This window comes from Notolepis coatsorum (assembly GCF_963971535.1).
Source record: "Notolepis coatsorum genome assembly, chromosome: 1".
In the NCBI taxonomy this organism is placed as follows: domain Eukaryota; kingdom Metazoa; phylum Chordata; class Actinopteri; order Aulopiformes; family Paralepididae; genus Notolepis; species Notolepis coatsorum.
In genome coordinates this window covers 124758051-124897612 of record NC_140165.1, presented here as the reverse complement: position 1 = coordinate 124897612, position 139562 = coordinate 124758051, and the positions used below count along the sequence as shown (strand labels likewise).

At 44.8% G+C, this 139562-nt stretch overlaps 2 protein-coding genes across 2 annotated transcripts; both read left to right on the top strand.

Moving 5' to 3' along the window:
• Positions 1–26412: 26412 nt before the first annotated feature.
• On the top strand, positions 26413–109680 carry LOC311248985 (uncharacterized protein; the record flags this gene model as incomplete). Its single annotated transcript, XM_084338229.1, has 10 exons — positions 26413–26649; positions 28146–28320; positions 32184–32480; positions 66259–66428; positions 66610–66699; positions 68423–68634; positions 93162–93385; positions 99586–99683; positions 102865–103198; positions 108169–109680. The coding sequence occupies 10 exons, from the start codon at positions 26413–26415 to the stop codon at positions 109596–109598; spliced, it is 3267 nt and encodes a 1088-aa protein (XP_084194355.1). The 3' UTR covers positions 109599–109680.
• Positions 109681–122489: 12809 nt separating this feature from the next.
• On the top strand, positions 122490–138669 carry LOC311230814 (uncharacterized protein). The gene is made up of 3 exons (XM_084317195.1): positions 122490–122716; positions 132393–132686; positions 137349–138669. The coding sequence occupies exons 1-3, from the start codon at positions 122557–122559 to the stop codon at positions 138362–138364; spliced, it is 1470 nt and encodes a 489-aa protein (XP_084173321.1). The 5' UTR covers positions 122490–122556; the 3' UTR covers positions 138365–138669.
• Positions 138670–139562: the final 893 nt, after the last annotated feature.

Sequence of the window (139562 nt, the reverse complement as noted above, 5' to 3'; positions counted from 1 at the left end):
CAACACAGTTAGCTCTATGATCTGTCAGCAACACAGTTAGCTCTATGATCTGTCAGCAACACAGTTAGCTGTATGATCTGTCAGCAACACAGTTAGCTCTATGATCTGTCAGCAACACAGTTAGCTCTATGATCTGTCATCAGCAACACAGTTAGCTGTATGATCTGTCATCAGCAACACAGTTAGCTCTATGATCTGTCATCAACACAGTTAGCTCTATGATCTGTCAGCAACACAGTTAGCTCTATGATCTGTCATCAACACAGTTAGCTCTATGATCTGTCATCAACACAGTTAGCTGTATGATCTGTCATCAACACAGTTAGCTGTATGATCTGTCATCAACACAGTTAGCTGTATGATCTGTCAGCAACACAGTTAGCTCTATGATCTGTCAGCAACACAGTTAGCTCTATGATCTGTCAGCAACACAGTTAGCTCTATGATCTGTCATCAGGAACACAGTTAGCTCTATGATCTGTCAGCAACACAGTTAGCTCTATGATCTGTCATCAGGAACACAGTTAGCTCTATGATCTGTCAGCAACACAGTTAGCTGTATGATCTGTCAGCAACACAGTTAGCTCTATGATCTGTCATCAACACAGTTAGCTCTATGATCTGTCAGCAACACAGGGGTTAAAACAGATGTTTCCTTTGACGCTTCCAACACCTGGAACGCCCTCCAACTGACTCTGAAGCTGAAGGTTCTTCCTTCTCTTGCTGCGTTTAACCCGTTCACTGCCACACGACAGCCGGTTAACCCTTTCACTGTGACAATACAGAAGGTTATCCGCGGAGCTAATGATGCTAATGATGGAGCATCGCAGTCGGTTGTGTGATAGTAAAGGGTTAACCTTCTGTCGTGTGGCAGTGAAAGGGTTAAATGGTAAACGGCTGCATTTATATAGCGCTTTTATCCAAAACAGTCAAAGGGCATGTCAAGTGCAATTTTGGGACACTCCTGTAAAATGCACATCTGGAAATGCTGAGCCGAGGGGTAATTCTTCATTACCACGGGTCTCTCTCCACGTAGCCTCGTACTTCATGCGGAGAGGGGAAATATTTCACACCAGATGAAGAGATTTTGGGAGCCTTGTCTGCACATTAACCCTTTCACTGCCACACTACCAACGGGTTAACCCTTTCACTGCGACACTACAGAAGGTTAATGAGGAGTTTTACTTTCACTCTCAGTTGGCAGGTTGTTCAAGTTCAAGTTCAAGTTTCTTTATTAGTTGTCATACAAAATACAGAATAAGTATAAAATAAGTGTAATAAGTATAAAATAGAAGTCAAGTACGTAGACAAAAGTGTTCAATATACATATATACAATATACAATGCAGAGTAGAAAAGTAACTGAGTTACAATACAATATACAGTACAATGCAGAAGTGGGATGAGGTACAACTTAGGTACAATTTACAGTAAGGTGTAATGAGGTATGAGTTGTAGTGCAAATTCTTTGCCAATAAATATAAAGTGTGTTTAGGTGTTCTAAAGTGTGGAGAGTGGGTGCTGCAGGGAGTTGTTTGTTTAAAGGATGTGTGTGCTGTGAGTGTATTTGTTGTGCAGGTTGTGCAGGAATGATCAAGTGTCGTAGATGAAGGTGATATCTCTCTCTCTCCCTCTCTCTCTCTCTCTCTCTCTCTCTCTCTCTCTCTCTCTCTCTCTCTCTCTCTCTCTCTCTCTCTCTCTCTCTCTCTCTCTCTCTCTATTGCAGAACACCCCCCCCCCCCCCTGGGAATACCCGAACCTGTTCAAACTGGCCTTTCCATGAATTTACTATATTCCTGCCTTGTTTACATACTTTGCCATGGGAGCCATAGTGTGTGTGTGTGTGTGTGTGTGTGTGCGTGCGTGCGTGCGTGCGTGCGTGCGTGCGTGCGTGCGTGCGTGCGTGTGTGTGTGTGTGTGTGTGTGTGTGTGTGTGTGTGTGTGTGTGTGTGTGTGTGTGTGTGTGTGTGTGTGTGTGTGTGTGTGTGTGTGTGTGTGTGTGTGTGTGTGTGTGTGTGTGTGTGTGTGTGTGTGTGTGTGTGTGTGTGTGTGTGTGTGTGTGTGTGTGTGTGTGTGTGTGTGTGTGTGTGTGTGTGTGTAAGCCTGTTGTCTTCAGCTCCCTGCGTACAGCTCCCTGGCTGAACCTGCCATTCAAGTTGCAAGTTGATGCAAGTGATGTCGATGTCAGTTCTGCTGCAGACGGTGAACAGGGTTGATGTCAGCTCTGCTGCAGACAGGTGAACAGGGTTGATGTCAGTTCTGCTGCAGACAGGTGAACAGGGTTGATGTCAGTTCTGCTGCAGACAGGTGAACAGGGCTGATGTCAGTTCTGCTGCAGACGGGTGAACAGGGTTGATGTCAGTTCTGATGCAGACGGTGAACAGGGTTGATGTCAGTTCCGCTGCAGACGGTGAACAGGGTTGATGTCAGTTCTGCTGCAGACGGTGAACAGGGTTGATGTCAGTTCTGCTGCAGATGGGTGAACAGGGTTGATGTCAGTTCTGCTGCAGACGGGTGAACAGGGTTGATGTCAGTTCTGCTGCAGACGGTGAACAGGGTTGATGTCAGTTCTGTTGCAGACGGGTGAACAGGGTTGATGTCGGGGCAGCTCTGTGGCAGACGGGTGAACAGGGGGTTGAAAGAGCAGCTACTTCTCTAAGGTCAAAGTGCACCAAAGGCTCATCATAGATAAAGAAGCACTTACTCTCATTTGGACCCTTCAACACTTCAATGTTTATGTTTGGTCGGGTTCTACTTTGATCATGGTATACAGACCTTAACGTGTGCCTTGGTCATAAGATCTGCCTATCATTTATTTTTATTTCTACTGTCCCATGATATATTGTACATAAATAGGGGTGGCATTCCCGCCGCCGTGCCCGCGGGCTGTTTGTGTTTTCCTTCGGCCCTGGCGTGCTTCATCGGGGGGGGGGGGGGGGGGGGGGGGGGGGGGTCTTGGATGGGGATGTGGTGGGGATTGATGTGTGGGGTGTTCGGGGGCCTGGCTGTTTCCGGGCGGGTTCACATGCCTTCGAGCGACACTGTACTTATTGTACTTTATTTTATGCCATTCTTAAGTCTGCACGTTTACATTGCACTACTTTTATTGTCTTTTACACCTATTCTTATGTCTGCAATTTATGCATTGTTTTTTTTATTCTGTCAATCTGTATGCTGATTTTATGCCTATGTAAATTTTATACTATATAGATAGGTATTAATATTTATTATTGTTATATTGTAGAAATGTGTGCATTGACATGTCTGTAAAGTCTTGACGACATTGAAAATGAGGGTGGCCTCAATTGTCTTTTGTAGAATAAATAAAGATGATATATCTATATCTATACAAGTATAAATAAAGGTTGATGATGATGATGATGATATATATAAATAAAGGTTGATGATGATGATGATGATGATGATGATATATAAATAAAGGTTGATGATGATGATGATATATATAAATAAAGGTTGATGATGATGATGATGATGATGATGATGATGATGATATATATATAAAGGTTGATGATGATGATGATGATATATATAAATAAAGGTTGATGATGATGATGATGATGATGATGATGATGATGATGATGATGATGATATATATAAATAAAGGTTGATGATGATGATATATATAAATAAAGGTTGATGATGATGATGATGATGATGATATATATAAATAAAGGTTGATGATGATGATGATGATATATATAAATAAAGGTTGATGATGATGATGATGATGATGATGATGATATATATAAATAAAGGTTGATGATGATGATATATATATAAATAAAGGTTGATGATGATGATGATATATATATAAATAAAGGTTGATGATGATGATGATGATGATATATAAATAAAGGTTGATGATGATGATATATATAAATAAAGGTTGATGATGATGATATATATATAAATAAAGGTTGATGATGATGATGATATATATAAATAAAGGTTGATGATGATGATGATGATATATATAAATAAAGGTTGATGATGATGATGATATATATAAATAAAGGTTGATGATGATGATATATATAAATAAAGGTTGATGATGATGATATATATATAAATAAAGGTTGTTGTTGATGATGATGATGATGATATATAGTATAAATAAAGGTTGATGATGATGATGATGATATATATAAATAAAGGTTGATGATGATATATATATCTATAAGTTTGGTATACTTGCTCCAGATCCAGCTTGCTGGGTCATGAAGCTTGGAAGGTAAATGTTGTCTGTTGATAAAGGGTTGTTGGTGTAAATGATGATGATGATATATAAATAAAGGTTGATGATGATGATGATATATATAAATAAAGGTTGATGATGATGATGATGATGATGATGATGATGATGATGATGATATATATATAAAGGTTGATGATGATGATGATATATATAAATAAAGGTTGATGATGATGATGATGATGATGATGATGATGATGATGATGATGATATATATAAATAAAGGTTGATGATGATGATATATATAAATAAAGGTTGATGATGATGATGATGATATATATAAATAAAGGTTGATGATGATGATATATATAAATAAAGGTTGATGATGATGATGATGATGATGATGATGATATATATAAATAAAGGTTGATGATGATGATATATATATAAATAAAGGTTGATGATGATGATGATATATATATAAATAAAGGTTGATGATGATGATGATGATGATATATAAATAAAGGTTGATGATGATGATATATATAAATAAAGGTTGATGATGATGATATATATATAAATAAAGGTTGATGATGATGATGATATATATAAATAAAGGTTGATGATGATGATGATGATATATATAAATAAAGGTTGATGATGATGATGATATATATAAATAAAGGTTGATGATGATGATATATATAAATAAAGGTTGATGATGATGATGATATATATATAAATAAAGGTTGTTGTTGATGATGATGATGATGATATATAGTATAAATAAAGGTTGATGATGATGATGATGATATATATAAATAAAGGTTGATGATGATATATATATCTATAAGTTTGGTATACTTGCTCCAGATCCAGCTTGCTGGGTCATGAAGCTTGGAAGGTAAATGTTGTCTGTTGATAAAGGGTTGTTGGTGTAAATGTGAGCTGATCTCACTGCATGTTTGTAGATCACAATGGATTAGAAAATTGTCTATGAATGCGGCTGGGTGGTGTAGCGGAGATTGCGCTCGTCACCAATGCAAGAGACTCCGGTATCGAATCCCAGTCTCAGCATTGCCTTCGACTTGGGCCGGCCGTCGTACTGGCTCATTTGGCAGAGGTAGCGGGTGGAAGTCGATGGGTGGGGATTGGACGTTGTGGACAGCGACCCCTACAGGTCGGTTGGGTGACGCCTGTACAGCAGAGACAGGAAGTATCGGGGGCAGTGTGAGGCATAAGTTCTAAAGTGCTTTGGATAAACGCGCTATATAAATGCGGTCTATGTGTAACGGTTGTGACAATGTCACCTCAAACTTCGATGCCCCGAGTGGGAGTTGAACCCCGGTCTCCCACACCGCGGGCAGCAACACAGACCGCTATACCAAGAGGTGAATTCACTTCTCTGTACCGTGTCTATGCGTCTTTTGAGGATGTGAGAGTGAGTTTAACCCATAGCACCGCTCCTCACCCCAGCCCTTCTGTACTGCGCTTCACGATACCATCCGTTACACATGTTTATGTAGAGTCATTGTTAAAAAAATAATACATCCACAGAGCTTTTAGAACGTTTCAAGTTAAAGTTTCAAGTTTGTTTATTATTATATTATAATTATATATTCTATTATTATTATTATATGTCACAAAAAAATACAGAATACTTTATATGAGGAGCGGCTGGGTGGCGCAGCGGACTAAGCGCTCGTCACCAACGCGAGAGACACTGGTATCGAATCCGGCTGTCAGCGTTGCCTCCGGCTCGGGCCGGCCGTCATACTGGCTCAATTGGCAGAGCCAGCGGGAGGGAAGCCGGTGGGGTGGTAATCTGGTCGTTGTAAACAGCGACTCCTACAGGTCGGTCAGGGCACCTGCACAGCGAGGGAGGGAGATGGCGAGGGTAGAGTGACTGTTATGGTTTGTAACCGACCCCAATCGCACAACACAAGACAGGTATGGGAGTAAGCCAAGAACTGGGCATTTATTGAAACACACAGAAAACGGCACTGTCCCTTTAAGGGAGAACACAAAATACTAGAAAACAAGAAAGGGGAAAATAGGCACAGTGCCTTTAAGAGGCGAGCTGGCCAAGGGGAAGGCTAAGGGAAGGCTAACGGAACAGGGCCGGGGCAAGGGACAAGGCAGGAACCGGGAGGACTAGGAGGACTGGACAGGGAGGACTAGGAGGACTAGGAGGAGAAAACAGGGACAGAGGCCCGCGGAGGCGGGCTGGGGACAGGGAGGACTAGGAGGACTAGAGTGGGGAAACAGGGACAGAGGCCCGCGGAGGCGGGCTGGGGACAGGGAGGACTAGGAAAACAGGGTAAGGCCTTGGAACAGGGCGAGGGCTGGAGCTGCTTACAGGGACAGAGAAAACAGACAACGCCTGGGAAACAAGCATTAATGAATGTTGCTGCTCTGCAGCTTCTCCCGGGATGGTTAGTCTGGGGAAGCAGATGGTGACGTCAGAGCCGCTCTGCAGACTTCTCTCGGCAGATCTCCGAGGTGGTAAATGGGACCGAGAGGGAGAGAGGGAGCGGGTTAGCTCAGAGTTCAGTTGGGAATAGAGCAGGTGACAGGAGAGGTGACTTGTCCCAAAAACAGAGTAATCCAAGTGACTGAATCTTCGGTGTATATACACACTGTGAGTAACGTCCCAAACACAAATCCACGTGATAGAATCTTCGGTGCAAATAAACACTGTGAGCGAAGTCCCAAATACAAATCCAAGTGATAATATCTTCGGTGTGTAAACACACAGTGAGCGATGTTAGGCCAAATATTATCCCAATGAACAATCCAAAAAGCTGAACGCTGGGTGAGTGACAGTCTGACAAAAAGCAGGATATCTTCAGTGTCATTAAACACACGAAAAACGAATAGGATCAAAGACAGTCATAAAAACTCACCCAGGCGCTGTGCGTAAAGAGAGCAGGATCAACAGGGCGAGCGCGTCGCCACGGGGAACGGGGTGTCCAAGCGGAGGTCTGAGTGGTGCGCGACTGCTTGGAGTACGCGCCGGTAAGGAGGGCGCATCTGGCGCGGAGGTCTGAGTGGTGCACGACTGCTTGGAGTACGCGCCGGTACGGAGGGCGCATCTGGCGCGGAGGTCTGAGTGGTGCGCGACTGCTTGGAGTACGCGCCGGTACGGAGGGCGCATCTGGCGCGGAGGTCTGAGGGGTGCGCGTCTGCTTGGAGTAAGCGCCGGTACGGAGGACGCATCTGGAGTGCGTCTGAATGCGCGTCTGGAGTGAAGAGCGCGTCTGCGCGGAAGAGCGCGCCGGCTCGGAGAGACGCATCCTCCCGTAGAGTATTAGGAAGCGATGCGCGTCTGGAGTGAAGAGCGCGTCTGCTGCGCGGAGGTCTGGATGCGCGTCTGGGCGTCTGCTGCGCGGAGGTCTGAATGCGCGTCTGGGCGTCTGCTGCGCGGAGGTCTGGATGCGCGTCTGGACGTCTGCTGCGCGGAGGTCTGAAGTGGAACACTGGAATACCTCCCGTAGAGGATTAGAGAGCGTAGTAACAATGTCTCCATCCAGGCAAACGGCGACAGGTGGCCAAAGCTTGCACCCCGTCTCACGCCGGAGATAAAACAGCAGACAGAACCAGAACTCCCGTAGGAGCCTATAGACAGAGTAACTCCCGAAGGAGTTAGGTGAAAGAGATATGATACGGAATGATACGGGACGACCCGACAGGAACTGAGGGGAGAGCGAGGTACTTAAAGCCCACAGGGGAACTAATTAGAATGCACATCAGGTGCGTGAAGGTAATTGATACTTGAAACTAGAAGTGTGAGTTCGGCACCAGACCAATCAAACACATAATGACAGGTAGTCCAAGGGTGTGGTTGCTGAAGAGCAAACGAACACGAGGGTGGGGGCTAGTGAGGTGAGGAGAATGCAATTGATTAACAGAAAACTAAAGGAACAGAGCGAGTAGGCTTAAAGGAACAGAGCGAGTAGGTGAGCAGCGGACAAAACCTCACAGTGACCTCCCACACGTTACACCTCGCCAATGAGAGTCCGCGCTGGCAGGTGAAAATATGCTGCTGGCTGTCTCCTATGTCTCGGAGGAAGCATCTGATAAACTTCAGGGGTCCCTAGACCGACCAGTGGGTGGCACATGCGAGCAACGGCCAGGAAGGGGAGGGGGAAATTGGCATGACGACTAAAATTGGGATGGGAGAAAAACAAAAAAAATCTGGAGGAGAAAAAGTGGATAAAAAAAAGAATACTTTATATGAAATGCTTATTTCTGAAAGAGCCCCTGAGAGTGTGCTACATACAGTAAAAAATAAAGTAAGAGGAAAAAAAGTAAGTAAAAGCAAGTAAAGTCAATATACATATATACAACACAGAGTAAAATGAGTAACAGTGAGGTACAATGCAGAAATTAGATGTGGTACAAAACTTAGGGTAGGGTGCAAATGAGGTATGAATGTGGTGCAAATCTCTTTAATAATAGATAAATATAAAGTGTGTTAAAGTGTCTAAAGTCAGTAAAGTGAGTGGTAAGGTGAGTGTTTGTTTAAAGTGAGTGTGTACATGTGGATGTGTGTGCAGTGAGTGATGGCGCCATCTTGTGTAGATGATGGGTTGTTACATAGTGTTATTGTCATTGAGCAGCCTGATGGCCTGGGGATAGAAGCTCCTTCTGAGTCTCTCTGTACTTGCCATGAGGCTCCGGTAGCGCTTGCCTGACCGCAGCAGTTCAAAGAGGCAGTTGTTTGGGTGACTAGAGTCTTTGATTATTCTCTTAGGGCGTTTTCACACCTGGCTCGTTTGGAGCTGTTGATCCGAAACCTGGAGCGTTTCCCCCCTATTTCGGTTCAGTTGGGCATAGCAATCACATTCTGTTGCGGAACAAAACAAGCAGGCCGAGACCACCTAGAGAGGGTGATCTCGGCGCACTTCCAAACGAACCCGACGCGACTCGTACGCTGTGAGAATGCAATCGACTTAACAGTTAACAAACTGACACAATAATAATAATAATACGTCGTGGGTCAACGTGGAGCAGCGATGAGGTACACTGCGTTGATATTTGGGCAGACGATCACATTCGTCAGATGCTGGAGAACACAAGTACACTGAAGTGTACAGACAGTTTAGTGACCGAATGAGGGAAAGGGGCTTTGAAAGGTCTGTCGAACAGTGTCGCGCTGCTGCTGCTGCTGAACGTTGTTACAGCGGAGATACAACAAGCAGAGCAGACCCTGAAATGGTGTTTGTGTTGCCCGGTGTCATCAGCTGTGTGTTAAAACTGTTCACTCTCTCAACCGGTGCCCTGTCGATGCTGAGGGGGCTGTAGTCCCTGACCCCCGACCTCCTAAAATCCACAATCATCTCTTTAGTTTTGCTGACGTTCAGGGAGAGGCAGTTCTCCTGACACCACTGCGCCAGATTCTTTACCTCTTCCAGGTAGGCCCTCTCATCGTTTGTAGAGATCAGGCCCACCAAGACTGTGTCGTCAGCAAATTTGATGATTGTGTTGTTGTTCCGCTGTGCCACACAGTCATGTGTGTACAGCGAGTAGAGGAGGGGACTCAGAACACAGCCCTGGAGGGCCCCTACAAACCAGCCTACAGACCACTGCAATGGAGGGGGGGGGGGCACTGCCGATGGAGACTCAGTGTTCAGGATAACAGAACATGAGGTGAGGAGGACCTTTAAGAAAGTGAATATCAGGAAGGCAGCAGGACCGGACGGCATCCCCGGCCGCGTCCTAAAAGTCTGTGCCGACCAACTGGCCCCGGTATTCACTGACATATTTAACCTGTCCTTAGAACAGGCTGTCATCCCCACCTGTCTGAAGAAGTCCACCATCATCCCTGTACCCAAAAAATCTACGCCCGCTTGCCTCAATGACTACCGCCCTGTAGCTCTCACCTCCATAGCCATGAAGTGCTTTGAGAAGCGAGTAAAGGGCTACATCTGCTCCTCCCTCCCCATCAACCTGGACCCCCTGCAATTTGCATACCGCCCCAACAGGTCCACAGAGGACGCCATAGCCCAAGTGCTGCACACAGCAGCATCACAGCTCAGCATTCAATACCATAGTCCCCTACAAACTCATAGCCAAGCTCAGGGACCTGTATATGTCAGTGAATACCGGGGAATACCGGTATGGGTGAATAAAAGTATTGCTTCTCCTCCAAAAACATTTATTGATTAATGAATTTATCATTTAAAAACTGTTGGCGGTCCAAAATGAATGTTGTTGTTCACATGTATTGTTTATGCATGTATTAGATTAGATTAGTTTCCAATTTATCATTATACAGCACAAATACAGTACAACGAAAGGAAGTGCTACTGAGTGTAGTTTCAAGTTTCAAGTTTCTTTAATAGTTGTCATACAGAAGTACAGAATACTTTTATACAAAATGCTTCTTACTGTTATGCTCCAGAGACTGTGCTAGACAAGATAAGTATCAAATAACATAGTATAGCATGTAAATTAGAAGTAGAAAATGAGGTCACAGTGTTCAGTATAGACATATGTACAATGTTCGATGCAGAATAGACGTAACTGAGTTACCATATAATATACAATACTATGCAGTGTACTAATATACAATACTATATAGTGCAAAGCAGAAATGGGATGAGGTACAATTTAGGTACAATTTACAGTAAGGTGTACGAGTTGTAGTGCAATCCTTTATCAATAAATATAAAGTGTGGGGAGTGGGTGCTACAGTGTGTTTGTTTAAAGTGAGTGTGTGCTATAAAGTGTGGGGAGTGGGTGCTACAGTGTGTTTGTTTAAAGTGAGTGTGTGCGTGTGGATGTGTGTGCTATGTGCGTTTGATGGTTGTTGTGTAGTGTTCATTGTTCGTTGTAGTACTGTATCCCCTCCCTACTTCCCATTTCCCCACGTGGAATGCACCTGATTGGATAAAGGATATGCTGGTGCTCTAGTGCGACATCTAGTTGTGAATGTTATCTTTAGCACATTTAAATACATTTATTTGGTATTTGTACTTTAAAGAGTCATGTGTGTGGTCTCCAGGGCCCAATAGTTCAATCCCTATCTTTTAACTTTTAATCCCTATCTGATCGGATCAGATTTGGATTTTGGATAGTTCAAAATCAAAAACCAGGATTAGGATCACTATGATATCCGATCAGATCAGGAAATCAAATCCAAGCTTTAATCTGGATAAAAAACGGGTAGTTCAAACCGACAACACAGGATTGGGATCAGTTTGATCCCAAAAAACTGGATTATCTTGATCCCACCAGAGGGGTGGATTTCCAGTGGATTACCAGAGCAAAATGTACTATACAATTTATAAAAAAATATGTTTCAATATAAATAAAATGGCAAAGTTTGTTAACTGAAATAATACACAATTTTAGCCTTCATGGCAAATACATTTTATTTAGACTTTTTTTGGTCATGTTTGTGGTGGCCTATTTTGTTTTCAACCAAATGTTGATGACATAAATGTTTATGCTCATAAAGGTATCACAACAAAGATTGTCAATCACAAATGTAATTCAGACTAAAGAACAAATATCTTCAACAAAAAAAGTTTGTCCGTATATGTCACAAATGTATCAGTACTAAATACCTATATGTCCCTATGCCATAAATGTCATGTATGTTGTGTATGTCATAAATGTCAATATGAAATGAAAATGAGGGACCCTGATGTAAACAAGACAAAAGTCTGTCTCTGGTCTGCATCCCCTTAACAATTGTGTGTATTGAGCCATACTGTATTGTACCCATTCTGCAATCTGTTAAATAAAGTTTTCATTCATTCATTCATTAATTCATTAATTCATTCATTCATTCATGTCATCACCGACAGCAAACTGAAACCTGAAGCCTTTTAATTGATTTTTTTTTTTTTTTTTTATAATTCCATTATGATGTTATGTCCTTTATGCATTTAAAAATATAATAGAGATCGGTAGGATTAAAGCACTGATATTCAGGATCTAGTGATCTTGAAAAGTCTGGATCTGGATCAGGGTGATCCTAAAATCTGGCAGAGTTGTCTGATGCTGGATCACAAAAAATGGGATTAAAAAAGATGATCGGATCTGATTGAGATAAAAAAAAAAAGAAAAACATGTGAACTACTGGGCCCAGGTGGTGACAGGACTGAACAGGCGACAGGCCTACTGATCAGGGCTTTGAAGTGACAGTGTGTAATAGTGGCACCTGCTGGCCGTGAGCGGTACTGTCAATACATTTCTTTACTTTCTGCAGAGAGAACTCTTAGAATAGAAATACTTGTATTATCCCGAGGGAAATTTGACACTGCAAATCGCTCAACATTAAACATTTAGACAGAACAGGTCACGAATAAGAATAACAAAACAAATCAAATTGCCTAAGATAAGAATAGAATAAAACAGAATAAAAATGGAATAAAATATACAGTATATAAATACAGTAAAAATATACTGAGGTCTACAGTAGGTGTAATATTGACAGTGCTGTTTCAAAAGTAAGAGTCCAGGAAGATGGTAACTGCCACTCTGTGCTCAGTGATGCAGTGAGGCACAGTGATGCATCGTAAAGACTGATGGCTGTTGGAATGAAGGACTTCTTGTGCCGTTCAGTGCTGCCATGGTTGGTTTCCATTGTTGCAGAAAATACCCTGGAAGATGAACATGAAATATGAGAGAGGTGTTTGAGAGGTCTGATATTGGTCATCTTCCTGTTGATGGATCTCTCTGCTGCTCTGGTCCAATAGAATCCTAGTGGTCTTCATTGTAATCTGAGTTCTGCTCTGGTCCAATAGAATCCTAGTGGTCTTCATTGTAATCTGAGTTCTGCTCTGGTCCAATAGAATCCTAGTGGTCTTCATTGTAATCTGAGTTCTGCTCTGGTCCAATAGAATCTTAGTGGTCTTCATTGTAATCTGAGTTCTGCTCTGGTCCAATAGAATCCTAGTGGTCTTCATTGTAATCTGAGTTCAGCGGTTCTTCATTGTAAGGGTTCATTGATCTATTCTGCAAACCACCATGATTTGGGTCTTGCCTATTTTACATAATTTTACATACCCTAGGCTCTGCTACCTATTTCTGTACAAACACCTGCATATAACCCATATAACTCTTTATAATAACATGTACAATAATGCTGTATATACCGTACATATATTAACCATATTCATATTTATCTATCTGTATATATACCTGTATATAATCCTTCTTACATACCTGTATATACTATATCTATATATGTACCTGCACATATCACGTACTTATTCTTACCAGTTATACCGTTGGCCAGCATGACTTACCATAGTGTATTTTTATCCTTGTACATAATAATACTATAACACTGTTGTACATACATCTGATTAGCACCATTACTCAGTAGTAGTCATTTATATATTTTATATCCAGTTTAATCACTTGTACATTGTATATTGTTATTGCAGTTTACTGTTACATTTGCACTCTGGTTGGATGCGAAAATTATTTTCACAACTTGTGCTGTATAACATCTTTCAGAGTCATGCTGAAAGATCACGTATTGGCTATATCATCAATCTTAACCATTTCACTGCCACACGACAGAAGGTTAACCCTTTACTATCACACAATCCGCGGAGCTAATGATGCTAATGATGGAGCATCGCCGTCGGTTGTGTGATAGTAAAGGGCTAACCTTCTGTATTGTCACAGTGAAAGGGTTAACCGGCTGTCGTGTGGCAGTGAAAGGGTTAAGGGTGACATTCCTGAAGTTCCCCTGGGGACAATTTAGACAAGCATGCCCTTATTACCCCACAGACCTACTGTACTCTAACTGACCAGGCAACAAGCATGCCCTTATTACCACACAGACCTACTGTACTCTAACTGACCAGGCAACAAGCATGCCCTTATTACCCCACAGACCTACTGTACTCTAATTGACCAGGCAACAAGCGTGCCCTTATTACCACACATACCTACTGTACTCTAACTGACCATGGTAACAACCGATGAGGTACTCAAAAAATTGAGCGCCCTCCAACCTAACAAGGCCACTGGCCATGACAACATCCCCTCCAAATTCCTCAGAGACGCAGCAGCCGCCATCACCCCAGTCATCACACACATAATAAACCTCTCTATAAAACAGGGGCACGTCCCCAAGGACTTCAAAATTGCGAGAGTGACCCCTCTACACAAAAAGGGCAGCAAATTAGACCCAGGCAACTACCGCCCTGTTTCTATTCTTACCTCCATCTCGAAAGTCATGGAGAAAATAGTCTACGAACAGGTCGAAAAGTACCTGGCGGAAAAAAATCTAATCTACGAATTCCAATCTGGCTTCAGAACGTCCCACTCCACTGACACATGCCTCCTCTATTTGAACGACCACATCAAACAAGAGGTGGACGCGGGCAAATACTGCGGCATGGTCATGCTGGACCTACAAAAGGCCTTCGACACTGTCAATCACTCCATTCTAATGGACAAGCTAAAAGCAATTGGTTTTGATAGCTTATCAGTGAGCTGGATGCAATCCTACCTGGAGGGGAGAGAACAGATGGTAGAGGTAAACGGTACTCTATCCCCCCCCCTCACAGTGAGCTGTGGTGTTCCACAAGGAAGCATACTAGGACCGCTACTCTTCCTAATTTATGCAAATGACATGTCGTCAGCCTGTGACTGCAACTTGTTCCTGTTTGCGGACGACTCAGCCCTGCTGGTCTCTGACAAGAACAAATTGCAGGTTGAAAAAACCCTCAGCACGGAACTAGGCAAAATCTGCATATGGCTCGCTGATAACAAACTATCATTACACATGGGCAAAACAGAGTCCATTCTCTTCGGTTCAAATAACAAACTCAGCAAGACCGACGGATTCTCAGTTACAGTGGGTGACAATATTGTCACAAGGAAAGACGAAATTACCTACCTGGGTTCCATCCTAGAGGCAAATCTTTCCTGTGACAAAATGGCATCCAATGTAATAAAAAAAGTCAACCAACGAACTAGATTCTTGTACCGGATCTCCTCTCTGGTAAACAAGAATACCCTGAAGACTCTGGCAGGAGCACTCATTCAAGGGTACTATGACTATGCGTGCACCTCATGGTACCAAAGCACCTCAAAGGCGCTTAAAACAAAATTACAAACATCACAAAACAAACTGGTCAGACTACTACTTGACCTGAACCCCAGAACCCACCTCACCCCTGCCCACTTTGCCAACCTAGGATGGCTTAGAGTAGACGACAGAGTACAGCAACTTGCAATGGGCCTGGTCTACAAGATACACTATACGACCGGGGTGCCCATGTACATGTCAAAATACTTCCCAAAGGTCAGTGAATACCACAACCACTACACCAGAGGAAGCTCAACAAATCATGTTAAACCCAGATTCGGCTCAAACAAGGGACTAAACACGTTTCGCAATTATGCCACAACAATGTGGAACGCCCTACCCAAAGCTGTAAAGGAATGTGAATCCCTGCCCACATTCAAAACCGCTCTTAAAGAGCACCTACGGGAGGCTGCAATTCGAAACTGGCCACCGTAAATGCCCAAAACCCCCACCACCTCCTAATAGACAGTCTCCTCCCCACCGCATGTATATATTCCCTCCCCGCCGTATGTATATTTCCCTCCCACCCACCCACCCCCTCCTAATGTACAGTCCCCTCCCCATCATATGTATATACTCTGTCAGGATCTAGGGGTAACAGTACTGTATATTTGAATACCGCTTATGTCACAAATGTATCAGTACTAAATACCTACATCATGTCCCTATGCCATAAATGTCATGTATGTTGTGTATGTCATAAATGTCTATATGAATTGAAAATGGGGGACCCTGATGGAAACAAGACAAACGTCTTTCTCAGGTCTGCATCCCCTTAACAATTGTATGTATTGAGCCGTACTGTATTGTACCCATTCTGCAATCTGTTAAATAAAGTTTTCATTCATTCATTCATTCATTCATACTCTAACTGACCAGACAACAAGCATGCCCTTATTACCCCACAGACCTACTGTACTCTAACTGACCAGACAACAAGCGTGCCCTTATTACCCCACAGACCTACTGTACTCTAACTGACCAGGCAACAAGCGTGCCCTTATTACCCCACAGACCTACTGTACTCTAACTGACAAGGCAACAAGCGTGCCCTTATTACCCCCACAGACCTACTGTACTCTAACTGACCAGGCAACAAGCATGCCCTTATTACCCCACAGACCTACTGTACTCTAACTGACCAGGCAACAAGCGTGCCCTTATTACCCCACAGACCTACTGTACTCTAACTGACCAGACAACAAGCATGCCCTTATTACCACACAGACCTACTGTACTCTAACTGACCAGACAACAAGCATGCCCTTATTACCACACAGACCTACTGTACTCTAACTGACCAGACAACAAGCATGCCCTTATTACCCCACAGACCTACTGTACTCTAACTGACCAGACAACAAGCGTGCCCTTATTACCACACAGACCTACTGTACTCTAACTGACCAGACAACAAGCGTGCCCTTATTACCCCACAGACCTACTGTACTCTAACTGACCAGACAACAAGCGTGCCCTTATTACCACACAGACCTACTGTACTCTAACTGACCAGACAACAAGCGTGCCCTTATTACCACACTGACCTACTGTACTCTAACTGACCAGACAACAAGCATGCCCTTATTACCCCACAGACCTACTGTACTCTAACTGACCAGACAACAAGCGTGCCCTTATTACCACACAGACCTACTGTACTCTAACTGACCAGACAACAAGCATGCCCTTATTACCCCACAGACCTACTGTACTCTAACTGACCAGACAACAAGCGTGCCCTTATTACCCCCACAGACCTACTGTACTCTAACTGACCAGACAACAAGCGTGCCCTTATTACCCCACAGACCTACTGTACTCTAACTGACCAGACAACAAGCGTGCCCTTATTACCACACAGACCTACTGTACTCTAACTGACCAGACAACAAGCGTGCCCTTATTACCACACAGATCTACTGTACTCTAACTGACCAGACAACAAGCGTGCCCTTATTACCACACAGACCTACTGTACTCTAACTGACCAGACAACAAGCATGCCCTTATTACCCCCACAGACCTACTGTACTCTAACTGACCAGACAACAAGCGTGCCCTTATTACCCCACAGACCTACTGTACTCTAACTGACCAGACAACAAGCGTGCCCTTATTACCACACAGACCTACTGTACTCTAACTGACCAGACAACAAGCGTGCCCTTATTACCACACAGACCTACTGTACTCTAACTGACCAGACAACAAGCATGCCCTTATTACCCCACAGACCTGCTGTACTCTAACTGACCAGGCAACAAGCGTGCCCTTATTACCCCACAGACCTACTGTACTCTAACTGACCAGACAACAAGCGTGCCCTTATTACCACACAGACCTACTGTACTCTAACTGACCAGGCAACAAGCGTGCCCTTATTACCACACAGACCTACTGTACTCTAACTGACCAGACAACAAGCGTGCCCTTATTACCCCACAGACCTGCTGTACTCTAACTGACCAGGCAACAAGCGTGCCCTTATTACCCCACAGACCTACTGTACTCTAACTGACCAGACAACAAGCGTGCCCTTATTACCACACAGACCTACTGTACTCTAACTGACCAGGCAACAAGCGTGCCCTTATTACCACACAGACCTACTGTACTCTAACTGACCAGACAACAAGCGTGCCCTTATTACCCCACAGACCTACTGTACTCTAACTGACCAGGCAACAAGCGTGCCCTTATTACCACACAGACCTACTGTACTCTAACTGACCAGACAACAAGCGTGCCCTTATTACCACACAGACCTACTGTACTCTAACTGACCAGACAACAAGCGTGCCCTTATTACCACACAGACCTACTGTACTCTAACTGACCAGGCAACAAGCGTGCCCTTATTACCACACAGACCTACTGTACTCTAACTGACCAGGCAACAAGCATGCCCTTATTACCACACAGACCTACTGTACTCTAACTGACCAGACAACAAGCGTGCCCTTATTACCACACAGACCTACTCATCTCTAACTGACCAGACAACAAGCATGCCCTTATTACCACACAGACCTACTGTACTCTAACTGACCAGACAACAAGCGTGCCCTTATTACCACACAGACCTACTGTACTCTAACTGACCAGACAACAAGCGTGCCCTTATTACCCCACAGACCTACTGTACTCTAACTGACCAGGCAACAAGCGTGCCCTTATTACCACACAGACCTACTGTACTCTAACTGACCAGACAACAAGCGTGCCCTTATTACCACACAGACCTACTGTACTCTAACTGACCAGACAACAAGCGTGCCCTTATTACCACACAGACCTACTGTACTCTAACTGACCAGACAACAAGCGTGCCCTTATTACCACACAGACCTACTGTACTCTAACTGACCAGGCAACAAGCGTGCCCTTATTACCACACAGACCTACTGTACTCTAACTGACCAGGCAACAAGCATGCCCTTATTACCACACAGACCTACTGTACTCTAACTGACCAGACAACAAGCGTGCCCTTATTACCACACAGACCTACTCATCTCTAACTGACCAGACAACAAGCATGCCCTTATTACCACACAGACCTACTGTACTCTAACTGACCAGACAACAAGCGTGCCCTTATTACCACACAGACCTACTGTACTCTAACTGACCAGACAACAAGCGTGCCCTTATTACCCCACAGACCTACTGTACTCTAACTGACCAGGCAACAAGCGTGCCCTTATTACCACACAGACCTACTGTACTCTAACTGACCAGACAACAAGCGTGCCCTTATTACCACACAGACCTACTGTACTCTAACTGACCAGACAACAAGCGTGCCCTTATTACCCCACAGACCTACTGTACTCTAACTGACCAGACAACAAGCGTGCCCTTATTACCACACAGACCTACTGTACTCTAACTGACCAGACAACAAGCATGCCCTTATTACCACACAGACCTACTGTACTCTAACTGACCAGGCAACAAGCGTGCCCTTATTACCACACAGACCTACTGTACTCTAACTGACCAGACAACAAGCGTGCCCTTATTACCCCACAGACCTACTGTACTCTAACTGACCAGGCAACAAGCGTGCCCTTATTACCACACAGACCTACTGTACTCTAACTGACCAGACAACAAGCGTGCCCTTATTACCACACAGACCTACTGTACTCTAACTGACCAGACAACAAGCGTGCCCTTATTACCCCACAGACCTACTGTACTCTAACTGACCAGACAACAAGCATGCCCTTATTACCCCACAGACCTACTGTACTCTAACTGACCAGACAACAAGCATGCCCTTATTACCCCACAGACCTACTGTACTCTAACTGACCAGGCAACAAGCGTGCCCTTATTACCACACAGACCTACTGTACTCTAACTGACCAGACAACAAGCGTGCCCTTATTACCCCACAGACCTACTGTACTCTAACTGACCAGGCAACAAGCGTGCCCTTATTACCACACAGACCTACTGTACTCTAACTGACCAGACAACAAGCGTGCCCTTATTACCACACAGACCTACTGTACTCTAACTGACCAGACAACAAGCGTGCCCTTATTACCACACAGACCTACTGTACTCTAACTGACCAGGCAACAAGCGTGCCCTTATTACCACACAGACCTACTGTACTCTAACTGACCAGACAACAAGCGTGCCCTTATTACCCCACAGACCTACTGTACTCTAACTGACCAGACAACAAGCATGCCCTTATTACCCCACAGACCTACTGTACTCTAACTGACCAGACAACAAGCGTGCCCTTATTACCACACAGACCTACTGTACTCTAACTGACCAGACAACAAGCATGCCCTTATTACCACACAGACCTACTGTACTCTAACTGACCAGGCAACAAGCGTGCCCTTATTACCACACAGACCTACTGTACTCTAACTGACCAGACAACAAGCGTGCCCTTATTACCACACAGACCTACTGTACTCTAACTGACCAGGCAACAAGCGTGCCCTTATTACCCCACAGACCTACTGTACTCTAACTGACCAGACAACAAGCGTGCCCTTATTACCACACAGACCTACTGTACTCTAACTGACCAGGCAACAAGCGTGCCCTTATTACCCCACAGACCTACTGTACTCTAACTGACCAGGCAACAAGCGTGCCCTTATTACCACACAGACCTACTGTACTCTAACTGACCAGGCAACAAGCATGCCCTTATTACCCCACAGACCTACTGTACTCTAACTGACCAGACAACAAGCGTGCCCTTATTACCCCACAGACCTACTGTACTCTAACTGACCAGACAACAAGCGTGCCCTTATTACCCCACAGACCTACTGTACTCTAACTGACCAGACAACAAGCGTGCCCTTATTACCACACAGACCTACTGTACTCTAACTGACCAGACAACAAGCATGCCCTTATTACCCCACAGACCTACTGTACTCTAACTGACCAGACAACAAGCGTGCCCTTATTACCCCACAGACCTACTGTACTCTAACTGACCAGACAACAAGCGTGCCCTTATTACCACACAGACCTACTGTACTCTAACTGACCAGGCAACAAGCGTGCCCTTATTACCACACAGACCTACTGTACTCTAACTGACCAGACAACAAGCGTGCCCTTATTACCACACAGACCTACTGTACTCTAACTGACCAGGCAACAAGCGTGCCCTTATTACCCCACAGACCTACTGTACTCTAACTGACCAGACAACAAGCGTGCCCTTATTACCACACAGACCTACTGTACTCTAACTGACCAGGCAACAAGCGTGCCCTTATTACCCCACAGACCTACTGTACTCTAACTGACCAGGCAACAAGCGTGCCCTTATTACCACACAGACCTACTGTACTCTAACTGACCAGGCAACAAGCATGCCCTTATTACCCCACAGACCTACTGTACTCTAACTGACCAGACAACAAGCGTGCCCTTATTACCCCACAGACCTACTGTACTCTAACTGACCAGACAACAAGCGTGCCCTTATTACCACACAGACCTACTGTACTCTAACTGACCAGACAACAAGCATGCCCTTATTACCCCCACAGACCTACTGTACTCTAACTGACCAGACAACAAGCGTGCCCTTATTACCCCACAGACCTACTGTACTCTAACTGACCAGACAACAAGCGTGCCCTTATTACCACACAGACCTACTGTACTCTAACTGACCAGACAACAAGCGTGCCCTTATTACCCCACAGACCTGCTGTACTCTAACTGACCAGGCAACAAGCGTGCCCTTATTACCCCACAGACCTACTGTACTCTAACTGACCAGACAACAAGCGTGCCCTTATTACCACACAGACCTACTGTACTCTAACTGACCAGGCAACAAGCGTGCCCTTATTACCACACAGACCTACTGTACTCTAACTGACCAGACAACAAGCGTGCCCTTATTACCCCACAGATCTACTGTACTCTAACTGACCAGGCAACAAGCATGCCCTTATTACCACACAGACCTACTGTACTCTAACTGACCAGACAACAAGCGTGCCCTTATTACCACACAGACCTACTGTACTCTAACTGACCAGGCAACAAGCGTGCCCTTATTACCACACAGACCTACTGTACTCTAACTGACCAGGCAACAAGCGTGCCCTTATTACCACACAGACCTACTCATCTCTAACTGACCAGACAACAAGCATGCCCTTATTACCACACAGACCTACTGTACTCTAACTGACCAGACAACAAGCGTGCCCTTATTACCACACAGACCTACTGTACTCTAACTGACCAGACAACAAGCGTGCCCTTATTACCCCACAGACCTACTGTACTCTAACTGACCAGACAACAAGCGTGCCCTTATTACCACACAGACCTACTGTACTCTAACTGACCAGACAACAAGCGTGCCCTTATTACCCCACAGACCTACTGTACTCTAACTGACCAGACAACAAGCATGCCCTTATTACCCCACAGACCTACTGTACTCTAACTGACCAGACAACAAGCGTGCCCTTATTACCACACAGACCTACTCATCTCTAACTGACCAGGCAACAAGCGTGCCCTTATTACCCCACAGACCTACTGTACTCTAACTGACCAGACAACAAGCGTGCCCTTATTACCACACAGACCTACTGTACTCTAACTGACCAGACAACAAGCGTGCCCTTATTACCACACAGACCTACTGTACTCTAACTGACCAGGCAACAAGCGTGCCCTTATTACCACACAAACCTACTTTACTCTAACTGATCAGACAACAAGCGTGCCCTTATTACCACACAGACCTACTGTACTCTAACTGACCAGACAACAAGCATGCCCTTATTACCACACAGACCTACTTTACTCTAACTGATCAGACAACAAGCGTGCCCTTATTACCACACAGACCTACTGTACTCTAACTGACCAGACAACAAAATAATATAGTCCAGTTAGTATGATTGAGGAAGTATGGTTTTCAACAGCATTCTTCTCACTTACAATCAACTGGATTTAGGATTTAGAACAGATGGTGAATTCCGTGTGACTCCAGTTGGGGGCGGTAATGCTCAATGTCCGCCAATAAAGAAGAAGAAGAAGAGGAAGAAGGAGAAGAAGTAGAAGAAGAAGAAGAAAAGGAGAAGAAGAAGTAGAAGAAGCAGAAGAAGCAGAAGAAGAAACAGCAGCTCTTTGTTTTTCACTCTTCTGCGGTCCGCCATTAAACTATAAGAGTGATTGATTGATTGATTGATTGATTCATTGATAGATTGATTGATTGATTGATTGATTGATTGATTGATTGAGGAAGAAGAAGAAGAAGAAGACGAACAACAACAAGAACGCAGCGCGCATGTAGCGTCGGAGCTGAAGAGTGATACTTATTAATATCTAGAATACAAATACTGAGCCAACAAGAGACTGACTGCAGCTGTTGAAGTCGAAGATACATGATGTGAGATCGATGATCGCCAGTTTAGATCTGCTTGATGAAAACACACATCAACAGGTTTGTAAATCAAAAGGTAGTTTTGTCATGTTGTTGATCTGTTCTATCAGATCATATGATATCTGTATAGTTATGTTGTTGATCTGTTATATTATATCTGATATCTGGGTATAGTTATGTTGTTGATCTGTTCTATCAGATATCATATCTGTATAGTTATGTTGTTGATCTGTTCCATCTGATATGATATCTGTATAGTTATGTTGTTGATCTGTTCTATCTGATATGATATCTGGGTATAGTTATGTTGTTGATCTGTTCTATCAGATATGATATCTGGGTATAGTTATGTTGTTGATCTGTTCTATCAGATATGATATCTGGGTATAGTTATGTTGTTGATCTGTTCTATCAGATATGATATCTGGGTATAGTTATGTTGTTGATCTGTTATATTATATCAGATATCTGGGTATAGTTATGTTGTTGATCTGTTATATTATATCAGATATCTGGGTATAGTTATGTTGTTGATCTGTTATATTATATCAGATATCTGGGTATAGTTATGTTGTTGATCTGTTCCATCTGATATGATATCTGTATAGTTATGTTGTTGATCTGTTCTATCAGATATGATATCTGGGTATAGTTATGTTGTTGATCTGTTATATTATATCAGATATCTGGGTATAGTTATGTTGTTGATCTGTTATATTATATCAGATATCTGGGTATAGTTATGTTGTTGATCTGTTATATTATATCAGATATCTGGGTATAGTTATGTTGTTGATCTGTTATATCAGATATGATATCTGGGTATAGTTATGTTGTTCATCTGTTATATCTGATATAAAAAACTGCCCAACACTGACGACCCACAATAAAACGCTGATGACCCCGTTTATTCTAGCAGCAACCGTACAATATAGCTCAGAGACAGAGCAGGAGCTGTCAGCCTATTGGCCACAATTGTTGTTATTTAATGATGAACACGTGATGCTGTTTGTTTACAAGCACAGCTGTTTGCGACCTAGACGTCTGTGATCGAATACCATGAATATATAAACCAAGAATAATAAACGTGTCATTCAAATTCGAATCTTTCAAATAGAAAACGTTATTGTCAAGACAGAAGACAGTCCGCATGGCTCGGTACGAACTCAGCCTCGTTCAGACTGCCAGTCCAGCCTCGTTCAGACTGCCAGTCCAAATCATATCCAGATTGAATCCAGATTAATTTGAGAGTCACGCTTTAGTTTGTTGTTTCTGTAGGACTGGCAGAGTGACTCTAACTCTCACCCTAGCATGGCTGATATTCCATGCATTGCATGTATTCCATATACAGCCAGATTCATCCCGTGGCATTCTAACTTGTAGCACTCTGTGTCTAAATGCTGCATTTATATAGTGCTTTTATCCAAACGTGCTTTACAATTCTGTACAATTCACACACCGACAGCGGAGGCGACCATGCAAGGTGCCGACCTGCTCATCGGGAGCAGTTAGGGGTTAAGTGTCTTGCTCAAGGACACTTCGACGCGCTACCCGGGAGGAGCGGGAATCGAACCGGGAACCTTCCGATTACCAGATAACTGCTCTACCTCCTGAGCCACTGTCGCACTACATACCCAATAATTCATTGCTGAGACTGGCGGTCAGCTCTTTCCTTTGAAAGAATCAAATTCCTTTTGAAAGTTCAGACGGAAGTTAAACGTATATTTAATAAAATATCTCCAGATTCACATGGACCACATTCTGTGTACGCGATGGGATGGCAAACGCAGCAGGCCAGTGAAACTCCTAGCTGTCAGGTGAAAAGAAGTGGCTGGTGATTCCACATGTACCGGGGGAGACATGTGGTAGTCTACAGTACACCCTCCCCAGACCAACAGAGGAGACATGTGATGTAGTGGTCTACACCCTCCCCAGACCGACAGGAGACATGTGGTAGTCTACACCCTCCCCAGACCAACAGAGGAGACATGTGGTAGTCTACACCCTCCCCAGACCGACAGAGGAGACATGTGGTAGTCTACACCCTCCCCAGACCATCAGAGGAGACATGTGGTAGTCTACACCCTCCCCAGACCGACAGAGGAGACATGTTGTAGTCTACACCCTCCCCAGACCGACAGAGGAGACATGTGGTAGTCTACACCCTCCCCAGACCGACAGAGGAGACATGTTGTAGTCTACACCCTCCCCAGACCATCAGAGGAGACATGTGGTAGTCTACACCCTCCCCAGACCAACAGAGGAGACGTGTGGTAGTCTACACCCTCCCCAGACCGACAGAGGAGACATGTTGTAGTCTACACCCTCCCCAGACCAACAGAGGAGACATGTGGTAGTCTACACCCTCCCCAGACCTACAGAGGAGACATGTGGTAGTCTACAACCTCCCCAGACCGACAGAGGAGACATGTGGTAGTCTACACCCTCCCCAGACCGACAGAGGAGACATGTGGTAGTCTACACCCTCCCCAGACCAACAGAGGAGGCATGTGGTAGTCTACACCCTCCCCAGACCGACAGAGGAGGCATGTGGTAGTCTACACCCTCCCCAGACCATCAGAGGAGACATGTGGTAGTCTACACCCTCCCCAGACCATCAGAGGAGACATGTGGTAGTCTTATCTGTTGAATACAATTATTTTATGTATTTGATCTACATTAAGGTATACCATTATTGCCTTTATATATTCTTAGCTTGATATGGACATGTACCCTACCAAAATACTATGAAGGGCACTAATGGCTAATAGTTAGCTTGTAGTTTCATGATGTATTCCGACTCAAAACAATCGTGTGAGATTTCAGGCTTGCTCTAGTTAGTTACTTGTATGCCACTATTTGCTAATAGCCAATAGTAACATTGTAAATTTGCTCCTCAATGTTATGATACTTATGCTGCCAATTTGCTGTCACTTCATGTGTCCGTATCCTGAAGCCCACCTTCTGTCTCACTGTGTCTTTCAGATCCCTCCGTCCTCGCTCCTGAAGAGGAGAGCTTGTTGATATCTTGTGAGAGACGGACCTAAAGACAGTTTACCAGGGTTTCCATAATTATAAGCAAGAAGACATCTTATCTTTCATCAGAAGACTCCCTCCTCTCCCTGAGCGCTACACACACACACACACACACACACACACACACACACACACACACACACACACACACACACACACACACACACATACACACACCAGCATGTCCGTCACCAACACCCCCGCTAGCCCCTACGACTGCTTGAGTGTCGTGCACAGCTTGATGTGCCACCGGCGCGGTGGCGAGAGCGAGACGTTTGCCAAGCGGGCCATCGAGAGCCTGGTGAAGAAGCTGAAGGTGAAGGAGGAGTTGGACTCGCTTGTCACGGCCATCACCACCAGCGGAGCCCAAGCCAGCAAGTGTGTCGCCATTCAGGCCACGCTGGACGGACGCCTGCAGGTAGAGGGATGCATCGGAACAGTGTTGATTAATATTTAAAGCTTAAAAAGTGCTATAGATAACATTCAGCCACTAGATGTCACACTAGAGCACCAGCATGTCATCAGTTATAGTCCGGGAGCCATGGGGTTTTGTCTGTTGCAATTTTATTTTTTTTGCAGTTTCTTGGAGCTTGGGGTCCCTCTTCAAAATACAAGAGGGTGATATCCCTTGGGCATTTTCAGATGTTAACCCCTTCATGCCCCGAAAATGCCAAAATCATGCACAAATTTTGATTTATGAAATTGCAGGCTGAATATAAATTAAATGCATCAAATTACATTCTCTAATGTTTTTTCATAAAAGGGGTGATGTGAAATTAATATTAACATGTAACATTTTCAGATTAACCCCTTCATGCTCGAAAATGCCCAAATCACACAAAAATTGAGATTTATGATATTGCATGCTGAATATAAATTTAATGCATCAAATTTAAGGCTGTCAAAGTTAACGCGGTATTAACGCGTTATCGCCCGATTCTATTAACGCCACTATTTTCTTTAAACTCACGATTAACTTTTAAGAAAAGTTTTTTTTACTAGACTTCACTCAGGTGTATTATTGATGCTCTCATTGATACTATGTTTGTTTCTGAAGTGTGTGTGTGTGTGTGTGTGTGTGTGTGTGTGTGTGTGTGTGTGTGTGTGTGTGTGTGTGTGTGTGTGTGTGTGTGTGTGTGTGTGTGTGTGTGAGATATATAGAGAGAGAGGGGGGTGAGAGAGATGAGGAAGGGGCAAGAGAGAAAGAGAGCTGGGGGAGAGTGTGTGAGAGAGAGGGGTGTGTGTGATTACTCAGCCCTTGTGTGGGTGAATGTAACAAGTTCCTAACGTTTTCTTTCCCCTATTATTTCATGCACACTTTTATATTCAGCATGCAATATCATACATCTCTATTTCTGTGTGATTTTGGCATTTTCGGGCATGAAGGGGTTAATATCTGAAAATGTTACATGTTAATATTAATGTTAATATTAATTTCACATCACCCCTTGTATGAAAAAACATTAAGAGAATGTAATTTGATGCATTTAATTTATATTCAGCATGCAATTTCATAAATCTCAATTTTTGTGTGATTTTGGCATTTTCTGGCATGAAGGGGTTAATATCTGAAAATGCCCAAGGGATATCACAGAGCACCCTCTTGTGTTTTGAAGAGGTACCCCCAAGCTCCAAGAAACTGAATTTTTTTTATTGCAACCGACAAAACAAGGTTCACCTATAAATCAGGCTATGGCTCTCGGACTATAACTGTGTTTAAATAAAAATGTAACATCAGTAACTGACTGCGTTAGAATTAAAATGTAACATCAGTAACTGACTGCGTTTGAATTAAAATAAAACATCAGTAACTGACTGTGTTTGAATTCAAATAAAACATCAGTAACTGACTGTTTGAATTAAAATAAAACATCAGTGAGCGACTGTTTTCCTCTGCCTCCTCTCTGTTCCCAGGTGGCTGGGCATAAAGGCTTCCCTCATGTGATCTACTGCAGGCTGTGGCGCTGGCCCGACCTGCACAAGAACGAGCTGAAGCACGTCAAGTACTGCCGGTTTGCCTTCGACCTCAAGTGCGACAGCGTGTGTGTGAACCCCTACCACTACGAGAGAGTGGTGTCCCCTGGGATAGGTGAGGAACAGGGAGGATTAGTGGTGTTTAACCCTAACCCTGGCATAGGTGAGGAACAGGGAGCCTTGGAGCTAGTGGTGTTTATGGGTTTTAACCCCTTAACTCATTCAGCGCTAGGGATTAGACGGGTCCCGTTGTAGCTATGCCACGCTTTAAAGATAGGAGTGCGTCACCTTGTTTGTAGCGCTATATCTATATTCTATATTATAGCTATGGGGACAATACTATGGTCATTTGACAGTGACTTTCTTCCGTCCAAGATGCAAAAAAGAGATAATTTTTCCATGCATACGTTCGGGCGTTATCCCGTGGTGAATATAAGTATAATTTCAGAGTGGTCTGGGGTAATTCCCGAAAGGTTGAATTATTATACGTGAATTCTACTATAAGCGTTGGCGTTTCTTGCCTGGACATGCTACTATTCCCAAATCAAATGTATATAATAGGTATTATGTTTCATCATGAATGCATGAAAGGGGGGGGGGGGGGGTCGTTTCTGATTCTTAGATTGCCAGTAACGGCATTCGTATTGAACACTAAAAACGCTGATCAGCTGGATCGGTATAAAAACATTGCACGATCAAGCTAGAATTGACGTCAGATAGCCCTTACCTGTGATCGAGAGTATTCCAAAAATAATATTCCAATTGTTTGATCGCCATCTGGTCCATCTGATGTCCATCTGGTCCACGACATATCCCACCACAACATATGGATCGGGGGCATTTGACGCACTTCAACGCAATCGGGAGAACCGCTTGACTCGCCCGACCCAGAAAACTGCGCCCGGAGACATTTGAGTGTAACACAGGGTCTGGAACAGGGTTTACTGCACTCTCGATACTGCCACCTGGGAGGATCTGGCCGGTACTGCACCCTCTGGGTTACAGTATCAAATCAAATCTAATTTATTTATAAGGCCCGACAACACACGTCAATGTCCCCATGGGCCGTACACGTCCTCCCCAAACAAGTCAAGAAGAAACATCACATCAAATCAAGAACAAAACAAAAACACCACAAGGTAAAAAAAATATATATACAAAAAAATATATATAATTTAAAATAAAAGATTTAATAAATTTTTTTATTTATTTAAAATTTAAAATTAAAATGTAATTAAAATAAATGCAAAATAAATAAAAGCAACACTCCCAGACAGTATGCCTACTAACGGCAAGATACGGGTCCCTGACATTGAATAGAATATAAAAAAAAGGAAAAACCATCAAATAACGTATATATACGTGGTTGGCGTTCAACGGTTGGCGGCCAAACACGTACGTTGCACAAATAGATCAATACAGTCCGTATTAAGTGATGTCATGTTTCTTTTTCAAATGTAGCCAAGAGTAAAGACCCTAACCCTGTCAACACAGCAGTCAAAGTGTATATGTTCAGCACTACGTTTGTTTAGCAATGATTTTAAGTGTTATTTAGCTAAATATGAGCTTATAAAAAATCTCTAAATTTCATAAAACTACATTACCTAGTTGAAAGCCCTGGGTCTCCTCTTTCATAGGACTCCAACGAAGCCCTGATGAGCTGCTGTAGAGAGTAGATGGTCTGAATAAAGATGAGCGGCTGTAGAGAGTAGATGGTCTGAATAAAGATGAGCGGCTGTAGAGAGTAGATGGTCTGAATAAAGATGAGCGGCTGTAGAGAGTAGATGGTCTGAATAAAGATGAGCGGCTGTAGAGAGTAGATGGTCTGAATAAAGATGAGCGGCTGTAGAGAGTAGATGGTCTGAATAAAGATGAGCGGCTGTAGAGAGTAGATGGTCTGAATAAAGATGAGCGGCTGTAGAGAGTAGATGGTCTGAATAAAGATGAGCGGCTGTAGAGAGTAGATGGTCTGAATAAAGATGAGCGGCTGTAGAGAGTAGATGGTCTGAATAAAGATGAGCGGCTGTAGAGAGTAGATGGTCTGAGTAAAGATGAGCGGCTGTAGAGAGTAGATGGTCTGAGTAAAGATGAGCGGCTGTAGAGAGTAGATGGTCTGAATAAAGATGAGCGGCTGTAGAGAGTAGATGGTCTGAATAAAGATGAGCGGCTGTAGAGAGTAGATGGTCTGAATAAAGATGAGCGGCTGTAGAGAGTAGATGGTCTGAATAAAGATGAGCGGCTGTAGAGAGTAGATGGTCTGAATAAAGATGAGCGGCTGTAGAGAGTAGATGGTCTGAATAAAGATGAGCGGCTGTAGAGAGTAGATGGTCTGAATAAAGATGAGCGGCTGTAGAGAGTAGATGGTCTCAATAAAGATGAGCGGCTGTAGAGAGTAGATGGTCTGAATAAAGATGAGCGGCTGTAGAGAGTAGATGGTCTGAATAAAGATGAGCGGCTGTAGAGAGTAGATGGTCTGAATAAAGATGAGCGGCTGTAGAGAGTAGATGGTCTGAGTAAAGATGAGCGGCTGTAGAGAGTAGATGGTCTGAATAAAGATGAGCGGCTGTAGAGAGTAGATGGTCTGAATAAAGATGAGCGGCTGTAGAGAGTAGATGGTCTGAATAAAGATGAGCGGCTGTAGAGAGTAGATGGTCTCAATAAAGATGAGCGGCTGTAGAGAGTAGATGGTCTGAATAAAGATGAGCGGCTGTAGAGAGTAGATGGTCTGAATAAAGATGAGCGGCTGTAGAGAGTAGATGGTCTGAATAAAGATGAGCGGCTGTAGAGAGTAGATGGTCTGAATAAAGATGAGCGGCTGTAGAGAGTAGATGGTCTGAATAAAGATGAGCGGCTGTAGAGAGTAGATGGTCTGAATAAAGATGAGCGGCTGTAGAGAGTAGATGGTCTGAATAAAGATGAGCGGCTGTAGAGAGTAGATGGTCTGAATAAAGATGAGCGGCTGTAGAGAGTAGATGGTCTGAATAAAGATGAGCGGCTGTAGAGAGTAGATGGTCTGAATAAAGATGAGCGGCTGTAGAGAGTAGATGGTCTGAATAAAGATGAGCGGCTGTAGAGAGTAGATGGTCTGAATAAAGATGAGCGGCTGTAGAGAGTAGATGGTCTGAATAAAGATGAGCGGCTGTAGAGAGTAGATGGTCTCAATAAAGATGAGCGGCTGTAGAGAGTAGATGGTCTGAATAAAGATGAGCGGCTGTAGAGAGTAGATGGTCTGAGTAAAGATGAGCGGCTGTAGAGAGTAGATGGTCTGAATAAAGATGAGCGGCTGTAGAGAGTAGATGGTCTGAATAAAGATGAGCGGCTGTAGAGAGTAGATGGTCTGAATAAAGATGAGCGGCTGTAGAGAGTAGATGGTCTCAATAAAGATGAGCGGCTGTAGAGAGTAGATGGTCTCAATAAAGATGAGCGGCTGTAGAGAGTAGATGGTCTGAATAAAGATGAGCGGCTGTAGAGAGTAGATGGTCTGAATAAAGATGAGCGGCTGTAGAGAGTAGATGGTCTGAATAAAGATGAGCGGCTGTAGAGAGTAGATGGTCTGAGTAAAGATGAGCGGCTGTAGAGAGTAGATGGTCTGAGTAAAGATGAGCGGCTGTAGAGAGTAGATGGTCTGAATAAAGATGAGCGGCTGTAGAGAGTAGATGGTCTGAATAAAGATGAGCGGCTGTAGAGAGTAGATGGTCTGAATAAAGATGAGCGGCTGTAGAGAGTAGATGGTCTGAATAAAGATGAGCGGCTGTAGAGAGTAGATGGTCTGAATAAAGATGAGCGGCTGTAGAGAGTAGATGGTCTGAATAAAGATGAGCGGCTGTAGAGAGTAGATGGTCTGAATAAAGATGAGCGGCTGTAGAGAGTAGATGGTCTGAATAAAGATGAGCGGCTGTAGAGAGTAGATGGTCTGAATAAAGATGAGCGGCTGTAGAGAGTAGATGGAGTATAAAGCTTCCTCTCTCCTCCCCACAGACCTGTGTGGACCCACCCAGACCACCCAGCACCTGCCCTCCAGCCAGACCACCCAGCACCCGCCCTCCACCCAGACCACCCAGCACCCGCCCTCCAGCCAGACCACCCAGCACCCGCCCTCCAGCAGCCACTCCGGTCCCCCCACCCTGCTGCCTCCCTCCCCCACCCTGCTGCCTCCCTCCCCCACCCTGCTGCCTCCCTCCCCCACCCTGCTGCCTCCCTCCCCCACCCTGCTGCCCCCCTCCTCCACCTCTGCCTCCACGTCGGCCCTCCCCACCATCACCGCTGGATCCGGGAGTAAGTTGCTATGAAAGTATTCAGCTGTGTGTTTTTTGTATGAGATTTTGATGGTACGATTATAGTCTGTTATTATTATGGTTGAAGAGTGAAAAGGTTAAAACAATAAGGCATCTTTGAGTAAACTTTGAGTATCATTAACACTTTCAGCGCCACGCCTGGTTTTCCGTTTTACCGCTTGAATGCCACCATCGGCGCCAATGTTAACGTTAATATCGCCTAATCTATGTTTTAAATTATGGCTATGTGTCTAATCTGCCCATCGCATTATCAAAGACTATTTTCCAGTCAGTGCTGTGAAGGCAGATTGTTTTTTTATCGCGTCGTTGCCGTTTCAGAGCAGTTAGAATAATTATTGTATATGTATTTTTTTGTTTTTATACCACACATCCTGACATACAGACACTACAAACACCCACGTCCACACACCAGTACATAAATCCACTGACACCAATGATGAAGGACCACAATGGAAACAAGCCTATGGCTTTATTGTGTTTTTATGAAATCCTATTGGTAAATGGAGAAAATGTATACCTGTTTTCATATTGTGATCCAATGTATATGTGTGATTTTCCATTCTAAACCAATAAACTATTCAATCAATCAATCAATCAGAAAAGCCCCCGTTTTGATATAAAAAACAGCTCATTCTGGAGCATTCTATGAAAATCGTCTTTTAGTGGAATATTCCACAACGTTGATATTCGTCGGCCTTTTTATGAATCGTTTTCAAATAAACGCTAGATGATCAATATTATACGTGCACGCACGCACATTACGGCCGCGCACTGATAATCGCCTCGTTGATTTCCTCTCGGACTTTTACAGTGAAACCGAAAGAAGACATTTCACAAAACAGCTTATAACTTCATCAAACTTACTCTGATTATCCTACCACTGATAACATAGAGTCCTTACCTGACATCAGATGGTATCCAACTGGTATATTCCAATTCCTGATCACCATTCGAAAAAATCGATACGCGGTACAGTAGAACTCCATGATCCGCGGGGATCTGAGGCTCCAGAATGAACTCTAGTAACCCCGGCTGGATCAGTGAACTGGAAAATGTGGAGTACCGGATTTTTTTCCCCATTCATTTTCATTGAGTCCATTCCAAAATCACTTATGTCATCTGGGAGACGACAGGGGGCGCTTTTTTCCACAGTGATCGTCGGCGCCCCTCGGCTATACTCGGGTAGGCTCGGGTGATGCAATAATCTTTCAGATCGAAAAAAAAAAAAAAAAAAATCAGAGAAATCTCGTGAGTGGCATGCAACCACCTAAAAAAAAACGAGAAATCTCGTGAGTGGCACTCAAAGTGTTAAGTATCTTGAGGCTGGGGCCAGCATGTCCTTTTTTTTGGAAATCAAAATATGGTCACCCTAGTACATAGTGTCAATTCACGCACATGTCCAGCTAGCTTGAATGAGCACGAGAACACATGCCCAGCTAGCTTAAACAAGCATGAGGCTAGCTTGTTATGATAGTACCAGGGGTGTACAGTGCGACATATATGAATCCGCGCTTTCCCTGTTCCTCGAAGGTGGATTCAGTCTCGTTCATTTGAACCAGACTTGACACTCAGGATCATTGCGCGCGGCCGCCTCAGCTGAAAAGACAGCAGGTGTCGATCGCAGAAATCCTGATTTTCTAACGGCATTGATTGATTGATTTAAAACTTTATTAACATATTGCAGAATGGGTACAATACATACGGCTCAATAGCCTCGCCGACAAGTTAAATGCATAATCTATAGGCTAATGTTAAATCCCTCATTACCCCAATCAATCAGATTATATTTCTTTAAATGTGCCTGATGGCAGTAGGCTTAAAATGGAATGAATAATCGAATGAGATCTATTGCTAGCGAAAATAATTTGTTAAACTCTTTCAGAATAAGTAGATACAAACAAGCCCAAAGAGTATCTAATTGATAAGAATTAATAGATGCTTATGAGGATATCTGCACTGTATGCGCTCGGCTTAGGTAACATGTACTTTATATATAAATACAATTTTCAAGGCGCGACCCCCGAAATAACAGAGAGGCTTGGAGCCGGCTATACAGTTTCACTATTAATCAGGTTTTAATCTGTTTCGGACATAATCCATATGCATTGAATTGATTAACCTTTGGTTTATACCAGTGACACATGTTCATCATCAGATAACAGTGCTTGAACAGATAAATGCATTTTCTCAAATGCATTAATGTACGTCAACGGCTCATTCAATTGCTCAAATCCGTCAAACAGCGCATCTCATCAGACATTTTAATCCCAGTTACAATATCACAATAACGTGTGAGTGATGATACAATTCAACAATCCTCAGATTCCTCGTAATTCATAATCCACAAAGACCACAATCCACGCATAGACACTTCAATTTTATGCTTGAATGAAACACAATCCGGGCGCTCCGTTAAGCAAATCTACAGCGGAGAATATATGAAACTAATCACAGCCAAACGGCCGATAGGTTTCATTCATTAAAAATATCCCCGCGGGATTCACATTTGCAATGCGCCGTTATTAAAATAACCACATGCAGTGTGTATCGCGACTCCGAGAGCCGTATATGACGTGCATTATTTTATTTAGGACAAAGTAAATCTATAGGCTGAATATGATTTATTATCAGCATTTAGTTCTATTATTATACATTTCAAAAGCCCCCTCTAGGAAAACGAAGCACAAAAACATAATTCAGAATGGTATAATGCAGATCTACACTGTGGTAATTATTTCAGGAAGCGAGCTGGCACTTCTTTGCGAGGGTGTGGCCATGGTTCATCCAGCTAACTGAACTTAACCCTGCTCCGGACCAGGTTCAAACTTTCTGATCTGTTACCATAGCGATTTAGAAAATCCGACTTCGGGGAACGGAAATGTCTGGCTTAAGTCAAGCTATGCTGAAAATTATCCGGCTAACTCAGTTAGCCAGGTACGGGGAATAGGGCCCTGGACAGAGCATCAGCCATCACAATGTGTTTACCTGGTGTGTATATCAGCTCGAAATCATATCAGCTTCATCATCAGTCTCTGTATGCGTGGTGACATCTCACTGAGGTTTTTCTTTATGATGGAGATCAACGGCTTGTGGTCTGTCTCTGCCACAAATCTTGGTAGGCCATACACGTAACTGTGGAACTTTTCAAATCCATACTGTAACTGAGGGGTACAATTCCCTGACTGTATTGTTAGATATGATACTTACTACCACTACCTCTTGTACTTTAGACTCTGGCCACCCAGTACTAGGCATAAATAATTATGGTAAACACTCCCACGTAGATGAAACGATCCAACACAAATGTACCAAGTCGAAAGTCTGCGTTTAATAATAATTAATACATAGCAAAAGGTATGTAGAGCAATCACTTAATTACATTTATGATTTGAAATAGGATGCACTTTTATGGCAAATGAGTATTCGTTGGTATATCAATAGAGAACGTCCAATCTCTGGTGGCGCAGGCGGTAAATATACAACCTGGAATATTTAAGGAATAATAGCAATGATACTTTAATGATTATAGAACTGGATACACTAGGGGGGAATTCCGGTCGCTTGTAAGACAACTGGAGAAGGGGGGGGGGGGTAGAGTCTGGCTGTATCCGTCTGGCCGAGGGTATCCTGGGAGAACCCACGGTTGTGCGGCTCGGTGCCTCAGCGATCCTCGATCCACAGATGAAAGCAGTTGGACTCTCTGTGGGCCGGCTTCCTCCGGGCCACGATGGAGAGACGTGAAGCGACCTCGTCGTGTAGAGCGTCTCCTCACCTGTCGTCCTCTCCGGGGGGGGGTTTTCCAACACACGGCAGTGTTGGTCTTTATCCATAGAATAATCACTGTATACAAAGCATAATCCGTGCCTGGGAAGGCGGGCTGTCGTCGGTAGAATAATCCGGTATGCAGGTCCACTCGCTCGTTGGCTCTGGGGCTCCTCGGGTGCAGCCTCACATGGGGTCGGCCACCCTGGATAAGCAGCCAGTTCTACCCGAAACGATGGGGGTACTGACTACGATAGTATTCTCACCGCACGAAGCACTACATATGAATAGACTATTATTAGCTTAATAGACTACGTCCAACTCGACGATATAGTGCCAAATATGACTATTCAAATATTAATATACACGATGTCTCAATACCGATGGTAGGCCGAACTTGGCCTTACTCCCACACGTGGCGTCGCGGGGAGGCTTTACGTCTGTCACTCTATTGGAGGGTAAGAAACTGGACTAAAAAGGAAGTCCTACTTTAGTAGCGCAGTATATATACGCACTATGAACAAATAGTACCATTAGTGGTGCGGTAGCCAGATTCCTACGCGGAACTAGGACTTGTTCGTACATGTTGAGCGGTACGTTTGAACTGGGTCTGGGGGGTATGGCAGCCTGGCACCAAGGTCTCGACCAATAGTAGAATGGAGACTATTATGGGATGTTCAGTAGGCTAGAATGGATATTCAATGCATATTGTACAAGGAATATACAAGGGATATCAGGGAATATTAGAGAATATACAAATACAATTAAATATATATATATAAATAAATATATATATTCGGTTTAATCTGGCCCTTCACAACAGCCACCCCCTGATTGGTCCCAGACCTAATCAGTTAAGCAGAGACAGATTAATCGCGTTGTCTATTTACACATAAGGGTTTGCTGTAGGGGTCAGTCAACTTCACAAAGTCATAGGGTTATAGGGTCATGGTCATCATCGATTGTGTCTGGGAGTCGGGGCAGTTCTATGAGCCTCGCCACGGGACGGGTGTAAGTGCGACCCTGGACCCTTGCCGTCAGCACCGGTGATCACTTTGCTTACGCGGCCGGCCGGCCACATAGCTCTGGGCAGTGATTGATCAATAATCATGACGACTGTTCCTTCTGTCAAATTGTCTCTCTCCTTTACCCACTTCTGGCGGGTCTGTAGAGACGGTAGGTAGTGCAGTAGGAATGTCCTTTGTTGTGCACTCTCTATGGTAGTGCAATCATCTATGTTGGGGTCTGCGGAGATAACAGTGCTCAATCCACAGAACATAGGTTTCTTATTCTCAGCCTCCTCTTGACTGGCTTCCCTCGGGATAGGCGTGGGCCACTCTCCTTCCGGGAGCTTTAGGAATGCTGGGCCGTCACTGTAGACATTGCGACGGGTGAGGTCATCTAGGGGCATTCCCCGGGTGATGACGTCAGCTGGGTTCTGTTTTGTATCAACGTAGCGCCACTCTGTTTCTCCGGTTAACTCTTCGGTTAAGTCTTGAATCTCGGTGACTCTGACTCCCACGAAGACTTTGTACTTGCATGAGTCCGATTTGATCCAGGCGAGTACTGTCGTGGAATCTGACCACAGGATTGTTCTAGACACCGGTATGGTGAGCTCACGTTGGATGAGCGTGGCTAGGTGCGCTCCGGCTAGGGCTGCGCAGAGCTCTAGACGTGGGATAGATTGTTGCTTGCGTGGGGCTATTCTCGAGCGGGCGAGGACAAATGCTGTGTAGATCTCTCCCCCCTCTTCATGGGCCCGCAAGTAGGCTACTGATCCGTATGCGACCTCTGAGGCGTCACTGAAGACATGTAAGTCCATTTTACATGTCTCTGGCCTCACCGTGGGTGGGAAGTAGCTTCGGCGCATATTAACGCCTGGGAGTGAGTGGAGCTCCATCTCCCACTCTCTCCAGGTGGATGCAAGATGTGCGGGAATGGGGTCGTCCCAGCCCTGGTCCTTGTCCCACAATGCTCGTACAATCATTTTTGCCCTGGTGGTACGGTAGAATACATCCTAGCGGGTCATATTGTCGGGCGAGTGTTGTGTACACACTCCGTCTGGTGGTCGGCGCCGCCGCCGGCCTTCCCTGCTCCGTAGTCAGGGGCTTGTGTCTGTAGTGAAGCGAATCTGTTTTGAATCGCCACACCAATCCCAGGGTCATCTCCTGGGCTTCTCCCGGGATTGTAGCCATCCAGGTCTCGCTGCTGGCTGCCTTGTCCTCGGAGGAGAGGCTGCGCAGTACTTGCGGATCGCTGCTGGCCCACTGCCTGAGATCAAAGCCGCCTTTGATCAATGAGGCGCGGAGTTTAATCAGGAGAGCCTCGGCTTCTTCCTGGGTTGAAAGGCTTTGTAGACAGTTGTCTACGTAGAAGCTGTTCTTTACGCTGTGTCGGACCTCTTCGTCCGCTGCTGGGTCCTCTGCTACATGTTTCTGTAGTGCAAATGTCGCACAGCAGGGGCTGCACGTCGTTCCGAAGGGGAGGACTTCCCATTGGTAGATGGCTGGGTGCTCATCTCCTGGCTTCTCTCTCCATAGGAACCGTAACAGGGGCTTGTCCTCCTCTACTAATCTCACCTGCAGGAACATTCCTTTAATGTCCCCGCTGATGGCCACCTTTTCCTGGCGGAAGCGGAGTAGAACGCCGAGTAGGGAGGGGCCGAGTGTGGGACCGGGCAGTAACTCTTTATTCAGATTTTGGGATCCGATCTGGTAGCTGCAGTTAAATACTATGCGGTCTTTACCGTTGTGATGGACCTTGTGGTGAGGCACGTACCACGATTCGGTGGTCTGGTCAGCCTCTTTAATGTCCATCTTTGTGACGTGTCCCGCTGTGATGAGCTTCTCAATCTCGGCGCGGTATACACTCTCTTGGGCGGGGTTCTTGGCTAAGCGCCGCTCCGTGTTCAGCAGGTACCGTTCTGTGGCGTCTGTCTTGGCGTGGAAAGTAGGCATTCCTTCTCGCCGCAGGAGTGGCGTGGCGTATCTCAACACGCCGTTGACCGGGACTCTCTTGGTCCCTGTCTCGAGGAGGTGAATGGCGTAAATGTCATCTTTAGAGCGAATGTCTTTCTTTCCGTTCTTAAAGGGCATTTGTTCCAAGGTCCATAGCCGCTCTACGTGTTGCAGGAGTGCGGTTTCTCCCTCTGTGACTCGGGAGTGGAGACATCTAGTGGCTGTACTTCGGTTGAGAGATTTGGCGAGCGGGCCTTGGAGGGTCCATCCCAAACGGGTCTCGACTGCTGCAGGACAGCCTCGGGGTCCGGTATGAACCCGGTCTATCGGGACAATGAGGTCTGCATGGTCGGAGCCTATCAACAGGGTCGGCATAGCATTGTCTATGAGCGGGATCGGTAACTTGCGCAGATGTGCATATTTCTCCATCAGCTTGGCGACGGGGTATGTGTACCGCGACAGTCCTATTTCTTGGCTGGTGAAAGCGTCTGTAATCTGGTACCGTCGCTCAGGCTGGCCGCTTGCTGCGATAGAGAATGAGACATTCTCGCCCTTTATCGTCTTCAAATCTCGTCTTATTGTCCGAATTGTCATTTGGGTTTCGCTTCCCCGCAGCCCTAGCTGGGCCGCAGCGGAGGCGAGCAGAAGGGTCTTCTCTGACCCGTCATCGAGGACAGCGTAAGTGTCCAGGACTTTATTCTGGTAGCTTAGTGTCACACGCACTACTTTTAGGAGTACTCGGGCTCCACTGCTGCTGGCGGGATCGATGTACATGACGCTCGCTTTGCTGCTGGATGGTGCGGGTGAAGGGCGCCGTCTGTTACTGTCGTGAAGTATGTCCAGATGGGCTCCATCGCACTTGGTGCACCTTTTCTTTAAGCGGCATTCGGCTGCCATGTGTGAGCGCGCACAGCGAAAACAGCGCTTGTTGGACTTTATCCATTGACTTGCTTCCTCCGCGTTCAGCTTGGGGAAGGAGTCACATTGCGCTAGCCAGTGTTCTTTCTCACAGTAGGGGCACACTATCTTCCACTTCTCCGTTCTGGAGGGGGTACTGTGGCTCCTGCTGCTCGGTACTGACTCCGATTGGTGCATCACAGTCACCGATCTTCTTCCATCATTTAGTCGTCTGGTTCCTTCTCTGGAGCCAGGGGTGCTCCGTCCGAATGTATCTAGCCGTAGGCTGCTGACTTCTCTCGCCAGGAAGTCTGCTAGATCGAGGAGGTTCGGTTCGGGGCCATTCGGGTCTCGGTGGTCTCTCTGCCGCCTAAAACGCTCCTGTCGAGCGGGCGGCAGCTTCTCCAAGATCCTTTCCACATTTGAGTTGGCGTAAAGTTCATGCCTCCCCTTCTCTCTCTGCGCTCCCAACATCCCTACCAGGGACTGCACTCTGATGGACAGGTCGTCCAGTGCTCGATTGTCTATTGCTGGGGGTAAGCGGTCGATGTGTCGGATCTCCTGGATCACGTAATCCCATATGCGCCCATACCTCTGGTCCAATGCTACCAGCGCTGCTGTGTATGGGGTGGTGGAAGTCGCGTAGGCGAGCGCTATATTATGTGCGCGGGGTACCTTTAAGTGCTTCAGTAGGATGGCGTATTTATGGCGTTCATCCAATACATCCACCAACATGGTCTCCAGACACATGCGGAGTTCTGTATACTGGGCCCGGTTCTCTTGGGTGAAGTCGGGTACCATAGGCGTGCCAATGTATGACGCTGACTGTGGATACATCGGCGAGCGTTGGGGGAGAGGCCTCCTAGGCGAGTCTCCTCCCGCTCCTTGGTATGGGCTGGTACCGGCAGTGTACCATGGCCCGCTTGTCCAGGTGCTGTTCCTCGGTGCGGGTCGTGCGTCGTGCTCACCCGTGTATAGAGTCGGGGGTCTGTAGCGCGGCTCCGCGGGAGTATAGCCTGGGCTGTACCGGACCTCCTGGTCCGGTAGAGTACTGTGCTGTCGTCGGGCGTGGTTCTCCTCCTCTTCCTCTTCGTCTTCAGTTAGGTCATCCAGTGCTTGTAGTCTCTGGTTTAGCCTCTCCACAGGATATGCTGCTCCTTCCCGGTTGCTAGGTCTCGCTTGGACCGGTGGGGGGAGGTGGTCTGTGGGGGGTATAGACCTCGTCTGTTGGTCAAGTTCAGGGTTGTTTACTCGGCTAGGGGATGCCGCCCTGGAGGTGTGTCTAGACGAGTTCCTGGAGCCTCTGGCGGAGGGAGAGGGTGTTGTCCGTCTGATCAGCTGTTCTATCAGTTGCGCTTGCTGTCTGTCGCGCTCTGCGTCCCGTAGAGCACCAGCAGCTGCTCGCTGGCTGTCTGCTCGGTCTTGGGCCACATTCTCTTCCATCTGAATGCGTCTTATTTCTAGACGTATATGCTCTTCTTCGCTCCGCTGCTGGATCTGCAGTCGGTCGCGTTCAGCAGCGGCGTTCAGGCTGATGAGGAAGGCCTGCTGTAGGGTCCTCTCTGCCTCGCTGGGAGAAGGCGGTTGTATAGGGGAGCCTTCCCTCGGGGTACTCCTTGCGGAGCCTTGGAGCTCTATCTCCACGGTGCTCTCCCCGTCTTCTTCCGTGCCGAGTTCTCTCTCGGTAGCGTTGTATTCCTCCCGGGACTCATCGGGGACTACTTCTTCAGTACTGGCAGGGTGTGAAGTCATGTCTGGTTCCCACTGGTCCCCACCGTGAGCTTGGTCAGTTACATTAGAACCCGTAGGGGCCTCTATGGTCGGGGTAGTCTGGGCGTTGGGGTTAGACATACTTTTACTTTCTAGTTTTACCGCGTTTACTGTTAGTAGAAGACTAGGTTGTTGACTGACAGCGTAAGCCTCTAAGTACTGAGGGAGCCGTCGTTCGCGCTGCGGGCGTTGGTTAGGAGGATCGTTTCGTGGAGTGTTCATCATAGGCCATTTCAATATTAATAACACTATATTAATATTACACTAATTACCCTCCGGCTCGAAGGACCAATTGTAACTGAGGGGTACAATTCCCTGACTGTATTGTTAGATATGATACTTACTACCACTACCTCTTGTACTTTAGACTCTGGCCACCCAGTACTAGGCATAAATAATTATGGTAAACACTCCCACGTAGATGAAACGATCCAACACAAATGTACCAAGTCGAAAGTCTGCGTTTAATAATAATTAATACATAGCAAAAGGTATGTAGAGCAATCACTTAATTACATTTATGATTTGAAATAGGATGCACTTTTATGGCAAATGAGTATTCGTTGGTATATCAATAGAGAACGTCCAATCTCTGGTGGCGCAGGCGGTAAATATACAACCTGGAATATTTAAGGAATAATAGCAATGATACTTTAATGATTATAGAACTGGATACACTAGGGAGGAATTCCGGTCGCTTGTAAGACAACTGGAGAAGGGGGGGGGGGTAGAGTCTGGCTGTATCCGTCTGGCCGAGGGTATCCTGGGAGAACCCACGGTTGTGCGGCTCGGTGCCTCAGCGATCCTCGATCCACAGATGAAAGCAGTTGGACTCTCTGTGGGCCGGCTTCCTCCGGTCCACGATGGAGAGACGTGAAGCGACCTCGTCGTGTAGAGCGTCTCCTCACCTGTCGTCCTCTCCGGGGGGGGGTTTTCCAACACACGGCAGTGTTGGTCTTTATCCATAGAATAATCACTGTATACAAAGCATAATCCGTGCCTGGGAAGGCGGGCTGTCGTCGGTAGAATAATCCGGTATGCAGGTCCACTCGCTCGTCGGCTCTGGGGCTCCTCGGGTGCAGCCTCACATGGGGTCGGCCACCCTGGATAAGCAGCCAGTTCTACCCGAAACGATGGGGGTACTGACTACGATAGTATTCTCACCGCACGAAGCACTACATATGAATAGACTATTATTAGCTTAATAGACTACGTCCAACTCGACGATATAGTGCCAAATATGACTATTCAAATATTAATATACACGATGTCTCAATACCGATGGTAGGCCGAACTTGGCCTTACTCCCACACGTGGCGTCGCGGGGAGGCTTTACGTCTGTCACTCTATTGGAGGGTAAGAAACTGGACTAAAAAGGAAGTCCTACTTTAGTAGCGCAGTATATATACGCACTATGAACAAATAGTACCATTAGTGGTGCGGTAGCCAGATTCCTACGCGGAACTAGGACTTGTTCGTACATGTTGAGCGGTACGTTTGAACTGGGTCTGGGGGGTATGGCAGCCTGGCACCAAGGTCTCGACCAATAGTAGAATGGAGACTATTATGGGATGTTCAGTAGGCTAGAATGGATATTCAATGCATATTGTACAAGGAATATACAAGGGATATCAGGGAATATTAGAGAATATACAAATACAATTAAATATATATATATAAATAAATATATATATTCGGTTTAATCTGGCCCTTCACAACACATACACTAGTCCTAAACACTCCTTTTCAATTTGTGCATAGCGACATTCAGTTACTGTCATCGTTCTTGACGCATAGGCAACTGGCCTCCAATCATCTCCATCCGCTTGTAGCAACACTGCTCCAATTCCATTTTTGGATGAGTCAGTGGAAATCTTTATCCTTTTGGACGGGTCAAAAATCGTCAGTACTGGTTCTGTTGTGAGCATGGTTTTCAGTGTTGTCCACTCCACTCCTCTTCATGACTGTCAGTCCACTTGAAGTCACACTTGTGGTGTAACAGCTGCCGGAGGTGCACTGTCTTGGTTGATAAAGTGGGTATGAACTTTCCAACAAAATTTATCATTCCCATCATTCTCAACACACCTTGCTTATCCTCAGGTCTCGGCATCTCCACTATAGCTTTCACCTTGCGGATGTCAGGCTCGACACCTGCACTCGCAAGCTTGTCCCCCAGAAAGGTGATTTCTCCCACACCAAACTGGCATTTTGCTCTGTTGAGCTTTAGTCCATGCTTTTTGATGTTTTGCAACACTTTGACGAGTCTCTCATTGTGCTGCTCCAGTGTGGATCCCCACACCACCACATCATCCACATACACCCGTGCTCCTTCTATACCTTCCAGTATGTGCTCCATAGATCTGTGGAACACTTCAGGAGCAGAGCATATGCCAAAAGGCATCCTCTGGAACGAGTAGCGGCCAAACGGTGTATTGAATGTGCAGTACTTTGTGCTGTCTTCATGCAGTTTGATCTGCCAAAAGCCCTGTGAAGCATCCAACTTACTGAAATACTTTGCACCGGCCATTTCACTCGTTATCTCCTCTCTTGTTGGAATCTGATAATGCTCTCTTTTTATGTTTGCATTTAGGTCTTTTGGATTCCATGCACAGACGTATATCACCATTTGGCTTCTTGGCACACACCATCGAATTCACCCACTCAGTGGGCTCCTCCACTCTCTTTATAACTCCCAGTGACATCATTCGGTCGAGCTCTTGCTTCACCTTCTCTCTGAGCGGTGCTGGAACCCGCCTGGGAGCATGTATGACTGGCTGTGCATCCTCTTTCAGTTGGATCTTGTAGGTGTATGGTAAGACACCAAACCCCCTGAATACATCTGTATACTGATCCACTATTGTCTCTACGTCGTTCTGTGCATTTGTTTTGATGCTATACATCCTCTTGACTAGACCCACTTGTTCACACGCCTCATCTCCCAACAGTGAGTCATGTCCATCTGGAACTATTACAAACATGAGGTGATGCTCTTTGCCTTTAACTCTCACCTTCAGTCTGCACACTCCTCTTGTGGGGATGGGCTGTCCATTGTAGGCTTTGAGTGGAATGGGATTAGGACGAATGTGGGGCTTCACCTTCATGTTCCTGAGGTGAAGTTCATTTATCATGTTAGCCTTTGCTCCTGTATCCAGTTTGAAAGCAATTATAGCTCCATTTTATATGCAATGGCTCGGCCCACTTGTCCTGCTCCACTCTATTCACTCTTGTCTGTTTGTCCTCATCCTGTGTCACCACCACGCCCACAAAGAAGGAATCACACGGGTCCTGTTCCTCTACTGTGTGTACACGTTCACCTCTGCCTTGTCTCCCCTTGGCAAAGCATTGCTTGGAAAAGTGATTTTGTCCCTGACACTTATGGCACATTTTCCATATGCTGGGCATTGTCTTGGTGCATGACGAGTACCACATCTTTTACACTGAAAAGTCTCTGATTTCTTTTGTTGATTGTACTGCCTTTCTCCTTTGTTGTAAGTCTTCCTTGAGACCATAGCGACTGCTGCGCCGTCTTTAGCGTCTCCCGCTAATGTTCTGGCACGCTGTATTGCTAATTCACTTGCGTGACATATTTTCACAGCAGATTCAAGGGTTAGCTCCGTCTCCCGCAGTAACCTCTCCCTCAGTTTTGAATCTTGTACGCCAAACACACGCTGATCACGGATCATAGAATCGTGCACATCTCTAAAGTTACACGTTCTAGCTTTCAGCTTTAAGTCCGTTAGAAACACATCAAAACTTTCAGCAGGCTGTTGCATCCTCGAGCGAAACACATTCCGTTCAAAGTTTTCATTCTTCTTTGGTGAACAGTGTTCATCAAACTTCTTGACAACCTCCGCAAATTTCTCTGTGTCCTCTGCATCGGCGAACACAAATGTGTTGTATACTTCCACAGCTTGTTGTCCCGTGACGGTCAGAAGCAGTGCAATCCTCCTTGTTTCAGACTTTTCTTCCAGTCCTACAGCCATCAGGTACAGCATGAAACACTGTTTGAAGGTACGCCACTCATAATCAACATTACCAGTCCAATTCACAGCGTCTGGCGGCTTCACACTTTCCATCATGACGACTTGTGATCACTCCTGGTACCGTGTAATGTTTCTTTCTAGCAATGAAGAAACTGGGGTTCTTTCAATATCATTTTATTTAGGTACTGGTAGCAAGTAGGTAGCATACAGGTCAGCATCAAACAGGTGTCCCATTACCTCCTAGTTATACTGACTGTGTTTGGGGCGTGGCCCATGCAGTCTGGTAGATGGGGCCCTCTAGTGGTCAGTATAAATCACATCACATATATCACATAAAGGCTAGCTTCACTCAGCTCAGTCGAGGAGATCCCAATGGCCACTGGCGTCGACATGCCTCGACCCATGGCTCGCTTACTTGAGATATCCAAACTAAAATCGGAGATACTCTATGAACTTAAATAAAAACCAAATAAAAAATGAAATAAAGACTATGGGGGTAAAAGTGTGTTTTTAAAAGTTTTTTGGGTAGCTGATCTGAAACCCATCTTATCCTATGCCGCCTCTAGCTCCGCCCCCATCTGCTGCATCTTTATGTTAACTATTCATATGATTGTATTTCTCTCTCTAGACCGCCCACAGCTCTCTGTGTGTGAAGAGGAGGTTCCCCCTGAGCAGCAGGAGAGGAGCCCCAGTCTGGACCAGGAGGAGCCAGAGCCCCTACAGATTAAAGAGGAACAGGAGGAACTCTGGACCAGTCAGGAGGGAGAGCAGCTCCAAGGTCTGCAGGAGGCTGATATCATCAAGTTCACATTCAATCCTGTCTCTGTGAAGAGTGAAGATGATGAAGAGAAACCTCAGTCCTCGTGGTTTAACCAAACCAAGACTGAGCCTCTAGCCAGCACCTCAACTGAAGAGATGAAAACAGAACCTGAAGGAGAGGACTGTGGCGTATCAGAACCAGCCAGTAACTTGGATCCATCTGGTGATTTAGAACCAACTAGAGATGTCCAGCTCATCTCTTCAGACAGTTCTGGATCTGAGACTGATGACAGTGATGGATGGGAAGAGGCTGAGGAAGGACCTCAATCAGGTCTAAACACACTGAGAAACAGAGAGGCAGAGCCTCTAGCCAGCACCTCAACTGAACAGATGAAAACAGAACCTGATGGAGTGGACTGTGGAGTATCAGAACCAGCCAGTAACTTGGATCCGTCTGGCGATTTAGAACCAACTAGAGATGGCCAGCCCCTCTCTTCAGACAGTTCTGGATCTGAGACTGATGACAATGATGGATGGGAGGAGACTGAGGAATGTCAGTCAGGTTCAAACACACTGAAGTCAAAGAAGACACAGAAAAACAAAGGACAGAGTTTGTCTAACAGTTCTGTGGGATCGTCCCACGAGCTGACATCATCAAACCAAGTTCTATCTGAAACTTGTAAAGTGTGTGGGAAATGTTTTGAGAGTAAGAATTCTTTAGTGCACCATCTTAAAGTCCATCCTAGTGACTGTGGTTTGTGCGGGAAACATTTAGAACCCACAGAGAGCTTGAAACTTCACCTTCAATCTCACAGGACATGTACTGTTTGTGGCAAGAGTTTTACTCTGGGAAACCTGGGACGGCACATGAGAAGCCACACTGGAGAAAAGCCCTACAGTTGCACACAGTGTCACAAAACATTTGGCCACAAACACCATCTGGTTTCACATATGATCAGTCATACCGGGGAAAAGCCGTACAGTTGCACACTGTGTCACAAGAGATTTAATCAAAAAGCAAGTCTGAAATCACATATGAGAATTCATACTGGGGAGAAGCCTTTTAGTTGCACACTGTGTAACAAAAGATTTGGTCACAAAAAAAGCTTGAACGCACATATGAGAAGTCACACGGAGGAGAAGCGCCGGCAGACGTACCAGACCTCCCTCTGGTACGAGACGCCTTCGCTCTGGTACGGCCATCTCAGCTGCTGATGGGTCCACACCTTCGCTCCGGTACGGCCATCTCAACTGCTGATGGCTCCACACCTTCGCTCTGGTACGGCCATCTCAACTGCTGATGGCTCCAGACCTTCGCTCCGGTACGGCCATCTCAACTGCTGATGGGTCCACACCTTCGCTCTGGTACGGCCATCTCAACTGCTGATGGATCCACACCTTCGCTCCGGTACGGCCATCTCAACTGCTGATGGATCCAGACATTCGCTCCGGTACGGCCATCTCAGCTGCTGATGGGTCCAGACCTTCGCTCTGGTACGGCCATCTCAGCTGCTGATGGATCCAGACCTTCTCTCTGGTACGGCCATCTCAACTGCTGATGGATCCAGACCTTCGCTCTGGTACGGCCATCTCAACTGCTGATGGATCCAGACCTTCGCTCTGGTACGGCCATCTCAACTGCTGATGGATCCAGACCTTCGCTCTGGTACGGCCATCTCAACTGCTGATGGGTCCACACCTTCGCTCCGGTACGGCCATCTCAACTGCTGATGGATCCACACCTTCGCTCCGGTACGGCCATCTCAACTGCTGATGGATCCAGACCTTCGCTCCGGTACGGCCATCTCAGCTGCTGATGGCTCCAGACCTTCGCTCCGGTACGGCCATCTCAACTGCTGATGGCTCCAGACCTTCGCTCCGGTACGGCCATCTCAACTGCTGATGGGTCCACACCTTCGCTCCGGTACGGCCATCTCAGCTGCTGATGGGTCCAGACCTTCGCTCCGGTACGGCCATCTCAACTGCTGATGGGTCCACACCTTCGCTCCGGTACGGCCATCTCAGCTGCTGATGGGTCCAGACCTTCGCTCCGGTACGGCCATCTCAGCTGCTGATGGATCCAGACGAGTGGTAAATGGACTGCATTTATATAGGGCTTTTTTCACACACCGATGGCGGAGGCAACTTTCTCATCGGGAGCAGTTAAGTCAAGTGTCTTGCTCAGGAAGGAGCTGGAATCGAACTGGGAACCTTCTGATTACCAGATGACCGCTCTACCTCCTGAGCCACTGTTGGCACCTGTAGTAGTGAGAGTTTCACAATACAGATATCTTTACCGCTGTTAAGAGATTGTGCACGATGGCACGTGACAAGTGCTGTGACATATTGGGGGGAAAACATTTTGTTGGACATTTTTCTCAACTACAGTATTCGTTTATTTAGTATTTAGAGAGTTTCATGATACACATGTCTTGGCATTTGACTAGATTAAATGTACAATCTCTCAGTAGTTTGATGGTATTTTCACCATAAATATGATGTTAACACATCAAGTGCCGTCCAGCAGGGGGCACTGTGGGCCGTCAGTGCCAGCGCTCTGTTCAATTGGGGATAATGCCGTGTTTGCAGTGCTAAAACTATATTAAATATTATAGCTATGGATCTAATAACGTTGTCGATTGTCAGTCAGTTTCTTCCGGTCAACATGCAAAAAACCAGATCATTTTTTCATCCGTACATTTCCGTTTTATACCGTGGTGGTATAGTTTGAGTAATCCCGCCCCCACGCCGCAGCTCGGCCAAGAAAACAAACCACATAGTTTCAAATGGAGTGCAATAGCGGCCGCAAGGCGTTAGGCGGCGGTATTGGCCTCTTTGCGATCTCAGACACATTCAGGACAGCATGCACAAGGTGCCTCGATGGATTATGAATGTCAATAGCGAATAAAAGAAATAACGAAACAGAAACGTAGATCTACGTTTCTGGCACTCAACCGCTGAGCCACAGAAACGTAGATCTACGTTAACGGCACCCAATGTGTTAAAGTGTCTAAGGTGAGTGTTTGTTTAAAGTGAGTGTGTACATGTGGACGGGGAAATTTGCGAACGCTTAAACTATATCTTAAATTATGGCTATGGGTCTAAAACACCCCTCGCTTATCAATTACTTGCTTGCAGTCAACATGTACGAAATGGATTGTTTTTTCATTGGTACATTTCCGTTTTATACCGTTTTGAATACGAGTATAGTTTTGGAGATGTCTAGTAATTCCAGAGAAATTCCGCGATAATAGCTCTTTAGTGGAATACACAAAACACGTTGTAATTTTTCGGCTGATTTATGAATAGTTTTCAAATAAACGCTAGATTATCGATAGTATATGTGTACTTATGCACGCTAGAGAAGCAGGCTGAAAAATCGATTATCCATGCCGTGGTCAGCGCTAACGTTACACACACACACACACACGCGCGCGCTGCGATGGCAGAGAAAAAAACATCTGATTAACCCAAGACTGGTAAAATGGAGTCCTTACCTCACATCAGATGTTCTGCAAAAAGATTAATCCAATTCCTGATCGCCATTCCAAATATTGATCCAACGTTATAGCACCAAAACACATAATCAACGCTGCTCCGAGCCTCCCCAGTGAATGTGGTAACAGCTACTGCTTGCCCAAGAAGGGAAACCCCAGGGCCGGAGTTTTTTTCTGATGCACAGTCCCACTCAATCCAATCCAATGATGTGCAATACCATCCGGGAGACGATAGGCGGCGGTATTTGCCCTTTTCGAGCTCAGACCCATTCCCAATGATAACGTCAGGCTGGATGGATGAAAAATGTATGGATATTGCTAATAAAAGAAATAACGATTAAAACCCGGGTCTTGGCACTCAACGCATGGCGAGTTAACCCGACTAATCTCGTGGTTGGCACTGAATGGGTTAAGCATCCTGATGGCCTGGGGATAGAAGCTCGTTCTGAGTCTCTCTGTACTGGCCATGAGACTCCGGTAGCGCTTGCCTGACCGCAGCAGTTCAAAGAGGAAGTTGTTTGGGTGATTAGAGTCTTTGGTTATTCTCTTAGCCTTGGCCCTGCACCGCTTGTTGTCCTGGAGAGTGGGAAGCCCCCCTCCAATTGTGCATTCGGCTGAACGTGCCACTCTCTGTAGTCTGCTACGGTCATGTGCGGTGCTATTCCCAAACCAGGAGGTGATGTTACCAGTCAGGATGCTCTCTATTGTGCACAAGTAGAAGTTCTTGAGGATCTTCTGACTCACTTTGAACTTCCTTAGGCGCCTAAGGAAGTAGAGGCGTTGCCGTGCCTTCTTCACTACACTGTCAATGTGTGTGGTCCATGTCAAGTCATGTGGACTCCAAGGTACTTAAAACTGTTCACTAGGCTTGGGCGGTATCCTTTTTTTCACACCGGCAAACCTTTATGTTATAATACCCCGGTGCACGGTATTTGACGGTATGACTTTCAATCATCATTACCAAGTAAACAAATCATCGTCAGCTCTCAGAATGGTAGTCCCGCACCGATTGAAAATCAATACCGTCTGTATTTCTAAATACCCCGCTATACCTTAATACCGCCCAAGCCTACTGTTCACTCTCTCGACCGGTGCCCCGTCGATGCTGAGGGGGCTGTAGTCCCTGGCCCCGACCTCCTATCATCTCTTTCGTTTAGCTGACGTTCAGGGAGAGGCTGTTCTCCCAACACCACCGCGCCAGGTCCTCTACCTCTTCCAGGTAGGCCCTCTCGTCGTTTGCAGAGATCAGGCCCACCACTACTGCGTCGTCAGCAAACTTGATAATTGGGTTGTTGTTCCGCTGTGCCACACAGTCCTGTGTGTACAGCGAGTAGAGGAGGGGACTCAGAAGAACACAGCCCTGGGGGGCCCCTATGTTGAGCGTGATGGATGAGGAGGTGCAGGAAGTCCAAGACCCACTGGCAGAGGTCATAGTTCAAGCCCAGGTCCCTGAGCTTGGCTATGAGTTTGGAGGGGACTATGGTATTGAATGCTGAGCTGTAATCGATGAATAGCATTCTCACATAGTTCCCCTGCCTTTTGTCCAGGTGTGATGCTGCTATCATATAATTTATGTATACTAAAAACAGGGATGGGCCTAGAATGCTTGCTTGAGGAACTCCACATTACATGATGTTAGGGTTGTGGTTATCTGTGTCGAATGCTCGCCGTAGAACGAGCAGCACCATACCACGGAGTTTCCCATTGTCAACCTCTTTCCTTATTTGTTAAATATAATAAACATGTGTCTCTGCAATGGAGTTCATATCGAAATAACAGTATCAACCCCCCTGAATAAAATATAATGAGAGTTATTTGAAGAAGCTCTTGGTACACAAACTCCTGTATCCAATAATAATAATAATAATAATAATAAATTAAGACTTATGAAGACGTATTTCTACCTGTTCTCATTATACCCCCCACATAAAATCCAAAGGATAATTAGCTGGACAAACATTATCACTGCTCTCAAAATTATAATTAGCCGAAACTATAATATATAGGCCTATATCTCGTTGCAGACATCTTACATAATAAAGCGTCTGCTGAATAATTCTGCAGTGTGTGTGTGTGTGTGTGAGTGAGAGAACGCAAACGCGATATCTGCAGTTGTGAGACGAGTCAACTCAAGAAGTGTTCGACTTTCTGACTCCTCCCCCGGCTGCAATCGGCTACTCGCTTGTTTTCGAGGCGAGCCGAAGGTAATCTCAATCGGGAGAGACGAAGGGTGAATGGGGGCGGGCTGGAGCATGATTGTTTGGGGGGGGGGGGGGGGGGGTTATTATCCTACAATGCCTGGATGAGATCTGGTTGTTGTTGCTGCCTTCGCACACGCTGTGGGACAGTGGTCACTAAACTCCAGTGAAAATACTCCACGAGCAACAATCTTGTCAATACGGTTTGAAAATATAAGGTAAATTAGAGTGGATTTTTAGTCATCTTTTAAATAAGGTTGTGTGGGTTCAGTAGTTGAGCTAGATTAAAGTTGCCACAGGCCTCCTTTAAATGGTCTGATGCGTTGCTCTGCCAGTTCAAGTTAAAATCACCAACTACAAGCAGCTCGGAGTTAGCAAAACGAGAAAATAGATTGTACTAAATTGTCAGTAGACTCTTGGCTAGCAATTCAAAACATTTTGGCTTAGTGATGGAGTCTAACACAGTTACAGACAATCCTACTCTCACATAAGCAGCTATGCCCCCTCCCCTCCCAACTCTATCCACTCTAAATAAACTGTAGCCTGCAAGCCTTTTTTAAGCCATGACTCAGTCAGTACCAGAATATCTGTTATTCAACAGGATCAAAACATTTAAATGGTCATTTTCTTGTGAATAGTAAGCTGGATATCTAGAGGTGATGTGTGGGAATGAAAGAAGGAGTTACAGTAGCTGCTTAAACAGCTAAAACACCTGGGCCCTCATTTATCAATGGTGCGTACGCACAGATATGTGCGTAAACCGTGCGTACGATAAGCAAAGTGTGGGACTTATCAATATGTTCTCTCCGCAAATAGACTGCCCTATCTCTGAAAACAGCTCCCCGCGGAACGCACCCCATGAGAAGTATTCCTATAACGCTATGAACCATGTTGCATTCATTAGGGCTGCACGATTTTGGGAAATAATCTAATTGCGATTTTTCTGACAGATATTGCGATTGCGATTACATTTGCGATTATAATAATTTTTTTTAAGCAGCCCCACAGAGGTTGATTGTAAAATGCGGCTTGCATCTGGCCTACGCGGTGGGTCTGTTCGGGACACCGAGCCTGAACATTTTTCTTTTTACCTGGGAATCGATACCGGTACCCAACGGTACCTTTTTTTCTGTACTTTACTCTCCCTCTCTGAAGTCTAAACTTCACAACAGACAATCTAAAACCCCTTACCTCCCTCTCCCAAACATATCTTGTATCTCAATGGGACTTCCTGGTTAAACTAAAAAAAAAATAAACGTTTTTTTTTCTTTTTTTGCAATTTGATAATTGCGTCATTCCAAATCGCGATTTCGATTTAAAATCGATTAATCGTGCAGCCCTATTCGGAAAGACCTATTCCAAATGCTATTTATAGGGTTTGACAATAATTACACTAATGTCGCTATTTTACAATTAACTATAATTAATTACGGGTCATGCCGAAGACCTCAGTGTTTAAACTAATGCATGAAAGCTTACTTCCGTCTTGCAGTTTTCCTATTCTACCGCTTGGTGACAGGTACGCACGGTCTGAGCTGTGCGTACATCACGCACCATCTCAAGCACACGTTCATGTTGATAAATCCCACACTTTGCTTAGAAATGATCGTACATATCTGTGCGTACGCAGCATTGATAAATGAGGACCCAGGCCCTTGGTCAGACTGAAATAGCCTCATCTGTCATTAGAATGACAGCTGACTATGTTCGACGATCAGAACAGCTGTGTCTGGTAAAGACTAATATGGCCACAGGAAGCCTTTGATCCAGGTCAGAGGAGGTAGGTTCACTTGGGATGACCAAGTAAAGTTAGAGGACAGAGTTGGTTCTGATTTGACAATATCCAATTTAAGTTTACGCCCACTTAGAATGAGTTGATGAATGAGAGGAGAAAGAGGATTTTTGTTTATAAACAAGAACTCAGAGAGAGGATATATAGATATAGTGATATACACACTAACTATATAGATATAGTGATATACACACTAACTATATAGATATAGTGATATACACACTAACTATATATAGATATAGTGATATACACACTAACTATATAGATATAGTGATATACACACTAACTATATATAGATATAGTGATATACACTAACTATATAGATATAGTGATATACACACTAACTATGTAGATATAGTGATATATACACTAACTATATAGATATAGTGATATACACACTAACTATATATAGATATAGTGATATACACACTAACTATATAGATATAGTGATATACACACTAACTATATATAGATATAGTGATATACACTAACTATATATAGATATACTGATAGAAGGTTAACCCTTTACCTACCAAATGGTTAACCCTTTCACTGCGACAATACAGGTTAACCCTTTCACTGCCATACGACAAAGGTGTTAACCCTTTCATAACCACACTAGACGGTTAACCCTTTCACTAAACCGTCTGTAGTGTGGTTAACCTTCTGTAGTGTGGTAGTGAAAGGTTAACCTTCTGTAGTGTGGTAGTGAAAGGTTAACCTTCTGTAGTGTGGTAGTGAAAGGTTAACCTTCTGTAGTGTGGCAGTGAAAGGGTTAACCTTCTGTAGTGTGGTAGTGAAAGGTTAACCTTCTGTAGTGTGGTAGTGAAAGGTTAACCTTATGTAGTGTGGTAGTGAAAGGTTAACCGTATGTAGTGTGGTAGTGAAAGGTTAACCTTCTGTAGTGTGGTAGTGAAAGGTTAACCGTCTGTAGTGGTAGTGAAAGGTTAACCTGTAGTGTGGTAGTGAAAGGTCAACCTTCTGTAGTGTGGTAGTGAAAGGGTTAACCTTCTGTAGTGTGGTAGTGAAAGGTTAACCTTCTGTAGTGTGGTAGTGAAAGGTTAATCTTCTGTAGTGTGGTAGTGAAAGGTTAACCTTCTGTAGTGTGGTAGTGAAAGGGTTAACCTTCTGTAGTGTGGTAGTGAAAGGTCAACCTTCTGTAGTGTGGTAGTGAAAGTGTTAACCTTCTGTAGTGTGGTAGTGAAAGGTTAACCTGTAGTGTGGTAGTGAAAGGTTAACCTTCTGTAGTGTGGTAGTGAAAGGTTAACCTTCTGTAGTGTGGTAGTGAAAGGGTTAACCTTCTGTAGTGTGGTAGTGAAAGGTCAACCTTCTGTAGTGTGGTAGTGAAAGGGTTAACCGTCTGTAGTGTGGTAGTGAAAGGTTAACCTTCTGTAGTGTGGTAGTGAAAGGTTAACCTTCTGTAGTGTGGCAGTGAAAGGGTTAACCTTCTGTAGTGTGGTAGTGAAAGGTTAACCATCTGTAGTGTGGTAGTGAAAGGGTTAACCTTCTGTGATTGATTGATTGATTGAAAAGTTTATTAACAGATTGCAGAATGGGTACAGTACAGTACAGCTCAATACATATAATTGTTAAGGGGATGCAGACCAGAGTTTCAAGTTTCTCAAGTTTCTTTAATAGTTGTCATACAGAAGTACAGAATACTTTTATACAAAATGCTTCTTACTGTTTCGCTCCAGAGACTGTGTTAGACAAGATAGTATGAAATAAAATAGTATAGCATGTAAAATAGAAGTAAAAATAGAGGTCACAGTGTTCAGTATAGACATATGTACAATGTTCGATGCAGAATAGAAGTAACTGAGTTACCATACAATATACAATATACTATGCAATGTACTAATTAAGCATTACATCACGCGCAGGAGTGGTTTGTGAACAATAAACCATACCTAGGGGTGGTCGTTAGACCCCCCTAGGCATGGTTTATTGTTCACAAATCACGACTGCAAGTGGTGTAAAGCTTTTATACAACTGCCACATTCATCCAACCTTATTGCTATACAATAAACACACATTAATCGAAGATTTATTGAAAAAACCATCCGCCAGAAAAAGTAGTTCCCACAACTACAAAAAAGACAATTTGCCTCCATGTGGAAGCAGCTCGGAAGTGCATCCAACCAACTAACACATCCAACTGTGTATTATTGGAATGATTGAGAGAAGTTGCCTCATGTGGAAGCAGCTCGGAAGTGCATCCAACCAACTAACACATCCAACTGTGTATTATTGGAATGATTGAGAGAAGTTGCCTCATGTGGAAGCAGCTCGAAAGTGCATCCAACCAACTAACACATCCAACTGTGTATTATTGGAATGATTGATTGAACATTTTATTACCAGATGCAGAATGGGTACAATACAGTACGGCTCAATACACACAATTGTTAAGGGGATGCAGACCTACTTTCTATAGAACTTCATTCTTAGATGCTTCTATAGAAATTAGGTAAAACAAATTAAAACGTTTTCTTTGCCCTATAGGAAAAAAAAGTTTTCTTCGCCCTATTTTTTTATTTATTTTTTTAGCCTAAACTTAACCAGTTGGAAACCAGGCGTACAGTAATAAAATTAGCAATCAACCAATCAATCAATTCAATAGACCATGCTCACTTAAAACAGCGCAGCACTCAGCTGCTCCTCTCTCAGTCTGACTTTCCCCCGCTGTTGCAGACAGGAGTGTGTGTGTGTGTGTGTGTGTGTGTGTGTGTGTGTGTGTGTGTGTGTGTGTGTGTGTGTGTGTGTGTGTGTGTGTGTGTGTGTGTGTGTGTGTGTGTGTGTGTGTGTGTGTGTGTGTGTGTGTGTGTGTGTGTGTGTGTGTGAGAATGTGTACGTGTGTGTGTGTGTGTGTGTGTGTGTGTGTGTGTGAGAATGTGTACGTGTGTGTGTGGGTGGGTGGAGACTAGAGCCAGCGCTGCAGTCAGAGGGAAGGAAAAAGAAATTGAAAAAGAAATTGCAAATTAATCAATCAATCAATCCGCGATTTTCTTTTGTTACACAATGATTCATGACCCATAGATTACACAATCCAACATTGTGTAAGAGACTAAGACATTCGCCGTGACAGAATCGCTTGATATTTAGTCGTTTAGTCGTTATCAACATATCCATTTGTTAAAGATTATTGTCTGCCATCTTGTGATCCGGCGGAGTGATGTGATGTGATTCGGTTGTGGGCGGGTCCTGGGCCAGCAGCGTGGAATTGTGAAGAATAAACACGTGTAAAATGACTGTTTCAGCCAATCAGAATCGAGAAATTTGCATGCCGTTGTATAATATACAATACTATATAGTGCAGAGCAGAAATGGGATGAGGTACAATTTAGGTACAATTTACAGTAAGGTGTGCGAGTTGTAGTGCAAATCCTTTACCAATAAATATAAAGTGTAAAGTGTGTTTAGGTGTTCTTTTGTATTTTATTTTTTTATTATTTTTTAAACAAACATATAAACAAACATGACAACACACGATAAGATATACAAGCATTAATTGTCAGGGCACATCCAATGATATCACATTTTAGTTAGTTGTCTTATATAAGATATACCCCTAATACCTGTTATCTAAAAAACCTACACACATATGCTCCAGCTCGAACCCCCCCCTCCCGGACCCCACCTTGAGAAGTACCTCCACTATCCCTCGCACCTAACCAGACACTACCATTATAAGCTAGCTTTTCTAGCTTTTATTCTCTCCACCACTTCTAACCACATTGACATTTTGGATTCATTGAGACCCAGAATTCTTGCTGTAGATATTTCTTGGTAAATTACATCGAGATATGTAAGAACCCAAACTTTACAGCGAATTTTTTCCGGTTGAAACCAGCGTGATGCGATCAGCTTTTTAGCTACTGTGATACCCGATAAAACCAATCTCTTTAGCTGTGGATTCACTGCAAACTCAAAAACATCATTCAATAGTAATACCGAGGGGTGTACAGGTATATTCCAAGATACGAGTTTTGATATTTGTTGGGTCACATCTTTCCAGAATGCCTTAACTGGTGAGCAGTCCCAATACATGTGCATAAATGTCCCTTCGTCCCCATTTGTACATTGGGAGCATTTGGAGTCTTGTTTAAGCCCCATTCGGCACAGTCTTATAGGAGTCAAGTATGTCCTGTGAATATAGTTAAGATTGATTTGTTGATGATCCGGGTTCCTTGATGTAAGTCGGACATTTGCCCAGGCTCCTTGCCAATCAAAGTCATTTTCCAGGTCTGGTATATCCCTCCTCCAGACAGAGTCTAGTTGGAGGGTTTCATACGAGGACGTTAGTAATTGATGATAAAATTCTGAAACAAAACCTCTCGATGTCTCTCTTTCGTAGAAGAATTTGTGGTATCTGTGGTGTTCAATTGGTCTGTCTAATGGAACACCGTGAGACTTCAAACATAGCTGTAACTGTTTGTAAAAAAGCCATGTGGACTTGGTGAGATACATTTTTTTGCGTATTTCTTTATCACTACAAAAACCCTGTTTGTTAAAAACATCCCCTAATGAGTGTATGCCTTGCTCTTCCCATATAGGGAATCTTATAGGTTGTTTTCCAATTAAGAGTGCATTGTTATTGAATAAGGGAGTATGATTGTGCCATTTTTGTGGGTTAGGATTTTTTTTTTGTGATTCACGCCATATCCGGATCGCATGAGTAATTATGGGGCCAAATTTTCGTTCACAGTGCTTGATTGGTAGTTTAGTGTATGCTATGTCCTTCAGTCTATGTGGGGCTACTATGTTTTCTTCTAATTTTCTCCAGGATACTAATGCTTGGGGGTCAAACCATGTTGTCAATGGACTTAATGTGTACGCCTTAAAATATAGGAAAAAATCTGGAAATGCCATGCCACCATCTGCTTTATTTCTCTGTGCGGTGGATCTTTTTATACGTGGTGGTTTGTTATTCCAAATAAATTTGTATGTGGAGGAGTGTAATCTTTTCCAGTAACCCTCTGGAGGGGGTAACGGTAGCATTGAACTGAAGAAGTTGATTCTAGGTAGTACATCCATCTTAACTATTGATATCCGTGCTTGTACTGTGTTTTTAAGTTTTGCCCATCTATCAAGGTCGTCTTTGATTTTGTTTTGGATTTTTGTGTAGTTGTGCTTCACCGTTTGTCTTATGGTGGGGAATATTTCCACTCCCAAGCATCTGAAATGTTTTACCATCGGTATCTCTCCTGGGAGGGTTGTATCTTTTTTTGCAGGGGTGTTAAGTGGAAGGAAAGCCGACTTCGGCCAATTTATCTTAAGGTGTTTAGGTGTTCTAAAGTGTGTAAAGTGGGTGCTGCAGTGAGTTGCCCGTTTAAAGTGAGTGTGTGCGTGTGGATGTGTGTGCTGTGTTCATTTGATGGTTGCTGCATAATGTTTATTGTTCGTTGAGCAGCCTGATGGCCTGGGGATAGAAGCTCCTTCTGAGTCTTTCTGTGCTCGCCTTAAGACTCCGGTATCGCTTGCCTGACCGCAGCAGTTCAAAGAGGCAGTTGTTCGGGTGGCTGAAAGACTTTCGTCTTGTTTACATCAGGGTCCCCCATTTTCAATTCATCATATGACACACACGACATACAGATAGACAGTACTGCTACATCTATACATTTATGACATACCAGATTTGCAAATACAGTACTGTTTGTGATACAAAAAGTGTCCAGAAAAAGAGTGTATATATTTGACGTAGAAACTGTACACTGTAGTGTGGTAGTGAAAGGTTAACCTTCTGTAGTGTGGTAGTGAAAGGGTTAACCTTCTGTAGTGTGGTAGTGAAAGGTTAACCTTCTGTAGTGTGGTAGTGAAAGGGTTAACCTTCTGTAGTGTGGTAGTGAAAGGCTAACCTGTAGTGTGGTAGTGAAAGGGTTAAAGCACTTGATTGACAATATTCCAGCCTCATGATGTAGAATACAGATGCTGTGGTTCACACTCCGCAGCAGCAGGTGGCGCCATTGCATCTTTAAGTTATATTCTAACCGCCGTTCAAATACAACAACGAGAAGAAGAAACTCAGAAGCAGAAGAAAGAAAGGGAAGAAGAGCAAACTACAACATGTTTCTCGGAGCTACAGTGTCTAAATAGTGATACACAACGTTAACGAGGTACTGACTGCAGCTGTCGAAGAGAAAGTATCTGAAATAACTATATAAGAGTTACTATGAATGAGCTTCAAACGGCCTGGCGTTCTGGATAATGAGACGAAGACACACAAGACAGGTTTGTAAATCAAAATGGGTTAAAACAACGTCATTACAATTCCAAAACGTTCTAGTCCATTTCTGGATGTTCGCCTTTACACCGTGGTTGTAGCTATAAACAGAACAGAACAGACGGGGGAGGTCAAAGTGAGTTATAGATCGTATAGACGAACGTCTTTCTCTGGTCTGCATCCCTTTAACAATTGTGTGTATTGAGCCGTACTGTATTGTACCCATTCTGCAATCTGTTAAATAAAGTTTTCATTCATTCATTCATTCATAGCGTTACGCTCTGCTCTATTGGAACTATCCCTTTAATCCATTCTAATACTGAAAAACGTTCACAAACTGGTCAGACTACTGCTTGACCTGACTCCTAGAACCCACCTCACCCCTGCCCACTTTGCCAACCTAGGATGGCTTAGAGTAGACTACAGAGTACAGCAACTTGCAATGGGCCTGGTCTACAAGATACACTACACGACCAAGGTACCCATGTACATGTCAAAATACTTCCCAAAGGTCAGTGAATACCACGACCACTACACCAGAGGAAGCTCAACAAATCATGTTAAACCCAGATTCGGCTCAAACAAGGGACTAAACACGTTTCGCAATTATGCCACATCAATGTGGAACGCCCTACCCAAAGCTGTAAAGGAATGTGAATCACTACCCACATTCAAAACCGCTCTTAAAGAGCACCTACGGGAGGCTGCAATTCGAAACTGGCCACCGTAAATGCCCAAAACCCCCACCACCTCCTAATAGACAGTCTCCTCCCCACCGCATGTATATATTCCCTCCCCGCCGTATGTATATTTCTCTTCCACCCACCCACCCCCTCCAAATGTACAGTCCCCTCCCCATCATATGTATATACTCTGTCAGTATCTAGGGGTAACAGTACTGTATATTTGAATACCGTTTATGTCACAAATGTATCAGTACTAAATACCTATATGTCCCTATGCCATAAATGTCATGTATGTTGTGTATGTCATAAATGTCTATATGAATTGAAAATGGGGGACCCTGATGTAAACAAGACAAACGTCTTTCTCAGGTCTGCATCCCCTTAACAATTGTTTGTATTGAGCCGTACTGTATTGTACCCATTCTGCAATCTGTTAAATAAAGTTTTCATTCATTCATTCATTCATGTACACACCCCTATTCACCTCCGCCTGGCCACACGTTCCTATATAAGCGGGTCGTGGCTAGGGGTGCACCGATGTATCGGTCGGGTATCGGTATCGGTGCCTTGTTGACTGCAATCGGCCTATCGGCCGATAAGCTCAAATGTGCCGATGGCAGTAGCCGATAAATTCAGTCGCGTCCTGCACAACGGCGCCGCCCCCAGTCCCCCACACACACACACACACAAGCTACTGCATCAAAGTTACTACTAAATATTCAACATTCTCTTTTGAGACTCCGCTTCAGACTCTTATCATTTGGCACTAAAAGCTAAACATTGTCACCGATATGGCTGTCCGCAACATGTCATTAATTGTGTACGCGAGGTGGTCGCTCAGTGACTACGTTAACATGAGCTAGGTTAGCTAACATGAGCTACCGGCAGATGGAAGACTAACGTTACTGGTGAAAATGTGATTGACGTTGGAATACTCCTTTGCCAACTTGCTGTACTTTGCTTGCAGGTCTGCAGCCATTGCTGGATTATGAATAGCCCCAACTTTAGCCAAGGTAACGTTATGGCTAAACCTTTAACGTTAGTTAACGCTAGCTTTCGGTTAGCTGTTCAATGCTAATAACACCACCAAGCGAACCCATCACAGCTCCCCGTCAACACCGCTCTCTCAGGAAGATGGCATTTAAGAAAGTATCTGCTGTTAAAATGACACAAACATTAGTTTTGTGGCATTAACGTTATATAGTTAGTGTTACACGTTCAATAACATCAGCATATTATTTACCCGAAGATAGCAAGTAAGCAAGGCATTACTCCGTTCATAGCTCAGTTCCATTCCGTTGCTCATTCCGTACCCAACTACCCATTCTGCAATCTGTTAATAAAGTTTTCAACCAGACAAATGTATAGAAAGGCTTTGTTTTATTATAACATTTGTTGCAGTAAAATCATTGTGTCTCGTTTGGTCATCTTGTGGAGCGCTGGTCGGCGGGCAGCTATCGTATTAGCTTGTTGTGGTTCTCGCAAGCAGATCAATGGCGGCATGCCCGGAAGTAGAAAATGAATAAACGCTTGCCGATTGGTGGAGGTGGGTGCTAGCGGTGTGACGTAATTGGCCGAATCGACTGTCAATCAAAATGGTTCTATTGCATTGGTTGAGAGCGCTGGTTGAGAGAATAGTATCCATCTGCAGGCCGCCAGACGATACTGGGAGAGGGATAGTGCTACATGGCATGGTGGAATTAATACCATAAACATATTTCTTGATGTTTCCTTTTTTTAAGTAAGTAAAGAGGCCTACAAATACAAACATACACATACAAATATACAGTAGTTTCATTAAAAAAAGAAATTACAAAAAAAAGAAAAAAATATATATATTAAAAAAAATTACAAATACTTATTTTTTGCCACAAATATCGGTATCGGCCGATTGTGTTAGTTGAACAATCGGTATCGGTGGCCAATTTTCATATCTGTGCATCCCTAGTCGTGGCCACACCATCAGCTCCTTCCCTACTTTCACCACCGAAAGTGTCTGTATACACCACTTTAAGTTTAGTGCCAAAGTAGTTTGTGAGGGATGCGCGAGAAGAGGAGCTGCGTTGACATTGTATCTTTGTTTTCTCTCTCACTATTTTTCGAGAAAATAAAGCGATAATGTCTTCACCACCGGAGAGTCTAGAAGATGATGATCATTCTGACCTCCACCGGCGCTTCGCATTGGGGCGCATTGGGGCTGAGCAATCCTCGCCGGCGTTGTCTCCGGCTCTGCAGCTGGATACTGTGCCTCGGGAGTCGGTCGGCTGTGTGAGAGCTGACGTCTCCCTGGGCGGGTGGTGTTTTTGCGACGCGAGCCTCGGGTGTGTCAGTTGTGAGGGGACAACTGTGCAGCTTGCGTAAGGTCGGCTCCAGGCTAGAATCCCTTCGTTGCCCCTCATAGCGGCGTGGAGGGGGTTCTAGTTTGATGCCCCACGATAACACAGTGCTCCTCCTCAGAGAGGTCGTAGCTTTGTTTTCCTGGGACCGTGATTCCGAGTCTGCGGTTCGATTCCCCGGGTCTCTGGAAAACGGATACTGGAAAACGGATACCCTCTGCCGCCGTGCTGGCCCCGTTTTTCAAGACGAAAACACCCGGCACGAGGGATGCGAGTTTGGTGTTTCATTATGAGAATATCTCCGAGCTCGAGTCGGCTGCAGCCCACGTACAACGGGGCTTACTGCCGATGCCGCTGTGTCTGGTAAACACCGTTCTGTGAGAGGGACGTCTGTTGCCTTTTTTCCCTTTTTTCTTCAGATAAAAAGAGGGAAAGACAGCGGCTGTCAGAAGTGTTGGCCTGTATAGCTATTTCTCACGTTAGGCTATGTGTCCACTCAAAGCCTTTTTTTCAAGGCAGACTGCTTTGAAAAAAGAAAAAAAAAAGCTCTGAGCGTTTTTCTGAGGCTCGCGCCAGCCGCGGCTCCGCCCCTTCCTCGATGAGTTACATTGATGAGCGCGCTGCTTTTCCAAAAGTTGAACTCGTTTCAACTTTATGAGCTGGGAGCGCTCCGCCAAAAACGCTGCCGCCCAGAGCTCATAAAACGCGAGGCGCGTCGCTGGGAAGAGAAGCGCGCCTGTGTGCATGATGCGCATGCGCTGTGATCACACCAGGCAGCCAACGCCGGAAATAATGCCGTTTTGAGCAGTATATAAAAAATATTTAAAATGTTTATTAGCAACGCCGAGCTTTCAAACCATCCCGTATCTCTGTTCGAAACCCTCGTGCAACTGTGAGCACCTTTGACATTTCTCTGTGATATAACGGTTCGGTTAGAACCAGTCCTTCAGGGTAAATCTAGGTTGGTTTCCTATTGAGGAGCAAGTGACTGTGGATTCACTCGGTGCATCACAGTCACGAAAGGGGCTATCAAGCTCACGGACATAGCTATGCTGGAGCTCTCATGCTGATCACCAGCGGCCCTGCCTCCCCACACGGAGACAAACGGAGTACTTACTACTTAGTACCTGCAGTGGAAAAGGAACGAAGTAACAGGTACCTAAAGCGAGTAGAGTAGAGTAGAGTAGAGTAGAGTAGAGTAGGTACCATGCAGTGGAAAAGGGGCTTAGACAATAGACGGTTAGACTTGTTATTGGACACACACACACACACACACGCATACAGAAACACTTGCCGCCTTCTGTCAAACTCGTATACGTTGCAGTGAGCAGCCTTCAACAGGCTGTGTGGCCACACCCCCACCTCATCAGGACCAGTGAGCAGCCTTCAACAGGCTGTGTGGCCACACCCCCACCTCATCAGGACCAGTGAGCAGCCTTCAACAGGCTGTGTGGCCACACCCCCACCTCATCAGGACCAGTGAGCAGCCTTCAACAGGCTGTGTGGCCACACCCCCACCTCATCAGGACCAGTGAGCAGCCTTCAACAGGCTGTGTGGCCACACCCCCACCTCATCAGGACCAGTGAGCAGCCTTCAACAGGCTGTGTGGCCACACCCCCACCTCATCAGGACCAGTGAGCAGCCTTCAACAGGCTGTGTGGCCACACCCCCACCTCATTAGGACCAGTGAGCAGCCTTCAACAGGCTGTGTGGCCACACCCCCACCTCATCAGGACCAGTGAGCAGCCTTCAACAGGCTGTGTGGCCACACCCCCACCTCATCAGGACCAGTGAGCAGCCTTCAACAGGCTGTGTGGCCACACCCCCACCTCATCAGGACCAGTGAGCAGCCTTCAACAGGCTGTGTGGCCACACCCCCACCTCATCAGGACCAGTGAGCAGCCTTCAACAGGCTGTGTGGCCACACCCCCACCTCATCAGGACCAGTGAGCAGCCTTCAACAGGCTGTGTGGCCACACCCCCACCTCATCAGGACCAGTGAGCAGCCTTCAACAGGCTGTGTGGCCACACCCCCACCTCATCAGGACCAGTGAGCAGCCTTCAACAGGCTGTGTGGCCACACCCCCACCTCATCAGGACCAGTGAGTACCGGGCCTTGGTCAAATAGTGTTCTCAAATACCTTTTTAGTGTTTGTTTTATCCCGCTTGGAGTACCAGATGGGTGGGGTTTGCCACATACGACAATGAGTACACCGCAAATAAGTAGCCTAATCATAAACACAAGTATCGCAATGAGTTTCTCATTTCAAGTAAAGGAAAAGTAGACTGCATTTTCTGTCACCTCTGACCTCTGACCTCTGGTTCTGTTTGTTTCATATTGTTGCGTCACATTGCTGCTTTGTACACTTGACACCGTCTCAGAACGTACTGTATGAGGCAGAATGGCACTGCAGGGAGAATAAAGACCAGTATTGATCCAATCATCCTTGGTTTTCTGTCTATTTTATTATTGTTGAGCCTGAGCCTTCTGTCTTCTCTTCTCCTGCTTTCATTTCTCCGACTTAAATCTCTCGCTCTCCCTAACATCCAAACATCTGGTTCTCTTCCACGCACTGCACTCGATCACTTGGCTGAGGTGCGTGAAGTCATTGCAGTAATGCACGTGATTGGTCCGGGGCCTCGGCCCCGAGCTGGACACACTCTGCTGAACTCACATTAGGATGAGTTGATCTGAGACGGGTCACGACTCTGTCCTGACTCCTGACACGGTAAAGCTACTCGGAGGAGGTGAAGGCAAACTTTAAAAAAAGTAAATGCTATTTGACCCAAGTCTGCTGAAGATGGTGACACATCTCTTCTCCGTCTGCAGTGTCCAATGGGAGCAGCCTCTCTCCTACGTTGCTGACCTCCATCTGACCCCCGCCCCCCCCCCTCAGCAGCCATGTCCTCGCTGACCTCACCGTCCGGCCAGCAGCTCCCCCCCCCGGCCTCCGGCGCCCGGCAGCTCTGCAAACTGAAGCACTTTCTCACCACACTGCGGCAGTTTGGCAACGACATCTCGCCCGAGATCGGAGAGCGAGTGCACCGCCTGGTGTCGGCGCTGATGGTGAGTGTTGCTCTCGTCGTCTCGTTGGGCGTCACGGGGAACTTTATATTATAACGGCTGCATCCCTGCAGGAAGCCTTGTAATCAACACCTTTATTCATGGTAGTGGTTGAAGATCAGTGGTATTATTCCTTAATGACTTGACAAGAACTTCATTCCCTCGTGTCGACTGTGTTGGACAGAAGTCCACTCTGAGCATCGAGGAGTTCCACGCGGAGCTGCTGCAGGAAACCAACTTCCCTCTGAGGCCCTTTGTCATCCCATTCCTCAAGGTGAGAGAGAGAGAGAGAGAGAGAGAGAGTGTGAGAGAGAGATGAGAGAGAGAGAGAGAGAGGGGGGGGGGGGGGAGAGTGAGAGAGATGAGAGAGAGAGAGAGAGTGTGAGAGAGAGAGTGTGAGGGGGGGGAGAGAGTGAGAGAGAGATGAGAGAGAGAGAGAGAGTGTGAGAGAGAGAGAGTGTGAGAGAGAGAGAGTGTGAGAGAGAGAGAGAGAGAGGGGGGGAGAGAGTGTGAGAGAGATGAGAGAGAGAGAGAGTGTGAGAGAGAGAGAGAGAGAGAGTGTGAGAGAGAGAGAGAGAGAGAGTGTGAGAGAGGGGGGGGAGAGAGTGAGAGAGATGAGAGAGAGAGAGAGAGGGGAGAGAGAGAGAGAGGGGGGGGAGAGAGTGTGAGAGAGATGAGAGAGAGAGAGAGAGAGTGTGAGAGAGAGAGTGTGAGAGATGAGAGAGAGAGAGTGTGAGAGAGAGAGAGAGAGAGTGTGAGAGAGGGGGGGGAGAGAGTGTGAGAGAGAGATGAGAGAGAGAGAGATGAGAGAGAGAGAGAGAGGGTGTGAGAGAGTGTGAGAGAGAGAGAGACCTTTCACTACCACACTACATAAGGTTAACCCTTTCACTACCACACTACAGAAGGTTAACCTTTCACTACCACACTACAGAAGGTTAACCCTTCTCACTACCACACTACAGAAGGTTAACCTTTCACTACCACACTACAGAAGGTTAACCCTTTCACTACCACACTACAGAAGGTTAACCTTTCACTACCACACTACAGAAGGTTAACCTTTCACTACCACACTACAGAAGGTTAACCCTTTCACTACCACACTACAGAAGGTTAACCTTTCACTACCACACTACACAAGGTTAACCCTTTCACTACCACACTACAGAAGGTTAACCTTTCACTACCACACTACAGACGGTTAACCCTTTCACTACCACACTACAGAAGGTTAACCCTTTCACTATCACACTGCAGAAGGTTAACCTTTCACTACCACACTACAGAAGGTTAACCTTTCACTACCACACTACAGAAGGTTAACCTTTCACTACCACACTACAGAAGGTTGACCCTTTCACTACCACACTACAGACGGTTAACCTTTCACTACCACACTACAGACGGTTAACCCTTTCACTACCACACTACAGACGGTTAACCTTTTCACTACCACACTACAGACGGTTAACCCTTTCACTACCACACTACAGAAGGTTAACCTTTCACTACCACACTACAGACGGTTAACCTTTTCACTACCACACTACAGACGGTTAACCCTTTCACTACCACACTACAGAAGGTTAACCTTTCACTACCACACTACAGAAGGTTAACCTTTCACTACCACACTACAGAAGGTTAACCTTTCACTACCCCACTACAGAAGGTTAACCTTTCACTACCACACTACAGAAGGTTAACTTTTCACTACCACACTACAGACTTTGGTAGTGTGGCAGTGAAAGGGTTAACTTTCTGTAGTGTGGCAGTGAAAGGGTTCACTTTCTGTAGTGTGGCAGTGAAAGGGTTAACCTTCTGTATTGTCACAGTGAAAGGGTTAACCTTCTGTAGTGTGGCAGTGAAAGGGTTAACCTTCTGTATTATCGCAGTGAAAGGGTTAACCATCTGTAGTGTCGCAGTGAGACGGTTAAGACCTGTCTGACCCCCTGACTGACCCCCTGTCTGACCCCCTGACTGACCCCCTGCTCCAGATGAACCTGCCCCTGCTGCAGAGGGAGCTGCACCACCGCGCCCGGCTGGCCAAGCAGACCCCTGCCCAGTACCTGGCCCAACATGAGCTGCTTCTCCTGGACGCCGACGCCAGCTCGCCCAGCCTGGAGCTGGAGACCCACCAGCACGGGGAGAGAAGGACCAGCCTGGAGCTGGAGACCCACCAGCACGGCAAGAGAAGGACTGCTGACAGGTAGCTCCTCCAGGAGATACACACAGATATACACCGGGGTCGCACAAGGTCCTTGAAGTGCTGAAACTGCTTTATATATATATATAAAATAAAGTCAAGGCCTGGAATTCCTTAACCTCTTAACTGGTGCCCCCAAAAGTGGCCATTTTCTTTACTTGAACTTGAGGACTGCATACTCTTTTTGCAAACCAAAATACTATACATACTTTATACTTATAGCACATGCATGAGCCTGGTCTCTTTTGAAAGATAACATTCTGAGGTTTCTGATACAATTAAAATTTCACTTTTAGTGCTAATGAAATAGAGTAACATAGGTCTGAACTTGAGTTGTAGAAAAACGTTTTTCTGTAGTAGCAATATCCAAGTTTCAAGTTTCTTTAATAGTTGTCATACAGAAGTACAGAATACTTTCATACAAAATGCTTCTGACTGTTACGCTCCAGAGACTGTGCTAGATAAGATAGTATCAAATAACATAGTATAGCATGTAATTTAGACGTAGAAAATGAGGTCACAGTGTTCAGTATAGACATATGTACAATGTTCGATGCAGAATAGACGTAACTGAGTTACCATATAATATACAATACTATGCAGTGTACTAATGTACAGTACTATATAGTGCAAAGCAGAAATGGGATGAGGTACAATTTAGGTACAATTTACAGTAAGGTGTACGAGTTGTAGTGCAATCCTTCATCAATAAATATAAAGTGTGGGGAGTGGGTGCTACATAGTGTGTTTGTTTAAAGTGGGTGTGTGCTATAAAGTGTGTGGAGTGGGTGCTACAGTGTGTTTGTTTAAAGTGAGTGTGTGCGTGTGGATGTGTGTGCCATGTGCGTTTGATGGTTGTTGTTGTGTAGTGTTCATTGTTCGTTTAGCAGCCTGATGGCCTGGGGATAGAAGCTTCTTCTGAGTCTTTCTGTGCTCGCCTTGAGACTCCGGTATCGCTTGCCTGACCGCAGCAGTTCAAAGAGGCAGTTGTTCGGGTGACTGGAGTCTTTAATGATTCTCTTAGCCTTGCCCCTGCAACGCTTGTTGTAAATGTTCTGGAGGGTGGGGAGCCCCCCTCCAATTGTGCGTTCGGCTGAACGTGTCACTCTTTGTAGTCTGCTTCGGTCTTGTGCAGTGCTATTCCCAAACCAGGAGGTGATGTTGCCAGTCAGGATGCTCTCTATTGTACATATATCCAAAAGTATATTTCCAAAACAATTGGTATGGCTGAAAACAAGTGGACAACAGACACACATTTGAATACTTTATTTGGTTCCACAAATTATATTACATAAACAGGGAATCAAATATATCGGGGCCAAGCAGCACTGAACACTTAAAGGGGAACTATTTTACTATTTCTTTCACTATTTGGGCACTTTTACACAATTCCTGTGAGTTTATGGAACACCTCTGTAATTATATATTTTTTTTATTTATTGTTTTGTATTTCTAATCAAGTCCTCAAAAACAGCATTTTTCTACCTCAAGATCTTAAGCCGTTTTGAGCCTGGGCTCCAACCACGGTGGTAACTGTGTGGAGTGTGTGTGAGTCTCAACATGCAGCTGAGTCTCTCTGACTGTGAGGGATCTGACATCACAGATCAGCACATGTTCAGATGACTCAGTTCAGTGAGGGTGAATATTGTGAGAGGAGAATTGGAAGAATGCGCCAATATGAGAATTAGAGACATAGATCATATTAATATAAGTCCACATAGCTAGGAAACAATGCTAAACACTGAAAAAGGCCATTTATAAGATAGTTCCCCTTTAAGGGACACATAGCACCTCCTTCTCCACGCGGCTAAGCTGCCAATAATAGCAGAGACGGAGCAATATTTGGCAATTTGTTTGGCTTTTCTTTTAGACATTGCAGCAATTCATGGTGCATCTATATACATGGCCAAGACTTCCGAATATAAGTACACTATATCCACACTTCTACCCAAGGCTGGTTATCACATCGAGCAATGGTTGGTATTTTATATACTTGTCCCGGAAAAGCCTGGTCCATGTACAGATCAAAGGCACAGCCTACTTCTATGACCAGCACCTCCTTGTGGCTGGTGTCAACAAAAACAACATCAGGTGTATTTGGGATGTTAGCAAAGACATCATTCTGGTAGCACTCTAGTATGCTTGTACTACTAGTGTTGTCATGGGGCGCGCGTGTCACGGATACCTGGTGTCAACAGTGTCGTCATAGACGCGCGCAGTGAGGCGGTTGTTAGTATCGGCGCATTTCTCTACACTGAGCTGAAATTAAACGATTGCACATAAATTAGGTAAATAAATACAATATTTATTTACAACACATAAATTAACTTATTTACAATTATACATACAGTAGTGACAACACACATATGAACTATTTACAATACAGGGACAGTGTTTCCCACAGGATTTTGTGAGACTGTGGTGGGTGAACCTCGGACCCTCTAGGGGGGTCCGGGGGCATGCTCCCCCGGAATTGTTTTTTTTTGTACATTTTAAAGTTAAATGCATCAATCTGGTGCACAGAGCAAAATAAAGAGGCCAGATCTATGATGAACTTTGTGCTCAAAACACAAAATCGACTAGACTAGAGCAGACATTTGAGCCATCAAAGAAATTAAGCAAAAGTGGTTACCTGTGTTGAACTGGTTTATTTTTTAGAAAAGAAAAAAATATAGTGGATTACTATTACGACTACTACCACTGCGAATACTACTGATACATCCCTATTGGCAATGTATCAGTCTAGGTAATTAATGGGAAACACTGAGGGAGGCACATACAACACTCATAACTATTTACAACCAGTGTCAGAGCGAGCGCACTCAAGTTGTTCGGAAATTCTGAGTGCACACTGGACGCTCTGACCAAAGAGTCAGTTTATCAGAGCAGAGCAGATTTTCAGAGTGAATTTATTAACTCACCTTAACTAGGGCCCTATGAAATCCGTTTTTATCTTTTCCTGTTTTCGGATATGAATTTTCCTGTTTCAAGTTTCAAGTTTCTTTAATAGTTGTCATACAGAAGTACAGAATACTTTTGTACAAAATGCTTCTTACTGTTGCGCTCCAGAGACTGTGCATGACAAGATAAGTGTGAAATAAAAACATAGTAAAAATTAGAAGTAAAAAAAGAGGTCACAGTGTTCAGTTTAGACATATGTACAATGTTCGTAGACGTAGTTACCATACAATATACAATACTGTGCAGTGTACTAATATACAATGCTATATAGTGCAAGGCATAAATGGACGAGGTGCAGTTTAGGTACAATTCACAGTAGGTGTACGAGTTGTAGTGCAAATCCTTTATCAATAAATATAAAGTGTAAGTGTGTTTGTGTGATCTAAAGTGTGGAGAGTGGGTGCTGCAGTGTGTTGTTTGTTTGAGTGAGTGTGTGCGTGTGGGTGTGTGTGCTGTGTGCATTTGATGGTTGTTGCATAGTGATTATTGTTCGTTTAGCGATTATTGTTCGTTTAGCAGCCTGATGGCCTGGGGATAGAAGCTCCTTCTGAGTCTTTCTGTGCTCGCCATAAGACTCCGGTATCGCTTGCCTGACGGCAGCAGTTCAAAGAGGCAGTTGTTCGGGTGGCTCGAGTCCTTAATAATTCTCTTAGCCTTCCCCTTGCACCGCTTGTTGTAAATGTTCTGGAGGGTGGGAAGCCCCCCTCTAATTGTGCGTTCGGCTGAACGTGTCACTCTTTGTAGTCTGCTACGGTCTTGTGCAGTGCTATTCCCAAACCAGGAGGTGATGTTGCCGGTCAGGATGCTCTCTATTGTACATGAGTAGAAGTTCCTAAGGATCTTCTGACTGACTTGGAACTTCCTTAGGCGCCTGAGGAAGTAGAGGCGTTGTCGTGCCTTCTTCACAACACTGTCAATGTGTGTGGTCCATGTCAAGTCCTCGGATATGTGGGCTCCGAGGTACTTGAAACTGTTCACTCTCTCAACTGGTGTGTTCGGATTTCTCTGTTTTTAATTTTCCTGTTTTAGGATTTCTCTGATTTAATATTTTTTTCCTTTTGGATTTAACCAAAAAAACCAATACAAAATTATGTTTTTAACTAACTTTAATAACAGTGCATCTGCAAACAGTGCCAGTGTAGTTCAATGTTCAGTGCCAGTTAGGTTATGAGGTCAATTAAATGCAGTTCAACTATTAAGTAATAATTAAATAGTTAAATAATACAAAATAAACATTTGTTTAAAAGAAATCAAGAAAAAAACTGTAAAATTTAATTTATTTTAAAGAGATGTCCTTTAAAGGTTCATGCTTCTCCCCATCTCTGGCTGACATCACCATTGTGATACATGATGGATAGGCCTTTGTGTTTCCCTCAGTGAGGGATTCCCTATTGTCGGTCCGCAGTGTTTTGCACTTGCTGAAGCTTCTCTCTGTATAATTATTTTTTAAGTTTAAATATCAACATTATCTGGCCATCATCAGTAAATACTATCAAACTTTCCAAAGACCAGAGTTGGGACGGGCACGTGTGCACACACACACAGAAAGGGAGAATGGCTTATATCAACTATCCAGTTCATATATCAACTTATATCAACTATCCAGTTCATATATCAACTTATATCAACTATCCAGTTCATATATCAACTTATATCAACTATCCAGTTCGTTGGTATGGATTTGGTAGGTTTTTGTCTGCGTCTCCGTAGACCGTGCCGCACCACCGTTTTAAAGTCTTAGTGAAGATTGATTATATGAAAACCGATTGATGTATAATGTAGCTAGCTCGCCAACGTTACTGTGATTAAAGCAAACGTTAATATAAAAAAAAAAAATAATAAATAAAGTAAAAAAGAATTATACTTTTTTTATTATTATTATTTTTTCAGGGGGGGCGGGGGGTCCCGTTAGCGGGGCGGCTCGCAATGGTAGGGGAAACACTGTTGTTTTGTACCGCATCAGACTAGGGTTGTCACAATACCAACATTTTAGTTTCGATACTATACCAATATTAATTTCGATACTTTTCGATACTTTTTTTTTGCACTCAAAACAGTTGCTGTACAAGGTTTCTGAACCCAGCTTTCTCAACTGTATATATATTGGAACTTGGTCCACACAGATGAACTCTGAGACTGCCCTGTTGAGCCTTTTATCATCTTTGGACTAATTTGTGTAATGTGCTGCTCAAAAAAACCTGGGAGGTTAGGTTGCTTCTGAGTGGGGGGAGTCACTCTGTGAGCCAAATGAAAGTATGGTTGTATTATTATTATACATTTGTCATAGCAGAGGGCCTAATTAGTTTGAGATGTAATAACCTAGAAAACATTTTGATGAGTGACTGATTATATATAGCCTATCATAATCTAGAACTAGGCTGTTTAACAAAAATAAAATAGATTTCCGTTGTCTTTATACAGTATGTATGAACCATTAAATGGGCAATTGTCAAATGTCTCTGTATAAATCACGTTTGTGACTAAGCTATAGAGATGCAGTGTGCATCAATTCATTTCTGACAGGGGATGCTGTGTTTACTAGCTTTCAGCACGGCAGTTTAGCTATGTATAGCTTATTATTAGGCTTTTCAATTTATGTTCTGTTCTTGTGGGTGGCGTTGTGGACGTTTTCTGGTGCTCGTATGGGGAACTTGGCCCCTTTCGTGACTGTGATGCGGCCCTTGGTTGCATCGCAGTCACGAAGGGGCTAAATAAGGAACTGAACGTACTGATAGCTCATCCAACGAATGTTGGTATCAATGGCATGACTACAGTACTGATAGGAGCTACTGTAGCATTGGCGTTACGTTAGTTGTCATGCCATGCCATTGGCAGTTGCAGTGGGGATCTTTATTGACGTTGGCTAGCTAGCACATTTAGCATAGAATCAACTCGGCTAACGTTAGCTTATATAGCTATAGCTAGCGAACTATAGTTCTAGTTAAAGCTGGCTCGCTGGCGTTAATCAATGGGGATCCTCGCTGCGATTGTCGATGGTTGTGGTGGCTTGCGTTACGTTGATGCTAGCTCTCGTGACTACGGTTCCTTGTGCGAGCATTGGAGGGTGTCCGCGGTGCTGTTCGCAAGAATAGAAACCTCAATCTCTCTACATCAGAGCTCTCTTCCGGTAAACTAGCGCAACGTCACCACTGACAGCAGCGCTGTGCTCCAATAGGAAGGCATTCGCATGCATAAATGAATAAATAAAAAAAGTACCGTTTTTCCCCAAACGCAGTATAGTATAATTTCAAACACTACTAATACCGGTATACCGTGCAAACCTACATCAGACACAATGTCCACAATACGGTCATGACGAGCTATGTACAGGTGTTTGTATGCATTACATCTAGGGGTGTAACGGTACACAAAAACCACGGTACGGTACGTACCTCGGTTTTGAAGTCACGGTTCGGTACGTACCTCGGTTTTGAAGTCACGGTTCGGTACGGGTTTTCGGTACAGTGGGGGAAAGTTTGGCTTTCCATGTTCCACTCAGGGGTGATGTAGTTAAGCATTACATCATGCGCAGGAGTGTGTTATACTCATTAGATCACGCCTAGGGGTGGTTGTTAGGCCCGACGCGCAGCGGAGGGTCGTTAGACCCCCCTAGGCGTGATCTAATGAGTATAACACACGACTTCAAGTGATTTAATGCTTTTATGGCCGAATTCACCCAACCTTATTGCTATACAATAAACACACAGTAATTGAAGCATAATGGAGATTTATTCACAAAACCATCCACAGAAAAAGTAGGTAAAAAAAACAAAAAACAAAAAAAAAATAGTTACCTCCGTCTCCGTGTTTAGAAGCAGAGGGAGGTGCTACAAAGAATGCCATTTAATTATTCGTTACGAATATATCCATACTTCCATTGTGTCCGGCAGTGATGTACCTGAACGCGGTCAATGAACGATCGTTCATGAACGCGTTCGTATTTTGGGAGAACGTGAACTGAACGTACTGATTATCCGCTAAATAAACGTTATTGAGAACGCGTTCATTATCAGCGCTGTATACCGGCGTTCAAACGTGCGTTCATTCTCAGCACTCTGTTATAACGGCGTTCAAAGGTGTGCCAGATTTCATATGCATTTCAGCCGAAAACCCAGTTAAAACACACCGTAAACAGGCTACAAAAGTATGCGGGAAACCACCTTATCTGGCAACGCGCCTGTCACCCCCTGGCTACGTCATCAGACTCATCACAACAAACAGACCAGACCGGAACAGCGAGCAGAAGCCGAGCAGCAGGTCGAGAGCAGCACTCGCTCAGAGTCAGACCCTACCTCTAGACGTCGGCGTTTGAGCATTTAAAAGAGTTTAACATTAAAGTCGGTACTGACTCAGACGGAAAAAATCTAACGTTTGTCTGTAAACTTTGTCCACTCGGTTTGAAGAAGCAAGTCCGCACATCGACGACGTCGACAGCAAACCTTAAAGTTTAAACGGCACATTGAGAATAAGCAAACGTCCTGTTTTTGTTTTCATAATAAAGACAATTCAAGCAAAGTTTTTCCTCCATGTTTTTGAAAATATACTGTAGAGATGAAAGCTGCAGCTGCTGCTACTAGTGTGGACTGAATGGGCGACAGCAAAGCGTTATGGAAATGCATTGATTGATTGATTGATTGAAAACTTTAACAGATTGCAGAATGGGTACAATACAGTACGGCTCAATACACACAATTGTTAAGAGGATGCAGACCAGAGAAAGACTTTCGTCTTGTTTACATCAGGGTCCCCTATTTTCAATTCATCAGGACATATATGACATATGAAAAATGCAAATGCCAGTATTCCGATTGCTGGCTGTGGTTCAATAATTTTTACAAATAATAGCTCACGGGCGGTTAGGTGGCGTAGCGGAGATTGCGTTCGTCACCAACCCCGGAGCTGTGGGGGTTGTCACCAACTTGGCTGGCCGTTCACACTAATACATTTGGCTGTATTAGAGGGTGGGAGAAGCTGGCAGGGTGGGTCCGGGTCGTTGTAAACAGCGACTCCTACAGTTCGGTCGGGCCGCCTGCTAAGCACGGATAGGACCTGAGTGGGATAGTGTGATCCTTCCACACGCTACGCCCTCTCAGGGAGGATCCGCGCTGCCAGGTGAAAAGAAGCGGTTGATTGGCTGGACGTGTATCGGAGGAAGCACGTGATAGCCTCCACTCTCCCAGATGATCTGACTGTGGGGGGTAAGTGCGCAGCGACCAGGAAGGGATTGGGAATTGGCATACGACTAACATTGGGATGGGAGAAAATCGGAGGAAAATGGAGGGGGAAAAAGATCAATAAAAAAATAGAAAATAATAGCTCACAGCCAGCAACGTATTGAAAAAAGAACTATACAAATAAAAAAAACTATAAACTATAAATTAGTTCTTTTTTGAAACCATGAACTTTAGTTCAAATTTTTTAATTATGAACTATGAACTGAACTAGTTCATTTAAAAAATTGTGAACTGTGAACTGAACTAGTTCATGTAGAAAGTGAACTTTCCCAACACTGGTGTCCGGGACATCCAGTGAAATTGCTTCGTGTGACAGTGTCCTTTTGAAGCAGAGGGAGGTGCTACAAAGCATGCCATCTAACAACAAACTTCATATAAATCCTGCGATTTATTATTGTTTTGACAATGGGTCATGACAAACCAATTACATAATCCAACATATGTGTAAACAACTAACATATTCCAGTTGAGTGTATCTTTTTTTAATGATTCGTTACGAATATATATCCATAGTCGTTCATACTAATACAATTGGCAGTATTAGGGGGTGGGAAGCTGGTGGGTGGGGATCGGACGTTGTGGACAGCGACTCCTACAGGTCGGTTGTGCGCCTGCGCAGTAGAATCAGGAAGCGACGAGGGCGGCGTGTCCCTCCCACGCAGACCCTCGCCGCTGAGAGATCGCACTGTGCAGGTGAAAAGATGCGACGGCTGCCTCCTCGAGTACCGGAGGGGACGCGTGAATACTTTCCCTAAGGTGGTTGTCCTTCCGCGTTCGGTTTGCGCAATCTGATTGGCCACTGACGTTTCTGGTCATGTGACATGTGCGCCAATCGTGTGACGGCAAGTTCTGCGCCAATTTCCGGGTCTAACGGCCTGCAAACGACCTAACGCCTAGTTTATCACTGGTTAAGCTTAGGCGACTCTTTCGAAGTTGGTTAAGGTTAGAGTTTGGAATCAGGGCTGGTGTTCTATCGCCCTGCTCTAAGACAAACTCGAACCTTAACCAACTTCGAAAGAGTGCCTAAGCTTAACCGGCGAAAGAACTTGCCATCACACGATTGGCCGCACATGTCACATGACCAGAAACGTCAGTGGCCAATCAGATTGCGCAAACCGACAACCCCCTTAGGGAAAGTATTCATGCGGAGGGGACCCGTGATGCAAGGCTTGGTCCACATTGCAGCCGGCTTGTGGGAGGCATGGCCTAACGGCATTCGAGACAGGGGAGGGTAGAATTGGACAATACGAAATTGGGGACGGGAGAAAAAATTGAAAAATGGGGAGAAAAAGTAGATTAAAAAAAACGAATATATATCCATACTTCCATTGTGTCCGGGACATCCAGTGAAATCGCTTCGTGTGACGGCCATATTTTATTTTTTTAAGTCCGCAATTTTTCTTTTGTTTCACAATGGGTCATGACAAACTAATTACATAATCCAACATGTGTAATGAACTAACATATTCCAGTTGACTATCTTTTTTGGAGGATTCGTTCAAAATATATTCATAGTTCCATTTGTCTATCTATGGCGGATTCATTCAGTCTCACTAAAAAAAAAAAAAAATAAAGTAATTAGGTTGTGGGAGGGATCTGGGGTCACGTGGAGTGTGTTATACGAAATAGCAACGTCACTGTTTCAGCCAATCAGAATCAAGAAATGTGCATGCCATTGTATAATGTGCAGTAACTAATTGTACTTGTAGGGCTGTCAACGAATATTCTATATTGAAATGAATAATCGACTTGTAAAAGATTTAAAACTTTTAATTTATTAGAAGGATAAACCCCTTGAGATATGCTATCTCGTTTTCGAGGGGGTCCTTAACACTTTCAGAGCCAGTGCTTAACCTTGATTTACCCGTTGAATGCCACCATCCACTTCAATGTTATCTTAAAACCGCCTAATCTATGTTTTAAATGATGTCTAATCTGCCCGTAGTTTATCAATGACTCGTTTTCCAGTCAACATTGTCGAAGCAGATTGTTTTTCTATCGGTTCATTTTCGTTTTATAGCATTTTGAAAAGCCCTCGTTTTCAAGGAAAATATAAAGATTCCATAATAAAAGACATTTACTGGAATATTCTAGAAACGTTGTCATTTTTTGGCCTATTCATGAATTGTTTTCAAATAAACGCTAGATTATCGATAGTATGTGTGTACGTATGCACGCTATAGAGGCGATCTGAAAAATCGATTATCTTATTTCCTCATCAGCGATCGCGCACAAACAGCCACATCACACATAGGGCAAACGCTGAGATCTCAGCGAATACAACTCTGATTATCCCAAGACTGGTAAAATAGATTCCTTACCTCAGATCAGATGTTCTCCAAAAAGATCATTCCAATTCCTGATCGCCATTCCAAATATCGATCACGCTTATTGATTGAGTATTGGCTGCTGTAAATATATATTCCAGGCTGATTCCCGTCCCGCGATGACTTCCATGTTGATCAGTCTAAGCGACTGACCTGCAGTTACACAGGGATATATGATAGGGGGCGCTTTTTTCCATTCTGAGCTCCTGTAGGGGCTGTTGTACCAACGGGAGACTCGGTTGATGAAATATGATTTCAGATCGCTAATAAAACGAGATATGACGTCCCTGGCACTCAAAGTGTTAACATAGGATACAAAACATACAATACAATACATAACTATACATAAGCATACAACGCCAGGCTTGTGGCAGGCAACATGAATGACCACAAGGTGGCGAGATACAACGTCAGGAGAGCAGTAATAGAAGCAAAGAGGCGCTACAGGGATCAAATTTAACTCTAATACGAACAGGCTGACGCTAGAGCTATGTGGCAGGGCCTCAGAACGATGACAGATTACAAAGGCACCTCCCTCAAGCTGAACAGTGACATCTCCTTAGCAAATGATCTCAATACCTTCTATGCGAGGTTTGAGGCTGGGAATAACAACACCAGCCTACAAACCACTGCAATGGAGGGGGGGGGGGCTGCTGAGGGAGATCAGTGTTCAGGGTAACAGAGCATGAGGTGAGGAGGACCTTTAAGAAAGTGAATATCAGGGCGGCTACGTGGCGTAGTGGGCAAGGCGCTCGCCACGAAATGCTGGAGACGCTGGGCTTGCCTGTTCGAGCCCAGCGCTCCACATTTGCTTTCAGTTTAGCTGGTCGTCCGTACTAATACACATTGGCCGTATTAGGGGGTGGGAAACTGATGGGTGGGGATCGGGCGTTGTGGACAGCGACTCCTACAGGTCGGTTGGTGCGCTTGCGCAGTAGAATCAGGAAGTGTCGGGGGCAGCGTGAGCCTCCCACGCGTTACTCCTCGCCACTGAGAGATCGAGCTGCGCAGGTGAAAAGATCCGACTGCTGTTACCTCAAGTACCGGAGGGGACTTGTGCTATGTATGACTTGGTCCACATTGCAGCCGGCTTGTGGGAGGCAAGAAACAGCGTTCGTGACAGGGGAGGGTTGAATTGGATGATACGAAATTGGGATGGGAGAAAATATAGAAAAATGGGAGAAAAAGTGGATAAAAAAAAAAAGTGAATATCAGGAAGGCAGCAGGACCGGACGGCATCCCCGGCCGCGTCCTAAAAGTCTGTGCCGACCAACTGGCCCCGGTATTCACTGACATATTTAACCTGTCCTTAGAACAGGCTGTCATCCCCACCTGTCTGAAGAAGTCCACTATCATCCCTGTACCCAAAAAATCCAAGCCTGCTTGCCTCAACGACTACCGCCCTGTAGCTCTCACCTCCATAGCCATGAAGTGCTTTGAGAAGCTAGTGAAGGGCTACATCTGCTCCTCCCTCCCCATCAACATGGACCCCCTGCAATTTGCATATCGCCCCAACAGGTCCACGGAGGACGCCATAGCCCATGTGCTGCACACAGCAGCATCACACCTGGACAAGTGGCAGGGGAACTATGTGAGAATGCTGTTCATCGACTACAGCTCAGCATTATTCAATACCATAGTCTCCTCCAAACTCATAGCCAAGCTCAGGGACCTGGGCTTGAACTATGACCTCTGCCAGTGGGTCTTGGACTTCCTGACGGGCAGACCCCAGGTGGTGAGAGCAGGCAACTGCACCTCCTCATCAATCACCCTCAACATAGGGGCCCCCCAGGGCTGTGTTCTGAGCCCCCTCCTCTACTCCCTGTACACACATGACTGTGTGGCACAGCGGAACAACAACACAATCATCAAATTTGCTGACGACACTAGTGGTGGGCCTGATCTCTGCCAACGACGAGAGGGCCTACCTGGAGGAGGTCAAGGTCCTAGCGGGATGGTGTCAAGAGAACTGCCTCTCCCTGAACGTCAGCAAAACAAAGGAGATGATTGTGGACTTTAGGAGGTCGGGGGTCAGGGACTACAGCCCCCTCAGCATCGACGGGGCACCGGTTGAGAGAGTGAACAGTTTTAAGTACCTCGGAGTCCACATATCTGAGGACTTGACATGGACCACACACATTGACAGTGTTGTGAAGAAGGCACAGCAACGCCTCTACTTCCTCAGGCGCCTAAGGAAGTTCCAAGTCAGTCAGAAGATCCTTAAGAACTTCTTTTCTTTTTTGTCCTTTTTTGAGGGCACTCCATCCACCCCCCCCCCCCCCCCCCCTCTTCGGGGGACAACTTTATTATTTATTATACGTTTTAACTATTTACAGTACAAAATTAAATAAAAAGTGTAGTAAAATAAGAAAAATATTTAAAAAATGTATTTCATTGCCCTCTCGGAGGGGGGGAACTCAGACTAGACATTGACAAACAAATTACAACTAAGGACAATGAAGGACAACAACGAATACACATGACAAGGGAAAGGGGGGGCAGAGAGGGGAGTAAGTAAAGTAGCGGGTGAGGAGGGGGATTGAGAGAAAGGTGGGTTATGGAGTGGATGGCTCACAGGTCAATCTCCTATGATTAGGAGCCTAGATTATCCACAAGCAATTCCCAGATGTTATTAAATTGTGAGACTTCGATGTGATCCACGGTTGAGATTGTTTCCTGTGATATGTAATTTGAGTGAAGGCCCAACCATTGCCCAGTATTCAAATTTTTTCTTGTCTTCCAGTGTAAGAGGATAGTTTTCTTGGCAACAGCTAGAGAAACTAGCAGGGGTTTGGTGTTCTGGACTAATAAATTGATAGCAGTAGTATCCCCAAGTAGGCAGAGGGAGGGGGGGGAGGAATGCTGCAGCTCATGACCCGGGATAGTGTATTGATGACGGAATTCCAGAAGTCTTGAACAGGTGGGCAGAGCCAGGTGGCATGGAAACAGTTGTCTGGGGTGTTGAGGGTGCAATGGGAGCATACATCTGTGCTTGCAAATCCCATTTGAAACATCCTGTGCTGTGTGATATGTACTTTGTGTAACACCTTATATTGGATTAATTGAAGGTTAGTGTTGTTAGTCATTGTGAATGTGTTGGTGCAAATTTGTTCCCAGGATACGGCATTGAGAAAGAAAGCCAAGTCCTGTTCGCATTTAGTGAAGGGGAGATGGAATGTAGTGTCTGCGCTTGCCAGTATTTTGTATATTTTTGAAAATATTTTCTTCTGTGATGTTATTTTATTCATTGCTAATATAATTGGCGGTGGTTCAAGATCATTCTGTGTAGTGTTAATTTTTTTTATTTCAAAATTGATTTCAGCTGTAGAAATAGGAAGTGTTGGTCTGTCCCAATGCCATATCCTTCAGTCAAATCTTGATAAGTGATTAGGCTGTTGTCTGTGAAGATGTGGTGAAGATGAGTAATGCCTTTTTGTTTCCAAGCTGGGAAGTATATGGGTGATTTACCGAGTTGAAAGTCAGGGTTGTGCCAGATTGGGGTGTATTTACAGGGGGTAGTGTGTTACCAGTGATTTTGTTGGCTTTCCACCAGGCTGTCGGAGTTGTGGAAATGACTGTATTCCTAAAACAAGAGTGATGTTTTATGCTTGTGCTAAAGAATGGCAGATCTTGTGGTGAGATTTCCATGCACACGTCCTTCTCAATGTCTTCCCAGGGGTTGTATTGTTGGGTAGGGTGAATCCATTTGTAGATGTATATTAATTGGTTGGCCAGATAATAGTTGAGAAAGTTAGGTGCTTCAAGTCCTCCTTGGTTTTTGTTTTTTTGAAGGGTGGTTAACTTAATTCTTGCTTTTTTATTCTTCCAGTAAAACTTAGTAATGGTGGAGTCCAGGGAGTTGAACCAGTGGGTGGTAGGCTGGGTTGGGATCATAGTGAATAGATAATTAATTTTTGGGAGAATTGACATTTTGACAGTTGATATTCTACCTATTAGTGAGAGTGGTAAGTTTAGCCATCTTTGTGTGTCGTCTTCTATTGTTTTTAACAGTGGGATGAAATTTTGTTGAAATAACTCTGACAGTCTGGGTGAAATGTTGATTCCTAGATATCTGATATTCCCTGAGGGGAAGGGGAAGGATGGGCTCTGAGCTGCAGGACTCCTATCACCCCCCCACAATGGCAAGATGATTGACTTCGACCAATTTATAGCGTAGTCTGATATTTTAGAGAAGGACTCTATGAGTTTGGTAGTTGCTTGTAGTGAATCGGTTGGTTCCTGTAGGTATAACAACACATCGTCTGCATAGAGGCTGATCTTATGGTGAGTATTGTGTGTAATGATTCCTTTGATATCATCATTTTGTCTGATTGCTGCTGCGAGAGAACTTCTACTCATTTACAATAGAGAGCATCCTGACTGGCAATATCACCTCCTGGTTTGGGAATAGCACCGCACAAGACCGTAGCAGACTACAAAGAGTGGCCCGTTCAGCCGAACGCACAATTGGAGCGGGGCTTCCCACTCTCCAGAACATTTACAACAAGCGGTGCATGGGTAAGGCTAAGAGAATTATCAAAGACTCCAGCCACCCAAACAACTGCCTCTTTGAACTGCTGCGGTCAGGCAAGCGATACCGGGGTCTCAAGGCGAGCACAGAAAGACTCAGAAGAAGCTTCTATCCCCAGGCCATCAGGCTGCTCAACGAACAATAAACACTATGCAACAACCATCAAATGCACTCACAGCATACACATCCACACGCACACACTCACTTTAAACAAACAACTCACTGCAGCACCCACTCTACACACTTTAGAACACCTAAACACACTTTATATTTATTGGCAAAGAATTTGCACTACAACCCATACCTCAGTACACCTTACTGTAAAGTGTACCTAAATTGTACCTCATCCCATTTCTGCTTTGCACTATATAGTATATTGTATATTAGTATATTGTATGGTAACTCAGTTACTTCTACTCTGCATTGAACATTGTACATATGTACAGACTGAACACTTGTGTCTACGTACGTGACTTCTATTTTATACTTGCTATACTTATTTTATTTTATACTTATCCTTTTGTCTAGCACAGTCTCTGGAGCGTAACAGAAAGAAGCATTTTGTATAAAAGTATTCTGTACTTCTGTATGACAACTAATAAAGAAACTTGAACTAAACAAAACACAGGACAACCAAATACACTTCTACACTGACAGACGCTCTCCCAATCTCACCCCCACAGTCCACACTGATTCCTCCCTAGAGGATCGTCAATATATATATATGTTCCCTTATAAAACACATACAAAATTATAGTTTGATCTGTAAACAACATATAAGCCCTAACACAGTAAATCAATAACAGGTGCAAGTAGTCTGTAGATGAGTGAACAAAGATATCTTGAATAACCGGTAAGAAGTAAGAGATCTGAGTGAACTAGGCAGTTTGTTCCAATCAGCTGGTGCTTTATATTTAAAGGCAAGTCGACCGATAGCTTTGGTGGTTCGAGGTATGATAAAGAAAGGATGATCAGTGTGTCTTAAATTATAAGTTGAACTATATGGAGTTAGGAACTGCTTTAGATAGGGGGGATAATTAAAGTAAATACATTTGTAAACAAAAAGTAACCAATGAAAATGTCTTCTGAATTGGGGAGACAGCCAGTTTAATGACTCAAACATAAGACAGTGATGGGTTCTATAAGGGCACCTCAATATAAATCTGCAAACACTATTATGTCTGATATTAAGTCACATTTAAAGGACGGAGGTTTGTTAGTGTGGTGTTCTGATAGACTATGTCTGCGTAGTCCACTATTGGAAGTACCAGCTGTGTAATGATTACTTTCTTCTGTAGTGTGGTAGTGAAAGCGTTAACCTTCTGTAGTGTGGTAGTGAACGCGTTAACCTTCTGTAGTGTGGTAGTGAAAGGTTAACCTTCTGTAGTGTGGTAGTGAAAGGGTTAACCTTCTGTAGTGTGGTAGTGAAAGGGTTAACCTTCTGTAGTGAAAGGGTTAACCTTCTGTAGTGTGGTAGTGAAAGGTTAACCTCCTGTAGTGTGGTAGTGAAAGGGTTAACCTTCTGTAGTGTGGTAGTGAAAGGTTAGCCTTCTGTAGTGTGGTAGTGAAAGGTTAACCTTCTGTAGTGTGGCAGTGAAAGGGTTAACCTTCTGTAGTGTGGTAGTGAAAGGTTAACCTTCTGTAGTGTGGTAGTGAAAGGGTTAACCTAGGGCTGGGCGATATGACCAAAAACGTTATCGCGATACAATTATAAAATTATTTTCATATAATTCGATATCGATAATTATCGTCGATATAATGTCCGTCAAGTTTAATTAACTTCTTATGCTTCTGCGAATGTCTCAAGTCGAGTTGATGTCGTCATCTGTCTGCGCACGTTAGCCGACAAGCGGAGTATCTCATGACAATAAATATGACACTAAAATACTCTCTTCCGCCACAATATATTGAAACGACGTCCACTGTATATCCCACACTACCATAAACGTGGCCTCAGAATTCAAAACACACACATACTCGGCACGTAAATATATAAAACAGTGCCGTGCAAGCTAGTTATCCTAGCCAGCCTGTTGGTTCTAAGCGTGTATTCCATGACAATGTGCTAAATATGACACTAAAATACTCTCTTCCGCCACAATATATTGAAACGGCGTCCACTGTATGTCCCACACTACCATAAACGTGGCCTCAGAATAAAAAAAAAACACATACTCGGCACGTAAATATATAAAACAACGCCGTGCAAGCTAATTAGCCTAGCAAGCCTTGTTGTTGAGTGAGTCCTACCTCCTTCCGGGTCTCGGCCATCTCCTTCACTGATTGGTTGTTAGCTGTTGTGCGTATGCACGTCATCACGTAACGCTGGTTGTTGTTAGTGAGTGAGCTGAGCCGAGGCTGAACGGAGCCAAGCTTGGAAAATCGATATATCGAAACTTTGCGACCACGTTTCATGTTTATTTCGAGGAAATAATTTATCGCGATAGTTATCGTTATCGTTTTATCGCCCAGCCCTAGGTTAACCTTCTGTAGTGTGGTAGTGAAAGGTTAGCCTTCTGTAGTGTGGTAGTGAAAGCGTTAACCTTCTGTAGTGTGGTAGTGAAAGGTTAACCTTCTGTAGTGTGGTAGTGAAAGGTTAACCTTCTGTAGTGTGGTAGTGAAAGGTTAACCTTCTGTAGTGTGGTAGTGAAAGGGTTAACCTCCTGTAGTGTGGTAGTGAAAGGTTAACCTTCTGTAGTGTGGTAGTGAAAGGGTTAACCTTATGTAGTGTGGTAGTGAAAGGTTAACCTTCTGTAGTGTGGTAGTGAAAGGGTTAACCTTCTGTACTGTGGAAGTGAAAGGGTTAACCTTCTGTAGTGTGGTAGTGAAAGGTTAACCTCCTGTAGTGTGGTAGTGAAAGGGTTAACCTTCTGTAGTGTGGTAGTGAAAGGGTTAATCTTCTGTAGTGTGGTAGTGAAAGGTTAACCTTCTGTAGTGTGGTAGTGAAAGGGTTAACCTTCTGTAGTGTGGTAGTGAAAGGATTAACCTTCTGTAGTGTGGTAGTGAAAGGGTTAACCGTCTGTAGTGTGGTAGTGAAAGGTTAACCTTCCGTAGTGTGGTAGTGAAAGGGTTAACCGTCTGTAGTGTGGTAGTGAAAGGTTAACCTTCCGTAGTGTGGTAGTGAAAGGGTTAACCTTCTGTAGTGTGGTAGTGAAAGGGTTAACCTTCTGTAGTGTGGTAGTGAAAGGTTAACCTTCTGTAGTGTGGTAGTGAAAGGTTAACCTTCTGTAGTGTGGTAGTGAAAGGGTTAACCTTCTGTAGTGCGGTAGTGAAAGGGTTAACCTTCTGTAGTGTGGCAGTGAAAGGTTAACCTTCTGTAGTGTGGTAGTTAAAGGTTAACCTTCTGTAGTGTGGTAGTGAAAGGTTAACCGTCTGTAGTGTGGTAGTGAAAGGTTAACCTTCTGTAGTGTGGTAGTGAAAGGTTAACCTTCTGTAGTGTGGTAGTGAAAGTATTAACCTTCTGTAGTGTGGTAGTGAAAGGTTAACCGTCTGTAGTGTGGTAGTGAAAGGTTAACCTTCTGTAGTGTGGTAGTGAAAGGTTAACCTTCTGTAGTGTGGTAGTGAAAGTATTAACCTTCTGTAGTGTGGTAGTGAAGGGTTAACCGTCTGTAGTGTGGTAGTGAAAGGTTAACCTTCTGTAGTGTGGTAGTGAAAGGGTTAACCTTCTGTAGTGTGGTAGTGAAAGGTTAACCTCCTGTAGTGTGGTAGTGAAAGGGTTAACCTTCTGTAGTGTGGTAGTGAAAGGTTAACCTTCTGTAGTGTGGTAGTGAAAGGTTAACCTCCTGTAGTGTGGTAGTGAAAGGTTAACCTCCTGTAGTGTGGTAGTGAAAGGGTTAACCTTCTGTAGTGTGGTAGTGAAAGGTTAACCTCCTGTAGTGTGGTAGTGAAAGGGTTAAGTGATTGTATTGTCTGGTACAAGGAGGCAGTGGCGGACTGGCCATCGGGACGTTCGGGACGAATCCCGATGGGCCGGAACCAAAGTGGGCTGGTCCAAATTTTTTTTTTTTTTTTTTTTTTTTTAACTTTTTTTTTTTGGGCCAGTGTGTGGGCCAGTGTGTGGGCCACTAATGTGGGCCGGTGTGTGGGCCAGTGTGTGGGCCAGTGTGTGGGCCAGTGTGTGAGTCGGTGTGTGGGCCACTAATGTGGGCCAGTGTGTGGGCCGGTGTGTGGGCCAGTGTGTGAGTCGGTGTGTGGGCCACTAATGTGGGCCAGTGTGTGGGCCGGTGTGTGGGCCAGTATGTGGGACGGTGTGTGGGCCGGTGTGTGGGCCAGTATGTGGGCCAGTATGTGGGCCAGTGTGTGGGCCGGTGTGTGGGCCATTATGTGGGCCGGTGTGTGGGCCAGTGTGTGGGCCGGCAATAAAACAATAAACAAGTTGCATAAACTAAATCAGATTAAAAATGATCACAGTTCTGGTTTGCCTTAAGATGCAGTTTAAGATGGGTCTTGCACATGGAGTATGTAGGGCACTCTCTAATCACAACTGGTAGGCTATTCCAGTAGTTACCACTTTTAACAGAGAACACAGTTTTTGCAATGGTAGTATACCGATAAGGCACCTTACAGTCCCCTCTACTGATGGCCCTGGTGGTAATGCCAGTGTCTGCTTTCTGTTGATGAACTCATTCAATGGGGGAGGGGCAAGTCCATGCAGAACCTTGTACATGAAGCAAGTATATTTGAAAACTTGGAAATTCTCGAAACTTAGCATGTTATGTTTTTCTAAAACATTACAGTGATGAAATGAAATTGGTTTCCTATCAAATACTTTTATGGCTTTTTTGTAGAGTAATTATATTGGTGTAAGAGTAGTAGGGATGGGTACCTTTCACATTTGAACCGATACCGGTACCGGTACCGGTACCTGTGAATCGATACCGGTACCCAACGGTACCTTTTTTCGGTACTTTAAAAAAAATAAAAAAAAAATAAAAAAAAATATTTTTTATTAATTTTTTTTTTAACTTTTTTTTTTTTTAACTTTTTTCTTTTCATGTCAACGTTCACACGCACAATATATGCTTACCTAGGATTTGACTTGATTCAACAATAAAGCAGTCGGAGCAATGACAAGCCGAAAACTGTCGAAATTTAATTTACCTACCTCAGTCGTAAAAAAAAATCCAAACTTCAAATAACTACAATTTCAACAGTTTTCGGCTTGTCATTGCTCCGACTGCTTTGTTGTTGAATCAAGTCAAATCCTAGGTAAGCATATATTGTGCGTGTGAACGTTGACATGAAAAGAAAAAAGTAAAAAAAAAAAAAAAAAAAGTAAAAAAAAGAAAATTAATACATATTTTTTTTTATTTTTTTTTTATTTTTTTTCGGTTTCTCACTTGATTCGATACTCGGTAGTACCGACGTGTTTCGGTTCGGTACCTCAAAAGTACCGAATTCGGTACCCATCCCTAAAGAGTAGTGACATATGAAAGAGACCAGTTGATAAAACAGTACTCGATGTGTGATAAAATCATTGAATGCATGAACATCCTTGCAGCATTAACTGGCAGGCAGGGCCTGATCTGCCTGAAGTTTTCGATGTTAAACTTGACTGTGTTTGTCACTTTCTTCACATTACTTTTTGAAGGTCAATGTAGAGTCCAATGTGACCCCAAGATACTTGAATTAATGTACAATGTCCAGCTCCGCCTCTCCCAGAAACACATTAGAGTGAGTGACCTCTACTGGTGACTTTGTGAACATCATACACACTGTTTTCTTGGTGTTAAGTGAAAGACATGCTTTTGTTAGCCAGTCTTGAATGAGACATGAGACATCAGTGAATGAGATTCACGTTTCCTCCCAACCGCGAGTAGGCCTAGAAGCGCAGAAATGGAGAATGCAAAAAAAGAAAGGGTGGAGCTGAAAAAGCTAGAATTGCTAGTAAAAGACACAGAACAATGTTCTAAAATTACAAACATGTTTAGTAGAGGAAGGGCTGGCGTTAGAGTAGCTGCTGCTGCTAATGATGATGAAGTTCAAGTGGAAGGAACCAACAGTAACATGACAGGTGCGTGCAGTAGCCTAGTGCATATTCTACTGTTGGTGTGTGCCGGTTCATGAGGGCTAGCTAGCCTATACTAGTTCTTGCAGTGATTTCAGTCATTCTATTACAAGACAATGTGCTTTCCCCAGGTGGTGAGAGCAGGCAACTGCACCTCCTCATCCATCACCCTCAACATAGGGGCCCCCCAGGGCTGTGTTCTGAGTCCCCTCCTCTACTCCCTGTACACACACGACTGTGTGGCTCAGCGGAGTAGCAATACAATCGTCAAATTTGCTGACGACACAGTGGTGGTGGGCCTGATCTCTGCCAACGACGAGAGGGCCTACCTGGAAGAGGTCAAGGTCCTGGCGGGATGGTGCCAGGAAAACAGCCTCTCCCTGAACGTCAGCAAAACAAAGGAGATGATTGTGGACTTCAGGAGGTCGGGGGTCAAGGACTACAGCCCCCTCAGCATCGACGGGGCACCGGTTGAGAGAGTCAACAGCTTTAAGTACCTCGGAGCCTACATATCCGAGGACTTGACATGGACCACACACATTAACAGTGTTGTGAAGAAGGCACGACAACGCCTCTACTTCCTCAGGCGCCTAAGGAAGTTCCAAGTCAGCCAGAAGATCCTTAAGAACTTCTACTCATGTACAATAGAGAGCATCTTGACCGGCAACATCACCTCCTGGTTTGGGAATAGCACTGCACAAGACCAAAGCAGACTACAAAGAGTGACACGTTCAGCCGAACGCACAATTGGAGGGGGGCTCCCCACCCTCCAGAACATTTACTACAAGCGTTGCAAGGGCAAGGCTAAGAGAATCATTAAAGACTCCAGTCACCCGAACAACTGCCTCTTTGAACTGCTGCGGTCAGGCAAGCGATACAGGAGTCTCAAGGCGAGCACAGAAAGACTCAGAAGAAGCTTCTATCCCCAGGCCATCAGGCTGCTAAACGAACAATGAATGAACACTACACAACAACAACCACCAAACGCACATAGCACACACATCCACACGCACACACTCACTTTAAACAAACACACTGTAGCACCCACTCCACACACTTATAGCACACACCCACTTTAAACAAACACACTGTAGCACCCACTCCCCACACTTTATATTTATGGATGAAGGATTGCACTACAACTCGTACACCTTACTGTAAATTGTACCTAAAATTGTACCTCATCCCATTTCTGCTTTGCACTAGATAGTACTGTACATTAGTACACTGCATAGTATTGTGTATTGTATATTATATGGTAACTCAGAACATTGTACATATGTCTATACCGAACACTGTGACCTCATTTCCTTCTTCTAAATTCATGCTATATTATGTTATTATGTTATTTGATACTATCTTGTCTAGCACAGTCTCTGGAGCGTAACAGTAAGAAGCATTTTGTATGAAAGTATTCTGTACTTCTGTATGACAACTATTAAAGAACTTGAACTTGAACCTAGAGAGCCAATCAGAACCTAGGACGGGCTGCAAATTAATTGGCTACTAATATTATAATAGTAAATACTCAAATAAAATACTATTATGTTCCCTTTAAAATGTTCATGTTGATATAATATTGGTAATCTAATTGATTGAATTGATTAGTTGCCATTTTACATGCTTAAATAAGATGTACCTTAGAATTCCCAACAGTTAGCCATGTTCTCGATTAGTCTCATCTACATGTTTGTAGATAACCACAGCTAACTAGCTTAAGCTAACAACTAGGTCAACTACTACCCCGTAGTTAAACAAATGTGATTGCATATAACAGCTAACTGCTACAGCTAAGTTGGTAGTTAGCCTATTCCATTAATGTTGAATGTATTTATGAAGGTTGTTGATGGTGGTTGGCGCTGAATAGCAGACATGATTCCGTCAGTCTGCCACAGGGAAGCTGTGTTTGCTGATGCTGCTCACGACCACCAGTAGCGTATGACTGTGTATGTATGTGTACTGTATGTGAGTGTGAATGCTTGATGGTTTCTGTGAAGCGCTTTGTGGAACAATGCTGATATACAGTTAAGAATGAGTAATTCGCTTTTGGTTTTTAATAAAATGGTTTGTAAAGCTATTTTTGAAAACTACAAGGGTGAATAATACTGTTTTCTTTTTGCTATTTTCTTTTAGAATACTGTTTTGGAGTCTTAATTTTTAAAATTTTTGTTAAGAATATAGGACAGGCATAGGCTATATAAGCATTGCTTCATTTTAGCCACCTTGATTGTTAGTTTCATTATGCATTGTGTGTTGAGTACTGACTTTTAATAATTTTTGTTTTGCAATAATAATAAAAAAAAAAAAAAAAAAGCATTGCTTCAGTCTGTACCTTCTCAGTCACTGTAAAATCAAATATTGTTAAATGATGGTGTATATTGTATTGTGTGAGATGATGACTGAATAAACTACTACTACTACTACTACTACTTTGGGTGTTTTCAAAAGGCTGAAAAACGCTGTATGAATTCAAGCCATTATTATTGATTGCTGATGTTCTTCTTATGCAGTTGACTCTGAGGAAAGAGAGAGCGCCCAGTCCAGCACAGCTGACCCTGAGGGGAGAGAGAGAGCCCAGTCCAGACAGACAGACACACAGAGAGAGACAGAGAGAGAGACACAGAGAGAGACACACAGAGAGAGGGAGAGACACAGAGAGAGAGAGAGACACACACACACAGAGAGACAGAGAGAGAGAGAGAGAGAGAGAGAGCGAGAGAGAGAGCGAGAGAGAGAGCGAGAGAGAGAGCGAGAGAGAGAGCGAGAGAGAGAGCGAGAGAGAGAGCGAGAGAGAGAGCGAGAGAGAGAGCGAGAGAGAGAGCGAGAGAGAGCGAGAGAGAGAGAGAGAGAGAGAGAGAGAGAGAGAGAGAGAGAGAGAGAGAGAGAGAGAGAGAGAGAGAGAGAGAGAGAGAGAGAGAGAGAGAGAGCTAGCTCTTGGAATGGGTGTCTGGGAGGAAGTGGGGGGTCTTTCGATGTTGATTAAACGGCAAGCAACTAATGTCATGAGTGCCAAATTAAAGGACAATAAATCCAATCTAACTGAAATTGTGTAGCACAGACCTTTTCTATGGATCAAAACCTCAATATTATTATGGTGTAGTTAATACTTCATGTATCCTTAATCCCTAGGCTAATGAGGCACTAAGATGTTAGTAAAAAAAAACACATATGCCAATGACAGGAAGTAACGGTATATGTATGTGTGTGTCTCTGTGTGTGTGTGTGTGTGTGTGTGCACTGTGCATGAGTGCACATCTAGGGGCGGTGTGTAGATTTGGTCTCCCTGATGTTGACTCCTTAGCCACAGCCTTGGGTTGTTTAATACTGGACAAGTGTTTCATAACGGCCGTTGTGTGGGCCGGTTTCGGGGCCGGTGCGTGGGCTGGTGCGTCTGAATGTCCCGGGCTGAATTTGTGTCCCAGTCCGCCACTGCAAGGAGGTGTTTGTTGAGCACGTTCTTCTGCCTCCAGGCCCAGAGACGACCTGCGTCTGGACAACCTGACGAAGAGGCCGTGCACCGCCAGCCCCAGCCAACACTTCAGCCCCAGCACAGGCCCGTCTGCCCAGCCGCCCCAGCCCCAGCCCCCCATCCCCCCCACAGGGCCGCAGCACTACCATCTACAGGACCCGGCCCGGGGACGCCGCAGAGATGCTCACCGACACAATGACGTCCGGGACCGGCACCGGCCGACGGGTAGGAGAGCTACTCTCACTTAGCGCTTTTAAACCGCCCGGGCTCCGCTTCAAGCTCCAGCTCCGTTCTGAACCCTCTGAACCTTGGTGCTCTCTGGCGAACCACCCCGCGGTTACACCCATTTAAGCAGAACCAACATTCCACCGTCTCCGTCATCAACGGGGGCGTTACTCAGGTAAAAATAATGCGTGGAGAGCGAGCCTCAGCGCAAGAGCGCACACACAAAAGCACACACGCACACACACGCTGTATACGTTTGAAATGAATCGTTCCAGCAAAGTATGCTTCTATTATTCAAATGACTTGTTTTAATGGGTATCATATAGTAGTAAGTAGGGGTGGACGGTATGGTCTAAAATGTATATCACGGTATAATTTGAAGCATAGACGGTAATGGTATATATCACGGTATTAGGGTTTCCGTTAGAATTTTTTTTTTGTCTGATAGGCAGGCTATATAAAGAATGACATCCTCAAGGCATGTAGATTTATAATATTTTAACTTAAAACTAGGCTACTTTTGCGTATACAGTCATTATATTCCAAATAAAACAAGTCCCGAGTCGAGACTCCGTGCTGCTCCCAACGAATCCCAATAGTATACAACTGCAGAGCCGCAGAGTAGGGGCGCTTTCAGGTCCGGTCACAGGCCCGCTCAACAGCGCCCCCCACCAGTGGCGGCTCGCCACTAGGGGCGCTCGGGCGCCGCCCCCCCTGGTTAAAAGAGAGAAGAACAAGAAAAAAAAAATTGTTTTTTGTTTTATAGCCATATAAATAATATAAACATGTTTAAAATGAATAATATTTACTCATTTTAAGTATGTTTGTGTTTCCAATGCACAATATAACGTTAATATATCAAATAAAAATAATAGTTTTCCTGAACAGGAAGTGACTCACTGTCGCATAGCCGCATTTCTCCTAGCCGTATTTCTCGGCCCGGGCTAGACGCAATAGCGCTCTGAGTGCGCGTCACTGTTTCATCGCTCTATCCGTCGCAGCCAATCAGTGCGTAACGCGCTGTGCGTTGAAATATGATGTTTATGATGGAAGCCGGGCGCGATTTGAAGCGGTCTAGGCAAGCAGCGTCTAGAATTTTCGTAGCCGCATTTCGCGGAGACGCTCTCTGATTGGCCGACGTCAGTTTCTGTTGTAGCTATTGTGTAACTTGTGTTGTTGTGATCATGCAGCTATTTGTCCTAGAGCGTGACGGCAAGTTCTTTCGACGGTTAAGCTTAGGCACTCTTTCAAAGTTGGTTAAGGTTAGAGTTTGTCTTGGAGCAGGGCGATAGAATGCCAGGTTGTTTGCAGTCTGTTCGACGCGGAAATGGGCAAAGACATCATCACAGTAATTGTGTTATGTGTTGTGTGGTGCTAACACTTCGCTAACAACAAGCTATATGGCGGATGCAGTCTGGACAGTGGTCTGGATATACATCAACAGTCTGGGACAGTGGATTATACACTTTATCAAGCCCTCCTGCCCTGGACGTTTCGACTAAACAGTGAGTCTCTCTCTCTCTCTCTCTCGCTCTCTCAACACAGCGATGCTTCCTGTGTCTCCGAGAAATGCGGCTACGGAAAGTATTGACGGTGCTTGGCTTGCTGAGATGATAATAGCGATTCAAAACACGCTGCTGTGTTGTGAACTATAACATTATTTTAGCTGCTGCTGATGCATAATGGATGAATGAATGAATGGTGAGTTGTTTAAAATGACAACATATACATGTGTTAATTATTTTATTGGATTGATCCGAGAGACTGAGAGAGAGATTGCTCCAGAGCATTTATTAACGTTACATTTTTACAATGTTACCTAACGTGAACCCCCTGCGACCACCCAACAGTAGATAGTACGAGCCGCTACTGCCCCCCACCCAACGGCTGAATTGCCAATGGCTGAATTGGAGTATTGCACTGTGCAGCCACAGCTGTCCAGCTCTGCGGCTCTGCAGCTGCATGCTTCTCGCAAAATCCAGCATCCAGCTCCCGCTGCCCAGCCGTCGTTATCAGAACACGACACACACATCATAATTGTAACTGAGGGGTACAATTCCCTGACTGTATTAATAAGTATGGTATCATTAAACCACTACTGTCTTATGTACATTACTACTGGCCATACAGTACACAGGTATATGATATGAACACCTCCACAATGACACGGTTCCACACAAATCTTGGTTATAATAATATTTATTAGCAGCAATGATAGTATATTACAATACTTTACGTAGAGTCGCGCTTATAAGGCGAAGAATGTGCGTTGTGCGTGAGTAAATCAATAGCGTAAGTCCATTAGAATAGTACGCAGGAGATAATAAATACCACCGGTATCAATAGGAATTATATCTATGGTACACTAGTAGGGCAGCGGGAGATACTAGTAGGGTCCCTCCGGTTGTAGGCCAGCAGGGGGAGGAAATGTTCGAATGCAAACTCTGGATCAACGGGGAATCAATAAGCTCCAGCTCTGATATACAAATATTATGCAATATATATCAAGTAGTAAATATATATATTCGGTTTAATCTGATCCTTCGTAACAATAATGTTCACAGCAAACTGTAGTTGATCACCAGGTATGTTTTATTAACGTAGAATAATTCATATAAGAAAAACGATAGGGAAATCTCTTACCTTTCTCCACTGGTTAAAAATGCCAGGAACTGAAATTGAAACTTGCTGTGCGCCGCGGTGATGTGTTTATTATGAAATGACAATTGCGTGTTGACACGCCCACTGCGCGAAGCCTCCTAAATAACTTTTTCCAGTTTGCACATATCTATTATCTATGACTAATTCTATCTATTTTTAGGGGCAAATGCGAGTGAAATAGTCGCGCTGTGGTTACATGACCGTATACCGTTTATACCGTCCACCCCTAGTAGTAAGTAGAGTTGTTCCGATACCGATACCAGTATCGGAAAAGCCGCCGATACTGGCTAAAATGCTGGTATCGGTATCGGCGAGTACCCTCTAATGCTGCGCTCCGATACCATATGACGTAATTTATCAACAACACTGTGGTCTGTTGAGTAAGCATTATAAAACAAACGGGTGCTTAATCGATTAAAGTGTCAATGCCATTTGTCATTTTAACAGCAGATACTTTCTTAAATGTCATCGTCCCGACAGAGCGGTGTTGACGGGGAGCTCATGGGTTCGCTTGGTGGCTGGTGTTATTAGCATTGAACAGCTAACCGAAAGCTAGCTTTAACATTACCTTGGCTAAAGTTGGGGCTATTCATATAATCCAGCAATAATGGCTGCAGACCTGCAAGCAAAGTACAGCAAGTTGGCAAAGGAGTATTCGTTAAATCACAATGTCACCAGTAACGTTACAGTCTTTTCATATACCGGCAGCTCATGCTATGCTAACTTAGCTCACGTTGACGTCGTCATTGAGACCACCTCGCGTACACAATTAATGACATGTTGCGGACAGCCATATCGGTGACAATGTTTAGCTTTTAGTGCCAAATGATAAGAGTCTGAGGCGGAGTCTCAAAAGAGAATGTTGAATATTTATTGTGCAAAAATCACAACAGATCCGACTGCTACTGAAACGGAGCCTTGTAGACAGACTGAGTAGGGTATATCTGCAGAGCCAGTGGGTAGCGAGTGCAGCAACGTATAATGTCCGTGTGGATCATTGGAGTAGGGTATATCTGCAGTGCTGAAGCCCCATACTCATTGATTAATGATACTAATACAAATCTATACAATCACCTGTTGTTGAATAAATACCATTACTTTCTAGTTATTACTAAAAAACAGTATATATAAAACAGTATTTGTTAAAAAAAAAAAAAAAAAATTATATTTATAAAAAATTTATATAATTTTTTTTTTTTTTTTTTTTATGTATGCACTGGTATCGGATAAGTATCGGTATCGGCCGATACCCAAAGCTTAGGTATCGGATCGGAAAGGAAAAAATGGTATCGGAACATCTCTAGTAGTAAGTCCTACTGTAGAACATGACATAATAGCATGATATCTGATTAATGCCAATAATGGACGACCGCAATTGGCACTTGAAAAGTGTAAATTATGGATTAGTCAGTAGCAATTCATGACGGCTCGTTTAGCTCAACTGGTTAGTGCCCATTATGGTCCCCAGTTCGAATCTCTTGCTTATTTTTTTTTTTTTTTTGTAACGTTAAATTATTTATCCACTCTGGTGTCCCAAAAAGGACAATAACACCACCTTATGCATACTGCACCTTATGTGAATACTGTGATACTGTGAATACTGTATATTTCAGTTGGTTAGATAGTAAATTATATTGACATATTTGTTTACACTGCTTGTGTTGTTTTTACTACCTGTGCCCCCCCCCCCCCCCCCCCCCCCCCCAATGCTGCTATGATGCCTGAATTTCCCCAAGGGGATCAATAAAGGAATATCTTATCTTATCAACCAGAGTGGATTAGCATTACATGCCATGACCATGACCCTAGGCATGGTCTAATTCTCACAACCCACGACTGCACGTGGTGTAATGGCTTTTATACAACTGGTAATAAAATTAGCAATCAATCAATCAATCAATTCAATAGTCCACGCTCAATTAAAACAGCGCACCTCCCAGCTGCTTCTATAGAAAGTAGGTACAAAATAAAAATTATAATTTTTTTGCAATTAATCAATCAATTCGCGCAATTTAAATTTTGTTCCACAATGACTCATGACCCATCAATTACATCATCCAACATTGTTTAAGAAACTAAGACATTCGCCGTGACAGAATCGTTTTTCATTTAGTCTTTATGACCCTATCACCATTATCCTTTCGTAATGTTTCCTGTCCGGCTTGTCCGCCATCTTGCTTTCATTCCTAAAACCACGAACGGCGCATTGATAGTAATGCGGTTGTGGGCGGGTCCTGGGACCAAGAGCGTTGGGTTATAAGTTGACTGTTTCAGCCAATCAGAATCGAGAAATTTGCCTGCCGTTGTATAAAAATGTATTTACGTTACCAAAAAAAAGAAGTATCCAAGAGATTCTAACTGGGGACCATATGGTCCACAGGCAGGGCACTAACCAGTTGAGCTAAACGAACCGTCATGAATTGCTACTGACTAATCCATCATTTACACTTTTCAAGTGCCAATTGCGGTCGTTGTCCATTATTGGCATTAATAAATCAGATATCATGCTATTATGTCATGTTCTACAGTAGGACTTACTACTATAGGATACCCATTAAAACAAGTCATTCGAATAATAGAAGCATACTTTGCTGGAACAATTCATTTCAAACGTATACAGCGTGTGTGTGCGTGTGTGCTTTTGTGTGTGCGCTCTTGCGCTGACTCGTTAAGCCTTTCCCTACGCATATTAATTTCTGGAGCATTTCTTTATCCACTCTGGTTGGATGCTGTATTGTACTCGCAAATCGCTTCCTGTTGAATGAATCGGTTGAGTGCAATGCCGACTCTCTACTTTCCCCGTCTTCACAGCCTAGAATATGACACGCCCACTGATGTCACGGTTCGCGAGAAAAAAACAACTATTTTCCGGTGCCAGCTGAGCACCGATTTATCACTTTCTGAACCAATTAATCCCGGTCTGAACGCGCCGGCCGGTGCGAGATTGCGTTCGGGAACCGGCTCCAGCACGGAGCCTGGCCGGTGTAAAAGGGCTAACTTTTTCCTAGTTAGGAGGAGAGCTACTCACTGTTTCCTAGTTAGGAGAGCTACTCACTGTTTCCTAGTTAGGGGGAGGTACAGGCAGGGGGGAGGGGAGGTACAGGCAGGGGGATGGGGGAGGGGAGGTACAGATGTTATAGCAGCATGGGGGGGGGGGGGGTACAGGCAGGGAAAAAGAATAATAGAAATGGTAATGATGGCCAAAGTTTGGTGGCCATTCACCCTTTCACTACCACACTACAGAAGGTTAACCGTCGGTAGTGGTAGTGAAAGAAAGGGTTAACCTTCTGTAGTGTGGTTGTGAAAGGGTTAACCCTTTGTCGTGTGGCAGTGAAATGGTTAACCTTCTGTATTGTTGCAGTGAAAGGGTTAACCATTTGGTAGTGTGGTAGTGAAAGGGTTAAAGGGTTATTTATTGATGGTCAAGATTTCCTTAGTTTCAAGAAACTGGGATGGGAACAATAATGGAGTCTGTTGCAGGGGGTTGTTTTCTGAGTGCGGAGTGTGATGAAGGCCTGTCCTGTGTGTTTGTGTTGCAGTGGTGCACGGAGCGGGGCACGGAGCGCCCCCTGGGGAGCCCATTGATCACCGTCTGACAGATGGAGAGTGGGCAGAGGAGTGGAAGCACCTTGATAATGTACGTATTGATGGATACCAGTGTTTTCAGCCTCATCAACCCGTCATCTGCCGTTCTGTGAAGTCTCTGCGTTGTGTTTGTTATTTGTTCGTCGATGGTTATCGTACCGGCTGTCTGATGCACCCGGAGCAGCACTGTCCACCCCGTCTGATGCACCCGGAGCAGCTGTCACACTGTCCACCCCGTCTGAAGCGCCCGCAGCAGAAGGGACTGGAAACGTGATCTCTTTTCTCCATCAAGTCTTTGATGGTCTAATGAACCTAGATTAATATAGATTCATCTCTCGATACCCGCGTGATGGTGATGCGGCCTATCCGCTAGCCGAAGCCTGTTCTATTAGCCTCGTGGCTTTTTTTCTTTTTTTGAAATATGAGTCGGGGTGCCCCGAGGATCGATCCTGGTACCTTTGTTGTTCAGTCTGTTCATAAACGACTTGCCCTCTCGTCTGTGCTGGCACAACAGCCCAGATACAGATGTATGCAGACGGCACAGTGGTTTACGCAAACAACAAAACCCAGGAAGCACACAAACTGAACGCAATAATGGCATGCATAGTAAAATGGCTCTCGGAAAACTGTCTCCACCTCAACGCAAAGAAAACAGTCTGCATGTTCTTCGAAAAAAGATCATCTGTAACACCTGACCCAGACGTGTTTGCAGCAAAGGAGAGGCTTGAAGTAGTCAAATATTTTAAATACCTCGGAATAACCTTGGACTCAAACCTCACCTCAAAAAAACAGGTAAAAAAATTTCACACAGGCCGTAATATGTAACATAGCCAACTTTAAATATATCCGAGACTGCCTCAACATGGAAACAGCCAAACTCTACTCTAAACTCAGTAATTATGTCCCATCTGACATACTGCATAACCAGCTGGTCTCAGACCTGCAAAACCACATTGACACCAATGAATTCAGTTCATAAACAGGCCCTGTAGGTGTTGGACAAGAAACCCTTTCGCCACCACCACTGTACCATCCTCCAAAAACATGCCCTGCTAAGGGCTTGCATCCATTTACCGCATTTTACCAGCTGAAAAACGCTAGCAGAGCACTGGGTAGTGCTGGGATGAAGCGCTTGCGGCGAGAAAAAACACTCTGAAAAGTTCAAGTCAAGTCAATTTTATTTATATAGCACATTTCCAGGCAGCGGCAGCTGGCACCAAAGTGCTTCACAGGCAGGTTGATAAAAACAAAATGATGTGATGCAAGATATAAGATTAAAAACATAGTAAAGCAATGAAAGTAATAAAAACAAAATAATATGATGCAGGATATAAGATTAAAAACATAGTAAAGCAATGAAAGTAATAAAAACAGGTAGGGCACAGTAAAACAAAGAGGATAGAAGGGCCAGGGGTCTAGTAGTGATTAAGTGGGGGGGAAGGCCAAGGAGAACAGGTAGGTTTTTAAAAGTGATTTAAAAGCCTGCACGGTCTGGGCGGTCCGTACGCTGAGGGGGAGGCTGTTCCACAATCTAGGCGCTGCAGTGGAGAAATCTCTGTCTCCCCTAGTCTTGAGCCTAGTTCTAGGCACCACCAATAGCAGCTGGTCAGCTGATCTGAGGAATCGGTGGGGGGTGTGGCGGTGCAGGAGCTCAGACAGATAGGGAGGAGCCGTGCCATTTAGTGATTTAAAAACATTTAGGGCTAATTTAAAATCGATCCTAAAGCGAACAGGCAGCCAGTGGAGCGAGGCCAAAACTGGGCTGATGTGTTCATGTTTTTTTGTTTTGGTGAGGAGGCGTGCGGCTGCGTTCTGCACCAGTTGTAGGCGGCGAAGCAGGGATTTGTCGATGCCTGTGTAAAGGGCATTGCAGTAGTCGAGGCGAGTGGTGACAAAGGCATGTATCACCGTCTCTAGGTTACTTTGGGAGAGGTATGCCTTTGTCTTCGCCAGGAGTCTAAGGTGGTAAAAACTCTTTTTGACTACGGCGCTGACCTGTTTGTCAAATTTTTAATTGCTGTTGAAGATGACCCAGAGGTTCCTGACAGAGGTGGAGAGGTTTGGACCCAGGGGACCAAGTGCGTCAATGAGGGGGGCCGGGGGGGCACTATTAAAAACAATTACCTCAGTTTTCCCTTCGTTTAGTGTCGGGGAGTTATCAGACATCCAGCACTTGATTTCTGCCAGGCAGTCAAGTAGTGGTTTTATTGTTTTCCCTTGGGTGGGTTTTCAACTTTAAACGCAGGGTGCGGCTGCACAAAAAATCTGAAACGCACTAAAAAAATAAGCCGATCGCCGCGCATTTCCTATAGGCGGCCGCATGCGGCCGCATACGCTCCCTCCTCATTGGGAACAATTGAAAAAAGACGCTTGCGCCCAGAAAAATGCGGTAGATGGACGCAAGCCCTAAGTTGGGAAAACATGCTGAAACTAAAAGATGCCAGCCTGATATATAAAATCCAACACGGTCTAACCCCACCACCTCTCTCACAGTTCTTAACAGAAAGCAGCAGGTTCACCAGAACAGTGCTAGAGGGACATTTCATTATCCCAGGGAGAAAAAGCGCATTCAGTAAATCAGCCTTCTGGATCAGAGCTGCAGAGTTCTGGAACACCATCCCATCACACATCCGCAGTACTAATACACTCAGGTCCTTCACACACACACTCAAATCATGGCTGTTACAAAATCAGGTCTGTGACCATTAGCAAGTCACGTCCCAGTCCAGCTGCCCACTGCCCAGCCCCTGTATGCTTTCCTACTAGCCTGACTGTCCTTATGTGATTTATGATTATGTATATGTGTGCCTGCCATATGTGTTCCTGCCTATACAGTGTTTAACCGCTAGCCGACGCCTGTTCCGTTAGCCTCTAGCTATGTCCTCGTGGCTCCCCTCCCTGGTCCTGTGGCCTATCCGCTAGCCGACGCCTGTTCCGTTAGCCTCTAGCTATGTCCTCGTGGCTCCCCTCCCTGGTCCTGTGGCCTATCCGCTAGCCGACGCCTGTTCCGTTAGCCTCTAGCTATGTCCTCGTGGCTCCCCTCCCTGGTCCTGTGGCCTATCCGCTAGCCGACGCCTGTTCCGTTAGCCTCTAGCTATGTCCTCGTGGCTCCCCTCCCCCACCCTGCTTTCTCGCTGTCGACGCTCGTCTGAGTCAAACCGGTAGAACTCCCAGCTTAAATGTCTTAAAGTCTCTCTCTCTCTCTCTCGCGATACTCTCTGTTCTCTTGTCAGCTGCTGAACTGCATCATGGACATGGTAGAGAAGACACGTCACTCCATGACGGTGCTGCGCTCCTGCCAGGAGGCTGACCGCGAGGAGGTGAAGGTTCTGCGCTCCTGCCAGGAGGCTGACCGGGAGGAGGTGAAGGTTCTGCGCTCCTGCCAGGAGGCTGACCGGGAGGAGGTGAACCACTGGAGACGGCGCTGCAGCGATGCAGAGGAGAGGAACATAGGTGGGAGCAACGGACAGCATCGCCTTCCTCCTCCTCCTCCTCTTTGTCCTCCTCCTCTTCTTCATCACAACAACCTCTCCAACACAACTCACAGCAGCGAGTCCCAGATCAAAGGTGCAGTTTGAAAAACAGGACAGGCCCAGGCGATGGATATGCCTGAATATAGTTTGAGAAAAGAGATTGGTCAAAAAGTGGCACGATAATTAGGCAATCAATTTCAACAATTTGGGGGGAAATAATTCAAATATTTGATGTAAATTGATGACGCAGTAATAAATCCACTTGTCAGGGGATATTTAAAGAAAGTAAAGCCTTTTCAACTTTTGGCAATAGCAGACACTCAATTTCCCACAATGCCTTGAGTGTGCATGAGCAAAAAATTAAGTAAATTGTGCAGAGTACAACCAAAAAGGAACATACAAATAGGGACGTCCTGATCAAGCCTTTTTGCCTTTTTTTTTTTTTTTTAATATTGAGGATCTATATCGATCGAGTCCCGATCCCGATATTTGTATTTTCCTAGCTGTACACTTCAATCCAATGTAGGTAGAGCCTCATAAATCTGTTTCATGTTTTTACATTTTAATCTAACATTCTGTTATTTCCATGTTATTTTATTCTGGATACAAAAAAAAAGATTATTTGTATCTGAAAATTTTCAAATAAAAACATTTTTCCCATTTTAAAAGCTCTGGTGAAATCATTACTCTACATACAAACTTTCTATCGCACCCTTAGCCAATACTGATCAGTAGGGGTGTAACGATGCATCGATTCTAATGTGACGATTCAACTGCATCGATTTGAAAATGTTAGAATCGATTATAATCTAAATTAGTGTTGTCACGATACTGGAATTTCGACTTCGATACGATACCTTGAAAAGTATCGATACTTTCGATACTAGACTACCCTGGTACTTTGATTAATGTATACTCAGTAGATAGTAAATTATTATAACACTACCTCTTGCATACTGCACCTCATGTGACACTGTGAATAATGTGAATATTCCTCAGCTAGTCAGATAGTAAATTATATTGACCATATTGATCAAATTGTTTACACTGCCTGTGTTGTCTTTTACTACCTGTATACTGTGTTGTTTTACTACCTGTACCCCTCCCCCCCTCCCCCCCATGCTGCTATGATGCCTGAATTTCCCCAAGGGGATCAATAAAGGAATATCTTATCTTATCTTATCTTATCTTACTTTCAATACCAAAAAAAGAAAACATTATAATATTTTTTTTTTTTTTTTTTAACAAATTTTGCTTTTGTTGCTGGTTGATTCTCCTCAGCTTCTCTCTGGTACTATACGAGAAGATAATACACTTTTAAAACCCTTTGTTTATCTTTAGATCAGAGAGAGAGAGAGAAAGAGAGAGAGAGAGAGAGAGATATCTCTCTCCGGAGCTATGCTCGGAGCATTTATTAACGTTACGCGTGTACTGGTGTAGGATGGGCTCCGGCTCCGCTCGACCGAACGTTGGCAACGGGGTAGTTGTGTCGAGTTCATGCGTGTACTAGTGTAGTGGGCTCGGCTTGACGTTACTCCGTTTCCATGAAGTAATAGGTGGCCAGCTAGCTAGCATTAAGCTAACGGAGGAACGACAGCTAACGTTAGCTAATAATAGCGTTGTTTACAAACTGAAGACAGGGCTGCCTGCCCGGCTGTGAGGGGGAGGAGGAAGAGAGAGAGAGAGAGAGAGAGAGAGATTTCTCCGGAGCTATGCTCGGAGCATTTATTAACGTTACATAGCATAGCATAGCTCCGGAGAAATCTCTCTCTCTCTCTCTCGCTCTCTCTTCCTCCTCCCCCTCACAGCCGGGCAGCGCAGCCCTGTCTTCAGTTTGTAAACAACGCTATTATTAGCTAACGTTAGCTGTCGTTCCTCCGTTAGCTTAATGCTAGCTAGCTGGCCACCTATTACTTCATGGAAACGGAGTAACGTCAAGCCGAGCCCACTACACCAGTACACGCATGAACTCGACACAACTACCCCGTTTCCAACGAGGAGGCTGCAGCAGCTTGTGTCTGTTGCTCTGAGCGAGGAGGCGGAAGGGCAAGGCTCTGGCAGCGCGTCTGTCTGTCAACAACTTGCGGGAGCAAGCCAGCTGGTACCGATACTGCAGAAAGTATCGGTACTTCGGGAAATGAGTATTGAAGCCGTTTTAAATATTCAGTATCGATATGTATCGATACTTCGATATTTTTGACAACACTAATCTAAATGAATAGAAATTAAATTTTTTCAATTGTTTTTATTGACCTATAGTCCATTCATGCTGAGTGAATCAGTTCCCCCAGCCACATTTGTGTATTCAACATTTCTTGCCGAAATTAATCGAATCGAATCGAATCGTGGTCAAATGAAGAGATTTCATGATGCATTGAATCGTTGCCTGAAGAATCTTAATCGAATTTAATCGTTGCGAGGTTGCATCGTTACACCCCTACTGATCAGTTAAAAAGATGCTGTGATCGGCCCCAATACCAATCTTTGATGGGACCGGGACGCGTCTATATTAAAGGCAGCCCAAGAGTGCTTCCGCGTTTCTCTGATTGGCCACGACGCCCATGTGACCGCGGCAGAGCGGAAATAGGCTGCTGCTCCGGCGAAAGAAAGACAGGCATTCTATTGCCATGCTCTGCGACAAACTCTAACCTTAACCAACTCCGAAAGAATGCCTAAACTTAACCCTAACCTTAACCAACTCCGAAAGAATGCCTAAACTTAACCCTAACCTTAACCAACTCCGAAAGAATGCCTAAACTTAACCCTAACCTTAACCAACTCCGAAAGAATGCCTAAACTTAACCCTAACCTTAACCAACTCCGAAAGAATGCCTAAACTTAACCCTAACCTTAACCAACTCCGAAAGAATGCCTAAACTTAACCGGCGAAAGAAAGACAGGCATTCTATTGCCATGCTCTAAGACAGTGGTTCTCAAACTGTGGTACGCGTACCACTAGTGGTACTTGGTGGTACTGCTGGTGGTACTTGAAAACATTTACCAAAAAAAATTAAAAAAAAAATTTGCAGTCAGGCCACTGAACTTAGAAGCAGGCCAGGCCAGTGTTTCTGGTTGCGGCGGCGCGATAGTTAGATAACCTAGGTGGGGAACAACCAGGAGATCACTGTGACGGAGAGTAGTGCAGTCTAAACAGTCATAAATCTTTAATTCAACTTCAGCCCTGATCATAACCATTTATCTTTTTAGATTTTTTGTAATGTCAGATAAAAAATGAAATACTCCCACTTTTCTGAAAAGAGTTGGTGTTAAATCTTTTACAAAAAATCCATAAAAATCTGTGTTGCTGCTAATCATTGACACATGCCTAGCCTGTAATAATCCCCCCCAGAAAAATGTACTTTGCATTTGATATATTGAAAATATTTTACTTTTTGTGTTTTTTTTAACAATAATTTGTGATGCCATCACCCAAACTGGCATTTAAAGGGTAAAAATTCAAAAATTCCTGCACCAGAATGCAGGAAATTAAGTTTTTGTAACAAAATAATTGTGTGTGTGTGTGTGTGTGTGTGTGTGTGTGTGTGTGTGTGTGTGTGTGTGTGTGTGTGTGTGTGTGTGTGTGTGTGTGTGTGTGTGTGTGTGTGTGTGTGTGTGTGTGTGTGTGTGTGTGTGTGTGTGTGTGTGTGTGTGTGTGTGTGTGTGTGTGTGTGTGTGTGTGTGTGTGTGTGTGTGTGTGTGTGTGTGTGTGTGAGAATGACGGACAATTGCTTGCTGTGTGAGAGAGAGATAGAGAGAATTAAGTACATTTGCTGAAATACAGTTGTTCTTAATTTTCTCACTTGCTATGTGAGAATGTTAGTTATTATGTTCTCAATGCCCCTTGCATTGTATGAGTTGTGTGGAAGCGTTTGCTAGTTCTAGTGCTATCCCTTTGTACATTGTGGCTGTGTCTGACAAAAGTTAACAATAAATAATGGTATTAGGAATACATTTTCCTCCTGCGTGAACTGTGCATAGCTGAATAGACTGTATTTTAACGCCGGTCATATGGTGGTACTTGGAGAGCCAGCTACGTTCTCAGGTGGTACTTGGTGTAAAAAGTTTGAGAACCACTGCTCTAAGACAAACTCTAACCATAACCAACTCCGAAAGAATGCCTAAACTTAACCCTAACCTTAACCAACTCCGAAAGAATGCCAAAACTTAACCGGCGAAAGAAAGACAGACGCTAGTTACGTTTATATAGAGAGATGATAAATTAATTAAACGTAAAAAAAGAATTTAAGTGATTCGAACTTGTCACCAACCTGACCGCAGGCTCCACTGCAAGCTGAGGAACGAGTTGAGCTAACCGTCGATGTTAAAACAGGGGGGATTCCGAATGCATAATGCCGAGGCAACCTATGCGCCTCTGCCGCGGGCCGTGCGCGGTGTTATCACATGGGGCGTCGCAGCCAATCAGAAACGCGGAAGCACTCTTGGGCTGCCTTTAAAGAAGAGGCGACCGGGACATCCCTACATAAAAACATACAACAATTACACCAACTGGCCCATGGGGGGGGGGGGGGGGGGGGCTATAATAATCAACCCATAGGGGGAACTGTAATAAGTTTAAGGCTCAGCCTGGTGTCAGTTTGTCTTGTCCGTTTCAAAACTTGGTCCAGATGTGCTCAGGTGGTCCATCTCTCAGGTGGTCCATCTCTCAGGTGGTCCATCTCTCAGGTGGTCCATCTCTCAGGTGGTCCATCTCTCAGGTGGTCCATCTCTCAGGTGGTCCATCTCTCAGGTGGTCCATAGCTCAGGTGGTCCATCTCTCAGGTGGTCCATCTCTCAGGTGGTCCATCTCTCAGGTGGTCCATAGCTCAGGTGGTCCATCTCTCAGGTGGTCCATCTCTCAGGTGGTCCATCTCTCAGGTGGTCCATCTCTCAGGCAGCACATAGCTCAGTTGGTCCATACCTTGCCAGATGGCCTGTCTGTCACTGACTGTAGTACACAGTTTATAGGGTGTTTTTGCTCATGGCTGCTGATTGTCACTTAATGGTGGAAAGTTATCTACTGCATCTTTATGTTAACTATTCATATTATTTTACTCCTCTCTCTAGACCCCCCACATCTCCCCGCCCGTGAAGAGGAGGTTCCCCCTGAGCAGCAGGAGAGGAGGAGACTCAGTGGGATCCAGATGGAGGCAGAGCCCCTACAGATTAAAGAGGAACAGGAGGAACTCTGGAGCAGTGAGGAGGGAGAGCAGCTTCAAGGTCTGGAGGAGGCTGATATCATAACGTTCTTATCCACTCCTGTCCCTGTGAAGAGTGAACATGATGAAGAGAAACCTCAGTCCTCCTGGTTTAACCAAACCCAGACTGAGCCTCTAGCCAGCACCTCAAGTGAACAGATGAAAACAGAACCTGATGGAGAGGACTGTGGAGTATCAGAACCAGCCAGTAACTTGGATCCATCTGGTGATTTAGAACCAACTAGAGATGTCCAGCTCATCTCTTCAGACAGTTCTGGATCTGAGACTGATGACAGTGATGGATGGGAGGAGACTGAGGAAGGACCTCAATCAGGTCTAAACACACTGAGAAACAGAGAGGCAGAGCCTCTAGCCAGCACCTCAACTGAACAGATGAAAACAGAATCTGATGGAGAGGACTGTGGAGTATCGGAACCAGCCAGTAACTTGGATATATCTAGTGATTTAGAACCAACTACAGATGGCCAGCCCCTCTCTTCAGACTGTTCTGGATCTGAGACTGATGACAGTGATGGATGGGAGGAGACTGAGGAATGTCAGTCAGGTTCAAACACACTGACGTCAAAGAAGACACAGAAAAACAAAGGACAGAGTTTGTCTAACACTTCTGTGGTTTCGTCCCACGAGCTGACATCATCAAACCAAGTTCTATCTGAAACTTGTAAAGTGTGTGGGAAATGTTTTGAGAGTAAGAATTCTTTAGTGCGCCATCTTAAAGTCCATCCTAGTGACTGTGGTTTGTGCGGCAAACATTTAGAACCCACAGAGAGCTTGAAACTTCACCTTCAATCTCACAGGACATGTACTGTTTGTGGCAAGAAATGTACTCGTGGAAACCTGGGACGGCACATGAGAAGCCACACTGGAGAAAAGCCCTACAGTTGCACACGGTGTCACAAAACATTTGGCCACAAATACCATCTGGATTCACACATGATCAGTCATACCGGGGAAAAGCCGTACAGTTGCACACTGTGTCACAAGAGATTTAATCAAAAAGGAAGTCTGAATTCGCATATGATAACCCATACTGGGGAGAAGCCCTACAGTTGCACACTGTGTCACAAAAGATTTGGTCACAAAAAAAGCCTGAGTTCACATATGATGGGTCACACGGAGGAACACCCCTATATTAGTTGCACGCTGTGTAACAGAAGATTTTGTCATAAAGAAAACCTGGATGTACACATGAGAAGTCACACGGATGGAAAGTTGCCTCGGACTCCCTCACTCTGGTACGAGGCGCCTTCCCTCTGGTACGGGCATCTCAACTGCTGATGGGTCCATTGTGGAGAGAGTTTCGCAAAAAAAACAATATCTTTATCTTGGAACAGACACAAGGCAGAATTGTCAAAGAATGATCCAAGACGCCCATTATACACTTATTATACAAAGGTACCAGACTGCTCACAACTCTAGGATTACACCAGGACATTTATAAAGCGGGCATGACATCATTTAGGTTTCTCCAGGAGTGCACAGTGCAGCCAGAGTAGGTTTCTCCAGGAGTGCACGGTGCAGCCAGAGTAGGTTTCTCCAGGAGTGCACAGTGCAGCCAGAGTAGGTTTCTCCAGGAGTGCACGGTGCAGCCAGAGTAGGTTTCTCCAGGAGTGCACGGTGCAGCCAGGGTAGGTTTCTCCAGGAGTGCACGGTGCAGCCAGGGTAGGTTTCTCCAGGAGTGCACGGTGCAGCCAGAGTAGGTTTCTCCAGGAGTGCACGGTGCAGCCAGAGTAGGTTTCTCCAGGAGTGCACGGTGCAGCCAGGGTAGGTTTCTCCAGGAGTGCACGGTGCAGCCAGGGTAGGTTTCTCCAGGAGTGCACGGTGCAGCCAGAGTAGGTTTCTCCAGGAGTGCACGGTGCAGCCAGGGTAGGTTTCTCCAGGAGTGCACGGTGCAGCCAGAGTAGGTTTCTCCAGGAGTGCACGGTGCAGCCAGGGTAGGTTTCTCCAGGAGTGCACGGTGCAGCCAGGGTAGGTTTCTCCAGGAGTGCACGGTGCAGCCAGGGTAGGTTTCTCCAGGAGTGCACGGTGCAGCCAGGGTAGGTTTCTCCAGGAGTGCACGGTGCAGCCAGGATAGGTTTCTCCAGGAGTGCACGGTGCAGCCAGGGTAGGTTTCTCCAGGAGTGCACGGTGCAGCCAGGGTAGGTTTCTCCAGGAGTGCACGGTGCAGCCAGGGTAGGTTTCTCCAGGAGTGCACGGTGCAGCCTGGGTAGGTTTCTCCAGGAGAGCACGGTGCAGCCAGAGCAGGTTTCTCTCCAGCAGGTTTCTCTCCAGCAGGTTTCTCTCCAGCAGGTTTCTCTCCAGTAGGTTTCTCTCCAGTAGGTTTCTCTCCAGTAGGTTTCTCTCCAGCAGGTTTCTCTCCAGTAGGTTTCTCTCCAGTAGGTTTCTCTCCAGTAGGTTTCTCTCCAGTAGGTTTCTCTCCAGTAGGTTTCTCTCCACGGTGCAGCAGAGTAGGTTTCTCGGTGCAGAGCAGTCTGCTGCGGTGACTCACAGGCAGCAGCCAGACATTAGGTACCAGAACGTCATAGACATTATCCACGCTGTACCAAAGATGATCGGCTGTATGTGGCTTCACCGGGATCTGTCATCGAGTCAATCCATCAACCCACCGTTCATTTTCATATTTATGCCTGTTTTACAAGGAATGTTCATACTCCTTGCTGTTTTACAAGGAATGTTCATACTCCTTGTTGTTTTACAAGGAATGTTCATACTCCTTGTTGTTTTACAAGGAATGTTCATACTCTTTGTTGTTTTACAAGGAATGTTCATAATCCTTGCTGTTTTACAAGGAATGTTCATACTCCTTGCTGTTTTACAAGGAATGTTCATACTCCTTGTTGTTTTACAAGGAATGTTCATACTCCTTGCTGTTTTACAAGGAATGTTCATACTCCTTGTTGTTTTACAAGGAATGTTCATACTCCTTGCTGTTTTACAAGAGGCCGTTATTGGATCCTGTCAGTAGCACTGATGATATTAATAATAATAAACTGTATTTGTAGAGCACCTTTCATACAATAATTGCAGCTCAAAGTGCTTCACTGCAGCAAAAAAGACAGGCGTACAAAATTGGCACAAGATTTACAAGAAGGTGCAGACAGTTCTTTACACTAGGATGCAACATCCCAACAGGCCTCTTTATTTACGACTCGATCATCATCCGTAGCTCAAACCAGCCACATTCCCATTAATGACAGTAGTCACACATCAACACATTAACCATATGCACATTAAATTTGCTTTAGTGATTTATGATCACAGGGCCTTTAACACATTCGGGGCCATTGGGATTAGACGGGGCCCACTCTATACGGCCAGCATATCAAAACAAACTTTCATTGTGCGTGAGGCTGTTTGTAGAGCTAAATCTATACTTTATATTATTGCTATCTGTCCATTCTCATTGTCAATTGACACTATAAACCGTCCCTTCAATATGCCTTAAAAAAAAAAAATCATCAATACGTTCCCATTTTATAGCGTTGTGAATATGAACGTTATAGCAGAATGTTCTGGGGTATTTCCTAGAACGCGAGATATAGGGTGCTAAGCTAATAACGTTAAATCGAATGGCGCTTCGGCTATAGACAAGCTAGAGTTAAAACTCAAAATGCATATTGTCGGTATCATGGTCCACCATGAATGCATGAAATGGGGGGGGGGGGGGGGACGTCGTTTCTGATGATGGATTACCAATAACGGCATTAGCCTCAGTAGCCTTATTCGCTGACCGGGTGGATGGCTATGAGAGCAAGGCCCGATCGGGCTGTAATTGACGTCAAATCGCATTATCGAGACAGCACCCCTACGAGGATCTGGCCGGTAATGCACTTTTCCGAATTCCAAGAGTAGGGTAAATCTGCAGTGCCGCTCGGTGACATTGAGTAGGATATTACAATGGAATAAAAGCCAAAACAACCTTACCACGTATATACGTGGTTGGCCGTCAAGCGTTGGATCCGAAACACGTATATATACGTGGTTGGCCCCGATTGTGTTAACCCACAGTATCAGGGACTTTAACCCACATTTTACTGGGGTGGTAGACAGACGCTTAGTCCGCTGCGCTATCCGGCCGCCCTATAATTTTTACTTTTATAGGGTTAGTGACTTCTGCCCGGGGGTTTCGACCCGTTGTCTCGCTGGGACACATCTGATGACACATAATGATAAAAGAGTGAAAGAGAATAGAAATAGTGCAGTCACATCTGTGATAGAATAAAATGATGCAATAGTGCAGTGCAATAAAAGAGTTATTTTATCATTTACAGTACAATAAATCAGACCATTAAATCACATAGTTTTTCACATTACGATCTAACATCCCAATAAATAGGCGTCTTCGTTATGGTTTCATTTAGGGATGCTCGATATTGGCTTTTTTACCGATATCCGATATACCGATATTGTCCAACTCTTAATTTCCGATACCGATATCAACCGATACCGATATATGCAGGGTTTCCCCCCCCCCCCAAAACTGAATAATTTCAGGTAATTAACATTACATATCTCTTAGGGTTAGGGTTCCATACCGGTGTCTTGTAGATAGTTGACCATTATGAGATCCGATCCTCATCCTCTGCAGTGGAGCCGTGAGCACAAGGCGGTAACGTGACGAGCTTGGTCAGCATAAGTCCCACGAACTGCAAACTATGTGGAATGGACTATGACTTGGATTCGTTACTTAGACTCTCCCGATGAGTTGGATTTGTTATATGCTGTGTTAGATCAAAACTATCCTGTAGATTTGTAAACTATAGTTTGAGTCTGCTTTTTTATTAAAAATGTATATTCAGGTCTCCGTTCAGGATCACCTTATCGTATCTGGTAACGCATAGTGAGATCAATTTAGAGAACTCCTGTGTAAATATTGGTGAGTGTCTAGGTGGGGCGATATATTGTGACCAATACTGTTGACTCTGTTTTGAGTTCAATGGCAAGATATTCCATTGACATGAATTCACCGAGTTCTGAGAGAGAGAGAGAGAACAACATTGTAGAGAGAGAAAGGGGAGAGAGTGACCTAGACGAGAGATAGAATGGAGCCTTATTAATTTAGTTTATCTTCTTATACCGTTTTGTTTTTCCTCCTTCATTTCATTCTGTATTAGACCTCTGTTTTATTGTAAATAAACATCCTTTTTTATATAAACAGTCCGACTCGGAGTATGATTGTTCAAAATGCTTCAGGGACGTGCGGTCAGGTGGCGTAGCGGAGATTGCGTTCGTCACCAACACCGGAGACGCTGGATTCGCCTGTTCGAATCCAGCTCACAGCTCCGGGGGTTGTCACCAGCTTGGCTGGCCGTTCACACTAATACAATTGGCAGTATTAGAGGGTGGGAGAAGCTGGCGGGGTGGGTCCGGGTCGTTGTAAACAGCGACTCCTACAGTTCGGTCGGGGCGCCTGCTCAGCGCGGATAGGATCTAAGGGGGGTAGTGTGATCCTTCCACACGTTACACCTTCTCAGTGAGAGTCCGCGCTGCCAGGTGAAAAGAAGCGGTTGATTGGCTGGACGTGTGTCGGAGGAAGCACGTGATAGCCTCCACTCTCCCAGACCGACTGTGGGGGGTAAGTGCGCAGCGGCCAGGAAGGGGATTGGGAATTGGCATAACGACTAACATTGGGATGGGAGAAAATCTGAGGAAAAAGGAGGGGGAAAAGATCAATAAAAAAAAAAATGCTTCAGGGAGATATCTGGTGTCTCAGCCAGCGATGGCACGGGCCGCGGAGGCGATGACGGCTGAAACAACCATACTTTAATCAGATCATTAACTAAAAAGGTTTTATTATTCAAATATCTGACATTTAGGAGGGCTAATTTTATTTGTATCACCTCCTTTGAGGTGACCGGTTGATTCACTAATGCGTCTGTAGGAGCCATTATGATGGTGGCATATTATTTATTATTTGTTATATTATTATTGGACACCTGGTGGCGGGTTTTAGATTAGACATGTATTTAGGGGGTCAGTAATGAGTGAGGACACAGGTAGTGAGGAGCACACCGTTCTTACCAGCAGCTCAGCAACTCAACAGCCAGAGACAGACAGAAATACAGAAGAACAGGGAATCACCACAGAACCCACTGGCATTATAAATGGAATGTGCATCATTACCACTGCAACTTCAACGCAATAAATCAACCTAAACTGGACATCCATCGTTGCTATAGTTTCTGTGTGTACTGCATAGGATCACTCGCAGCTCCTACCTGTGAAATAATGGGCAAGAGAAAACAGGACATTGCAAAGTAAAATTTGCCGTTACAGCGTCAGAGTGCGTTTTTATAAAATCTGTCCAGGCCATGATGAGTGTCCTTGGCCTTAGAGCGTTTCAGCTCTGCCTCTGTTGTTTCCTCAAGATATATATCATGACATTTATGACACAAATCGATCTCTAAACAATGTTTGTATGTCTCCACAATGGTATGATTCTGGACTGGTAGGTTAAGCCACCGTTCGACACGGTTTCTATATCTACCCCACCGTGTCTGTTCTTTCTGAACGGACTTGAGATGCATATAACATTGTTTATTAGAAACCTTTTTGCAAACTTTAGAAGGTGTTTTTTGTCCATTGTCGTCCTGTTCTGATGTAACGTTACTCTGTGGATGTCATTTGTTGTCACCCGATGGCCGTATCCTCGCGACAAAGAGAGCTGCTATTGGTCGAGCGCAATATACGTGACCAACTCGCACCAATTACGTCAAATAAAACTCCGTGGTGACCAAGTATCCGTTCGCGAGGAAAGATCTAGTCCCGACTTTAAAATTCTGATTGCGCAAAACGGGCAGGATTGTAAATGGAGAACTTTTTGTTCCTAAATCTACACCAATAGATCTTATTTCTTTTTTTTATCTTTTTCTCCGCCTGATTTCTGTGCTTTTTCCTCCCATCCCAATTTAGTCGTTGTGCCAATTCCCCCCTCCCCTACCTGGTCGTTGTGCGAATGTGCCCCCTACTGGTCGTTCTAGGGAGCCCTGAAGTCTACCACATGCTTCCTCCGACACATGCGGAGACAGCCAGTGGCTCTCTTTTCACCTGACAGGATGGACTCTCATTGGTGAAGTATAACGCGTGGGAGGTCACACTACCTTCACCACTTCCTGTCTTTTGCTGTGCAGGCGCCCAGACCTGACCTGTAGGAGTCGCTGTCCACAACGCCAGATGACCACCCATCGACTTCCCTCCCGCTAACTCAGCCAAACGAGTTAGTATGACGGCTGGCCCAAGCCGGAGGCAATGCTGACACCTGGATTCGAGACCGGAGTCTCTCGCATTGGTGACGAGCGCAATCTCCGCTACGCCACCCATAGATCTTTAGCCCAGAGTGTAAATTGTGCCCGAGGTGGGAACGAGAATCGTGTTCTAGCCACTTCTCAGCCTTCACCATACGGCCTGTTATTTCCTCCAGCTCAAAGAGGGGCCCAGTGTCCACAGTTAGGCTGGGTGAAGCACCAGAGGGGGCAAAGAGTTTTGTTATTTCAAATACACTTTCAAGAATAATTGTTAAAAGTACAGGTCAGTAAAGTAGAGTCTTTAATCACAACATCATTGACTTTTAATCCCAGGATGTCGTTTACCTGTTTCTTCTGTTTACCTAGTAATTTATTTAAGATATGCCATACTTTACCGTTTCCTTTTGCACCTTCAATTACACTGATAAAAAAGTTGGCTTTGGCCTTTCTTAAGGTCAGTCACCTTATGGGTACATTTCTGCCTGTCTGTCAACAGCCCAGACTTCAGGCTTTGTTTAACCCTTTCACTGCCACACGACAAGGTTAACCCTTTAACCCGCAGAGCTAATGATGCTAATGATGGAGCATTGCCGTCTGTTGTGTGATAGTAAAGGGCTAACCTTCTGTATTGTCACAGTGAAAGGGTTAACCGGCTGTCGTGTGGCAGTGAAAGGGTTAAGGAGTCCCTAAACCGTAGTAGTGAACTGCAGCTTTGGTCCCACCAGGGGAGGTGATGCTCCTTCTAGCCTTTTGGCTTCCCCTCCTGGAGAAAGAGGACATCATTTAATAGATTTATTTCTGTGAACAGACTACAGTTTATCTCTGTGTTGGCAGAGGAAAGGGTCTCATCCCAGTTTATTTACATTTACATTTACATTTAGTCATTTAGCTGACGCTTTTATCCAAAGCGACTTACAAGTTCTGTACGACAAGCCATCAGGAAGGGCACAACTCTATCAGCTGAGCAACAATGTTCATCAAAGTGTTGAGTGCTACAGTGTAGGTTAGTTTATTAGGACAAGTGCATGACAGTACGGTTAGTTAGGGTTAGATTTTTTTTTTTTTTATTGTTTTTTTTTAAAATTCAGATAATGGTTGAAGAAGTGCGTCTTTAGTCGACGGCGAAAGATTGGACGTGATTCGGCTGTCCTAACTGGGGTGGGTAGTTCATTCCACCATTGTGGGGCAAGGACTGAGAATAGGCGACTTCTCTTTGATGACCCTCCCGGAGCTTGGATAGGAGTAGGTCTGAGGCGGCCAGAAGATGCAGAGCGTAGGGGTCTTGAGGGTGTGTAGTTAGAGACCATTGACCGGAGGTAGGCGGGAGCGGTTCCCTTTGCCGCACGGTATGCTAGGTCGAGGGCCTTGAAGCGGATTCGTGCAGCAATGGGGAGCCAGTGCAGGTCCCTAAGAAGTGGGGTGACATGGGCCGACTTCGGTAGGTTTGAGATCAGGCGGGCCGCTGCGTTCTGAATGAGTTGAAGAGGTTTAGTGGCAGTGGCCGGGAGGCCAGCGAGCAGTGCATTGCAGTAGTCGAGGCGGGAGATGACTGTTGATTGGACGAGGAGTTGGGTGGCTTCTTTTGTCAGGAAGGGGCGGATCCTTCTGACGTTGCTCAGGAGGAATCGGCAGGTTCTGGTCGTCGCTGCGATGTGAGCAGAGAAGTTCAACTGGTCGTCGAGGACAACACCAAGGTTCTTGGCGGTCGGGGACGCAGTCACAGCTGCATTCTCGACTGTGATTGAAAGGTCGGTTACGGGGGAGGATTTGGCCGGCAGGTGGAGCAATTCTGTTTTGCTTAGGTTCAGTTTGAGGTGGTTGGACGTCATCCAGGCGGAGATGTCGGACAGACAGGCCGAGATCCGCTCAGAGATGTGGATATCTGAGGGAGGGAAGGAGAGGAAGAGTTGAGTATCGTCGGCATAACAATGGTAGGAGAAGCCATGAGACGTGATAATGTTACCCAGTGATTTAGTGTAGAGGGAGAAGAGAAGGGGTCCTAAAACCGAGCCCTGGGGGACACCCGTCCGCAGGGGGCGGGTGGCCGACAGGGTCCCTCTCCATGACACTTGGTAGGAGCGGTCATTGAGGTATGATGACAGCCATGTCAGCGCAGAGCCAGCCACTCCCATTCCTGCGAGGGCCGCAAGGAGGATCTGGTGGTTGACTGTGTCGAAGGCTGCAGATAGATCTAGGAGAATCAGGACAGAGGAGAGGCCTTTCGCTTTTGCTAAGTGAAGTGCCTCTGTGACCGCAATGAGGGCTGTCTCTGTGGAGTGACCAGTCCTGAAGCCTGACTGATTAGGGTCTAGGAGGTCATTCTGTAAGAGATAAGCAGTAAGTTGGTTGGATACAGCACGTTCAAGTGTTTTAGAAAGGAAGGAGAGAAGAGAGACAGGACGGTAGTTGCCTATGATGGTAGGGTTCAGGGTTTTTTTTTTTATGAGCGGCGTGACTCTGGCTTGTTTTAGGGAGGTGGGGACCACCCCCGAGTTGAGTGAGGAGTTGATGGTTGCAGTTAGGAATGGGAGGATGTCTGGTGCTATGGTCTGGAGGAGTGGGGAGGGTAGCTGGTCCAGCTGGCAAGTAGTCGGACGGTTCGACGTTACCAGTGTCAGGGTCTCTGCTTCTGTAATGGGAGAGAAAGATGACAGAGTGAAGGATGAGGTTCTCGATTCAGCATTTGGAATGGGTGGGGGTTGGGAGAAGGAGCTGCGGATGTTCTCCACTTTTTCCTCAAAGAAGATCGCAAAGTCTTCGGCAGAGAAAGATGAGGGAGGGGGGGGGTGGGGGGGGAGTGAGGAGGGAGGACATGGTAGCATGCAGTTTGCGAAGATTCTTGGCAGAGGCCTCGATCCTATGGTGGAAGAAAGAAGCTTTGGCATTAGTGATGGTTTTGGAGAATGTTAACAAGAGGTTGTGATATGTGTCGATGTCAGCAGTGAGGCGTGACTTTCTATACCTCCTTTCAGCTGCTCTCAGGACCTGTCTTTGTTCTCTCACTGGATCTGTCAGCCATGGACTGGGTGGGGAACGGCGGGCAGGTTTCTCAACGAGGGGACAGAGCTTGTTGAAGGAGGTTGCAAGGGCTGAAAGGAGGGTGGAGGTTGCCATCTCTGTGGAGAGAGCAGAGAAGGTGTCACTCAAAGGTAGAGCGGATAGTATGTCAGAGGAGAGGGTGGAGGGGGATAGGGAGGGCAGGTTGCGTCTGAGTGAGACTGTTTGAGTTGGGGTGAAGACCTTTCGGTTAAGCATGAGAGTTAGTGAGAAGGATATGAAGGAATGGTCAGATACATGTAGGGGAGTTACCGTGGTGTTAATGATGCTGGAGTTACGGGAAAATATGAGATCCAAGGAGTTGCCTGCTTTGTGGGTGGGAGGCATGGCAGTGGGAGTCAGGTCAAACGATTGTAGGAGGGAGACTACTATGACTGACTGAGATGAGTCAGGCAGGTTGAAGTCGCCCAATAGAAGGAGAGGGGTACCATCTTCCGGTAAGGAGCTAAGAAGCATGTCCAGCTCATCTGTGAAGTGATCGAGTGTACCTGGAGGGCGGTAGAGTGTAACAATGGTGAGTTTGAAAGGATTAGAGACAGATACTGCATGATATTCGAGAGAGGAGAGTGACAGTTCTGGGAGTGGTGTTACGTTTGTAGCCCATGAAGGAGATGTCATGAGGCCAGTGCCTCCACCCCGTCTGGAAGGTCGGGGTGTGTGAGTGAAGTTATAGTTTGTAGATAATGCTGCAGGTGTTGATGAGTTATTGGGGGTTATCCAGGTCTCAGTTAGAGCCAGGAGCTGCAGATTTAGACTATGGGCGTAGGCAGTAATGAAGTCAGCTTTCTTGACTGCTGATAGACAATTCCATAAGCCTCCCCGTACTGTGACAGGTGTATTAGTGGCTGTAGGAGGGTAGGAGAGATTAGCCGGGTTGCTAGCAAACTGCCGTGGGTGGGTTATATCTGTTCTAGAGGAGCAGATTGTGGATATAGGTATGAGACACATTGTCTTGTCAAGAGTGGCAGGGAGGAAGTAGAGAAATAGCAGAGTGGGAGGGAAAGGATTTTTCAGAGTGGAGTGTAAGATAGGACTAGGGTGTACTTAGCACTAGGTGGATCAGTGGATCCCTCTGCGTAGAACTCCAGGAAAACTCCTCCTCTTTGTCCCTCTTTGTCCCTCGCCGCTTCGCTGACGCTACACCAGCAAGCCTTTAAATCTCTATCACTAATTAGTGCTGTCTTAACACCTGGCCCTTAATGGGGGCACTTAACTAAACAAAATGGCAGTTTTAAACACGCCCCTTTAATCAAGTCAGCTGGTTCCTTTATATTTTTAATAGCATCTCCAAAGCATTGTTGCATGTTTTTTTTGGGAAGAAGAGTTTTTATTTGGTGCGTTAAGGAACTGTTTTTTATTATCTAATTTAAAATTATGATCAGAAAGGCCGGTCAGCAGATTGTAGGTTTTAGCAATTCTGTCAGCTTTGGTTGTGAATAATAGGTCTATCCTGGTTTGGGAGGTATTAGTTACTCTGGTCGGTTGCTCAATTAAGTGTACTAGGTTGTGGCCATCCATGGTTTGCTTGAGGTTCTTTCTAATCTGTGTATTGTCCCAATTTATGTAGAAATGACCTATAATAATGTTCTCTTTGTTAGTCACAGGAGCTCAACGGGACAGGAGCTTTAACTGGTCATAGAAATCAACTTTGGCGGTTGGCTGTCCAATAGAAAAATCAAAGAGAAGGACATTTGATTTGACAGTGGTTTCTACACCAACACAATCGAGATTAACATCAGTTGACTAAACAATCTCTTTGCAGGCAAGGCTGTTCTTATAAAGTAACACACGCCCACCTTTGCCCTTAATCCTATCCTTCCTGAAAACATTGTATCCTGGCATGGATACAAGGGCTTCTGGAGAAGACTGTTTTAACCAGGATTCCGATATACCTAGACAATCAATATTGGACTCAAGCTAAAGATGCTCTAACTGTTCACGTTTGTTACCAAGACATATATCAGCAGGTAACTGTTGTATATGGATATGCCTCAAATAGCAGTTTCCTAAGAATTAATAAGTATGAATCTACATGTATCTACTCAGTTTTCAGTTGCAACTTCGAAATGGTCCCGTTTCACGTTTATCTAAACGCCAGGAACAGTACATTTTCCACAGGTAGGCCTATGCCCTAGAGACATCAGTTTCCCATGAAATATGAAGTATGATTTTTGTATACAGCTTTTAAATTGTCCCGTTTCATTTGTCTGAGTGGGTGCAAGGCCTACAGTCTGCAGCCTGTGTTCTGCTGCTCTCTTTTCATTAAACGTGTCGTTCCTCTTAGTGTTCCTCTATTGGGTCTGTTAGATTACTGTTTTAAATTGTATTGTAAAAAACTAACTTTTATTTTGAAGGCAAAATCGCCTGACTGCAATCATCTACTTTCGTACCGTATCTCCTCTCTGGTAAACAAGAACACCTGAAGACTCTGGCAGGAGCACTCATTCAAGGGTACTACGACTATGCTTGCACCTCATGGTACCAAAGCACCTCAAAGGCGCTAAAAACAAAATTACAAACATCTCAAAACAAACTGGTCAGACTATTGCTTGACCTTACTCCTAGAACCCACCTCACCCCTGCCCACTTTGACAACCTAGGACGGCTTAGAGTAGACGACAGAGTACAGCAACTTGCAATGGGCCTGGTCTACAAGATACACTACTACACCACTAAGATACCCATGTACATGTCAAAATACTTCCCAAAGGTCAGTGAATACCACAATCACAACACCAGAGGGAGCTCCACAAATCATGTTAAACCCAGATTCGGCTCAAACAAGGGACTAAACACGTTTCGCAATTATGCCACAACAATGTGGAACGCCCTACCTAAAGCTGTAAAGGAATGTGAATCACTACCCACTTTCAAAAACACTCTCAAAGAACACCTACGGGAGGCTGCAATTTGAAACTGGCCCCTGTAAATGTCCAAACCCCACCCCCTCCTAATGTACAGTTTCTTCCCCCTCTAATGTATATATTTTCTTTTAGGATCTCTGTTAAACAGTACTGTATATTTGTATATCTTGTATGTCATAAATGTCTGGATGTAACAGTACTGTAGTATATCTGTATGCAGTGGTGCGTTATTGAAATCATCTGGGGTGACACGCACCACGTGCACGCGCGCTCCCGGCGCGTGCGCGCGCTCCCGCGAATGCGCATTTAATGTCCCCTCGCTTGGGCACAGACTAAAGACCGTGCCTAATTGCCTCAAGAATGGAATGTAACATGTCTTCACAACAAGTTAGGTGTGAATGCATCTGAGAACGTATTTAACACACCTGACGACCGGCGCTATTGATATGCAAATAGCGAGTACTTATCATGGGGTGACACGGAGTGCTACCCCGTCCCATGAAGAACGCATGCCTGTCTGTATGTCATGTATGTCATAAATGATGAAATGAAAATGGGGGATCCTGATGTAAACAAGACGAAAGTCTTTCTCTGGTCTGCATCCCCTTAACAATTGTGTGTATTGAGCCGTACCCATTCTGCAATCTGTTAAATAACGTTTTCAATCAATCAATCAATCAGACGACTTATGCTAACGGAGTTGTGTTTCCGCGGTCGGTTTGCGCGATCTGATTGGCCACTGACGTTTATCTCAGCACCAATCGCAAACAATCGAGCCAGCAGGCTGTTACCCTAACTAACCTTAACCAACTAACCCTAACCCTAGGGTCCCTAACCTTAACCAAATCGCGCAACCGAACGCGGAAGTGCAACTGCGGGCCAATCAGATCGCGCAAACCGACCGCGGAAACACAACTCTGTTAGAAAAAAACAAACGCCTCCCTGCTGGCCACGTCCGGCTGGCTCCGTGACGTCACACTTGTGCGCGGAACAGGACGCTAATGGCAGCTGTTTGTGATCCTTTAGATCGATAGATAGATACTTTTATTGATCCCCTTGGGCAAATTAAACATGTCTGTAATAATACAACTGAGGTCGCTAGTCAACGAGAGACTGACTGCAGCCGCCGAAGAGATCTTTGGGTTTTTTGAAAGAACCATAGAAGACTACGAAGGAGAGATCTGTCGCCAGCGGCAGCTGCTGGAGGCGCAGGTCCAGAAGAACCAGACAGGTCGGTCACAACAACAACGAAACCACCTCCATTCTAACGGTTTAAAATGGGAAAACGCTATTGGCCACTGCTGGAAATTGGCATTTGATTTCACTATTGGTTGTATTAGCTAAAGGCGGCAATCTGATTGTATTGATAATATTGACTAGATAAACAGAACCAGTACAACAGAGTTCAGCTAGCATCACATACACCAGTGACAAAGAATCAAAGCCGATCGAGATGAACAGCTATGTTACTATTCAGCACAACGAAAAATCCTGTTTTCCCCCCAATCTCATTGCATTTTTAACAGATGTGTTCATGTAAAATTGCCCAAAATGTTAGAACTGTTGTTGTGAAAATGAATGACTAAAGCCCTTTGATCTCTGTCCCCCTGGATATCAACGCAATCAACCCGTTTAGTCTGGTAGCCAAGGGGACCTCCCATGCACCCAGGTTCAAGTTTGTTTATTAAATATCACAATAAAATACACGTACTTTACGGTGAAATGCTTGGTTCTGTATGAGCCCCTGAGAGTGTGCTTCAGTTCATACAGTGTAACAATTTAAGTAAAGAGGAATATACAACATACAATTTATAAACGATATGCAGTACAATCTAAAGTAGTAAAAATGAGCAAACAGTGAGGTACAAAACTTTGAGGTGAGGTGCAATTGCAAATGAGGTATGAATGTAGTGCAAATCTCTTTAATAATAGATGAATATAATGTGGTGTTAAAGTGTCTAAAGTGAGTGTTTGTTTAAAAGTGAGTGTGGATGTGTGTGCTATGAGTGTAGAAGATGATGGGTTGTTACATAGTCATTGAGCATCCTGATGGCCTGGGGATAGAAGCTCCTTCTGAAGGCCTCTACATGCTACAGCAACTTCAAAGCAACTTCAACACAACATCAGCGCGATTTCAGCGCGGTTGTTGTTTAGGGTCTTGTAGACTGTGTTGCTTGGACGTTGTGTACATGTCTCCAAAATCTAACCTAAACAACCGTTGCGTTGATATTGCGTAGCAGTGATTGGTTGGTTAGCGAATGGGGCGGGGCTGTCATAGAATAATATTGGTCTCGCAGAGAATAGCATCCGCCATTGTTGTAGCCAGCCAGCGTTGATGCTAAATAATTAGCGTCACATAGCTGGCCTTTTTCTGAAAACCCAAGCACATATTGTTCCATAGCATACGCCTTCAGTTGATCATGACAAATCCTCTCTTACCTTGACGATTAAAAAGCCTCCATAATTTAGTAAATAAAGCTGTAGCCAGCCAGCTAGCATTGGTGCTATACAAAATGCTATCCACATTAGCTACATAGCTAACCAACTAAATACAATGGTATCCTGAGGTAACTTTAACGTTAAATACAACGTTTGCTAGTCGAAATGACTGGACACACACAGGGACAAGTTAAACATCAATCAATTAATTTATTCCAATAGGTAGTTTGAGCTGCATGTGAGCCGGTCTTTCTCTCCTCTCCATTGGAAACTAATGAAGTTACGTTAAAAAGCAAAGAACCGGCTGACAAAAGTTAAGCTGCTAGCAACAGACACTATAATACTTCCGGTCGGGGAATTTCAAAATAAAAGAGCGACGACTAAAAGCACCGGAAATACGTTTATTTTGTACATTATCTAACGTTAACACGAACCTAAACTAACTTTAGATTAGTTTAGGTTCGTGTAACGTTAGATATTGTAAAAAATAAACGTATTTACGGTGCTTTTAGACTCGCTCTTTTATTTTGAAACCCCCCGCCCGGAAGTAAAAATGATGCTTATTTTTCTGCTTTTTATCAATGGGTTGGTTGAGAATGGAAGCGTCATCTATCTAGGGAACCTAGCTACATACGGGGTACAATGTTACATAGGCTGCGCGTTGATTTTGCAGAAGCATAAAGGTAGAGTGTCTAAAACACCGTTGCTTTGTCGATGTTGTGTTGCAGTTGCTTTGACGTTTCTGTAGCATGCAGAGGCCTTGAGTCTCTCTGTACCGGCCATGAGACTCCGGTAGCGCTTGCCTGACCGCAGCAGTTCAAAGAGGCAGTTGTTTGGGTGGCTAGAGTCTTTGACTATTCTCTTAGCCTTGGCCCTGCAACGCTTGTTGTAAATGTCCTGGAGGCGTCTATTCTTATCCTAACGCATGTTTGCTTCCGCGTTCACGTTTTGCGCTCTGATTGGCCACTGACGTTTCTGGTCGCGCCAATCGTGTGACGGCAAGTTTTTTTTTTTTTTTTTATATATTTTTCCCCCTCCATTTTCCTCCGATTTTCTCCTATCCCAATGTTAGTCGTTATGCCAATTCCCAATCCCCTTCCTGGTCGCTGCGCACTCACCCCCCACAGTCGGTCTGGGAGAGTGGAGGCTATCACGTGCTTCCTCCGACACGTCCAGCCAATCAACCGCTTCTTTTCACCTGGCAGCGCGGATATTCTCCGAGAGGGCGTAGCGTGTGGAAGGATCACACTATCCCACTCAGGTCCCATCCGCGCTTAGCAGGCGCCCCGACCGAACTGTAGGAATCGCTGTTTACAACGACCCGGACCCACCCCGCCAGCTTTCCCACCCTCTTAATACTGCCAATTGTATTAGTGTGAACGGCCAGCCAAGCTGGTGACAACCCCGGAGCTGTGAGCTGGATTCGAACAGGCGAATCCAGCTCACAGCTCCGGGGTTGGTGACGAATGCAATCTCCGCTAGACGGCAAGTTCTTTTGCCGGTTAAGCTTAGGCACTCTTTCGAAGTTGGTTAAGGTTAGAGTTGGTCTTAGAGCAGGGCGATAGAACGCCAGCCCTGATTCCAAACTCTAACCATAACCAACTTCGAAAGAGTCGCCTAAGCTTAACCAGTGATAAACTAGGCGTTAGGTAGTTTGCTGCTGGTCGAGGCGGAAATGGGCACGTCACGCGATTGGGCGCTCATGTGACATGACGAGAAACGTCAGTGGCCAATCAGATCGCACCAGAAACGGCAGTGGCCAATCAGATTAGCAAAACGCGAACGCGGAAGCAAACCTGCGTTAGGATAAGAATAGACGCGTCCTGGAGAGTGGGAAGCCCACCTCCAATTGTGCGTTCGGCTGAACGGGCCACTCTCTGCACTGCAGTGAGTCTGCTGCGGTCTTGTGCAGTGCTATTCCCAAACCAGGAGGGGATATTGCCAGTCAGGATGATCTCTATTGTGCATGAGTAGAAGTTCATAAGGATCTTCGGACTCACTTTGAACTTCCTTAGGCGCCTAAGGAAGTAGAGGCGTTGTGGTGCCTTCTTGATTACACTGTCAATGTGTGTGGTCCATGTCAAGTCCTCGGATATGTGGACTCCGAGGTACTTAAAACTGTTCACCGGTGCCCCGTCGATGTTGAGGGGGCTGTAGTCCCTGGCCCCCGACCTCCTAAAGTCCACAATCATCTATTTCGTTTTGCTGACGTTCAGGGCTTTTGCTGCTTAGTGCTGGTGTGATGCTCGTTTAGATGGATCAGCATAGTCACCAGCATACCAGTACCAAAACACATGTACCACTGGTGGACGGTATGGTCTAAAATTTATATCACGGTATAATTTGAAGCATAGACGGTAACGGTATATATCACGGTATCAGTGTTTCCGTTAGAATATTTTTTTTGCCTGATAGGCAGGCTATATAAATAATGACATCCTCAAGGCATGTAGTAATATATTAACTTAAAACTAGGCTACTTTTTCGTATACAGTCATTATATTCCAAATAAAATAAGTCCTGAGTCGAGACTCTGTGCTGCTCCCAACGAATCCCAATAGTATGCAACTGCAGAGCCGCAGAGTAGGGGCGTTTTCAGGTCCGGTCACAGACCCGCTCAACAGCGCCCCCCACCCAACGGCTGAATTGCCAATGGCTGAATTGGAGTACTGCACTGTGCCGGTACAGATGGGTGGGTTATGGTGGATTCTGCGGCTCTGCAGCTGCATATGCTTCTCGCAAAATCCAGCATCCAGCCCCGCTGCCCAGCCGTCGTTATCAGAACACTACACACATATCATAATGTTCACAGCAAACTGTAGTTGATCACCAGGTATGTTCTATTAACGCAGAATAATTCATATAAGAAAAACGATAGGGAAATCTCTTACCTTTCTCCACTGGTTAAAAATGCCAGGAACTGAAATTGAAACTTGCTGTGCGCCGCGGTGATATGTGTTTATTATGAAATGACAATTGCGTGTTGACACGCCCACTGCGCGAAGCCTCCTAAATAACTTTTTCCAGTTTGCACATATCTATTATCTATGACTAATTCTATCTATTTTTAGGGGCAAATGCGAGTGAAATAGTCGCGCTGTGGTTACATGATGTCATTGCTATTTTAGAGCTGCTCTACCGGTTACACGGTATAGTCAAAATCCATACCGTAGAGCAAATTCATACCGTTTATACCGTATACCGTTTATACCGTCCACCCATGCCAAAACACATGTACCAGTACCAAAACACATGTACCAGTACCAAAACACATGTACCAGTACCAAAACACATGTACCAGTACCAAAACACCAGTACCAATACACATGTACCAGTACCAAAACACATGTACCAGTACCAAAACACCAGTACCAATACACATGTACCAGTACCAAAACACATGTACCAGTACCAAAACACATGTACCAGCACCAAAACACACGTACCAGTACCAAAACACATGTACCAGTACCAAAACACATGTACCAGTACCAAACACATGTACCAGCACCAAAACACACGTACCAGTACCAAAACACATGTACCAGTACCAAAACACATGTACCAGCACCAAAACACACGTACCAGTACCAAAACACATGTACCAGTACCAAAACACATGTACCAGTACCAAAACACATGTACCAGCACCAAAACACACGTACCAGTACCAAAACACATGTACCAGTACCAAAACACATGTACCAGTACCAAAACACATGTACCAGCACCAAAACACATGTACCAGCACCAAAACACACGTACCAGCACCAAAATACATGTACCAGCACCAAAACACATGTACCAGTACCAAAACACATGTACCAGTACCAAAACACATGTACCAGCACCAAAACATATGTAACCGAGGTCTGTGAGTAATAGCCACAGTCACGATAAACGCGTGTGTTGAGAAGTGACTGTGGCAGTAAGCGGGCCGCGAGTTAAACTCACTTCCCTATAACCGGGTTAATAGATACGGTACCCAGGTGTGAATTCACCTCTTAGTGCAGCGGTCTATGTTGTCGCCCACGGCGTGGGAGACCCGGGTTCTAAACTCCCTCTGGGCATCGACATTTAACACAACGCAGAAGGAGTCGCATACGATCGGTCACACATAGCCCAAACGCGTGAATATTTTAGGCAACCAACTTGTGTTTAGCGTTTCTCTGATTGGCCACTACGCCCATGTGACCGCGGCAGCGCGAGAGAGCTGCAGCGCGGAAAAATAGGCTGTCTATTGCCATTCTCTAAGACAAACTCTAACCTTAACCAGCTCCTTAACAGCGCCTAAACTTAACCCTTCTAACCTTAACCAACTCCGAAACAATGCCTAACCTTAACCTTAACCAACTCCGAAACAATGCTTAAAGTTAACATGCCTAAACTGAACCGGCGAAAGAATGCACCTTAAAAAAAAAGGGGGGGAAAAAAAATTGAAGGGAATCGAACTTGTCACCAACGGACCGCAGGATCCACAGCAAGGCAGCGCTACCAATTGAGCTAGTTCTGGATGTTAAAAAATTGGGGATTACTGCTACATAATGCTGCCGCGACAGAGCGGAGCTGCCGCGGGGGCGTGGCTAGACACAAGTTGGTTGCCTTTAATATTTAGGCAGCCCAAACATGTCTTTGCTAGAGCCATATGAAATCCGCGATCACGGAATCGCGGACGGAATCGCGGAATTGAGCAATTAAAAAAAAAAAAAAAAAAAAAATGTAATGTTGTGGGACTTGTACAGCACTTTGTTCAACTTTGTCAGTGCTGTAAAGTTTAAACCTTTTAAAATCTTAGACAAACAAAACACTTTGCTTTCATGAAATATTGTAAGCCGTCATTTGAGGCTTTATAAAAGCAGCACAATGAACACAAATCTGTCAGTGCAGAGTCCGACCTCATCTTAAATAACAAACAGCATTGATTGTTGTAATTAACAAAGAGAGGCAGAGTTGATTTTGCAAAAAAATATATATATATCATTTATATTTTTATATTTTTTAATAATCAAATTTTATTTTCATATTCGAATCCCATGCCCATCGAACGAAGCTTCGAAGTATTTAAGACAGCCCTATTAAATGGACTGTTATATCTTATTAAATTGTGGACATTTATTAATTCCCACTTATTAGACACTATTTCTGATGGTAAAATGAGCGTACAAAGCAAAATACAGAATTCTGAAATATTAAAACGTAAAAAACGGAATTTGGAAAAAAATAAAATGGAATTTGGAAAAAAATAAAACGGATTTCATATGGCTCTAGTCTTTGCTGGTATAACCAGCATGCATTGTGCTGGTCTTTGTTGGTGATGCTGGTGATTTCAACATCAATATTTTATCCAACCTATTAATACAAATGTTGTCAGAATGTGTTCAACTATAAGTAGAAAATATAAAGTTTACGAGCGAGCTGCCATTTTCTGTGTAAACGCATGTTTCCCCCCCAAGAGCACACAAGAGCCAAGGACTGCGCTGCTATTCACTTTTTCATATGACATCACATACAGACGCATTCAAACAACTGGTTTAAAGGCACAGTTTCTGAATATGAGCTGGGTGCAAAATGTGACATATTACGAGTGTTATTTAGTCAGAGGCCCATCAGAGCCCCATGTGCACACGCACTGGACACGTTAGTTTAGCACAACATGGGACCTCTAAGACTTTCACACTGTAGCTCCATGGGGCAAGGTCAAAGTTGGCAGTAGGTGCCATATACAGGTTCAGTAGGCGGCATGTGGCATACAGTAGGTGGCATGTGGCATACAGTAGGTGGCATACAGTAGGTGGCATGTGGCATACAGTAGGTGACATGTGGCATACAGTAGGTGGCATGTGGCATACAGTAGGTGGCATGTGGCATACAGTAGGTGGCATACAGTAGGTGGCATGTGGCATACAGTAGGTGGCATGTGGCATACAGCAGGTGGCACATACAGGTTGGAAAGTTGGGACCCTAAAGAATAACTTCCGATGCAGCTCAACACGGTCAATATTTTAGGCCTCTTTCTTGTTCCTTGAAACATCACTACAGAAAATAAAGGTTTGTTTAAAGGAGCTAGTTGGTGTTCAGATCTATCTTTTCAAATCTTTAAGGTATTTTCTGATTATTTCTCATTAATATACAATAAACATGTCTCGCTTATTCAAATGAAGATTCTGAGTGTATAGAGGCTTGGCACAATATATATATATGCCTAATGATAGGCATTGCCATGCTCAATTATGACGCTACCACATCCAGTTTATCCCCCGACACCCCCTGTTGAAGAACATGTTCACTTTAGCTATGAAGGGGAAGATGAACACAGATAAGATGGATGTCACTGAGCGGTGATTTAAGGTGAACGACTTGCAACAATTGTCTCCTTCCTTAGGTAATTGCTAAGCAAATGCATTGTCATCCACGGCTACATTAATTCATTTAATAAGCCTCCCTTGATATATTCCTGTTGTAATTAATCAGAAATGGATGGTAAAAAAGGCTAAGTTATACAGCAGGTTAAGAGAAAAAGATACCTTCATGTCATGGTTCACAGTTTACCGACTAGTCTAAATCCGCCAAGAATGTCATGTAGAATAGTGTTCTCCCCCACCAGAAATATTAGAATCGGAACAGAGATTTGATAAGAACTGGATTTGATAAGCAGAACCAGAACCAGACTCGATAAAATTCAAACGATACCCACCTCAGAAAGGTACAAACATTTTCAGTAAGCATTATTAGGGATGCACGATAAGTATCGGGCCGATAATTATCGGGCCGATATCAGCAATTATGACGTCATCCCGATAAACCCGATAACGTTATTAATAGCTCCGATAATATAATATATTATTTGGTAAAAAGAAATGCGGTGTGGGTGAATTGGGATGAAGGGCGTTTGTTTTTACTATAGGTTCCTCCCGTTTTGCCAGTACTGTGGTACGACTGTTGCGTGTGGTTTAGGAAGCGGGCGTTTTGCACAAATCCAGCGCTCCCTTTCTTGGCTGTGACGTAGTCACGTAAGTTTCTGAAGCAGCGCGGACGTAAACAACAAAGATGGCGTCGGTAGTGTTGGAATAGTTTCTAGTTTCAGAGGAAAAAAGTTCGCTTGCTATTTGTAACAAATGTAATGCAGAAGTTCCACGAGGAGGGAAAAGGGCAACAACTTATAATATATCCAACCTAACAAGTCACCTGCAACATCACCACCGCTACGATGTGTTATTGTGTTAAAAGCCTACGACGAGTCGACGACGCACGAGGAGCTAAAGCTGCTGCAAATTTAGCCCCTTTCATGACTGTGATGCAACCCTTGGTTGAATACGCAGTCACTTATTGCTCCGTAGTAGCCAGGTTAATTTGCACCACCAAGCACTGCTTAAAAGCTAGCGGCTTGAGCCCTTGGGTCATTTCTGTCAAACTTCTTTAATTTAGCAAACGCCTCGTCAATAGGTACAAGCGTACTCGCGCCGTCGTCGTAGGCTTTTAACACCATCGTAGCGGTGGTGATGTTGCAGGTGACTTGTTAGGTTGGATGTATTATAAGTTGTTGACGGATTGTGAATTTTCATTTGGAAAAATAAATATGGTCACTTTATCAGTCAAAACTGTTGTCTTGGCTTTTGTTTCTGTTGTCTGGTTAGGTCAAAACGACAGGAATATACATAAAAAAAAATTGTATAATACAATAAATATCGGTTATCGGTATCGGTTATCGGCTTGAGGAGCATAAAGTTATTGGTATCGGGGTCAAAAAAATCAATATCGTGCACCCCTAGTAAGCATTTGACATCTGGAGATTTCTGCAAGAATTGAATTTTTCGACGAATGGATGGTGAGCACCCCCCTTATTTTCAACATACCGGCATCCCATAATATATATATATATAGTATAACCTCTGCATGGCCCAGATCTCTAGTTAGTGGTTGTAAATGAGGCTATGATTATCCTTGATGTCACAATAGGTAATTTTATACAATGAGGTCAAGAATTGTCTCACTACATTGAAATGACTACAATGGTGATTAACATCATCACACATGATGGATCCACAAGAGTCTCTGCTGTCCAGTCAGACCTGTTTATGCAATTCCTGTTCAGGGACCACATTATGCGGAAATAGGCAATATTCTTTCAAATAGACAAACAAATACATTGTATTACATGCGCAACAAAACTGCATGGTTTTTCCATGAAACCGCATGGGGATTAACAGAAACAGTGTCTGCAAAGGGGAGACTCTTGGGTATCCATGCGATCATGAGGTGAGCGGTCGGGGAACCCCATTGAAAATGGCCCTGCTATTTCTTCCCTTGCCAAAATCTTGCCTAACTTTGGCGCATTATTTAGTCACTTTCCCGACCAGCTAGAATGACATGCCTGGTGCCCATGGATTCTGTAGGTTGTCTAGTTTCATAATTATGATACTACTACCGTAGCCTAAAGAATTAGCCTGTGTGTTTATAATTTGACACAGGTGATGAGGTGGTGTTGTTCCCTGGAGCGAGCAGGCACACTGCGTCTGGAGTACGTGGAGTGTCGCCAACATGGGAGATCTCCAAACGCAACGCGTCTCCTCCAGTTGTGGTCATGAAACCACGGCACAGCCAACCATCTGGCATGTTCACTACTCGATCGGCAAGAGATCCCAGACGTCAGTCTCCAACAGCCAACACAAGCTACATGAAGGAAAAGACGGATCAAACATCATGTTACTACATGAAGGAAAAGATATACAATGATTCAGTTTTAATGAGAGAAAGGGCTCTAGGTGAGTGAGAGGCTTTAACTAGTTAGCTGGCGTTACATGAGCTGTTACCTAACACATAGCTGGCGTTAGCTAACACGTTACATGAGCTGTTACCTAACACGTAGCTGGCGTTAGCTAACACGTTACATGAGCTGTTACCTAACACGTAGCTGGCGTTAGCTAACACGTTACATGAGCTGTTACCTAACACATAGCTGGCGTTAGCTAACACGTTACATGAGCTGTTACCTAACACGTAGCTGGCGTTAGCTAACACGTTACATGAGCTGTTACCTAACACGTAGCTGGCGTTAGCTAACACGTTACATGAGCTGTTAGCTAACACGTAGCTGGCGTTAGCTAACACGTAGCTGGCGTTAGCTAACACGTTACATGAGCTGTTACCTAACACGTAGCTGGCATTAGCTAACACGTTACATGAGCTGTTAGCTAACACGTAGCTGGCGTTAGCTAACACGTTACATGAGCTGTTACCTAACACGTAGCTGGCGTTACCTAACACGTTACATGAGCTGTTACCTAACACGTAGCTGCCGTTAGCTAACACGTTACATGAGCTGTTACCTAACACGTAGCTGGCGTTACCTAACACGTAGCTGGCGTTAGCCAACACGTTACATGAGCTGTTACCTAACACGTAGCTGGTGTTACCTAACATGTAGCTGGCATTACCTAACACGTAGCTGGTGTTACCTAACACGTAGCTGCCGTTAGCTAACACGTAGCTGGCGTTACCTAACACGTAGCTGGCGTTACCTAACACGTAGCTGCCGTTAGCTAACACGTAGCTGGCGTTACCTAACACATAGCTGGCGTTACCTAACACGTAGCTGGCGTTACCTAACACGTAGCTGGCGTTAGCTAACACATAGCTGGCGTTAGCTAACACGTTACATGAGCTGTTACCTAACACGTTACATGAGCTGTTACCTAACACGTTACATGAGCTGTTACCTAACACTAAGCTGGCGTTAGCTAACACGTAGCTGGCGTTAGCTAACACGTTACATGAGCTGTTACCTAACACGTAGCTGGTGTTACCTAACACGTAGCTGCTGTTACCTAACACGTTACATGAGCTGTTACCTAACACGTAGCTGGCGTTAGCTAACACGTTACATGAGCTGTTACCTAACACGTAGCTGGTGTTACCTAACATGTAGCTGCTGTTAGCTAACACGTAGCTGGTGTTAGGTAACAGCTCATGTAACGTGTTAGCTAACACATAGCTGGCGTTAGCTAACACGTAGCTGGTGTTACCTAACACGTTACATGAGCTGTTACCTAACACGTTACATGAGCTGTTACCTAACACGTTACATGAGCTGTTACCTAACACGTTACATGAGCTGTTACCTAACACGTAGCTGGCGTTAGCTAACACGTTACATGAGCTGTTACCTAACACGTAGCTGGCGTTAGCTAACACGTTACATGAGCTGTTACCTAACACGTAGCTGGCGTTAGCTAACACGTAGCTGGCGTTAGCTAACACGTTACATGAGCTGTTACCTAACACGTAGCTGGCGTTAGCTAACACGTTACATGAGCTGTTAGCTAACAAGTAGCTGGCGTTAGCTAACACGTAGCTGGCGTTAGCTAACACGTTACATGAGCTGTTACCTAACACGTAGCTGGCGTTACCTAACACGTAGCTGGCGTTACCTAACACGTAGCTGGCGTTACCTAACACGTAGCTGGCATTAGCTAACAAGTTACATGAGCTGTTACCTAACACGTAGCTGGCGTTAGCTAACACGTTACATGAGCTGTTAGCTAACAAGTAGCTGGCGTTACCTAACACGTAGCTGGCGTTAGCTAACACGTTACATGAGCTGTTACCTAACACGTAGCTGGCGTTAGCTAACACGTAGCTGGCGTTACCTAACACGTAGCTGGCGTTACCTAACACGTAGCTGGCATTAGCTAACACGTTACATGAGCTGTTACCTAACACGTAGCTGGCGTTAGCTAACACGTAGCTGGTGCTACCTAACACGTTACATGAGCTGTTACCTAACACGTAGCTGGTGTTACCTAACACGTAGCTGGCGTTAGCTAACAAGTTACATGAGCTGTTACCTAACACGTAGCTGGCATTAGCTAACACGTTACATGATCTGTTACCTAACACGTAACTGGCGTTAGCTAACACGTAGCTGGCGTTAGCTAACACGTTACATGATCTGTTACCTAACACGTAGCTGGCGTTAGCTAACACGTAGCTGGTGTTACCTAACACGTTACATGAGCTGTTACCTAACACGTTACATGAGCTGTTACCTAACACGTAGCTGGCGTTAGCTAACACGTTACATGAGCTGTTACCTAACACGTAGCTGGTGTTACCTAACACGTAGCTGGCGTTAGCTAACACGTTACATGAGCTGTTACCTAACACGTAGCTGGTGTTACCTAACATGTTACATGAGCTGTTACCTAACATGTAGCTGGCGTTAGCTAACACGTTACATGAGCTGTTACCTAACACTAAGCTGGCGTTAGCTAACACTAAGCTGGTGTTACCTAACACGTAGCTGGCGTTAGCTAACACGTTACATGAGCTGTTACCTAACACGTAGCTGGCGTTAGCTAACACGTTACATGAGCTGTTACCTAACACGTAGCTGGTGTTAGCTAACACGTAGCTGGCGTTAGCTAACACTTGGCTGGCATTAGCTAACACGTAGCTGGCGTTAGCTAACACGTTACATGATCTATTTACCTAACATGTAGCTGCCGTTAGCTAACACGTTACATGAGCTGTTACCTAACACGTAGCTGGCGTCAGCTAACACGTAGCTGGCGTTAGCTAACACGTTACATGGGCTGTTAGCTAACACGTAGCTGGCGTTAGCTAACACGTTACATGAGCTGTTACCTAACACGTAGCTGGCGTTAGCTAACATGTTACATGAGCTGTTACCTAACACGTAGCTGGCGTTAGCTAACACGTTACATGAGCTGTTACCTAACACGTTACATGAGCTGTTACCTAACACGTAGCTGCCGTTAGCTAACACTTGACTTGACTTGTTACCTAACACATAGCTGGTGTTAGCTAACATGTAGCTGGCGTTAGCTAACACGTAGCTGGCATTAGCTAACACGTAGCTGCCGTTGGCTAACACGTTAGACAAGCTATTTACCTAACACGTAGCTGCCGTTAGCTAACACGTTACATGAGCTGTTACCTAACACGTAGCTGGCGTTAGCTAACACGTTACATGAGCTGTTACCTAACACGTAGCTGGTGGTATCTAACACGTAGCTGCCGTTAGCTAACAGCTCATGTGTTAGCTAACACGTAGCTGGCGTTAGCTAACACGTAGCTGGCATTAGCTAACACGTTACATGAGCTGTTACCTAACACGTAGCTGGTGGTATCTAACACGTAGCTGCCGTTAGCTTACAGCTCATGTGTTAGCTAACACGTAGCTGGCGTTAGCTAACACGTAGCTGGCATTAGCTAACACGTTACATGAGCTGTTACCTAACACGTAGCTGGCATTAGCTAACACGTTACATGAGCTGTTACCTAGCTGGCATTCGCTAACACGTTACATGAGCTGTTACCTAACACGTAGCTGGCGTTAGCTAACACATAGCTGGTGTTAGCTAACACGTAGCTGGCGTTAGCTAACATGTTACATGAGCTGTTACCTAACACGTAGCTGGCGTTAGCTAACATGTTACATGATCTGTTACCTAACATGTAGCTGCCGTTAGCTAACACGTTACATGAGCTGTTACCTAACATGTATCTGCTGTTAGCTAACACGTAGCTGGTGTTAGCTAACATGTTACATGAGCTGTTACCTAACACGTAGCTGGCATTAGCTAACACATAGCTGGTGTTAGCTAACACGTAGCTGGCGTTAGCTAACATGTTACATGAGCTGTTACCTAACACGTAGCTGGCGTTAGCTAACATGTTACATGAGCTGTTACCTAACACGTAGCTGGCGTTAGCTAACATGTTACATGAGCTGTTACCTAACACGTTACATGAGCTGTTACCTAACACGTAGCTGGCGTTAGCTAACACGTTACACGAGCTGTTACCTAACACGTAGCTGGCGTTAGCTAACACGTTACATGAGCTGTTACCTAACATATATCTGCTGTTAGCTAACACGTAGCTGGTGTTAGCTAACACATTACATGAGCTGTTACCTAACACGTTACATGAGCTGTTACCTAACACATACCTGCCGTTAGCTAACACGTTACATGAGCTGTTAGCTAACACGTAGCTGGCGTTAGCTAACACGTTACATGAGCTGTTAGCTAACACGTAGCTGGCGTTAGCTAACACGTTACATGAGCTGTTAGCTAACACGTTACATGAGCTGTTACCTAACGTTACATGAGCTGTTACCTAACACGTAGCTGGCGTTAGCTAACACGTTACATGAGCTGTTACCTAACGTTACATGAGCTGTTACCTAACACGTAGCTGGCGTTAGCTAACACGTTAAATTAGCTGTTACCTAACACTTAGCATTCATGGTGACTAAATGTTGCTGGTGTTTGTGTGGCCGTTACCAGAAAACCAAGTGTATGTATTTGCTATTTCAGCTATCCATAATTACATTGCATAGTTTGGAGAACTTCAAGTCTCCATGTTAACTATTCATATTCATATACTCCTCTCTCTAGACCCCCCACATCTCCCTGCCCGTGAAGAGGAGGTTCCCCCTGAGCAGCAGGAGAGGAGGAGACTCAGTGGGATCCAGAAGGAGGCAGAGCCCCTACAGATTAAAGAGGAACAGGAGGAACTCTGGAGCAGTGAGGAGGGAGAGCAGCTTCAAGGTCTGGAGGAGGCTGATATCATAACGTTCTTATCCACTCCTGTCCCTGTGAAGAGTGAACATGATGAAGAGAAACCTCAGTCCTCATGGTTTAACCAAACCCAGACTGAGCCTCTAGCCAGCACCTCAACTGAACAGATGAAAACAGAACCTGATGGAGAGGACTGTGTAGTATCAGAACCAGCCAGTAACTTGGATCCATCTGGTGATTTAGAACCAACTAGAGATGTCCAGCTCATCTCTTCAGACAGTTCTGGATCTGAGACTGATTACAGTGATGGATGGGAGGAGACTGAGGAATGTCAGTCAGGTTCAAACACACTGAAGTCAAAGAAGACAGAAGAAAACGAAGGACAGAGTTTGTCTATCAGTAGCAAGTTCAGGAGTTCTGTGGTTTCGTCCCACGAGCTGACATCATCAAACCAAGTTCTATCTGAAACTTGTAAAGTGTGTGGGAAATGTTTTCCAAGTAAGAATTCTTTAGTGCACCATCTTAAAGTCCATCCTAGTGACTGTGGTTTGTGCGGGAAACATTTAGAACCCACAGAGAGCTTGAAACTTCACCTTCAATCTCACAGGACATGTACTGTTTGTGGCAAGAAATGTACTCGTGGAAACCTGGGACGGCACATGAGAAGCCACACTGGAGAAAAGCCCTACAGTTGCACACAGTGTCACAAAAGATTTGGCCACAAATACCATCTGGATTCACATATGATCAGTCATACTGGGGAGAAGCCCTACAGTTGCACACTGTGTCACAAAAGATTTGGTCACAAAAAAAGCCTGAATTCACATATGATGGGTCACACGGAGGAACACCCCTATGTTAGTTGCACACTGTGTAAGAAGATTTTGTCATAAAGAAAACCTGGATGTACACATGAGAAGTCACACGGATGGAAAGTTGCCTCGGACTCCCTCACTCTGGTACGAGGCGCCTTCCCTCTGGTACGGGCATCTCAACTGCTGATGGGTCCATTGTGGAGAGAGTTTCGCAAAACCGATATCTTTATCTTGGAACAGACACGAGGCAGAATTGTCAAAGAATGATCCAAGACGCCCATTATACACTTATTATACAAAGGTACCAGACTGCTCACAACTCTAGGATTACACCAGGACATTTATAAAGCGGGCATGACATCATTTAGGTTTCTCCAGGAGTGCACGGTGCAGCCAGGGTAGGTTTCTCCAGGAGTGCACGGTGCAGCCAGGGTAGGTTTCTCCAGGAGTGCACGGTGCAGCCAGAGTAGGTTTCTCCAGGAGTGCACGGTGCAGCCAGGGTAGGTTTCTCCAGGAGTGCACGGTGCAGCCAGGGTAGGTTTCTCCAGGAGTGCACGGTGCAGCCAGAGTAGGTTTCTCCAGGAGTGCACGGTGCAGCCAGAGTAGGTTTCTCCAGGAGTGCACGGTGCAGCCAGGGTAGGTTTCTCCAGGAGTGCACGGTGCAGCCAGGGTAGGTTTCTCCAGGAGTGCACGGTGCAGCCAGAGTAGGTTTCTCTCCAGCAGGTTTCTCTCCAGTAGGTTTCTCTCCAGTAGGTTTCTCTCCAGTAGATTTCTCTCCAGTAGGTTTCTCTCCAGCAGGTTTCTCTCCAGTAGGTTTCTCTCCAGTAGGTTTCTCTCCAGTAGGTTTCTCTCCAGCAGGTTTCTCTCCAGTAGATTTCTCTCCAGTAGGTTTCTCTCCAGTAGGTTTCTCTCCACGGTGCAGCAGAGTAGGTTTCTCGGTGCAGAGCAGTCTGCTGCGGTGACTCACAGGCAGCAGCCAGACATTAGGTACCAGAACGTCATAGACATTATATTATGGTTGAATACGCAGTCACTTATTGCTCCGTAGTAGCCAGGTTAATTTGCACCACCAAGCACTGCTTAAAAGCTAGCGGCTTGAGCCCTTGGGTCATTTCTGTCAAACTTCTTTAATTTAGCAAACGCCTCGTCAATAGGTACAAGCGTACTCGCGCCGTCGTCGTAGGCTTTTAACACCATCGTAGCGGTGTTAAAAGCATAGTGAGATCAATTTAGAGAACTCCTGTGTAAATATTGGTGAGTGTCTAGGTGGGGCGAT

Bases quoted from the DNA above. Each gene is read 5' to 3' on its own strand.
- LOC311230814 (XM_084317195.1), top strand. From the start codon at position 122,557: ATGTCTGTAATAATACAACTGAGGTCGCTAGTCAACGAGAGACTGACT. The intron at 122,717-132,392 runs GTCGGTCACAAC...AATTTGACACAG, and splicing joins GGTCCAGAAGAACCAGACAG to GTGATGAGGTGGTGTTGTTC. The intron at 132,687-137,348 runs GTGAGTGAGAGG...TCCTCTCTCTAG, and splicing joins AATGAGAGAAAGGGCTCTAG to ACCCCCCACATCTCCCTGCC.